A 144,179-nucleotide genomic window follows, 5' to 3' on the forward strand; every position below is an offset into this window, starting at 1 on the left:
TAGCATGTTGTTTCACCTCTATGTTTGTGGTCTTTCCATTCTTTTTCTTGTGGTTGACTTCTAGTTTCACAGTGTTATGGTCAGAAAATATGCATGGTATGATATCAATATTTTTATATTTGTTGAGACATGTTTAATGACCTAATATGTGATCTATTCTGGAGAATGTCCAATGTTCACTTGAAAAGAATGTGTATTCTGCTGTTTTAGGTCGAAATGTTCTGAATATATCTGTTAATATTTATGTACTTTCGTGTTGGGTTCATAAATATTTACAATTGTTAGATCTTTTGTTGGATTGTCCCCTTTATTATGGTATAGTGCCAACTTTTTGTCTCTTGATACAGACTTTGTTTAAAATCCAGTTCGTCCACTATAAGTATCACTACTCTGGCTCCCTTTTGACATCTATTTGTGTGATAAATATTTCTCCATCTCATCACATTCAATCTCCAGGTGTATTTCAGTCTAAAATGATTCTATTTTAGGCAGCATGTAGGTGAGTCTTGTTGTTTTTGTTTTTATCCATTCTGACATTTCTCTTTTTTTAAAAAATATTTTAATTATTTTTAAGACGGAGAGAGACAGAGCATGAGTGGGGATGGGGCAGAGAGAGAGGGAGACACAGAACCTGAAGCAGGCTCCAGGCTCCGAGCTGTCAGCACAGAGCCCGACGCGGGGCTTGAACTCACAAACTGTGAGATCATGACCTGAGCTGAAATCGGACACTCAACCGACTGAGCCACCCAGGCACCCCTGACATTTATCTTTTGACTGGAGTGTTTAGTCCATTTACAGTCAAGTTAATTATTGATAGATAGATATTTAGTGCCATTTTATTGCTTGTCTTGTCATTGTTACTGGAGATTTTCTCTTACCCTCTCTTGTATTTGTCTCTTTTCATCTCCCTTTTCCACTTAGAGTCTCCTTTAATATTTCTTGCAGGGCTGTCTTATCTTTTGGTATCAAGTTTTTATTTAAATTCCAGTTAGTTAACACATAGTGTAATATTGGTTTTAGGAGTAGAATTTAGTGATTCATCATTTACATATAATACCCAGTGCTCATCACAAGTGTCCTTTTTAATACCCATTACCTATTTGACAAATCCCGCACCCACCTCCCCTCTATCAACCCTCGGTTTGTTCTCTATAGTTGAGTCTCTTGTGGTTTGCATCCCTCTTTTTTTCCCCTTCCCCTATGTTCATCCGTTTTTTCCCCCCGAAGTTTATTTTTATTGGGGCGCCTGGGTGGCTTAGTCAGTTAAGCGCAACTTTGGCTTAGGTCATGATCTCACAGTTAGTGGGTTCAAGCCCCACAATGGGCTCTGTGCTGATAGCATGGAACCTGGAGCCTGCTTCATGTTCTGTGTCTCCCTCACTCTCTGCCCCTCCCCCACTCATACTCTTTCTCTCTCTCTCAAAAATAAAACAAAACATTAAAAAATTTTAAAGTTTATTTTTATCTATTTTGAGAGAGAGATAGAGAGTGAGCAAGGGAAGGGCAGAGAGAGAGAGAGTCAGAGTACAGAGCCTGACTGGGGGCTCAAACTCACAAACTGTGAGCTCATGACCTGAGCTGAAATCAAGAGTCAGACACTTAACTGACTGAGCTACCCCAGACTCCCATTTGTTTTGTTTCTTAAAAACCACAAATGAGTGAATTCATATGGCATTTGTCTTTCTCAGACTGACTTATTTCACTTAGTATAATGCACTCTCTAGCTCCATCCATGTCATTGAAAATGGCAAGGTTTCATTCTTTTTGATGGCTGAGTAATATTCCAGTGTGTGTGTGTGTGTGTGTGTGTGTGTGTGTGTGTGTGTGTACATATCACATCTTCTTTATCCATCTATCAGTTGATGGCCATTTGGTTCTTGCAGGGCTGTTTTAGGGGTCACAAACACCTTTAATTTTTGTCTGCCTGGGAAACTCTTTATGTCTCCCTCTATTCTGAATGATACCCTTGTTGGATAGAGTATTCTTGGCTATAAATTTTTCCCATTCAGCACTTTGAACATATCATGTCATTCCCTTTTGACTTGCCAAGTTTCTGTTGAGAAGTCTCCAGCTAGCCTTATCAGTTTTTCTTTGTAAGTTAAGGACTTTTGCTACTTTAAAGATGTTTTCTTTCTTTTTTTTTTTTTTTTGTTAAAATTTTTTTAATGTTTTTAGTTTGAACACAGAGAGAGACAGAGCATGAACAGGGGAGGGTCAGAGAGAGGGCGACACAGAATCTGAAACAGGCTCCAGGCTCTGAGCTGTCAGCACAGAGCCCAACGCGGGGCTGGAACTCACAGAATGTGAGATCATGACCTCGGCCGAAGTCGGACGCTCAACCGACTGAGCCACCCAGGCGCCCCTAAAGATGTTTTCTTAAGATCATTATGTTTTGCAAATTTAATTACTATTTGTCTTGTTGTTGGCCTGCTTTTGTTGATTTTGATGGGGGTTCTCTGTGTCTTTTAGATCTGGATATCTATTTCCTTCTTCAGATTAGGGAAGTTTTCAGCTATTATTTCTTCAAATAAATTTTCTGCCCCCTTTCTCTCTCTTCTTCTGGCATTCCTATAACATGAATGTTATTACATTCGATGGAGTCACTGAGTTCCCTAAATCTATTCTTGTGTTGCATAAATCTTTCTCTCTTGTGTTCAACTTCATTAATTTCCATTCTTGTGTCTTGTCACTAATTTGTTCCCCTGCTTCTTTTAACTTGTTGTTCATTGCATCAAGCCTGCACTCTTCATCTCTGATTCATTCTTTTTTAATCCTTTTATCTCAGTGATAAGACCTCCCTGATGTTTTCTATTCTTTTCTCAATCCCAGTGAGTATCCTTATGATTGTTTAATTCTCCATCAGGCATGTTACTTATATCTGTTTCACTTAGATCTCTGACCATGGTCTTATCCTTTTATAAATTCCTCCATGTTGGTATTTTGTACAAGTCTCTGCCTTCTTCTCTGTGGTAGGAAAGCCAACTATGTTTCCTGATTCTGAAAGTAATGGCCTTATGAAGAGGAGGTTATATAGTACCCTGGGCCTGGCATTTCAGGGAGTGTCTCTTGTGTGTTTTGGGTGTGCTCTGCTCTTGTGCTTTGGATACTCAATCCTTTAGGCCGGTCATCTGCAGAAGTTCTCTTTCCTTGCAGAGGGCTGTGTTTGGTCCCTGGCCATATGTGGTGAGTTTTAACTAAGTGTTAAACTAAGAGTTAAACTAAATGGTCCTCTTTAAGTGAGACCTGATACCACTTCCACTAGAACTGAGGCCAAGCAGAGCACTATGGCCAAGAGACGTGGTGTGGGCAGAGGTTTGTGCTGGTATTCTGGCGGAGAGGCCCAGTGTGCTGGGACTGAGGCATGATTGACTGAGAAAGGCAGTCACACCAGAGTGGAGGGTGGGGGTGGAGTTTGCTGTAGGCAAATTTGGCAGCCAGTGTCCATGCTGTGCTGCTTCCAACAGGTGGCTCTGTGTTTATGCTGAGGGGTTGGGGAGGGAAATGGAGCCAGCCAGCTTTTTTTTTTTCCTCGAGAGGTGTCTCCATGGACACTACCTCTTAGATACATGCTCCAAGAAGAGCGAATAGTCTCCCCATTCTGTGCCCAAGTGTTTTTCTGATTGCTGTTTCCACACTGTTTGCTACTGAGTTATTTGCCTGCATTCTCTCCAGAGCAGGTCTATCTTCAGGCTGTATTCCAGCTAAGCCCTCTCACCTTTAAAACTCCAGGCTTTAAGCTCCACTGGTTATAAGAACTCATGAAATTCAGCTCCTCTTGGTTTCTAAGTCAATGGCTTTGGGGAAATGCTCTCCTTGTGCCTTCCCCTGTGTGTTCCCCCCTGCCTCTCTCTCTCACTTTACTCTGTGACCATGTCCCCCTCCCTTCTGCAGCCCCAAGATCCATTTCTCCCTTGAACCAGGTCTCCACAATTCCTATCTTCTTTGATGTGGCTTCTTCTCTCCCTTTAATTGTGGAGTTTCTCTGTCCTCAGGTTGATTTCTGCGATATTGAGAATGATTTGATAGTTACCTATTTGTGTCCATGGATGGTGGCAAACCTAGGGTCTCTTTAATCCACCACCATCTTCCCCAAGTCTCTCTCATATGGTTTTATTTTTAACTTTTGTGAAGAAACTCTATACTCTTTTTTTACATTGGTACACCAAATTACATTTCCACCAACAGTGCACAAGGGTTCTCTTTTCTCTACATCCTTGCCAGCACTTGTTATTTCTTGTTTGTTGTTGTTGTTGTTGTTGGTAATAGCCATTCTATCAGGTATGAGCTGATAGCTAATAGTAATTTTGATCCTCGTTTTCACTGGACCTCAACCTCACACTGCAGGAACATGACCTTGAAGGGTTTGAGAGGGAAGGAAAAAAGGATAAAGAATTAGACGAGGGATGTACAGAGCAAGGAGAGGATTGAGGATCAGGAACTAATGATCCAGCACCCACAAGACCTGAACTTTAGTGGTTCCTGAGAAAACAGGTAAGGGAGGCATGTTAGTATTGACTCTGAGCATATGGAAAGGTTAGGAGGCTAGTTAGTCCCCATGATCTGTTTCTCTGGAAGCTTCTAGGATAGATGCCTCTCCAGCTTCTGGCATTTGTAGTGGTAAAATACCATGAAGAGTGTGTGCTCCCTTAATCTATTCCTGAGTAGAAGCAAAGCTGTGTATTGTCACACAACACAAATGTGAAAAACAGAGTATCTTTTTAAAAAATGTAACATAATTGTAATTCTCTGATATTTTCTTAAGGGGAGAAGTTTCTTCCATTCTTTGCCATGAAATTGACTTATATTAGGAAAGAATAATAATATGTGTATAGTACTAAGGATCCTTCTGTACTACATTTACATCCGTGGATGTCCTTGTTACCTTTCACAATCCTGCAGCCCTCACCATTTCGCCCTCTCCAGGCTTTCTCAGGACTCTATGGCTGCCTCGTTTTCCTGACAGACCTATCCATGGATCCAGGCAAGGACTTTCAAACCAGACCCACCTGTGTAATTCTAACCTGAGGCACCAGAACCAGATAATGCTGTGCCTGTGCAGAAGCCTGTCTGAGAAGCCACTAGGCCTGAAATAGACTTTCCTGTTCCCTCACAATGTCATTCAAGATTAGGCTTTCCAGAGGAAAGGCATTTGCATCTTACAGCACTGCCCAAGGGATCCATTCTAGACACTGACTTCTGCTCAGAAATGCAGGTGTTAACAGTTCTCTTTCATTTAGAAAATACTCAGCAAATGCCAATTATATGTCAACCAGGCACTATTTTGGGCAATGAGGACTTATATATTTCCATTAAATTAAAAAAAAAACATGACAAGGTTCCAGCCTACTTGAATAATACAGACAGACAGTAAACCACTTAAAAACAAACACTTAGTATAATGCCAAGGATTGATAAGGATATGATCTAAAACAAAGCCAGGTGACATGATTAATAGGGATGAGAATTTGTAATTTTAGCATTGTTGGTTTACAAGCTCCTCTGGAACTTCCCAGGTGTAATTGGAAACTGGCCCCCATGTGTGGTGGGCAGGGAGAGACTTGCCCAGCCTACTCAAGATTGGTAATTGACAGGCTTAATAAGCAAAGGAACTTACATATGAGGCTAGTTTAGGGTGACTGCAAAATGAAGAGATCTCAGCACCCACCCACCAAATCTTAAAAGTTTATGTAAAGGGCCTGACTGGGTTCAGTCACATTTACCTTCCAGATGGTCTCAATACCACATTATCTCAAGGTTATGTATGTCTTTGGGACAGCCTCTGGGAGCAGAGAAGGCAAGTGAAATGCATATTCCAAGGAGAGGGACTGAGGGTAAATAGTCTTCAGTTGCTGGGCTCCATCTCACATGTGAGCTGGCAGTCACATCTTCTCCATGACCTCCCCAATAATACATCCTTCATGACAAACTATTACAATCTCATATGCCCTGAGAAGTCAGCAACGTGTTTCATTAGCATGGAGGTGGCTCTTTTGGCAGCTGGGTGCATCAGAGGCAGATGACACAGCAATAGCACAGGCTCATGTAAGAGAAAACACAGATTAAGACAATGATTTCCCATATCAGTGAGAATTTATCCACCTAAATGCCCATGATATGAACCATTGATTTATTAAGTCTTCTAGACTGGGAGTCACATCACTCAGGTTGTTCACTTGTGTTCTTGTGTCAATTAATAAGATTATACATTAGTAGAGTCACCAGGTATGAAACAACAGCACTCTTTTTGGATAATGGCACAGATGCCTTCTTGCAAAGCAGTAATAATGCCCAAGACCATCTTATTTTGGAGGACCACTTTTTTTTTTTTTTTAAATTTTTTTCAACGTTTTTAATTTATTTTTGGGACAGAGAGAGACAGAGCATGAACGGGGGAGGGTCAGAGAGAGAGGGAGACACAGAATCGGAAACAGGCTCCAGGCTCCGAGCCATCAGCCCAGAGCCCGACGCGGGGCTCGAACTCACGGACCGCGAGATCGTGACCTGGCTGAAGTTGGACGCTTAACCGACTGCGCCACCCAGGCGCCCCTGGAGGACCACTTTTAATAAAGACATTTCAGTGTTCAGTAAGAACAGGCTTTGTTGACTATTATTTAAAGTTTGCTGGACAAAGTTAGTAAGGCATTTATGTGTGCTATAATATACTCCAGGCCAATGGAGGGGAAAAAGACAGTGGCCAAATAACTATTACCAGTGGTAAACATAACATACCCACATAGCATTTAGGAGAGCAAAGTTGGCAGTTTTAGGAACTTAACGTGTTTGTACATACCATACACGTTGTCCAGTGGAGGCAGAGTTGTCAGGCATAAAGAGACAGACTGTCAGTAGGATATGCCAGACTAAAACTCTTTTTTCCTTCCCTCTTTCAATGGTACATGTTCCATTCCATGTATAGTGCATTTCACCAGGTCCAGCTTGCAGCAGGACAATGCAATCCAACAAATATAAATATTTGTTAAATTAAAAAAAAAACTGTCCTAGATATAACAAAACCTTAAAAACTAGTGATGTTAGTTGGTTTTGCAACTGAATTTGACATGCCTTGACAAAAGGAGTTATTATATCTCATAATCACATAACTTGTTTTACTTTAAGACATCCATCACACTTGTCTACAGTATAAATGTTTATGGGTACTTGCCTTCTTTTTCTTTTTGTGTGAATGTGTGAAGTGACTAAAACACAAGTGACTATTTGGTGACACTGCCTTGATTAAAGTAGCAACAGTTTTATCCACCATTGCTTTTGAACCATCAGTGCAAATGTCAACACATTGGAAAAAGCAAATCACCTTCATATTATTCATATTTATACTCATATTATGGGTTCCCTGTGAGAGGGTCAGTGATCCCCAGAGTCCCAGGGAACATGCTTTCAGAATATTTGCTCCAGATTTATGTGACATAAGTAAACCACTATTTAATACACAGTTAGTTTGGAGGCGCCTGTGTGGCTCAGTCAGTTAAGCGTTCGACTTTGCAGGTCATGATCTCATGGCTGTGAGTTCAAGCCTGTGCTGACAGCTCAGAGCCTGGAGCCTGCTTCATATTCTGGGTCTCCGTCTCTCTCTGCCCCTCCCCCGCTCATGCTGTCTCTCTCTGTCTCTCAAAAATAAACATAAAAAAAGACGCAGTTAGTTTGGTTTAAAACACAAGATAATTTGTATCTCTAGTTTTCAAACCATCTTGTGCAAGTTTGCCAAAAGGCAGCAATTAGAGATATTCTTTTTCTGAAAATACTTTTCTCTTTTTTATAGCTTTATTGAGATGTAACGGAAAAATAAAAATTGTATATATTTAAGGTGTACAATGTGATGTTTTGATATACATATACATTGTGAAATGATTATCCCAATAAAGCTAGTTAACATATCCCTTACCTCACATAGTTAACACTGTGTGTGTGTGTTTGCATGTGTGTGTGTATGTGGGGGATAAGAACAATTAAGATCTCTTTTAGCAAATTTCAAGTACACAATACAGTATTATTAACTATAATCACCATGCTATAGAGTAGATCTCCAGAACTTTATCCTTTGCATAACTAAAATTTGAGACTCTTGAATTTATAGTAACTTACTTCAAATTCTGAGACAGAATAGGCAGGGGAAGTTAAGAAACAATTCTTTTTTTTTTTAGTGGTTTAGATGTTTATTGTTGATTTCAGTTAAAGGCTAGAAATGACTGCAATACCCAACATTAAAGTTCTGCTAATACAGAACTTGCATATATAGACCAGAGTAAACAATACCATAACACAGAACACTATCTGTTTTAGAGGATACTATTTGCTATTAAGGAAAAAATGAAGTCAACATATACACGAAAGTGGAATAATTCTCAGGAATTATTATTCTCAAGTGAAGAAGCCATGATAGAGAGCCATTATTTGATACTGTTTACTTTTCTTTTTGCTATATTTGTATATAATATTTCCTTTTAAATCATGCCCCATATTCTCATATCTTTGTGCTCTACTCAAAAGTAGGATAGCATGTCCTTCTCAGACAGTTCTGCTTAGAAATCAGCACATGCTCTTTTGTACCTCCCCTCCCTTGTTCCACAGTGTTGCAAGCACAGTGAATATTTGGTTCATAACTGTGGACAGTAGGAAGAACACCAGCTTTAGAGTCAGTTCAGACCTGTGTCTGCTGCATTGCTGAAATCTTGGGCAAGTAAGTTACTCATTTTTCTGAATATGAATTTTCTCAACTGGCATATGGCAACAAAAATATGTCTATATCTATCTATTACGATGACTAAAGGAGCTAAAGCACATAAGCACTCAGCACAATGCTAGGTGCATAATAAGTGCTTCATAAGTGACAGTTTTTATTAATTTAGTACAATGTTTAAGGGACTTGTTTAGATTTTATAAGCTCTTCTTTTCCAACTCTCCTTGAGCTGTATCACCCCAGCCTTCCCTGGTAAGCTTCTCTGTAAAGTTAAGTAATTTTGCCTTTCCTGGTTCTTTTAAGCACTTTTTAAAGCAAAATTACCTATTTTACACTCAGTGCTTTAAAGAAGAATGCTCTCTGTCCTCTTGATTTCAAAAGAGAGTTTACCCTTTCTTTAGATTATTCTGCATGTTTATGGTTAAATGTATCACTGTGCATTTTAAGTTGAATATTACATATTATATAGGAGGCTGTCTAGCAAAACAGTTACAATTTAAAACAGATCAATAGTGTGGACTGAAAGCCAAAACCCGGGATAATGTCTCTATTAGACTCTCTTTTGATCTAAATTATATTGAAGGAATATAGTCTTATAAAGTAATTTTTAACAGATTTTTATTTCTTCATTTTCAGGTCTTTCAGCCTGGTATGGCAGAAAAACCATTGTGTATGTCCACGCAAATACCCCATGATGAAGATACAGTTGAGTATATCTTTCAAATAGAACTTCCAATTTTGTACTTTAACAAGATTGGGTAATTTCAAAATATTGATTCAGTAAAATGATATAGACATAGGTCATAAAGATTCGTGTTTGTTATGCTTGCACATGAATTAAATTTTACATTGATTGGAGTTAAATACCAATATTGGTTTAAATAACTGTTCCCTGTTCTTGAGTTTGCAGACCTTTTTGGTAGTATTCTTCTTTAACACCAAAGAATAACAAACCTCCCATTAGGTGGGAAGAATAGCACTATTTTGATGCATGTGTTTGTGGAAATTTATGTGCTGATAATAAATAACTTTTAAGTGAAGTTATTTTAGGAAGTGGTTGGGTGGCTGTTTATTTCTTTGCTCAGTGGGAGATTGAAACAAGTTATATTTTAAGATGAGCCTCTGTACTAGGGACAACTTACAATAATTCACATACAAATTTACACTAAAAAAGAGAGTAGTATGCCTGAATGAGTGAAAAGTGAGTTTTAGAATTCCTTTTGAGCAGAATGTCAAATATATATGTGAACATTGATCTATGTTAAATAGTGCTCATTTATGTCTTAGTACCTAATGGCTCTCTTCTTGGTATTTTCTCTTCCTCCAAACATGCATATCCAAACTACCATATTTTTTCTCTTTTCCTTCTCACTCTTACTCCTCTGAAGAAAATGGCTTATTCAATATTTGTTTTTCTATCTGTCACATGCTTAAAATCACACTTGATCCACCTTTCATCTTCACTGCTTTTTAAACTACTGTCAAAGTCATGTCTCAGAAACGAAACCACTGACTTATGTCCATGCCATAATATCTTTGGCCCCTCTTTTGCATTAAATCATGGTGAACATTCCTTTGTTTACATGATATTAAAATAATAAAATTTTAGAATTAGAAGGGATCCCAAAGGCCAATTAGTCACACTTTAAGCTAAGGTAGAAATGCTCCGTACACACCCTTTAGCAAGTAACCTTCCAACTTTTTTTAACCATTTTACAATTGGCAACTTAGTTTGTTCCCTCATCATGCTCAAACAATAAGAAAGAGAAAACACTCCTCTCAACCTAGTTTTTCACCAGCAGTAACTAATCTTTGGACAAGTTTTCATATCAGCACACAGATCAACCTTATTCTTTTTAATAGCTCTGTACTTTTGCTATTATAAATGTACTTTTTTTCAATAGCCAGCCCCTCTATGTAGTGGTAAGGTAACTTCTGGGCTTTTTTTTTTTTCTGTTTCTCTTTCTTCCTCCTCCTCATTTTTTCTTCTTTTTCTTCTTCACAATTCTGTATAATGCTGCATTGAGTATCCTCCTACATACTTTTTCATGTATATGTTTCATGTATTTTGTTAGAAATGAAATTATTGGATCAGAAAGTATATGCAATTTAAAATTTGATAGTAATTAGCAAATCACTCTATAAAGATATTATGTCAATTTATGCTACAATCATCAATATGTGAGGATGTCTATCTTTTTTTTTTTTTTAAATCTCTCTCCTGTATTGGAATTCAAGGCTTAAGTAGACTCATTTGTTTTTTATTGAAGTGTAATTAACATATTGTTTTATATTAGTTTCAGACATACAATATAATTAAACAATTCAATACATTACTCAGCGCTCATACTAATTAATGAACTCTTAGTCCCTTTTTATCTATTTCATTCATTCTCCCACCTTCCTGTTTTCTGGTAACCACCAGTTTCTTCTTTGTATTTAAGAGTCTGTTTTTTTGTGTGTCTTTTTTTCTTTATGTTTTTTGTTTGTTAAATTCCAAATATAAGTGAAATCATATGATATATATGTCTTTCTCTAAGTGACTCATGTCAGTTAGCGTTATACACTTTAGGTCCATCCATGTTGTTGCAAATGGCAGGTTCTTATTCTTTTTTATGGCCAAGTAATATTCTATTGTGTATATATGCCACATCTTTTTTTACACCAAGTTTTTATTTAAATTCCAGTTAGTTGACATACAGTGTAATATCAGTTTCAGGTGTAAAATTTAGTGATTCAACACTTACATACAACACTCAGTGCTCATCACAATAAGTGTCTTCCTTAATCCCCATCACTTATTTACCACATCACCCTTCCCACCTCCCCTCTGGTAACCATCAATTTGTTCTCTATAGTTAAGAGTCTGTTTTTCTATTTGCCTCTCTTTCCCCCACTATGTTCATTTGTTTTGTTTCTTAAATTCCACATATGAGTGAAATCATATGGTGTTTGTCTTTGACTGACTTATTTCACCTAGCACAATACTCTTTTGCTCCATTCATGTTATTGCAAATGGAAAGATTTCATTGTTGCTATTGCTGAGTAATATTCCATTATATATATATATGTATGTATATATGTATATACATGTATGTATATATGTATGTATATATGTATATATATACATACATATATATGGCCAATTCTTCTGTATACATTCGTAGTCAATGGGCATTAGGACTCTTTCCATAATTTGGTGATTGTTGATAATTCTGCTATAAACATCAGGGTGCATGTATCCTTTTGAATTAGTATTTTTGTATCCTTTGAGTAAAGACCCAAGAGTGCAATTGCTGGATAATTGAGTAGTTCTATTTTTAAACCTCCATACCATTTTCCAAAATGTCTGCACAAATTTGCATTTCTGTCAAGAGTGCAAGAGGGTTCCTCTTTCTCTGCATTCTTTACCAACATCTGTTGTTTCCTGAGTAGTTAATTTTAGCCATTATGACAGGTGTGAGGTGGTATCTCATTGTGGTTTTGATTTGTATTTCCCTGATGTTGAGCAATGTTGAGCATCTTTTCATGTGTCTGTTAGCCATCTGGATGTCTTCTTTGGAAAAATGTCTATTCATGTCTTCTACCCATTTCTTAACTGGATTATTTGTTTTTTATATGTTGAGTCCCAATAGTTTATTCTTGATTTTGTTTCTCTTGCCTCAGGAGACATATCTAGAAAGAAGTTGCTATAGCTAATGTCAAAGAGGTTATTGCGTATGTTATTCTCTATCTCACATTTGGGTCTTTCCTATCTCACATTTAAGTCTTTAATCCATTTTGAATTTATTTTTGTATATGGTGTAAAGAAGTGGTCCAGTTCCTTTCTTTTGCATGTTGCTGAACAGTTTTCCTAACACCATTTGTTGAAGAGACAGTCTTCTTTCCATTGGATATTCTTTCCTACTTTGTTGAATATTAATTCACCACATAGTTGTGGGCTTATTTCTGGGTTTTCTATTCTGTTCCATTTATCTATGTATATATTTTTGTGCCAGTATCATAGTATTTTGGTGACTACAGCTTTGTAATATAACTTGAAGTCCAGAATTGTGATGGCTCCAGCTTTGCTTTTCTGTTTCAAGGTTGCTTTGGTTATTTTTAGTCCTTGTTCATTCCATACAGGTTTTAGGATAGTTTTTTTCTGGTTCAATGAAAAAATGCTATTGTTATTTTGATAAGGATTGCAATAAGTGTGTAGATTGCTTTGGGTAGTATGGACATTTAAACAATATTTGTTCTTTTGATTCAGGTCATAGAATGTCTTTCTATTTCTTTGTGTCATCTTCAGTTTCCTTCATCAGTGTTTTATAACTTTGAGGGTACGGGTCTTTCACCTCTTGGGTTAGGTTTATTCCTAGATATCTTATTATTTTAGGTGAAATTGTAAATGGGACCAATTCCTTAATTTCTCTTTCTGCTGCTTCCTTATTGGTGTATAGAAATACAACATATTTCTGCATGTTGATTTTATATCCTGAGACTTTATTGAATTCATGTGTTCTAGACGCTTTTGGTCAAATCTTTTGGGTTTTCTATATGGAGTATTATGTCATCTGCATATAGTGAAAGTTTGCTTTCTTCCTTGCTGATTTGGATGTCTTTTATTTCTTTTTGTTGCCTGATTGCTGAGGCTAAGATTGCCGTACTATATTAAGTAGTAATAGTGAGAGAGAACATGCCTGTCTTGTTCCTGACCATAGAGGAAAAGCTCTCAGTTTTTCCTCACTGAGGATTATATTAGCTGTGAGTCTTTTGTATATGGCCTTTATGATGTTGAGGTATGTTCCATCTATCCTTACTTTGCTGAGGGTTTTTATCAAGAATGGTTGCTGTATTTTGTCAAATGCTTTTTCTGCATCCATTGAGATTATATGGTTCTTACCCTTTCTTTTCTTAGTGTGATATATATGGTTGATTGATTTGTGAATATTGAACCACGCTTGTAGCCAGGAATAAATCCCACTTGATCATGGTGAATGATTTTTTTTAATGTACTGTTGGATTCGATTTGCTAGTATTTTATTGAGAATTTTTGCACCCATATTCATCAGTTATACTGTCCTGTAGTTCTTTTTTTAGTGGAGTCTTTATCTGGTTTTGGTACCAGGCTAATACTGGCTTCAGAGAATGAGTTTGGGGTTTTCCTGCCACTTCTATTTTTTGGAATAGTTTGAGAAGAATAGATATTAACTCTTCTTTAATTGTTTGGTAGAGTTCACCTGTGATGTCATCTGGCCCTAGACTTTTGTTTGTTGGGAGATGTTTTATTACTGATATAATTTCTCTTATGGTTATTGGTCTGTCGAAGTTTTCCTTTTACCTGTTTCAGTTTTGGTAGCTTATATACTTCTAGGAATTTATCCATTTCTTCCAGTTTGTCCAATTTGTTGGCGTATAGTTTTTCATAATATTGTCCAATAATTGTATTTCTGTGGTGTTGGCTATTATTTCTCCTCTTTCATTTGTGATTTTATTTATCTGGGTCTTTTTTATTTTGTAAGTCTGGCTAGGGGTTTATCAATTTTATTAATTTTTTCAAAGAACCAGCTCCTGGTTTCATTGATCTGTTCTATTGTGGGTTTTTTGTTGTCTTTTAGTTTCTATGTCATTTATTTCTTCTCTAATTTTTGTTATTTCCCTTCTTCTGCTGGCTGCAGGCTTCATTTGTTGTTCTTTGTTGAGCTCCGTTAAGTGTAAGACTAGATTGTTTATTTGAGATTTTTCTGGCTTGTTTAGGTGGGCCTGTATTACTATCTACTTCCCTATTAGGATCACTTTGCCACATCCAAAAGGTTTTAAACCGTTCTGTTTTCATTTTCATTTGTTTCCATGTATTTCCTTATTCTTTTATTTCCTGTGCGAACCATTCATGGTTTAGTTGCATGTTGTTTAACCTCCATGTGTTCAAGCTCTTTCCAGACTTTTTCTCATGGTTTTACTTCAAGTTTGATAGTGTTATGGTCAGAAAATATGCATGATATGATCTCAATATTTTTGTCCTTCTTGAGGCCTGATTTTTGACCTAGTATGTGATTTATTCAGGAGAATCTCCCATGTAGACTAAAAAGAATCTTTATTCTGTTATTTTAGATTAGCATGTTCTGAATATATCTGTGAAGTCCATCTGGTCCAGTGTGTCATTCAAAGCCATTGTTTCCTTGTTGATTTTCTGTTTGGATGCTCTCTCCATTGATATAAATGGGGTGTTAAAATCCCCTAATATTATGGTATTATTATCAATGAGTACTTTTATATTTGTTGTTAGCCTTTAAAATATATTTTGGTGTTTCATGTTGGGTGCATAAGTATTTATAATTGTTAGACCTTGTTGGATTGTCCCCCTTATTATAGCATAGTGCCCTTTTTGGTCTCTTACTACTGACTTTTTTTTTTGAAGTCCATTTTTCGTGTATTAGTATGACAACTCCACCTTTCTTTTCATGTCCATTGCATGTCAATATTTCTCAATCCCCTCACGTTCAATCTGCAGGTGTCTTCAGGTCTAAAATGAGTCTCATAGGCAGCATATAAGTGGGTATTGTTTTTTTAAATCCATTCTGACACCCTATGGCTTTTGATTGGAGTGTTAAGTCCATTTATATTCAAAGTAATTACTGATAGATATATTCAGTGCCACATCATTACTTGTTTTGTCATTGTTTCTGGAGATTTTTCCTGATCTTTTCTTGTCTTTGCCACCTTTGGTCTCTTCTTTCTTTGCCACTTTTGGTCTTTCCACTCAAAGAATCCCCTTTAATATTTTTTTCAGGGTTGTTTAGTGGTCAGTAATTCCTTTGGTTTTTGTCTGTCTGGGAAACTCTATTTTTCCTTCTATTCTGAATGATAGCCATGCTGGAAAATATTCTTGACTGCAGTTTTTCCCCATTCAGCACTTTGAATATATCATGCCACTCCCATTTTGTTTGTCAAGTTTCTATTGAGAAATCTCCAGCTAGCCTTATGGGTTTTCCCTTGTAAGTTAAGGACTTCTTTAGTCTTGCTGCTTTAAAGATGTTTTCTTTCACTCTAATTTGCAAATGTAATTACAATATATCTTGCTGTTGGCTTGTTTTTGTTGATTTAAAATTTTTTTTAAATGTTTGTTTATTTTTGAAAGCCAGAAAGAGAGACAGAGTGTGAGTGGGGGAGGGGCAAAAGGAGATGGAGACACAGAATCTCAAGCAGGTTCCAGGCTCTGAGCTGTCAGTACAGATCTCAATGCGGGGCTTGAACTCACAAACTGTGAGATCATGACCTGAGCTGAAGTTGGATGCTTAACCGACTGAGCCACTCAGAGGCCCCACTTTTGTTGATTTTGATGGGAGTTCTCTGTGCCTCCTGGATCTGGATGTCTGTTTCCTTCCTCAAATTAGGGAAGTTTTCAACTACTATTTCTTCAAATAAATGTTTTGCCCCCTTTTCTCTGTCTTCTTCTTGTGGGACTCTTGTCATACAAATGTTATTACCTTTGATGCAGTCATTGAGTTCCTTAAGTCTATCTCATGTTGCATAATTCTTTCTTATTTTGTTTAGCTTCTTTAATTTCTCTTACTTTGTCTTCTATCACTAATTCATTCCTCTGCTTCTTCCACTCTGCTATTCATTGCATCAAGCCTGTTTCCAATCTCATTTATTGCACTATTCATCTCTGATTGATTCTTTTTGAACTCTTTTATATCTGTGGTAATGGTCTCACTGATCTCTTCTTTTCTTTAAAAATTTTTTTTTAATGTTTATTTATTTTTGACAGAGAGAGAGACAGAGCATGAGCGGGGAATGGGCAGAGAGAGAGGGAGACAGAATCTGAAGTAGGCTCCAGGCTGCGCTGTCAGCACAGAGCCCAACGTGGGGCTTGAACCCACAGACCGCGAGATCATGTCCTGAGCTAAAGTCGGATGCTCAACCGACTGAGCCACCCAGGCACTCCTCTCTTCTTTTCTTTTAAAATATTCATTTTATTTTTATTTTTTTGAGGTTTTTTTTTTGAAATAGACAGACAGAGAGAGAGAGAGGGAGAAAGAGAGAGAGAGAATCCTAAGCAGGCTCCATACTGTCAGCACAGAGCCTGATGCAGAGCTTGAACTCATGAACCATGAGATCATGACCTGAGCCAAAATCAAGAGTCAGACAATTAGTTGAGTGAGCCACCAAGGTGCTCTTCTTCTATTCTTTTTTTAAACCCAGAGAATATACTTATTATTTTTGCTTTAAATTCTCCATCAGACATGTTACTTATATCTGCCTTTCTCAGATCTCTGGTTGTGACCTTATCTTGTTGTTTCATTTGGGATGAATTCCTCTGTCATGGCATTTTGTCTAAGTCTCTGCCTTCTTCTGTGTGTTACAAGCCTGTATGTTTCCTGCTCCCTAGAGTAATAGCTTATGAAGAAGAGGTCATAAATGTCCAGGGCCTGTCACTTTAGGAAGTGTCTCTGGTGTGTGCTGCATGCACTGCTATTTGCTCTATTCTTCATACCATGCGTCTGCAGGCTCTCCTTGCCTGCAGTGGGCAATGTTGGGTCCCTGGCCAGAATGTGGAGTTTTAACTAGGTATGGCCTTATCTGTTTGTTGAATGAGACCTGATACTACTGAAGCCCTGCAGATCTTCCTGGTCAGGAGACATGGTGTGGCCAGGTGTTTATGCTGGTCTTTCCTCTGGGGAAGGGGCCTGCTGTGCTGGTACCGAGGTAAGCTTGACTGAGAAGGGCAGTTGTGCCAGAGTGTAGGGGTGTGGGATTTGGTGCAGGCAGGTTAGGCAGCCAGTCTTGGTACTGCCTGCTTACTGCAGGTGTGTCTATGTTTATATGAGGGTTGAAGGAGAGAACTGACATAAGCTGTCTCCTTTGTTCCTGTAGAGGTGACTCCTTGAATGCTGCCTCTCAGGGAAGCACTCCAAGAAAAGCAAATAATCTCCTCTCCATGTTTGACCCAGGCATTTTTGAGATGTCTGTGTCCAGACTCTCTGCTTCTGGATTATTGCTTACCTTTTATCCGGGAGCCGCACAGTGCCCTCTGGGATCTCTCCCAGCCAAGCCTGCTGACTTCTAAAACCCCAGGCTAGGGGTGCCTGGGTGGCTCAGTCGGTTAAGCGGCCGACTGGCTCAGGTCATGATTTCGCGGTCCATGAGTTCGAGCCCCACATCGGGGTCTGTGCTGACAGCTCAGAGCCTGGAGCCTGTTTCAGATTCTGTGTCTTCTTCTCTCTGACCCTCCCCCATTCATGCTCTGTCTCTCTCTGTCTCAAAAATAAATAAACGTTAAAAAAAAAAAAAAAAAAAACTCCAGGCTTTAGGGACACGGTGTGGGCAAAGGCTTGTGGTAGTCTTCTTGGGGAGGAGCCAACTTCACTGGGACTGAGACAAGTTTGACTGAGAAGGGCAGTTGCACCAGAGCACAGAGGGTGAAACTTGGTATAAGCAAGTTAGGCAGCCAGTGTCAGTGCTGTGCTATTTCCAGCAGGTGGCTCTGTGTATATGCTGAGGGGCTGCAGAGGGAAATAGCACCAGTGGCTCCTTTGTCCCCAGAGAGTCAACTCTGAATGCTGACTCTCAGAGATGCACTCCATGAGCAGCAAATAATCTCCCCCACTGTGTGCCCCAGGCATTCTTCATAGTACTGATCCCATGCCTTCTGCTTCCCCATTCCCCTCACCATCTCCTCCCCCCACCCCCCAGTTGTTTGCCTGCCTTATCTCTAGGAATAAATCAGTGCCTTCAGGGCTCAATCCTAGCAAAGCCTGTGGACCTTTAAAACTCATCTTTAAACCCTGCTGGTTGTAAGAACTCACAAAAAATCAACCCCTCTTGTTTTTCCTGCCAATGGCTTTAGGGGAAATGTTCTCCTTGTGTGTTCTTTCCCTTGTGTGCTCACTCTCTCTTGCTTTTTCCTGTGAACACAGCTGCTTCCTCTCTGCAGCACCCATTTCTCCATTAAACCATGTCTCCACACTTTCTACATTCTTTGATGTGGCTTCTTTCTCTCCCTTTAGTTATGGAGCCTGTTCTGCCAGTCTTCAGGTTGATTTCTGGATTATTTAGAATGATTTGATAGCTATCTAATTGTGTTCAAGGGATGAGACAAGCCTAGGGTCCTCCTACTTTGCTGCCATCTTCTCCATTATTTTGTCTTCTGTGTCACTAATTCATTCCTCTGCTTCTTCCACCCTACTGTTCATTGCATCAGGACTGTTTCTAACGTCGTCGTTCATTGTATTCTTTATCTCTGACTGATTCATTTTAAGTCTTTTATATCTGTGGTAAGGGTGTCTGATGTCTTCCATTCTTTTCTCAAGCCCTGATAGTATTCTTATGATGGTTGCTTTAAATTTTCCATCAGACATGTTACTTATATCTGTTTCACTGGCCATGGCCTTATCTTGTTCTTTCATTTGTGATCAATCACTCCATCTTTGCATTTTGTTTATGTCTCTGCCTTCTCTGTTAGAAAAGCCAGCTATGTCTCTATTCTGAAATAATGGCCTTATGAAGAGGAGATCATGTAACATCCCAGCCTGTCATTTCAGTAAGTGTCTGGATGTGTGCTGCATGCACTCTGCTATTGTGTTTTGGCTACTCTATCCTTCAGGCCAGTCATCTGCAGAGGTTCTCCTTGTCTGCTGTGGGCATTGTTTGGTCCCTGGCCTAAATGTTGTGAGTTTTAATTAGGTGTGTTCTGGTCTGCTTATGAAATGAGACCTGACACTACTTCCACCAGAACTAAGTGCCCATAAAATTCTCTGGTCAGGAGACATGATGTGGACAGGGGTTTGTGCTTGCCTTCTAAGGGAGGGGTCCACCCCATTGTGCTTGAGGCGAGCTTGAATGAGAAGGGCAGTCCCATCAGAGTGCAGGGAGTGGGCTTTGTGCAAGCAAGTTAGTGTGGGCACTGCACTGCTTCCGCAGGTGGCTCTTTGTTTATGCTGAGGGGCAGGGGACTGAAATGGTGCCAGGTAGCTCTTATGTTCCCACAGAGGCATCTGTGAATGATGCCTCTTTGGTATGTGCTCAGAGAAGAGCAAATACTTTCCCCACTATGTGCCCAGGCATTCTTTGGAGTGCTGTTTCCATGGGATCTGCCCCTGGGTTGTTTGCCTGCCTTATATCCAAGAGCAGAAAAATGCCCTTGGGGCTCTCTCCCAGACAAGCCAGCTCACCTTTAAAACTCCAGGCTTTAAGCACCATTGGTTGCAAGAACTCATGAAATTCAGCCCCTCTAGTTTTCCAAACCAATGACTTTTGTAAAATATTCTCCTTGGGTGTTCCCCTCTGTGCTCCTCTCTTTCTCACTCTTCTCTGTGATGCTGGCTCCCTCCTTTCTGAAGCACCCATAATCTTTTTCTCCCCTATACCACTTCTCTGCACCTCATACCTTCTTTGATGTGGCCTCTTCTCTCCCTTCGTTGTGGAGTTTGTTCTGTCTGTCTTCAGATTGATTTCTGGAGTATTTAGGATGATTTTATAGTTATCTATTTGTGTTCAAGAGACAAGATGAGGCTAGGGTCCTCCTACTCTGCTGCCGTCTTCCTCTCCCTCCTACACATTTACTATTTTTAAAATTGAAAGCAAAAACTATGTGTCTGGACAAGACTTACTTGCTCACAAATTTACTTAATTCAAATCTTGTCTGAGTTATGATAATCAAATGATAATTCTAATTTCTTAAACCTATTATTAAAATTATTTTTCAAATGATATTACTAATTTTAATTAATTGTTTTATTTTTGTGTTTTTAAGCAAAGAGGAGATAGTGTCCGTTGCTTAACAATGCTTGGTCATTTTGGTTTTGAATGTTTGCCTCATCAGTTGGTAAACCAATCTATTCAACAAGGATTTTCTTTTAATATTCTCTGTGTGGGTAAGTACCTGATTCCTCATCTGAATTAGTACTTAATTTTCTCAAATGCTTACTTCAACTTACCTAAGTAGTGTAACACTGGTGCTGCTAATTCAAGACCATGTCCTTCTATCTGTATTTGTTCCCATCATGTTAGTCACATTACTTAGATTTTTTATACAAATAAATTTTTATTTGTTTTTGAGAGAGAGAGAGACAGAGTGGGGGGGGGGGACAGAGAGAGATGGAGAGAGAATCTCAAGCAGGCTCCACACTGTCAGTACAGAGGGCAATGTGGGGCTAGAGTCCATGAATCATGAGATCATGACCTGAGCTGAAACCAAAAGTTGGACGCTTAACTGACTGAGCCACCCAGGCACCCCTAGACTTTTATTTTCTTTGGATGTTTCAGTGCTCTTCAAAATCTGATATGTTTTCGTGTATATTTTTTCTATATTATATTAATGACTGAGAGAGTCAAGAGAAACATGTATACCTCATTTTTATTCACAAGATTTTTTAAATGCATTTTTTATATTTATTTATTTTTGAAAGAGAGAGAGTGCACACACATAAGCAGGGGAAGGGGCAGAGAGAGAAGGAGACAGAATCTGAAGCAGCTACAGGCTCTGAGCTGTCAGCATAGATCCCAATGCGGGGTTTGAACCCATGAGCTGTGAGATCATAACCTGAACTGACGTTGGACGCTCAACCAACTGAGCCATTCAGGAGCCCCTAAACATGTATACTTTAAAGGACATTATAGTCATTGATGTATTTGGGTTAAGCGTTACTTCTTCTTAGCCATTTTATGCCCCTAGATAATGTATCTATGTTTATTACAGGGGAAACTGGAATTGGAAAATCAACACTCATCGACACATTATTCAATACTAATTTGAAAGACAAAAAATCCTCACATTTTTACTCAAATGTTGGACTTAAAATTCAGACATATGAACTTCAGGAAAGTAATGTTCAATTGAAATTAACTGTTGTGAAAACAGTGGGATATGGTGATCAAATAAACAAAGAAGCCAGGTTAGTGTTTTCTTATTTTAATTACAAAAGATTTTATTCTTTAAAGGAATTTACCTTCTTTACTGACATTTCCTCTGGCTATATCACTCCCATCTGCCTCCACCTTTATATAGCCTTCTCTGCTCTCCTTATGTCTCTTTTAAGGACATTTGTTGTTTGAACTAAGATGTATCCAGAAAATCCAGGATGATCTTGTTTATACAAACACTCTTTTTTTCCCAATAAGATTAAATTTACTGGTTTTATAGATTAGGATGCAGACATATCCATCTGATTCTCACCATTGAATCCTTTATATAAGGGTATATCCTTATATATCTATATCAATATCGATATAGATATCCTATATATAAGGTTGATTTCTATAAATTTTTCAAATAGATTTTCCCCATATATTTACTTGTTGGATATTCTCATTTTTAAAATCACTTACCCAAGTTATAAGTAAATTTATTTCTGTAAAAATTTAAACGATCCAGATGAAATGAAAACCCACTTAGCCAAATGTAAGTACTTAGAGCCTTTTCTTTTTCCAAAAATAGCCACTATTGTAAGTTTAGTAACTTACAATAACTCAGACCTTATGTTGAATTTTTATAATAATTAAAATACATTTGAAATAATACAGAACAAGTTTCCTTAAACTATATTATGTATAATATAAAAACGCATAAAACATTTATGAACAGGTTAATAGATAATTCTGAAACATCCTATGTAATCACCTTTCATTCAAATTGTGGTCTGATTCCCATGGGCCTTAGACATTTCCCTTTCTTATAAAAATTTTTTTAATGTTTATTTATTTTTGACAGAGAGAGATAGAGAGACAGCATGAGCGGGGGAGGAGCAGAGAGAGAGGGACACACAGAATCTGAAGCAGGCTCCAGGCTCTGAGCTGTCAGCACAGAGCCCAATGCAGGGCTCAAACTCACAGACCGTGAGATCATGACCTGAGCTGAAGTCGGACACTCAACCGACTGAGCCATCCAGGTGCCCCAAGACATTTCCCTTTCTTGATCACAACCCCTCACCAAACTCATAGAAGAGTATAAAATGTTTGCCAATGGTTGGGGAGAAGGAGGAATTAAGAGTTCTTGTTCAATGGACATAACGTTTTAATCATGCAAGATGAGATCTGCTGTACAACAGAAGGTTTAACAGTATATGTAATAGTACTTTATATTACATTCAAAAACTTGTTATGAGAGTAGATATCCATTAAGCGATCTTACTGCAATTAAAAAAAAGCTATAGGAATGCCGCAGGAGTTTTACTTAGAGGGAAATTTAAAAAATTTTTTTAATGTTTTTTTTTGAGAGAGAGAGAGAGAGAGAGAGAGAGTGAGTGAGTGGGGGAAGGGCAGAGAGAGGAAGACACAGAAACTGAAGCAGGCTCCAGGCTCTGAGCTGTCAGCACAGAGCCCGATGTGGGGCTCGAACCCACGAACCATGAGATCATGGCCTGAGCCAAAGTCAGATGCTCAACCGACTGAGCCACCTAGGGAAATTAATAGCATAAGATACTTATGTTAGAAAAAACGACAATCTCAAGTATTATAAATTTCAATGTCAAGAAACTAGCCAAATAAGAACAAATTTACCCTAAAGCAAGAAAAAGAAAGGAAAAATCATACTACAGCAGAAATTGATGAAAACAGAAAAAATGTCAGAAAATCAATAAATTGAAAACTTTTAACTAGACTGAGCAAGAAAAATAAATGAGAAGCCAAATATCACCAACATCAGGAACAAAAAAGAAGACATTATTACTGATTTCACAAATATTAGGGGAGAGAGGGAAGATGGTGGCGTAGGAGGACGCTGGGCTCACCGCGCGTCCTGCTGATCACTTAGATTCCACCTACACCTGCCTAAAGAACCCAGAAAACCGCCAGAGGATTAGCAGAAGGGAGTCTCCGGAGCCAAGCGCCGACGAGAGGCCCACGGAAGAGGGGAGGAAGGGCGGCGAGGCGGTGCGCGCTCCACGGACTGGCGGGAGGGAGCCGGGGCGGAGGGGCGGCTCGCCGGCCAAGCGGAGCCCCCCAGTCTGGGTTGCAAAAGCGGAGGGGCCGGACGGACTGTGTTCCGACAGCAAGCGCGACTTAGCGTCTGGGAGGTCAGAAGTTAACAGCTTTGCTCGGAAAGCGGGAAGGCTGGAGGACAAAGGGAGGGAGAGCTGCTGAGCCCCCGGACGGCAGAGCTCAGCTTGGCGGGGAACAAAGGCGCCAGCGCCATCTCCCCCGCCCATCCCCCAGCCAAAATCCCAAAGGGAACCAGTTCCTGCCAGGGAACTTACTCGCTCAGCGCAAACACCCGACTCTGTGCTTCTGCGGAGCCAAACCTCCGGCAGCGGATCTGACTCCCTCCCGCTGCCACAGGGCTCCTCCTGAAGTGGATCACCTAAGGAGAAGCGAGCTAGGCCTGCCCCTCCTGCCCCCGTGCACCTTGCCTAACCACCCCGGCTCATACGCCAGATCCCCAGCACCACAAGCCTGGCAGTGTGCAAGTAGCCCAGACGGGCCACGCCACCCCACGGTGAATCCCGCCCCTAGGAGAGGGGAAGAGAAGGCACACACCAGTCTGACTGTGGCCCCAGCAGTGGGCTGGGGGCAGACATCGGGTCGGACTGCGGCCCCGCCCACCAACTCCAGTTATACACCACAGCACAGGGGAAGTGCACTGCAGGTCCTCACCACGCCAGGGACTCTCCGAAATGACCAAACGGAAGAATTCCCCTCAGAAGAATCTCCAGGAAATAACAGCTAATGAACTGATCAAAAAGGATTTAAATAATATAACGGAAAGTGAATTTAGAATAATAGTCATAAAATTAATCGCTGGGCTTGAAAACAGTATAGAGGACAGCAGAGAATCTCTTGCTACAGAGATCAAGGGACTAAGGAACAGTCACGAGGAGCTGAAAAGCGCTTTAAACGAAATGCGAAACAAATATTAAAAAGATAAGAATACAACAAACAATTCAATGCCCATAAAGTTAACAATTTAGAGGTTGGCCATGGGCTTTTCATATATAGCTTTTATTGTGTTGACATAAATTCTTTTCTACATAGTTTCAAGAGTTTTGCTATTTTTTAAATGATGAAAAGGTGTTAAATTACATCAAGTCTCTGTTCTGCAACTATTGAAATAGTTATGTAATTTTTCTTTTTCAATCAATGTGGTGTTTATAAATCAACTTACTTATATTGAATAATCCTTGCATTCTGAGGATAAATCCCACCTACTCATTGTGTATGATCCTTTTAATTTGCTGTTGAATTCACGTTGCTAAGTATTTTGTTGAAGATTTTGCATCTGTGTTTATTAGGGATATTTATCTGTAATTTTTTTTTATATCAGGATAATTTTGGCCTTCAAAAGAGTTGGAAATTTTCCCTTTAATCCTCTTGGAAGATTTTAAGTATTGGTGTCAATTCTTCTTTAAGTGTTTATTAGAATTCAATACTGAAGCCTGAGTTTTCTGTGTTGGTAAATTTTTGATTACTTATTTAACCTCCTTATTTGTACAAGAATACCTGATTTTACTAGATTTACCTTATTGTGCTTGTCAGATATATTTCTTTTTATGTATTTTTTTTACAAATTGAAAGTTTATTGCAGCTCTGTGTAAAACAAGTCTATCAGCCTGGCTTTTCCAAGAGCATTTGATGACTTTGTGTCTCTGTGTCACATTTGGTAACTTTGCAATATTTAAAAATTTTTCATGATTATATATTGTTATGATCAGAGATCTCTGATGTTACTTTGTAATTGTTTTGGGGTGCTATGAGCTGTGTCCACAAAAGACAGGAAATTTAATTTGTAGATGTTGGGTTTTTAAGTTTTTATTTTAATTCTAGTTAGTTAACATACAGTATTATATTAGTTTAAGGTGTACAATATTATGATTCCACACTTCCAAACAACACCCAGTTTTTTTTCCCTTTGTTTGTTTTGTTTCTTAAATTCTACATATGAGTGAAATCATATGGTATTTGTCTTTCTCTGTCTTATTTCACTTAGCATTATACTCTCTAGCTCCCTCTATCTTATCGAAAATGGCAAGATTTCATTATTTTTATGCTGAATAATATTCCATATATAATATTCCATATATAATACATAATATTCCACATATCATATATAATATTCCATATATAATATATAATAAATATATAATATATTCCATACATTATATGGAATTACATATATATTTTTTATTCAGCATAAAAATATATGAGTGCGTATATGAATAATATATATAAAATATATATGCCTCTTCTTTATCCATCAGTCTATGGACATTTGGGCTACTTCCATATCTTGGCTATTGTAAACAATGCTGCTATAATTATAGGGGTACATATAGCTCCTTGAATTAGTGTTTTTGTATTCTTTGCTTAAATACCCAGTAGTGCAAATGCTGGATCTTAGGCTAGTTCTATTTTTAACTTTTTGACAAACAAAACTTCATATTGTTTTCCAGAGTGGCTGCCTCAGTTTGCATTTGCACCAACAGTGCATGAGTGTTCTTTTACTCTACATCTTTGCCAACACCTGTTGTTTCTTGTGTTGTTAATTTTAGCCTTTCTGACAGGTGTGAGGTGATACCGCATTGTAGTTTTGATTTGCATTTCCCTGATGGTAAGTGATGATGAACATCTTTTCATGTGTCTGTTGACCATCTGGATGTCTTCTTTGAAGAAATGTCTATGTCTTCTTCCCATTTTTAATTTTTAAAAAATGTTTATTTAGTTTTGAAAGAGAGAGAGAGACAGAGTGTGAGCAGGTGAGGGCCAGAGAGAGAGAGGGAGACACAGAATCCAAAGTAGGCTCCAGGCTCTGACCTGTCAGAACAGAGCCTGATGCAAGCCTCGAACCTACAAACTGTGAGATCATGACCTGAGCTGAAGTCAGACGCTTAACCTACTGAGCCACCCAGGTGCCCCACCCCTTCTGCCCATTTTAAAATTAGATTATTTGTTTTTTGGATGTTGCATTTTATAAGTTCTTTATACAGTTTGGATACTAACCCTTTATCACATATGTAATTTGCAACTATCTTCTCCCATTCCACAGGTTGCCTTTTAGTTTTGTTGTCTGTTTCCTTTGGTGGGCAGAAGCTTTTTATTCTCATGTAGTTGCAATGGTTTATTTTTTATTTTGTTTCCCTTGCCTCAGGGGGCTTACTGAAAAAAAGGTTGCTGCAGCTGATGTCAAAGAGGTTACTTCCTGTGTTCACGTCTATGATTTTTATTGTTTTAGGACTCGAATTTAAGTCTTTAATCCATTTTAAATTTGTTTTTATGTATGGTGTAAGAAAATGGTCCAGTTTCTTTCTCTTTCGTGTAGCTGAGCCGTTTTCCCAATACCATTTGTTGAAGGGACTGTCCTTTTCCCATCAGATATTCTTTCCTGCTTTGTCAAAGATTAATTGACTATATAGATGTGGGTTTATTACTGGGTTTTCTATTCTGTTCTATTGATCTATATATCTATATTTGTACCAGTACCATATTGTTTTGATTACTACAGCTTTGTAATATAACTTGAAATGTGGAGTTGTGATGCCTCTAGCTTTTCTTTCTCTTTTTATGTTTATTTATTTATTTTGAGAGAGAGAGTGAGTGAGTGAGAGAGAGAGCACGTATACAGAAGTGGGTGAGGGGCAGAGAGAGAGGGAGAGAGAGACTCCCAAGTAGGCTCTGTGCTGTCAGCTCACAGCCTGATGCAGGGCTCAATCCCATGACCATGAGATCATGACCTGATCTGAACTCAAGAGTCAGATGCTTCACTGACTGAGCCACCCAAGTGGCCCTGCTTTTCTTTTTCAAGATTGCTTTGGGAATTTGGGGTCTTTTATGGTTCCATATAAAATTTAGAATTGTTTGTTTTAGTTCTGTGAAAAATGCTGTTGGTATTTTTTTTAGGGATTTAGTTAAATGTGTAACTTGCTTTGGGTAGTATAGACATTTAGCAATATTTGTTCTTTTGATCCATGAGCATGACATATCTTTCCATTTCTTGGTGTCATCTTCAATTTCTTTCATCAGTGTTTAAATAGTTTTCAGAATACAGGTCTTTCACCTCTTTGTTTAGGTCTCTTACTAGCTATCTTATTGTGTTTGGTGCAATTGTACGTGGGATTGAGTCCTTAGTTTCTCTTTCTGTTCTGTAATGATAGCTTCATTGGGGCTATCTAGAAATGCAACAGATTTATGTATTGACTTTGTATTCTGCAACTTTACTAAATTCATTTATCAGTTTGTGCAGTTTTTTAATGGAGTCTTATGAGTTTTCTATATACCATCATGTTATCTTCCAATACTGAAAGTTTTACTTCTTCCTAATTTGTATGCCTTTTATTTCTTTTTGTTGTCTAATTGCTATGGTTAAGACTTCTAGTACTATGTTGAAAAAAGTTTGGGGATGGACATCTTTGTATTTTTCCTGTCCTTAGAGGATAACCTCTCCATTTTTAAATATCGCCTTTGATATTCACTGTGGGTTTTCCATATAAGGCCTTTACTATGTTGAGGTAAGCTTCCTCCAAACCTGCTTTGTTGAGGGTTTTTATCATGAATGGATGTTGTATTTTGTCAGATGGTTTTTCTTTGTCTATTGAAGTGATCATACGGTTCTTATCCTTTGTCCTATTTATGTGATGTATCACATTCTTTGATTTGTGAATATTGGATCACCCTTGCAACCCAGGTATAAATCCCACTTGATCATGGTGAATGATTTTTTAATGTATTGTTGAATTCTTTCTGCTAATATTTTGTTGAGAATTTTTGTAGCCTTATTCATCAGGGATATTTCCCTGTAGTTCTTTTTTTTTTTTTTTTAAAGGAAAACAACTTTTTTATTGAAGCATAGTTGAAACACAATGTTACATTAGTGTCAGGTGCACAACATAGTGATTTGACAAGTTTATACATTATGCTAGAGAAAAACAACTTTTGGGGTAAAAGAGAATCCCCATAAGACTAATAGATTTTTCAGCACAAAATTTGCAGGTCAGAGGAAAGTGGAATGACATATTCAAAATACTGAAAAAAACTCCTAACCAAGAATATATTCTGAATTGAAGGAGAGAGAAACAGTTTTCCAGGCAAGAAAAGCTGGAGTTTATCAGCACTAAACCAGCCTTACAGGAAGTATTAATGGGATTTTTTTTAAGTTGAAAAGAAAGGGTGTTAACTAACAACAAGAAAACACGTGAAAGAATAAATCTCACTAGAAAGGTGAATATATAGTAAATGTAGATTATTCACTTTTTAACATTTATTTTATTGTTTAAATTAATTAATTAATTTTTAAATTTACATCCAAGTTAGTTAGCATATAGTAAAATAATAATTTCAGAAGTAGATTCCTTAATGCTCCTTACCCATTTAGCCCATCCCCCCCTCACACAACCCCTCCAGAAACCCCCTATTTTGGCCCCTTCCTGTTTTTATATTATTTTTGCTTCACTTCCCTTATGTTCATCTGTTTTGTGTCTCAAATTCCTTATATGAGGGTAGTCATATGATATTTGTCTTTCTCTGACTAATTTCACTTAGCATAATATCCTCTAATTCCATCCATGTAGTTGCAAATGGCAAGGTTTCATTCTTTTTGATTGCCAAGTAATACTCCATTGTCTGTGTGTGTGTGTGTGTGTGTGTGTGTGTGTGTGTGTGTATGTGTGTGTGTATCTATCTATCTATCTATCTATCTATCTATCTATCTTCTTTATCCATTCATCCGTCCATGGACATTTGGGCTCTTTCCATACTTTGGCTATTGTCGATGGTGCTGCTATAAACATTGGGGTGCATGTGCCCCTTCGAAACATCACATCTGTATCCCTTGGATAAATACCTAGTAGTGCAGTTGCTCGGTCATAGAGTAGTTCTATTTTTAACTATTTGAGGAACCTCCATACTGTTTTCCTGAGTGGCTGCACCAGCTTGCATTCCCACCAGCAATGCAAAAGAGATCCTCTTTCTCTGCATCCTCGCCAACATCTGTTTTTGCCTGAGTTGTTAATATTAGCCATTCTGACAGGTGTGAGGTGGTATCTCATTGTGGTTTTGATTTGTATTTCTCTGATAATGAGTGATGTTGAGTATCTTTTCATGTGTTAGCTGGTCATCTGGATGTCTTCTTTGGAGAAGTGTCTATTTATGTCTTTTACCCATTTATTCTCTGGATTATTTGAATTTTTTGAGTGCTGAGTTTGTAAGTTCTTTATAGATTTTGGATACTAACCCTTTACCTGATATGTCATTTGATAATATCTTCTCCCGTTCTGTTGGTTGCATTTTAGGTTTGCTGATGGTTTCCTTTGCTGTGCAAAAGCTTTTTATTTTGATGAGGTCCCAGTAGTTCAGTTTTCCTTTTCTTTCCCTAGCCTCTGGAGACATGCTGAGTAAGAAGTTGCTGTGACCAAGGTTAAAGAGGTTTTTGCCTGCTTTTCCCTCGAGGATTTTGATGGCTTTCTCTCTTACGTTTAGGTCTTTCATCCATTTTGAATTTATTTTTATGTAGGATGTAAGAAAGTGGTCCAGATTTATTTTTCTGTATGTTGCTGTCCAGTTTACCCAGCACCACTTGCTGAAGAGACTGTCTTTATCCCAATGGATATTCTATACTGCTTTGCAAAGATTAGTTGGCCATACGTTTGTGGGTCCATTTCTGGGTTCTGTATTCTGTTCCATTGATCGGAGTGTCTGTTCTTGTATCAGTACCATACTGTCTTGACGATTACAGCTTTGTAATACATCTTCAAGTCCTGGAGTGTGATGCCTCCAGCTTCGGTTTTATTTTTCAAGATTGCTTTGGCTATCCAGGGTCTATTCTGGTTCCATACAAATTTTAGGATTGTTTGCTCTAACTCTGTGAAGAATGCTGGTGTTATTTTGATAGATATTGCATTGACTATGTAGATTGCTTTGGGTAGTATCAACATTTTAACAACGTTTATTCTCCCTATCCAGGAGCATGGAATCTTTTTCCATTTTTTTGTGTCTTCTTCAATTTCTTTCATAAGCTTTCTATAGTTTTCAGTGCATAGATTTTTCATCTCTTTGGTTAGGTTTATTCCTAGGTATTTTATGGTTTTGATGCAATTGTTAATGGGATAGATTCCTTGATTTCTCTGTTGCTTCATTGTTGGTGTATAGGAATGCAACCGATTTCTGTGCATTGATTTTATATCCTGCAATTTTGCTGAATTCGTGGATCAGTTCAAGCAGTTTTTGGTGGAATCTTTTGGGTTTTCCATATAGAGTAGCATGTCATCTGTTAAGAGTGAAAATTTGGCTTCCTCCTGGCTGATCTGGATGCCTTTAATTCCTTTGTGTTGTCTGATTGCTGAGACTAAGACTTCCAATATTATGTTGAATAACAGTGGTAAGAGTGGACATCCCTGTCTTGTTCCTGACCTTAGGGGAAAGCTGTCAGTTTTTCCCCATTAGGATGATATTAGCCATGGATCTTTCATACATGGCTTTTATGATCTTGAGGTATGATACTTCTATCCCTATTTTCTTGAGGGTTTTTTTTATCAAGAAAGAATGCTATATTTTGTCAAATGCTTTATCTGGATATATTGAAAGGATCATGTGCTTCTTGTCCTTTTTTTAAAAATTGATGTGATGTATCATATTTATTGTTTTGTGGATATTGAACCAGCCCTGCATCCCATGTATAAACCCCACTTGGTCGTGGTGAATAATTCTTTTAATGTATTGTTGGATCCGGTTGGCTAGTATCTTGTTGAGGATTTTTGCATCCATGTTCATCAGGGAAATTGGTCTGTAGTTGTCCTTTTTAATAGGGGCTCTGTCTGGTTTTGGAATGAATGTAATTCTGGCTTCATAGAATGAGTTTGGAAGACTTCCTTTCATTTCTATTTTTTTGGAACAGCTTCAAAAGAATAGGTGTTAATTCTTCTTTAAATGTTTGGTAGAATTCCCCTGGAAAGCCATTCTGTCCTGCACTCTTCTTTGTTGGGAGATTTTTGAATATTATTTTGATTTCTTTGCTGGTTATGGGTCTGTTCAAATTTTCTCTTTCTTCCTGTTTTAGTTTTGGTAGGAATTTGTCCATTTCTTCCAGATTGCCCATTTTATTGGTGTATAATTGCTGATAATATTATCTTATTATTGTTTGTATTTCTGCAGAGTTGGTTGTGATCTCTTTCATTCTTGATTTTATTTATTTGGGTCTTTTCCTTCTCATTTTTTTGGGGTTGAACTGGCTAGGGGGTTATCAGTTGTGTTAATTCTTTCAAAGAACCAGCTCCTGGTTTTATTTATATGTTCTATTGTTGTTGTTTTTTTTAGTTTGTTTCTTTGGTTTTGATAGCATTGATTTATGTTCTAATCTTTTTTTTCTTGTCTTCTGCTGGTTTTAGGTTTTATTTGCTGTTCTTTTTCCAGCTCTTCTGGTGTAAGGTTAGGTTATGTATCTGAGACCTTTCTTCCTTCTTTTTGGAAGGCCTGGATTGCTATATACTTCCCTCTTATGACAGCCATTGCTACATCCCAGATGTTTGAGGCTGTGGTGTTATCATTTTCATTGGCTTCCATGTACTTTTTAATTCCCTCTTTGACTTCTTGGTTAGCCCATTCATTCTTTAGTAGGATGTTCTTTAGTCTCCAAGTATTTGCTATCTTCCCAAATTTTTTCCTGTGGGTGATTTCAAGTTTCATAGCATTGTGGTCTGAAAATATGCACGGTATGATCTTGATCTCTTTGTACTTGTTGAGGGCTGCTTTGTCTCCCAGTATGTGACCTATTCTGGAGAATGTTCCATGTGCACTGGAGAATAATTTGTATTTCACTGCTGTAGGATGAAATGTTCTGTATATATCTGTTAAGTCCATCTGGTTCAGTGTGTCATTCAAAGCCAAACAATGTCATTCATTGTTTCCTTGTTGATTTTCTGTTTAGATGATCTGTCCATTGCTGTAAGTGTGGTGTGAAGTCCCCTACGATTATGGTATTATTATCAATGAGTTTCTTTATGTTTGTGAATAATTGATTTATATATTTGGATGCTTTCACATTTGGAGCATAAATGTTTACAATTGATAGGTCTTCTTGGTGGATAGACCCATTAATTATGATATAATGCCCTTCTTCATCTCATGTTACAATCTTTTTTTTTAAACGTTTATTTATTTTTGAGACAGAGAGAGACAGAGCATGAATGGGGGAGGGGAAGAGAGAGAAGGAGACACAGAATCTGAAACAGGCTCCAGGCTCTGAGCCATCAGCCCAGAGCCCGACGTGGGGCTTGAACTCACAGACCGCGAGATCGTGACCTGAGCTGAAGGCAGACGCTTAACCGACTGAGCCACCCAGGCGCCCCTCATGTTACAGTCTTTGTTTTAAAATCTAGATTGCCTGATATAAGTGTGGCCACTCCAGATTTCTTTTGTTGACCATTAGCATGATAGATGGTTCTCCATCCCCTTATTTTCAATCTGAAGCTGTTTTTAGGTCTAACATGGGTATCTTGTAAACAACATATAGATGGATATTGTTTTCTTATCCATTCTGTTACCCTATGTCTTTTGATTGGAGCATTGAGTCCATTGACATTTAGAGTGAGTACTGAAAGATATGAATTTATACCATTATTTTGCCTGTAGAGTTGATGTTCCTGGTGGTATTCTCTGGTCATTTCTAGTATTTGCTGCTTTTGGTAATTTTTTTTTCATTTTTTTCTCCCCTCAGAGAGTCCCCCTTAAAATTTCTGGCCAGGCTGGTTTAATGGTCACAAACTCTAATTTTTGTTTGTCTGGGAAAATTTTTATCTCTCCTTCTATTTTGAATGACAGCCTTGCTGGATAAAGAATTCTTGGCTGCATGTTTTTCTGATTTAGCACATCGAATATATACTGCCACTCCTTTCTGGCCTGCCAAGTTTCTGTGGATAGGTCTGCTGCAAACCTGATATGTCTTCCCTTGTAGGCTAAGGACTTTTTTTCCCTTGCTGCTTTCATGATTCTCTCCTTGCCTGAGTATTTTGTGAATTTGACTATGACATGCCTTGTTGATGGTCAGTTTTTGTTGAATCTAATGGGAGTTCTCTGTGCTTCCTGGATTTTCATGTGTATGTCTTTCCCCAAGTTAAAAAGTTTTCTGCTATGATTTGCTCATGTAAACCTTCTACCCCTATTTCTCTCTCTTCATCTTCTGGAGCCCTTATGAGTCTGATGTTACTCATTTTTAATGAGTCACTGAGATCTCTAATTCTTATTTCGTTCTCATTTGCATTAGTCTCCCTCTTTTTTTCTGTTTCAGTATTCTCCATAAGTTTGTCCTCTGTATTGCTGATTCGCTCCTTTGTTTCATCCATCCTTGCCACTGTGGTGTCCATTCGAGATTACAGCTCAGTTATAGCAGTATAATTTTATTTTCATCCTGACTAGATTTTACTTCTTTTTTTTTCCACAGAAAGGGATTCTAGTCTGTTTTAAACCCCAGATAGTATTTTTATTATCGTGATTCTAAACTCTGTTTCAGACATCTTGCTTGCATGTGTGTTGATGAAGTCCCTGGCTGTCGTTTATTCCTGTTCTTTCTTTTGGGGTAAATTTCTTCCTTTCATCATTTTGAAGGAAAAAAGGAATTAATAAATTAAAAAAATTAAAATTAAAATTAAAAAATTAAAAACAACACAAAGAAATCAAATAAAGGATGATAGATCCTACGTATGTTTTGGTCTTGTTGAAAAATACTTGATAGATCAGAGAAAAAAGGGGAAAAAAAAGAAAAGAAAAAAGAGGACAAAAAAAGGAAATAGGTTGAAATTTTGAAAAAATGGATACAATAAAATAAATAAAGTGAAATGATGGAAGTAAAATAGAATTTAAAAAATTTACAAAAAGGTAAAAAATATAGTAGGAAAAAATTAAAAGTCTTTTTAAAAATATGGAAAATAAAAATAGTGTCTCTTTCTATATACAAGAATAAGAAAGAAAAGAAAAAGAAAAAGAAATTGAATAGATGAACCAGTGAACAGAATCAAGTACAATTGAAATTACATCCGGTTTCCCCTAGAGGACAAACTATGAAGCACTTTATAGTCTGTAAACTAAGCAGGTGGAGAGACTTCTGTTCCTCAAGAGGGCAGTTGGCCCAGTTGTGCAGGGCTTAATATAATGGCTCCGTTCTCCACTAGATGGCGTTGCTTAGCTTACTGGGGTGGATTGTTGTGGCACTTGTGGGTGTGTATGTGAATATGCCAGAGGGTGAAAATGGAGTCACCCAGCTACCCAGTGTCTCTTACCAGAACTCTGTGCTCTCCCCAACCTGCAATCAAGCACGTCTCCTTTGTCTCTGGCTTCCATCCACCACCTGCTTCTACACTGTCTGTGACAAAGCCATCAGGCTGCCAGGTGGCACCTCCATCCTGAGTTTTATCTCAATGGGTCTGTTTCCCAACCCCTCACTTCTGAGGGACTGCAGCTTTGACTCACTCTGACCCTCTGGGGTAGGGTCTTGCTGAGCAATGGCCAGGTGCTGGTCTGTCCCCAGGAATGTTCATGAGCCTGTGCCACTGCCTCTGCCCAGCAACTGTGGCCAGGTGCCAGCCCGCCCCAGAATAAGTTCATGTGATCATGTAGCAACAGTGTTTCAAGGATTATGGCAAATCACAACACACATCTGGCACCAGACTTCACCCTTAATGTCCTTGCTCCAACACCGGCAAATGTGGCCATTCTTTGGGTCCACTGGGACCTTTTTCTTTGTGGAAGCTGCACTGCTGCAAATGTCCTCCCAGCAGGGAACTGCCTCTCCCTGTGTGGCCCAAGGACCCCTTGGACCTCTCTTTCTGCTCCTAGGGATTTGTCTTTCCCCCCAGAGCACCACCAGGTATCGACCTGCAGAGTTTCAGACTCTGTGCTCCCCCTGTTTATAGAGTCTTAATGGAATTTAAACCCTCTATTTTCTCCTTTCTCCCTTTTTTTTCAGTCCCTTGTGGCTGTTTCCACTCTCCCTTTTTCTCTCCAGCTACTTTCCAGGTGTGCTTTGCCCATACTCTCCTCCTGCCCCCATTTTCATCTCTCCACAAGCAAAAACAGCTCCCTGCTCTCTGCAGCTTTTCTCTACCCCAGTTCACCTCTCTACGCCACATACCTGCTGAGTTCTATGGTTCAGGTTGTGCATATTGTTGTGTTAATCCTCAAATCAGTTTTCTAGGTGTGCAAGAAGGTTTAGTGTTGATCTGGCTGCATTTAAGAGATGAGAGACAAAAAAAAAAACCTTCCATGCTCTTCTGCTGTCTTGGCCCCTCCCTTGTAGTTTTCTTCTTTAGTGGAGTCTTTATTTGATTTTGGTATCAGGCTAATGTTGGCCTCAGAGAATGAGTTTGGAGGTTTTCCTTTCTGTTATATTTTTGGAATAGTTCGAGAAGAATAGGTACTAACTCTTTAAATGTTTGGTAGAATTCTCCTGGGAACCCATTTGGCCCTGAAGTTTAGTTTGCTGGGAGTTTTCTGATTACTGTTGCAATTTCTTTGCTGGTTATATGTCTGTTCAAATTTTCTATTCTTTCCTGTTTCAGTGGTGGTAGATTATATGTTTCTAGTAATTTATACATTTCTTCCAGGTTGTCCAATTTGTTGGCATATAATGTTTCATAGTATTCTCTGATTATTGTATTTATGTGGTGTTGGTTGTTATTTCTTCCTTTTCATTTGTGATTTTATTTGGGTCCTTTCTCTTTTCTTTATGATAGGTCTGGCTAGGGGTTTATCAATTTTATTAAATTTTTCAATGAACCAGCTCCTGGTTTCATTGATCTGTTTAAAATTTTTTAAGTTTGTATATCATTTATTTTTGTTCTAATCTTTAGTATTTCCCTACTTCTGGCTTTAGGATTCATTTGTTGTCCTTTGGCTAGCTCCTTTAGGTGTAAGGTTTGGTTGTTTATTTGAGATTTTTCTTGCTTCTTAAGGTAGCCTTATATTGCCATATACTTTCCTCTTAGGACTGCTTTTGCTGCATCCCAAAATTTTGGACCATGGTGTTTTCATTTTCATTTGTTCCCATGTATTTCTTTCTTTACTCTTTGATTTCCTGTTTCATCCATTCATTATTTAGTAGCATGTTGTTTATCCTCCATGTATTTGGGCTCTTTACAGATTTTTTTTGTTGGGTTGACTTCACATTTTATAGTGTTGTGGTCAGAAAAGATGCAATGTATGATTTCAATGCTTTTGTATTTGTTGAGGCCCGATTTCTGACCTAATATGTGACCTATTCTGGAGAATGTTCCATGTTCACTTGACAAGAATGTGTATCCTGCTATTTTAAAATGGCATGTTCTGAATATATCTGTGAAGTCCATCTGGTCCAGTGTGTCATTCAAAGCCATTGTTTCCTTATTGATTTTCTGTTTACATGATCTGTCCATTGGTAAGTGGAGTGTTTAAGTCTGCTATGATTTTGGTATTATTATTGATTAGTTCCTTTATGTTTATTACACATATATATTTGAGTGTTACCATGTCAGGTGCATAAATATTTATAATTGTTATATCTCCTTGTTGGATTATACCTTTTATGATTATATAGTGCCCTTTCTTGTGTCTTGTTACAGTATGTTTTAAAATCTAGTGTGTCCAATGTAAGTATTACTACTCTGACTTTCTTTTGACATCCATCTGCATGATAAATATTTCTTTCTCCCCTCATTTTCAGTCTGCAGGTGACTTTAGGTATAAAATGAATCTCTTGTAGGCAGCATATAGATGAGTCTTTTTTTTTTTTAAATACACTCTCACACTCTATGTCTCTTGATTGGAGCATTTAATCCATTTACTTTCAAAGTAATTATTGATAGATAAGTATTTAGTGCCATTTTATTACTTGTCATTGTGTCTGGAGATTTTTTTCTGACCCTTTCTTGTCTTTTCCACCTTTTATGATCCATTCTTGGCTGCGGATTTTACCCATTCAGCACTTTGAATGTATCATGCCACTCCCTTCTGGCTTGTAAAGTTTCTGCTGGAAAATTTCCTGCTAGTCTTATGGACTTTTTCTTGTTAGTTACTGTTTTCTTTTGTCTTGCTTCTTTAAATTTGTTCTTTATCATTGTATTTTGCCAATTTAATTACAATAGGTTTTGCTTCTGGTCTGGTTTTGTTGATTTTCATGACAGTTCTCTGTGCCTCTTTGATCTGGAGAGGTGTATTTTTTTCCCCACATTAGGGGAGCTTTCAACTATTATTTCTTCAAATAAATTTTCTGCCTCCCTTTGTCTCTTCTGCTTTTGGAATTCCTATACTGTGGATGTTATTATGTTTGGTGGAGTCACTGAGTTTCCTGAGTCTATTCTCCTTTTGCATAATTCTTTTTCTCTCTTTTGTTCAGCTTGGTTACTTTCCATTACTCTATCTTCTAGGTCACTAATTTGTTCCTCTGCTTCTTTCATCCTGCTGTTCATTCCATTAAGCATGTTTCTTATTTAGTTTATTGTGTCCTTTATTTCTTCTCTTTGTTCCTTATATCTTTGTTAAGAGTTTTACTCATGTATTGCACTCTTTTCTCAATTCCAGTGAATCCTCGTGATCATTACTTTAAATTCTCTATCAGGCATGTTCTTTTTATCTGTCCCACTTTGATTTTGCTGTTGCCTTGTCCTATTCTTTCAGTTGGGTAAATTTATTTGTCTCCTGATTTTGTCTGCCTCTCTGTGTCTGTTTGTGTGTGTTAAGAATGTCAGTTATGTCTTCTGCTCTTGAAAGTAGTGACTTTATGAAGAAGAGGTCCCGGAGTGGTTTGCTGTGCAGTGTCTCCTATGCACCAGAACCTGGTACTTCGGGAGAATTATCCTTTGTGTGTTGCTTACATCCTGCTTTTGTGTGTGAACAACTCTTCCTTTCAGTTCAGTCATCTGCACTGACTCTCTGCCTATTGTGGACTGTATTTATTCTCTGTGGCATTAGTGGGACCGAGACAGGGCAGCTCTTAAGGGTTCTGCCTGCTGGGGAACTTGGGGGTGGGGCGGCAGTTTTAGCAAATTTGCCTGGTGCCACTAGTCCTATGCTGGATCCCTCAAAGTGCTGGGGCATTGGGGGGCTGGGCATTAGGGTGGGAAGTTGTGTGAGACTGGGCACAGCATATGGTGATATTTGGACATGGCTTGGTCAGGTGTGTCGTGGTGGATGTGCACCCAGTAGCTGGGCAGGGCTTGTATGCAGCTTGACAAAATTTTCCCTGGGCCCAGGGCTGAGGCTAGCAGGCTTGGAGTGTGAGTGTCCTCAGGAGAACTTGTGGGCATGGCACATTGCTAGCAAGTTATTTAGCTAGTGTCTGTGCAGCCTGGCCTCCTGCAGATGGCCCTATGTTTATGTTGGGGGCTGGGGAAGGCAAGTGGCACCTGCCATCTCCTTTGTCTTTGGTGAAGTCCCCTAACATGCTCTGAATAAATATAAACAGCTGTGTCTCCTGTTTGCCCCTGGTGTATAAATTGCCATTTTTTATGTTGCTTCTATGCACAGGCTGCTGTCTCTTTACAGGCAATGACACAGCTATCACTAGCCCTCTGGGCTCGCCCAGTGCTGAGCCAGCCAGCAGTTAAATGTCCAGGTTCCAAGTTCCACTGGTTACACAAACTCAAGAATTCAACCCCTCTGGTTTTTAAAGCCGAACTTTATGGGGATTTGTCTTCCCTGTGTGAACTCCCTGGTGCAAGGGCCTATTTATCTACCCTTCTGCATATGCAGCTCCCTTCCTCCTGTGGGGAGTCTCCCTCCATCATTCTGGCCTGCCTAACCTTTCAGATGCAGCCTCTTCTCTGTATTTAGTTGTGGAGTTTGTTCTGCCAATCTTTGGATCACTCTCTGGTTTATTGACTTGGATGTAGATGATATCTATTTGTAAACATGGGATGTAGTGAGCTCAGGGTCCTCCTACTATGTCATCTTCCCAAGCTCCCCCATATTAGCTATTTATTAAGTGGTGAAAAGACAGACTATAGATGTTATTAATCTTTTATACTAATATGTTGAAATAACCTTTTTTTCCCCAGCTACCAACCTATAGTTGAATATGTAGATGCTCAATTTGAGGCCTATCTTCAAGAAGAATTGAAAATTAAACGTTCCTTCATTGACTACCATGATTCCCGTATACATGTGTGCCTTTACTTCATTTCACCTACAGGACATTCTTTGAAGTCCATTGATCTATTAACTATGAAGAACATTGACAATAAGGTGTGTTAGGTAAATCTATTAACCTGTCAGGATTTGATAATTATTTTATGATAATATATAATTTGAAGGTATTTGCATACAAGAATTTATTATTATTATTATTATTATTATTATTATTATTATTATTATTTTCAACGTTTTTTATTTATTTTTGGGACAGAGAGAGACAGAGCATGAACGGGGGAGGGGCAGAGAGAGAGGGAGACACAGAATCGGAAACAGGCTCCAGGCTCCGAGCCATCAGCCCAGAGCCTGACGCGGGGCTCGAACTCACGGACCGCGAGATCGTGACCTGGCTGAAGTCAGACACTTAACCGACTGCGCCACCCAGGCGCCCCAAGAATTTATTATTTTTTAATATGTTTAATATATTTAAAATATGTTTAAAATGTTAAAAGGGATAGCATTACAACATGCCACAAACTTAGTAGTTTAAACAACAGAAGTTAATTTTCTCACAGTAATGGAAAGTAGAAGTCCATGATGAAGATGCTGCCAACATTGTTTTCTTCTGCAATCTTTTTTATTGAGTGGTAGACCATCACCTTCCCACTGTATCTTCACATGATCTGTACTCTGTGCACGTATCTGATGTCTTTTTGTTGTATGTCTATGTTTCCTCTTCTTTTAAGGATACCAGTTACATTGTATTAGCCCCTATTCTAATGGCTTTATTTTAACTTAATCACCTCTTTCAAGATTCTCCAAATACAGTCTTGTTCTGAGATATTGGGTGTTAGGAACTCAACATATGCATTAAGGGAGGAATGATACATTCAGCCCATAATAGCATTTGATAAATTTCAACCTTAGTTTGCTTTACAGATAAATTTAATTAAGTATCTGTTAGGAAAATAAGATACAGGTTAAAAAATATTTTTAAAAAACTTACAGGTTTTTTTTTTGTGATTAAAGATCATACAGATTGTGGTAATTTGCCTGTATTTGTAAATTTGAATTTATTCTATTGTACTATAAAACAATCCCATTAACATTTACTTGACACCATTGATTGTGTGAAACATGAAGTTTTTATGATCCTGGCTAGTGATCCTATCAGAGGGATTCAGAATGCAATATGTTCATGTATATTTTTTCCAATAGAAGGTAAATATACATATGAAAGAAACTTCTATTTCATGAGATTCTTTTCTGTACTTTATGAAGTTGAAGAGAGAATAACTTTTAAAATTTGGTTTCTTTTTATCAAAGAAGGCCTGACTTTTGCTTCAAACTAGAAAGAAATTTTGTACCTAATCATATATGTCACCAAGTTGTTGGAAGAAGTTAGATTTTTACTTAAAATCAAGAGCTGACCTAATTTCTTTATTATTAGTGTATTCAATAGCCTGAGGCACAAAGTTTTATTTTTAATCTTATGGGTAGCTGTTATCATCAAAGAATTTCCAGATATAGAAAATTGCTATTTTTTTCTGCAAGGACATTACATAAAGGGGTGGATAACCGTGCCTATGTGTCTGTTGTCTTCTAGGTTGCTCAGTTCCCTTCTGCAATAAGTGACTTTCATTCCTCAAATCTGAACACCTAACAAATTAACATGGAAAATTTCTACTTGTTATGTGTTAAGGATTTACTATCATTAGAGGATAGCTTTCTCAGCAGTATAATCCAAGATATTTATGTTAGACTTGAATCTATCTTAGTAGCTGTCTGCTTTTTACTGTGGAAACTATTATTTAAGTTTTGAAAGCTAGATAAAAATTTGAACATCAGTGTTATATTGAAGCCCTAGATTTGTACAAGGATTTTTTAAAATGTATTTTGAAGAATCTAAAACAAAAGCAAAATACATAGAACTGATTCTTATGCATTCACACTATATCACAAGCCTTGACATTATGTAGCTATGATTTAATAAAATATCTTAGTTTAACAGTAATAAAACATATTTTAGAATTTTGCATATTTTTACTTTCTGCAAAGTTTAATTATTAAGATATAAATGCATGGAGACAGGAGGGATCATGTTGTAGAACTATGAAGAAAAGTTTATGAGTAAAATTTCAACCTCAAATATGCAATATGGAAATAGTGCCTTTTTACAAAATATGAATGAAGAGTTTTGTGAGCAAGATATTACACAGATGTATACATACATTCAGCCTTTAGAGTATGGTAACAATAAAAGTCTATTATTTTTACATGGTCTTTGGAAAACAGAAGCAAATATATCTGCAAAGACATGTAGGTAGATCAAGGATCTGTGAAAATGGGACATTGATTAAGATGAATTTATGAAGAAGGTGATGCAAATGAATGACAGGTAGATGGACAAAATAAATCTCATATATAGTGTGATGAAAGGTCTCTTCTGTCTTTTAGCACTCAATTTAATAAGAAATCAAATCGATAATGAGTTAAATAGACTATTTCATTATACCACTTACATTTTACTAACTCCAAATGTGTTGAAAGTGTAAGAAAGTTTGAGAAAAAAAGTTTGAAACTTTTAAACCTGAATTCTGAGAAAAGATTCATCTTCAAAAGTACTGATGATTTTGGGAAGCAATTTTGTGATGAAGGTATGGTAGCCACTGATTATCTAGTTGTAAAAATTTATTGTCAGAGTGAGGTTTTGACTGTAAAAATTCCAAGATTAACAACAAATCCTCAATGGTGAGATTTTATTTGCTTCTTTATTTACAGGTGAACATTATACCATTGATTGCCAAAGCAGATACAATTTCTAAAAACGACTTACAGAAATTCAAGTGTAAAATAGTGAGTGAATTGGTTAGTAATGGCATCCAGATATATCAGTTCCCAACAGATGATGAAACTACTGCTCAGGTGAATTCCTCAATGAATGTAAGCTTCTAACTATTGAATATCATTTCTATTTTGTGTGGGAATAAAAATATAATTTATAAATGACAATATTAGTAATAAATTGTCACTCATATCTGACAAAGAGACTTTAAATAAGGCATTTCCCCCCAAAATTTATTGTGGGAAACCTTGCCTTGTCTTCCCTTCCCCTCCCGTCTTCCCTTCCCCTCTCCTCCCTCTTTCCTTCCTTTCCCTTCTTTTCCCTTCCCTTCCCTTCCCTTCCCTTCCCTTCCCTTCCCTTCCCTTCTTCTCTTCTCCCACCTGTCAGACCTCGCCACCAATGCTAAGCAACTACTAATCAACTCTCTATGTAGATTTTTTTGTTATGGAATTAGCATATGAATAAATTTAATAATATTTGGTCTCTTCGTGTACATATTGGTTATTAGTATATCTTCCCACGAGAAATGTTTGCTTATATCCTTTTTACAAGGATTGGAAAATGGAAAAAACATCCATTTTTTAATTGAGGTTTTGTCTTTTTTATCATTGAATTGTAAGTTTTTTTAATATATTCTGGACACAAGTTCCTTATGAGAAATATGGCTTGCAAGTACTTTCTTCCAAGCTGTTGGTCATTTCCTCATTTTCTTTTTGCTATCATTTGAAACACAAAAGGTTTAATTTTGATGAAGTCCAATTTATCTATTTGTGTTATTGTTACTTGTATCTTTGGTGTCATATCTAAGAATATTTTGCAAAATCCAAGGTAATAAGTATTTACCTTCTTCTAAGAGTTTAAAAATTATGGTAAAATACACATAGCATGAAAATTACCATCTTAAATATTCTACACTGTACAGTGGAGTTGTATTATACATTCACATTTTTGTGCTCCCATCACCATTATCTATTTACAGAACCCGTTTCATCTTGTAAAACTGAAGCCCTGTATCTAAGAAACAGTAACTCCACATTACCCTTCCCTTTAGCCCCTGGAAACCACCATTGTACTTTCTATCTATAAATTTGACTACTCAAGTTACTTCCTGAAAGCACAATTATACAGTATTTGTCCTTTAATGGATGTACAAATAACTCTTTGAATTACTTTGAATATATTCCAAGAAGTGGAATTGTTAGATTTTATGGTAATTATATGTTTAATTTTTTTTGAAGAACTGTCATACTGTTTTCATAGTGTCTGCACTATTTTTCATTATCAACTATAGTGTGCAAGTTTCTCTACATCCTAACCAATGCTTGTTATTTTCTATTTTTTTAAATAGCTAATCTTAATGGATATGAAGTGGCATCTCATTGTAGTTTTGATTTGAATTTTCCTAATGATTATGTATGTTAAGCATCTTTTATTGTGCTTTTGGTATTTGTATACTTTCAGTGGAGAAATATGTACATTTCCATTCTATTTAGTTGTCTAATTTGTTGGTGTTCAGTTGTTCATAATATTCATTTATAATTATTTTTATTTCTGAAATGTTGGTAGTAATGTGTCTCTTTCATTTCTGATTCTAATAATTTGAATCTCCTTTTTTACCTTGGTTGATAGAGCTAAAGTTTGGTCAATTTTGTTGTTTTTTTCCCCAAAGAACCCACTTTAAATTTCTTTGATTTTCCTATATTTTATTATTCCTTATGTCACTAATTCCCAATGTAACCAGTATTATTTTCTTCCTTCTGTCTGCTTTAGGTTTAGCTCTTTCTTCTTTTGTAAGTGTCTTAAAATGAATGGTTAATTTGTGGATTTGACATCTATCTTCTTTCTTTATAGGGATTTATGGCTATAAATTTCCATCTAGTCATTGCTTTGGCTACCTCACACAATTTTTTTAGTATTTTTATTGTATTTTATTATTATTTTTATTAAGTTTTTATTTTAATTTCAGCATATTTAACATATAATGTTATATTAGCTTCAGGTGTACAATATAGTGATTCAACAACTCCATTCATCACCCAGGGCTCATCAGGACAAGTGTACTCCTTCATCCCCATCGTCTATTTAACCCATCCACTACCCAACTCTCCTCTGGTAACCATCAGTTTGTTCTCTATAATTAAGAGTCTCCTTCTTGGTTTCTTCCTCCCTCCCTCTTTTTTCCCTTTGCTCATTTGTTTTGTTTCTTAAATTTCACATTAATGAAATCATATGGTATTTGTCTTTCTCTGATTTATTTCACTTCTCATTATACTCTCTAGCTCCATCCATGTTATTGCAAATGGCAAGATTTCATTCTTTTTTATGCCTGAAAATATTCCATTGTATATATGTATATATGTGTATATGTATATCTCTATCATTTACCTATCATCTATCTATTGTCTACATATCTATCACTTGCTCTTTATTCATCAATCGATGGACACTTGGGCTTCTTTCAAATCTTGACTATTGTAAACAATGCTGCTATAAACATTGGGGTGCATATATCTCTTTGAATTAGTATTTTAGTATTCCTTGAGTAAATACCTTGTAGTATGATTACTGATAAGTGTGATTAACTTTTTGAGGAACCTCCATACCATTTTCCACTGTGGTTGAATCACTGCATTCTCACCAAACAGTGCACAAGTATTCCTTTTTTTCCACATTCTTGCCAACACTTGTTTCTGACAGGTGTGAGATAATATACCACTGTAGTTTCGATTTGCACTTCCCTGATGAATGATGTTGAGCATCTTTTCATGTGTCTATTGACTATCTGGGTGTTCTCTTTGGAGAAATGACTGTTCATATATTCTGTCCATTTTTAATTAGATTATTTGTTTTCTTGGGTGTTGAGTTTTATAAGTCCTTTATATAATTTGGATACTAACCCTTTAGCAGATATGTCATTTGCAAATATCTTCTCCAATTCTGTAGCTTGGCTTTTAGTTTTATTGTTTTCTTTCCTGTACAGAAGCTTTTTATTTTTTAATTTTTATTTTATTAAAAACTTGTTTTTAATGTTTATTTTTGAGAGAGAGAGAGAGAGAGAGAGAGAGAGAGAGAAAACGAGCAGGGGAAGGGCAGATAGAGGGAGACACATAATCTGAAGCAGTCTCCAGGGTTGAGTTGTCAGGGTAGAACCCCACGCAGGGCTCAAACTCACAGACTGCAAGATCATGACCTGAGCCAAAGTCAATAGCTTAATCGACTAAGCCATCCAGGTGCCCCTGCAGAAATTTTTTATTATGATGTAGTCCTACTAGATTATTTTTGCTTTTATTTCCCTTGCTTCAGAGGACATATCTAGACAAATGTTGCTATGGTCCATGTCAGAGAAATTATTGTCTATGCTGCCTTCTTGTTTTATGGTTTCAGGTCTCACGTTTAAATCTTTAGTCCATTTTGGGGCACCTGGGTGGCTCAGTTGGTTAAATGGCTGACTTCAGCTCAGGTCATAATCTCATGGTCCGTGATTTCGAGCCCTATGTTGGGCTCTGTGTTGACAGCTCGGAGCCTGGAGCCAGCTTTGGATTCTGTGTCTCCCTCTTTCTCTGCTCCTCCGCTGCTTGTGCTCCGTCAGTCTCTGTCTCTCAAAAAAATGTTTAAAACATTTTTTTAAATCTTTAGTCCATTTTGAATTTATTTTTATGCATGGTGTAAGAAAGTGGACCAGTATCATTCTTTTGCATATAGCTGTTCACTTTTCCAAACACCAGTTGCTGAAGAGACTATCGTTCCTTTTTGTGTGTGTGTGCTATTTATTTATAATTAAATTTTTATTTTAAATTTACATCCAAAGTAGTTAGCATATAGTGCAACAATGATTTCAGGAGTAGATTCCTTAGTGCCCCTCCATTTAGCCCATACCCCCTCCAGTAACCCTCTGTTTGTTTTCCATATTTAAGAGTCTCTTATGTTTTGTCCCCCTCCCTGTTTTTATACTGTTTTTGTTTCCCTTCCCTTATGTTCATCTGTTCTGTGTCTTAAAGTCCTCATATGAGTGAAGTCATAGATATTTTGCTAATTTTGCTTGGTATAATACCCTCCAGTTCCATCCATGTAGTTTCAAATGGCAAGATTTCATTCTTTTTGATTGCCAAGTAATACTCCATTGTGTGTGTGTGTGTGTGTGTATACATATATATATCACATCTTCTTTATCCATTCATCTATCGATGGACATTTAGGCTCTTTGCATACTTTCGCTATTGTTGATAGTGCTGCTATAAACATGGGGGTGCACGTGTTCCTTTGAAACAGCACACCTGTATCCCTTAGATAAATACCTAGTAGTGCAATTGCTGGGTCGTAGGGTAGTTCTTTTTTCAGTTTTTTGAGGAACCTCCATACTGTTTTCCAGAGTGGCTGCACCAGCTTGCATTCCCACCAACAATGCAAAAGAGATCCTCTTTCTCTGCATCCTTGCCAAATCTGTTGTTGCCTGAGTTGTTAATGTCAGCCATTCTGACAGGTTCCCTGATGATGAGTGACGTGGAGCATTTTCTTATGTGTTGGTTGGCCATCTGGATGTCTTCTTTGGAGAATTGACTATTCATGTCTTTTGCCCATTTCTTCAGTGGACCATTTGTTTTTTGGGTGTTAAATTTGAGAAGTTCTTTATAGATTTGGGATACTAACCCTTTAGCTGATACATTGTTTGCAAATATCTTCTCCCATTCTGTCAGTTGCCTTTTAGTTTTGCGGATTGTTTCCTTTGCTATGCAGAAGCTTTTTATTTTCATGAGGTCCCAGTAGTTCATTTTTGCTTTTGTTTCCCTTGCCTCCGGAGATGTATTGACTAAGAAGTTGCTATTGCCAAGGTCAAAGAGGTTTTTGCCTGCTTTCTCCTCAAGGATTTTGATGGCTTCCAGTCTTACATTGAGGTCTTTCATCCATTTTGAGTTTATTTTTGTGTGTAGTGTGAGAAGGTGGTCCAGGTTCATTATTCTGTATGCCGCTGTCCAGTTTTCCCAGCACCACTTGCTGAAGAGACTGTCTTTATTCCATTGGATATTCCTTCCTGCTTTGTTAAAGATTAGTTGGCCATACGTTTGTGGGTCCATTTCTAGGTTCTCTATTCCATCCCATTGGTCTGAGTGTCTGTTCTCGTGCCAGTACCATACTGTCTTGATGATTACAGCTTTGTAGTATGGCTTGAAGTCCGGGATTGTGATGCCTCCTGCTTTGGTTTTCTTTTCTTTCTTTTTTTTTTTTTTTAATTTTTTTAACGTTTATCTATTTTTGAGACAGAGAGAGACAGAGCATGAACGGGGGAGGGTCAGAGAGAGGGAGACACAGAATCTGAAACAGGCTCCAGGCTCTGAGTTGTCAGCACAGAGCCCGATGCGGGGCCTGAACTCACGGACCGCGAGATCATGACCTGAGCCGAAGTCGGCAGCTCAACCGACTGAGCCACCCAGGCGCCCCTGGTTTTCTTTTTCAAGATTTCTTTGGCTATTCGGGGCCTTTTCTGGTTCCATACAAATTTTAGGATTATTTGTTCTAGCTCTGTGAAGAATGCTGGTGTTATTTTGATAGGGATTTCACTCAATATGTAGATTGCATTGAATATGTAGTATTGACATTTTAACAATATTTGTTCTTGCTATCCAGGAGCATGGAATCTTTTTCCTTTTTTTTTGTCTTCTTCATTTTCTTTCATAAGCTTTCTATAATTTTCAGTGTATAGATTTTTCACCTCTTTGGTTAGATTTATTCCAAGGTATTTTATGTTTTTTTTGTGCAACTGTAAATGGGATTGATTCCTTGATTTCTCTTTCTGTCGCTTCATTGTGGTGTATAGGAATGCAACTGATTTCTGTGCATTGATTTTATATCCTGAAACTTTGCTGAATTCATGAATCAGTTCTAGCAATTTTTTGGTAGAATCTTTTGAGCTTTCCATATAGAATATCATGTCATCTGCGAAGAGTGAAAGTTTTACCTCCTCCTGGCCAATTTGAATGCTTTTTATTTCTTTGTGTTGTCTGATTGATTGCAGAGGTAAGACTTCCAATACTGTGTTGAATAACAGTGGTGAGAGTGGACATCCCTGTCTTGTTCCTGACCTTAGGGGAAAAGCTCTCAGTTTTTCCCCATTGAGGATGATATTAGCGTTGGGTCCCTCATATATGGCTTTAATGGTCTTGAGGTATGATATTTCTAGTCCTACTTTCTTGAGGGTTTTTATCAAGAAAGGATGCTGTATTTTGTCAAATGCTTTCTATGCATCTATTGAGAGGATCCTATGGTTCTTGTCCTTTATTTTATTTTTATTTTTATTTATTTATTTATTTATATAAATATATTTTATATTTATTTATTTATTTATTTATTTATTTATATAAATATAAATATTATTTATATTTATATTTATTTTTATTTTACTTATATTTATTGATGTGATGAATCATGTTAATTGTTTTGAGGATATTGAACCATCCCTGCATCCCAGGTATAAATCCCACTTAGTCATGGTGAATAATTTTTTTAATGTATTTTTGGATCCAGTTGGCTCCTCTTGTTGAGGATTTTTGCATCCATGTTCATCAGGGAAATTGGTCTATAGTTCTCCTTTTTAGTGGGGTCTCTGTCTGGTATTGGAATCAAGGTAATGCTTGCTTCATAGAATGACTTTGGAAGTTTTCCTTCCATTTCTAATTTTGGAACAGCTTCAAGAAAATAGGTGCTAACTCTTCCTTAAATGTTTGGTAGAATTCCCCTGGAAAGCCATCTGGCCCTGGACTCTTGATTTTTGGAAGATTTTGATTACTAATTTGATTTCCTTACTGGTTATGGGTCTTTTCAAATTTTCTACTTCCTCTGTCAGTTTAGGTAGTGTATATGTTTCTATGAATTTGTCCATTTCTTCTATATTGCCCATTTTATTGGCATATAATTGCTCATAATATTCTCTTATTATTGTTTTTATTTCTGTTGTTTTGGTTGTGATCTCTCCTCTTTCATTCTTGATTTTGTTTATTTGGGTCCTTTCCTTTTTGTTTTTGATCAAACTGGCTAGTGGTTGATCAATTTTGTTAATTCTTTCAAAGAACCAGCTTCTGGTTTCATTAATCTGTTCTACTGTTTTTGTTTTGATAGCATTAATTTCTGCTCTAATCTTTATAGTTTCCTGTTTCCTGCTGGTTTAGGCTTTTATTTGCTGTTCTTTTTCCAGTTTTTTGAGTCATAAGGTTAGGTTGTGTATCTGAGATCTTTCTTCCTTGTTTAGGAAGGCCTGGAGTGCTATATACTTTCCTTTTAATACTGACTTTGCTGCTTCCCAGAGGTTTTGGGTTGTGGTGTTATCATTTTCATTGGCTTCTATATACTTTTTAATTTCCTCTTTAACTTCTTGGTTAGCCCATTCATTCTTTAGTAAGATGTTCTTCAGTCTCCAAGTATTTGTTACCTTTCCAAATTTTTTCTTGTGGTTGATTTCGAGTTTCATAGCATTGTGGTCTGGAAATATGCACAGTATGATCTCAATCTTTTTGTACTTGCTGAGGGCTGATTTGTGTCCCAGTATGTGGTCTATTCTGGAGAATGTTCAAAGTGCACTGGAGAAGAATGTATATTCTGCTGCTTTGGGATGAAATGTTCTGAATACATCTGTTAAGTCCATTTGGTCCAGTGTGGCATTCAAAGCCATTGTTTCCTTGTTGATTTTATGATTAGATGATCTGTCCATTGCTGATAGTGGGGTGTTGAAGCCCCTACTATTATGGTATTATTATCAATGAGTTTCTTTATGTTTGTGATTAATTGATTTATGTATTTGGTTGCTCCCACATTTGACAAATAAATGTTTACAATTAATAGGCCTTCTTGGTGGATAGACCCCTTGTTTATGATATAATGCCCTCCTGTATCTCTTGATACAGTCTTTATTTTAAAGTCTAGATTGTCTGATATAAGCATGGCTACTCGGGCTTTCTTTTGTTGACCATTAGCATGATAGATGGTTCTCCATCCCCTTACTTTCAATCTGAAGGTGTCTATAGGTCTAAAGTGGGTCTCTTGTAAACAGTATATTGATGGATCTTGTTTTCTTATCCATTCTGTTACCCAATTCTGTTACTCCAGTCTTTTGACTGGAGCATTGAGTCCATTGATGTTTAGAGTGAGTACTGAAAGATATGAATTTATTTCCATTATGTGGCTTGTAGAGTTGGAGTTTCTGGTGGTGTTCTCTGGTCCTTTCTAATCTTTGTTGCTTTTGGTATTTATTTATTTATTTATTTATTTATTTATTTATTTATTCATCTTTTCTCCCCTCAGAGAGTCCCCCTTAAATTTCTTGCAGGGCTGGTTTAGTGGTCACAAACTCCTTTAATTTTTTTACCTGGGAAACTTTTTATCTCTCCTTCTATTTTTAATGACAGCCTTGCTAGATAAAGAATTTTTGGCTGCATATTTTTCTGATTCAGCACACTGAATATATCCTGCCACTCTTTTCTGGCCTGCCAAGTTTCTGTGGATAGGTCTGCTGCAAACCTGATCTGTCTTCCCTTGTAGGTTAAGGACTTTTTTACCCTTGCTGATTTTATGATTCCTTGCCTGAGTATTCTGTGAATTTGACTATGACATGCCTTGTTGATGGTCAGTTTTTGTTGAATCTATTGGGAGTCCTCTGTGCTTCCTGGATTTTGATGTCTGTGTCTTTCCCCAGGTTAGGAAAGTTTTCCACTATGATTTGTTCACATGACCCTTCTACCTCTATTTCTCTCTCTTCCTCTTCTGGGACCCCTATGATTCTGTTGTTTTTCCCTTTTAATGAGTCACTGATTTCTCTAATTCTTAAATCGTGCTCTTTTGCCCTAATCTCCCTCTTTTTTTCTGCTTCATTATTCTCTATAAGTTTGTCCTCTATATCACTGATTCTCTGTTCTGCCTCATCCATCCTTGCTGCCGGGGCATCCATCCATGATTGCAGCTCAGTTGAAGCGTTTTTTATTTCATCCTGACTAGTTTTTACTTCTTTTATCTCCACAGAAAGGGATTCTAATCTATTTTCAACTCCAGCTAGTATTTTTATTATCATGATTCTAAATTCTGCATGATACATCTTGCTTGTATCTGTGCTGGTTAAGTCCCTGGCTGTCGTTTCTTTCTGCTCTTTCTTTTGGGGTGAATTCCTTTGTTTTGTCACTTTGAAGGGAGAAAAGGAATTAATGAGGTGAAAATATTAAAATTTAAAAAAATTAAAATTAAAAAATATTAAAATTAAAAAATTAGAAACACACACACACACACACACACACACACAAAATTGAATAAATGATGCTAGATCCTAAGTGTATTTTGGTCTGGATGTTGAACGTGGCTTGATAGATTAGAGAAAAAAGGGGGAGAAGAGAAAAAAAAAGAAGTCATTTGAAAATTTGAAAAAATGAATACACTGAAGTAGACTAAAATGAAATGGAGTAAAATAGAATTTGAAAAAATGTACACAAAAGTAAAGAATATAGAAAAAATTAAAGAAAAATATTTTAATAAAAATTGAAAATACAAATGAATTTTTTCTATTTCTGTATTCAAGAAAAAGAAACGAAATGAAAAAAAAGGAAAAAGGAAATCGTTTGAAAATTAGAAAAAGTGAATACCCTGAAGTAGACTAATATAAAATGAAGGAAGAAAAATAGAATTTGAAAAAAATTACACAAAAGTAAAACACATAGTAAAAATATTAAAGAAAAACATTTTTAATAAAAATTGAAAATAAAAGTGAAAATTTTCTTGCTGTATTCAAGAAAAAGAGAAGAAATGAAAAGCGGGAAAAAAGAAAATTGAATAGATGGACCTGCTAACAGCGGACATATGACTAAAATTACTTTGTTTTCCCCTAGAAGTCAGACTATAAAGCGCTTTATAGTCCACAAATTAAGCAGGTGGTGAGACTTGTGTTCTTGAAGAGCGAGGTTGGCCCAGTTGGGTTGGGCTTAGTGTAATGGCTCCATTCTCCACTAGATGGTGCTGCTAGCCTACTGAGGTGGATTGTTGTGGGGCTCGTAGGTGTGTATGCGCATGCGTAGGCGTAGTGAAAATGGTGTCCCACAGCTACCCAGTCTCTAGTCTCGGAACTCCACACTCTCCGATCAGCAATCGCACAACTGTCCTTTGTCTTCAGCTTTTGTCCACTCCCCGCTTTTACACTGTCCATATCCAAGCCCCAGGTAGTACCTCTCTCCTGAGTTTTGTCTCAGATGCAGCTGTTTCCCCCAGCCCCTTACATCTGAGGGACTTTGGCTTTGACTTGTTCTGCCCCTCTGCGGAGGTTCTCAGGGAGCAATGGCTGAATGCCGGCTGCACCCAGGAATGCTTGCTGGACCCTGCCGCTGCTGGTGCCCAGAGACTGTGGCCAGGTGCCAGGCCACCCCAGGACAAATTCACGAGACAGTGTAGCAGCAGCGTTTCAGGGATTGTGGAAAATCACAACACACATTTGGCGCCAGGCTTCACCCTTAATGACCTTGTTCCAGCACCAGTGAATGTGGCCGTTCTCTGGGGTCTGCTGGGACCAGGTGGCCTCAATAGTCTCTACCAAATGTCCTCCCAGCAGTGGAACTGCTTTTCTCCGTGTGGCCCAAGAACCTCCCAGACCCCACTCTTCTCCTGGGGATTCACCCTTCTCACCATAGCACCATGAGGTATCGAGCTGCGGAGTTGCAGACTTTGCATTCCCCTTGTTTACAGTCTTGGTGGAATTTAAACCCTCTCCTTTCTCCTTTCTTTTTTCTTCTTTCTCCTTTCTCCCTTTTTAGTTTAGTTCCTGTGGCTGTTTCCTAATTTCAACTTTCTCTCCAGCTGCTTTTGGGGAGGAGGGCTTTTCTCGCATTCTCCCCTCCCCCACCCCTGTTTCTGTCCTCTCTCTGCACGCAAAAGTGGCTCCCTGCCCTCTGCTGCTTCTCTCTTCCCAAATTCACCTGTTGGCGCCATGTACCTGCTGAATTCTGTGGTTCAGGTTGTGCATATTTTTGTGTTAATCCTCAGATCAGTTTTCTAGGTGTGCAGAATGGTTTGTGTTGGTCTGGCTGTATTCATGGACGCGAGACACACAAAAAACTTTCATGCTGTTCCGCCATCTTGGCTCCCTGAGACTATCATTTTCCATTGTATATTCCTTCCTCCTTTGTCAAAGATTATGTGACCATATAATTGTGGGTTTGTTTCTGGGTTTCCTATTCTGCTCCATTGATGTATATGTCTATTTTTGTGCCAATACCATATTATTTTGATTACTACGGTTTGTTGTAAATAAAATGGTCTAGAATTGTGAGACCTCCAGTTTTGTTTTTCTTTTTTAATATTGCTTTGGTTGTTTGGGATCTTGGGGTTCCATACTAATTTTAGGATTGTTTGTTCTAGTTCTGTTCCATGAAAAGTGTTGTTGGTATTTTGACAGGGATTGCATTAAATGTATAGATTGCTTTGGGTAGTATAGACATTTTAAGAATGTTTGTTCTTCTAATCCATGACCATTGACTGTCTTTCCATTTCTTTGTGTCATCTTCAACTACTTTCATCAATATTTTATAATTTCCAAAGTATAGGGTTTTTTTCCCTCTTTGGTTTTTTCCTAGGTATTTTATTATTTTGGTGAAATTATAAATGGGATTGTTTTCTTAATTTCTCTTTTTGCTGCTTCATTATTAGTATATAGAAATTCAACAGACTTCTGTATATTGATTTTATATCCTGCGACTTTACTGAATTGATTTATCAGTTCTTGTAGTTTTTTGGTGGAGTCTTGCAGGTTTCTATATACAGTATCATGTCATCTACAAATAGTCAAAGTTTTACTGCTTTCCTACTGATATTTATGCCTTTTATTTCTTTTTGTTGTCTTATTGCTGTAGCTAGGACTTCCAGTACTATTTTGAATAGGAGTGGTGAGGGTGGACATCATTATCTTGTTCCTGACCTTAGGAAAAACTCTCTTGGTTATTTCCCTATTGAGTATGATATTCATTGTGGGTTTTTCATATATGACCTTTATTATGTTGAGGTATGTTTCCTCTGTACCTACCCTGTTGAAAGATTTTATCATGTTGCTCTTTGACAAATTCTTTTTCTGCATCTATTGAAATGATCATATGATTTTTATACTTTCTCATATTGATGTGATGTATTACCTTGATTGATTTGTGTATTAAACCTCCCTTGCATGCCAGGAATAAATTCCACTTGGTCATGGTATATGATTTTTTAAATGTATTTTTCAATTTGGTCTGCTTGCATTTTATTGCAGATTTTTGTATGTTCATCAGTGATATTGGCCTGTAGTTCTTTTTTAGTGGTGTCTTTAACAAGTTTTGGTGTTATGAGTAATGCTGGCTTTATAAAATGAATTTGGAAGTTTTTCTTCCTCTTTTTTTGGGAATATTTTGAGAGGATTAAGTATTAACTCTTATTTAAATCTTTGGTAGAATTTGCCTATGAAGCTCTCCAGTCCTAGACTTTTGTTTGTTGAGAGTTTTTTGATTAATTCAACTTCCTTGCTAGTAATCAGTCACTTCAAATTTTCTATTTCTTGGGTGTTGAGTTTGATAAGTTCTTTATAGATTTTTGGATACTAACCCTTTATCTGATATGTCATTTGCAAATATCTTCTCCCATCCCACTAGTTGACTTTTAGTTTTGCTGATTGTTTCCTTCACCGTGCAGAAGTTTTTAATTTGATGAGGTCCCAATAGCTCATTTTTTCTTCTGTTTCCCTTGCCTCCAGAGTCTTGTTGAGTAAGAAGTTGCTGAGGCCAAGGTCAAAGAGGTTTTTGCCTGCTTTCTCCTCGAGGATTTTGATGGCTTCCAGTCTTACATTGAGGTCTTTCATCCATTTTGAGTTTATTTTTACATATGGTGTAAGAAAGTGGTCCAGGTTCATTCTTCTGCATGTCGCTGTCCAGTTTTCCTAACACCACTTGCTGAAGAGACTGTCTTTATTCTATTGGATATTCTTTCCTGCTTTGTCAAAGATTGGTTGGCCATACATTTGTGGGTCCATTTCTGGGTTCTCTATTCTGTTCCATTGGTCTGAGTGTCTGTTCTTTTACCAGTACCATACTGTCTTGATGATTACAGCTTTGTAATACAGCTTGAAGTCCAGGATTGTGATGCCTCCTGCTTTGGTTTTCTTTTTCAAGATTGCTTTAGCTATTCAGGGTCTTTTCTGGTTCCATACAAATTTTAGGATTGTTTGTTCTAGCTCTGTGAAGAATGCTGGTGTTGTTTTGATAGGGATTACATTGAATATGTAGATTGCTTTGGGTAGTATTGACATTTTAACAATATTTGTTCTTCCTATCCAGGAGCATGGAATCTTTTTCCATTTTTTTGTGTCTTCTTCAATTTCTTTCATAAGGTTTCTATAGCTAAATGGTAAGGGGCATTAAGGAATCTACTGAAATCATTGTTGCAGTATATGCTAACTTGAATGTAAATTAAAAAAATAAATTAAAAAATAAAAGTAAACTAAAAACAAAACAAAACAAAACAAAACAAAGAACACACTAATACAAAAAAAATTCTATTTTTTTCTACTTCAATTTTTTGTAGGTTCTATTTTCTAGGAATTTATCCATTTCTTCTAGTTTGTCCATTTTTTTGCCAATTCACTTTCATAACATTCTTTTACAATTTTATTTCTGTGGTGTTGGTTGTTATTTCTCCTCTCTCATTTGTAATTTTATTTGGGTTCTCTTTGTTTCTCTTTCTCTCTCTCTCTCTGTCTTTCTCTCATGAATCTGGCTACAGGTTTATCAATTTTGTTGACTTTTTCAAAGAACCGTCTCCTAGTTTCATTGATATGTTCTTTTTCTTTTTCCTTTTTTAAAAGTTTTTATATCATTTATTTCTGATCTAATCTTTATTATTTATTTTCTTATGCTGTTTTTTTTTTCTTTTTCTGGCCCCTGTAGGTGTAAAGTTAAGTTGTTTATTTCAGATTTTTCTTGCTTCTTGAGGTGGGTCTTATATTAGTATTCACTTCTCTCTTAAAACTGCTTTACTCACATCCCAAAGATTTGGGGTCATTGTGTTCTTATTTTCATTTTTCTTCATATATTCTTTAATTTTGTCTTTGATTTCCTGTTTGACTCATTTATTTTATAGTGGCATATTATTTAACCTCCATGTATTTGTGGTTTTTCTAGATTTTTCTTGTGGTTGACTTCTAGTTTCACAGAGTTGTGGTCAAAAAAGATGTACAATAGGACTTGGCTCTTTTTGATATGTTGAGGTTTTTGCTTTGGCTTAATATGTGATCTCTTCTGGAGAATATGTGTACACTTGAAAAGACTGTGTATTCTGTTTTAAGATGGAATATTCTGAATATACTGTTAAATATGTCTGTTTCAGTGTGTGATTGTTTCCTTGTCGGTTTTCTGTTTAGATAGTTTATTCATTAATGTTAAGTGTTAAAGGCAACTGGAATAATTGTATAATTATCAATTAGTTTCTTTTTATTTTTTATTAACTGTTTTATACATTTATGTGTTTTCTTGTTGGGTGCATAAATATTTCCAATTCTGATATCTTCTTGTTTGTCTCTTGTTACTGTCTTTGTTTTAAAGTCTATTTTGTCTGATACAAATATGCTACTGTGGCTTTCTTTCAACATTCATTTGCATGATAGATGTTTCTTTATCTCCTCACTTTCAATCTGCTGGTGTCTTTAGGTCTAAAATGAGTATGCTCTTGTAGGTCTACAAGTGTGCTCTTGTAGGCAGCATATAGATGGATCTTGTTTTTTAATCCATTTTGATACCCTCTGTCTTTTGATTGGAGCCTTTTGTCCATTTACATTCAGAGCGATTATTGGAAGATATAAATTTAGTGCCATTGTGTTACCCATAGAGTTGGTATTTCTGATGAGGTTCTCTGGTCCTTTACAGTCTTTGTTACATTGGTCTTATTTTTTCTCTTCTCTAAGATTCCCCCTTAAAATTTCTTGCAGGTCTGGTTTAGTGGTTACATCCATTAGCATGATAGATCGTTCTCCATTCCCTTACTTCCAAGTTGCAGGAGTCTTTAGGTCTAAAATGAGTCTCTTGTAGGCAGCATATAGGTGGGTCTTATTTTTTTATTCATTCTGATACCTATTTCTTTTAATTGGAGCATTTAATCATTTTCATTTAGAGTGATTATCAAAAGACATGAATCTAGTGCCATTGTGTTGCATGTAGAATTGGTGTTTTGGGGTAATATTCTCTGGGCCTTTCTAGTCTGTTGCTTTTGGTCTCTTTTGCTTTGTTTTGTGTTTTTCTCCACTCGAAGAGTCACCCTTAAAATTTCTTATAGGGCTTACTTAGTGGTCATGAAGTCCTTTAGTTTTTGTTTATCTGGGAAACTCTTTATCTTTCTTATTTTGAATGACAGTTTTGCTGGATAAATAATTCTTGGCTGCATATTTTTTCCATTCATCACGTTGAATATATTCTACCACTCCCTTTTGGCCTGCCAGGTTTCTGTGGACAGATCCTTTAATATGTTGTTGAATTCCATTTCCTAGTATTTTGTTCAAAATTTTTTTGCATCAACGTTCATCAAGGATATGTATATAGCACACATCACATCTTTTTTATCCATGCATTTATGGATAAAAACTTAGATTGTTTCCATGCCTTGTCTATGGTAAATAATCCTGCAAAAAGCCATAAAGGTGCACATACCTTTTCAAATTAGTGTTTTCATTTATTTGGGATGAATACCAATAGTGGAGTTAGTAGATCCTATGGTATTTTTATTTTTAATTTTGGGGTGAACCTCTACACTGTTTTCCATAGTGGCTGCACCAATTTACCTTCCCACAAATGGTTCATCAGATTTCCTTTTCTCCATATCCTCATCAACACTACTTTGGCTGTATCCCATAAATTTGTGTTTTCTTTTGGTTGTCTGAAGGCAGTTCTAATTTCTTTTGTAATTTCTTTTTACACTCATCCATTGATTGTTTGAATGTGTTACTTAATTTGTACATAATCATGGGTTTTCTATTTTTTCTGCTATTGCTTTCTCTTTGTATTTACTTTGTTCAGCTTTTTTCTTGGTGTTTGGACAGAAATGATAACCTACAAGCTCTTTACATGCCACAAAGGAAACCAGAGTTTGGCTCTACTTTTCTTGAGTGCCCTTAGGCTTTTCTTTCTCTATGGTTGCTGTAAATTAAATCAGCTCATTTAGGAAGAGATTAGATGTCCTTTTCTTTATGTCTCCCTCCAAGAAAAATTTCTGAAAAAGGGATGTGAAATTGGATGTGGGGACATTGGCTATTTATTTCCTTAGTGTGAGCATACTGTCAGTGGGGAGTTCTCAGTGGGGAGGGGCAGCAGCCTGAGGTCCTTTTGCTTGCCTCGTTAGTCATTGAGCTATCTCCTTATACCCAAGGTGAGGGTGATGAGGCCCTCAATTTTGTCCAAAACTCGTCTAACCAAATAGAGATTTTATTACACAAATACAGCTTGAATAGTAGAAGGGAGGCTTATTTTGCAAATGCAACTCCCAGAGGCTTAGTCTCAGAAACAGGTAGGTGGGGACTGAATCAGAAATGCTATACTGTATTTCTATCATTTTGGTATTATGACAATATTGAATGACAAAGTTTTATTTGTGTAAATTCTTCATGATAATAAATATCTAATGTATCAAGCCATATTTTGAAAATTAAACATTGTAGTTAGAGTGAAACTTCAATTCTGCCTTCTCTACTTAAAAGCTGTAGGACCCTATGTACAAAAATGAGTCAAGGAATCCACAATATAAAAGGGTGTAATGTATGACATCAAAAATATATAACATGTGGGGAGGGGGAATAGAAATTTAGTGCTTTTAAGATGAGTTCAAACTTAACTTGGTCATCAACCTAAAATAAACTACTATATACTGGGGCAACTGGGTGGCTCAGTAGGTTGAGTGTCCAACTTTGGCTCAGGTCATTATCTCACCATTTGTGGGTTCAAACCCCATGTCAGGCTCTGGGCTGACAGCTCAGAGCCTGGAACCTACTTCGGATTCTGTGTCTCCCTCTGTCTCTGCCCCTCCCCTGCTCATTCTTTGTCTCTATCTCTCAAAAAACATTTAAAAATTTTGAAAATTGTAGTACACTCTAAGTCTAAAGTTATCTGTTGTCTAGCAAGAGAGTGGGATGGATTAAAAGTGAGAGATGGCTAATATCCAGGAAAAGACAAGAGCCCCAAATAAGCGTCATTGACCCATATTTATTAAGATCAGAAGGCTTACAAGTGTGATGGGTCTGCACAAAGAGACAATGAATTGGTGAACATTAACTCATGGGCATGAGGGCAAATGGGGTTTTGAAGATATACAGTGTTTGGGGTTTGGGTCAATATAAAACAAAATCCTGGCGCCAGGCAGATGGGCAAATAGTTGTTAAGGGCAGACAGGAGGTGCTGCCATGTCTGTTTATCTTAGCTAGCCTAGGGGATAAGACAGATAGAACAAATAACCTCAGGATTAACAAGGCAACTATTCTTTTGTTAATCAACTCCGCTCTGGGCAGCTTTACCCACAGTGTAGTGGTCTATAGCCCTATTTACCTGTTTACCTAACTTGGTCCTTCCCTCCTGTGAAAGCAGCTTTCTTCTATAGTACTAAATTGGGGGGCACTTTTGCCCTGAATGCCTAACATTGCTTACCTCATATACTTTTGTATTGGGGAACTTTGCCCCCCTCTATTCTGGGGACTTTGCCCATCCCTCTTTATTCTGGGGGCTCTGGCCACTCCCTATTTTATTCTGGGGCCTTTGCCTCACCCTACTTCATTCTGGGGTCTTATCTTGTTCACGCAAGTTTGGGTGAGAGCACCCTATGGCTTTGTAATTCTTTATGCCTTGTTAACCCATTGGTGTAAGCCAAGGGAATTTCTAATCTTATTCCCCACAACAAACAAACAAAAAACAAACTTCTATATACTTAAGATGTTATATGTATAAACATTTGTTTATGTATATACATATATACATATGTATAAACATTGTTTGTATAACATTAGTTAAACGAAAATCACAGGGAAGATGGTGCCGTAGGAGGATGCTGGGCTCACTGCATCCTACTGATTGCTTAGATTCCACCCACATCTGCCTAATTTACCCAGAAAACCACCAGAAGACTAGCAGAACAGATTCTCCAGAGCCAAGAGTAGACAAGAGGCCCACAAAGAGGGTAGGAAAGGCAGAGAGGCGGTGCACGCTACACGGAATGGCGGGAGGGAGCCAGGGCGGTGGAGGGTCAGTCAGCACACCTGGCAAGGCAGAGCCCCCGAGTCTGGCTTGCAAAAGCGGAGAGGCCAGACGGAGTGTGTTCTGGCAGCCAGCAGGACTTAACATCTGCAATGTTATAAGTCAACAGCTCTGCTCCGAGAGTGGGAGGGCTAAAGGACAATGGGAGGGAGAGTTGTTGAGTCCCAGAGGACAGCTCAGCTTGGTGGGGAACAAAGGTACTCACCAGTGCCATCTCTGCCCATCCCCCAGCCAAAATCCCAAAGAGAACCAGTTCCCGTCATGAACTTGCTTGCACCGCACAAACACCCAATGCTGTGCTTCTGTGGATCCATCCCTCCAATGGGTTTGCCTCCCTCCTCGTGCCACAGGGCCCCTCCCAAAGCATACCACCAAAGGCAAAGCGAGCTGAGCCTGCTCCTCCGGCTCCTGTGCACCTTGTGGATCCACCCCCGCTAATATGCCAGATCCCATCGAAGCAGCACCACAAACCCGGCAGTGTGCAAGTAGCCCAGACAGAGGCCACACCACCACAGTGAGTCCTGCCCCTGGGAGAGGGGAATATGAAGTACACAACAGTCTGACTGTGGCCCCAGCAGTGGGCTGGGGCAGACATCAGGTCTGACAGTGGCCCCGCCCACCAACACAAGTTACTCCAGACAGCACAAGGGAAGAACCCTTCAGTTCCCCGCCACTCCAGGGACTATCCAAAATGATGAAGCAGAAGAATTCTCCTCAAAAGGAATTCCAGGAAGTAGCGACAGCTAACGAACTGATCAAAAACGATTTAAGCAATATACCAGAAAACGAATTTAAAATAATAGTCATAAAATTAATCACTGGGCTTGAAAACAGTATAGAGGACAGCAGAGAATCTATTACTACAGAGATCAAGGGACTAAGAAACAGTCAGGAGGATCTAAAAAATGCTATAAATGAGCTACAAGATAAAATGGAGGTGACTGCAGCTCGGATTGAAGAGGCAGAGGAGAGAATAGGTGATTTAGAAGATAAAATTATGCAAAAAGAAGAAGCTGAGAAAAAGAGAGATAAAAAAATCCAGGAGGATGAGGGGAGACTTAGAGAACTAAGTGACATAATTAAATGGAATAATATACACATAATTGGGATTTCAGAGGAGGAAGAGAGAGGGAAAGGTGCTGAAGGTGTACTTGAAGAAATTATAGCTGAGAATTGCCCTGACCTAGGGAAGGAAACAGGCATTGAAATCCAAGAGGCACAGAGAACTCCCTTCAGATGTAACTTGAATCGATCTTCTGTGAGACATATCATAGTGAAACTGGCAAAATACAAGGATAAAGAGAGAATTCTGAAAGCAGCTAGGGATAAACGTGCTCTAACATATAAAGGGAGACCACTAAGACTTGTGACGGATCTCTCTACTGAAACTTGGCAGGCCAGAAAGGAATGGCAGGAAATCTTCAATGTGATGAACAGAAATAAAAATGCAGCCCAGTATCCTTTATCCAGCAAGTCTGTCATTTAGACTAGAAGGAGAGATCAAGGTCTTCCCAAACAAACAAAACCTGAAGGAATTCATTACCACTACACCAGCCCTACAAGAGATCCTAAGGGGGATCCTGTGAGACAAAGTACCAGAGACATTGCTACCAGCATGAAACCTACAGACATCACAGTGACTCTAAACCCATATCTTTCTATAACAACACTGAATTTAAATGGACTAAATGCACCAACCAAAAGACATAGGGTATCAAAATGGATAAAAAAAACAAGACACATCTATTTTCTATCTACAAGAGACTCATTTTAGACCTGAGAACACCTTCAGATTGAAGTTGAGGGGTTGGAGAAGTATTTATCATGCTTCTGGAAGTCAAAAGAAAGCTGGAGTAGCCATACCTATATCACACAAACTAGACTTTCAATTAAAGGCTGTAACAAGAGATGAAGAAGGGCATTATATAATAATTACAGGGTCTATCCATCAGGAAGTACTAACAGTTATAAATGTCTATGTGCCAAATAAGGGAGCCCCAAATATATACAACAATTAATCACAAACATAAGCAACCTTATTGATAAGAATGTGGTAATTGCAGGGGACTTTAATACTCCACTTACAACATTGGATAGATCATCTAGACACAGGATCAATAAAGAAACAAAGGCCCTGAATGATACACTGGATCAGATCGACTTGACAGGTATATTTAGAACTCTGCATCCCAGAGCAACAGAATATACTTTCTTCTCGAGTGCACATGGAACCATCTCCAAGATAGATGACATACTGGGTCACAAAACAGCCCTTCATAAGTATAAGAGAATTGAGATCATACCATGCATAATTTCAGACCACAATGTGATGAAGCTTGAAATCAACCACAAGAAAAATCTGGAAAACTTCCAAAAGCATGGAGGTTAAAGAAAACCCTAATAAGGAATGAATGGGCTAACTAGAAAATTAGAAAATAAAATTAAAAATATATGGAAACAAATGTAAATGAAAATACAACAATACAAACACTTTGGGATGCAGTGAAGGCAGTTCTGAGAGGAAAATGCATTGCAATCCAGGCCTATCTCAAGAAACAAGAAAAATCCCCAATACAAAATCTAACAGCACACCTAAAGGAACTAGAAACAGAACAGCAAAGACGCCCCAAACCCAGCAGAAGAAGAGAAATAATAAAGATCAGAGCAGAAATAAACAATATAGAATCTAAAAAAACTGTAGAGCAGATCAATGAAACCAAGAATTGGTTTTTTGAAAAAATAAACAGAATTGATAAACCTCTAGCCAGGCTTCTCAAAAAGAAAAGGGAGATGACCCAAATAGATAAAATCATGAGTGAAAATGGAATTATTACAACCAATCCCTCAGAAATACAAGCAATTATCAGGGACTACTATGAAAAATTGTATGCCAACGAACTGGACAACCTGGAAGAAATGCACAAATTCCTAAGCACCCACCCACTTCCAAAACTCAAACAGGAAGAAATAGAAAGCTTGATCAGACCTCATAAGCAGCAAAGAAATTGAATCAGTTATCAAAAATCTCCCAACAACTAAGAGTCCAGGACCAGATGGTTTCCCAGAGGAATTCTACCAGACATTTAAGGCACAGATAATACCTTTCTCAAGCTATTCCAAAAAATAGAAAGGGAAGGAAAACTTCCAGACTCATTCTATGAAGCCAGTATTACTTTATTTCCTAAACCAGACAGAGACCCAGTAAAAAAGAGAATTACAGGCCAATATCCCTGATGAATATGTATGCAAAATTTTTCAAGAAGATACTAGCAAGTCAAATTCAACAGCATATAAAAAGAATTATTCACCATGATCAAGTGGGATTCATTCCTGGGATGCAGGGATGGTTCAACATTCACAAATCAATCAATGTGATACATCACATTAATAAAAGAAAAGATAAAAACCATATGAACCTGTCAATCAATGCAGAAAAAGCATTTGACAAAATTCAGCATCCTTTCTTAATAAAAACCCTCGAGAAAGTCGCAATAGAAGGAACATACTTAAACATCATAAAAGCCATTTATGAAAAGCCCACAGCTAATATCATCCTCAATGGGGAAAAACTGAGAGCTTTCTCCCTGAGATCAGGAACATGACAGGGATGTCCACTCTCACCGCTGTTGTTTAACATAGTGTTGGAAGCGCTAGCATCAGCAATCAGACAACAAAAGGAAATCAGAGGCATCAAAATTGGCAAAGATGAAGTCAAGCTTTCACTTTTTGCAGATGACATGATATTATACATGGAAAGCCTGATAGACTCCACCAAAAGTCTGCTAGAACTGATACATGAATTCAGCAAAGTCGCAGGATACAAAATCAATGTACAAAAATCAGTTGCATTCTTAGACACTAATGAAGCAACAGAAAGACAAATAAAGAAACTGATCCCATTCACAATTGCACCAAGAAGCATAAAATACCTAGGGATAAACCTAACCAAAGATGTCAAATATCTGTATGCTGAAAACTATAGAAAGCTTATGAAGGAAATTGAAGAAGATATAAAGAAATGGAAAAACATTCCATGCTCATGGATTGGAAGAATAAATATTGTCAAAATGTCAATACTACCCAAAGCAATCTACACATTCAATGCAATCCCAATCGAAATGGCACAAGCATTCTTCTTTTTTTTTAAGGTTAATTTTTTAACGTTTTATTTATTTTTAAGACAGGGAGAGACAGAGCATGAACAAGGGAGGGTCAGAGAGAGGGAGACACAGAATGTGAAACAGGCTCCAGGCTCTGAGCTGTCAGCACAGAGCCCGACGCGGGGCTCGAACTCACGGACCGCGAGATCATGACCTGAGCCGAAGTCGGCCGCTTAACCGACTGAGCCACCCAGGCGCCCCACAAGCATTCTTCTTAAAGCTAGAACAAGCAATCCTAAAATTTGTATGGAACCACAAAAGACCCCGAATAGCCAAAGTAATTTTGAAGAAGAAGACCAAAGCGGGAAGCATCACAATCCCAGACTTTAGTCTCTACTACAAAGCTGTAATCATCAAGACAGCATGGTATGGGCACAAAAACAGACACATAGACCAATGGAATCGAATAGAGACTCCAGAATTGGACCCACAAATGTATAGGCAAGTATTCTTTGACAAAGCAGAAAAGAATATCCAATAGAAAAAAAGTCTAACAAATGGTGCTGGGAGAACTGGAAAGTGACATGAGAAGAATGAAACTAGACCACTTTCTTACACCATTCACAAAAATAAACTCAAAATGGATAAAGGACCTGAATTTGAGAGAGGAAACCATCAAAACCCTAGAGGAGAAAGCAGGGGAAAACCTCTCTGACCTCAGCTGCAGGAATTTCTTACTTGACACATCCCCAAAGGCAAGGAATTAAAAGCAAAAATGAACTATTGGGACCTCATGAAGATAAAAAGCTTCTGCACTGCCAAGGAAACAATCAACAAAACTGAAAGGCAACCAACGGAATGGGAAAAGATATTTGTAAATGACATATTGGACAAAGGGCTAGTATCCAAAATCTATAAACAGTTCACCAAACTCCACACCTGAAAAACAAATAATCCCGTGAAGAAATGGGTATAACACATGAATAGACACTTCTCGAAAGAAGACATCCAGATGGTCAACAGGCACATGAAAAGATGTTCAATGTTGCTCCTCATCAGGGAAATACAAATCAAAACCACACTCAGATATCCCTGACGCCAGTCAGGGTGGCTAAAATGAACAAATCAGGGGACTAGATGCTGGCGAGGATGTGGAGAAAAGGGAACTCTCTTGCACTGTTAGTGGGAATGCAAACTCGTGCAACCGCTCTGGAAAACAGGGTAGAGGTTCCTCAAAAAATTAAAATAGACTTACCCTATGACCTAGCAGTAGCACTGCTAGGAATTTACCAAAGGGATACAGGAGTGCTGATGCATAGAGGCACTTGTACCCCAATGTTTATAGCAGCACTCTCAACAATAGCTAAATTATGGAAAGAGGCTAAATGTCTATCAACTGATGAATGGATAAAGAAATTGTGGTTTATATACACAATGGAATACTACGTGGCAATGAGAAAGAATGAAATATGGCCTTTTGTAGCAACGTGGATGGAACTGGAGAGTGTTATGCTAAGTGAAATAAGTCATACAGAGAGGGACAGATTCCATATGTTTTCACTCTTATGTGGATCCTGAGAAACTTAACAGGAAACCATGGGGGAGGGGAAGGAAAAAAAATGGTGAAAGAGGGAGGGAGCCAAAACACAAGAGACTCCTAAAAACTGAGAACAAACTGAGGGTTTATGGGGGGAGGGAGGGGTGGGTGGTTGATGGGTATTGAGGAGGTCACCTGTTGGGATGAGCACTGGGTGTTGCATGGAAACCAATTTGACAATAAATTTTATATTAAAAATAAATAAAAATCACAAACCTATATTAGATACAAAACAAAAAAAATAAGAAAGAAAGTCAAGAATAATACTAAAGGAAACCAAAAAACCACAAGGGAAGAGGGCAAGAGAAGAGGGAAAGAATAGAGAAGAACCATAAAAATGACTGTAAAACAAGTAACAACTGGCAATAAACACATTTTTCAATATTACTTTAATGATAAATGGATTAAAATAAATGGATTCAAAGACATAGAATGACTGAATGGTTAAAAAGGCAAGACCCATCTATATATTGATTACAAAAGACTCACTTCAGACCTAAAGACACACACAGTTTAACAGAGGAGGTATGGAAAAGAATTAAAGGTGACTAGGTCAACATGGTGGAGAAGCAGGGGGATCCATACTTCCCTCATCTCTCAAACAAAGAGGTGCTGAAGTCAAAGGACTTTGAATCCTAGAGTCTGGGAGGAAAAGAGACTGAATCTACCAGGAAGAAAATGGGAAAACTGGAGAAAAGATAGGCAGGTGATTGCACACTGGGGGAAATAAGAAAGGCCACATGGGCACGGACGGGAGGGATTCCCTTCTGCAGAGACAAAGGGAAGAGAAAGAGTGGCTAGGGAAGTGTAGGACCATATCTGGACAGGAGAAAGACCTCGGACTGGGACTGAGAGGGACCCTATCTCTAACTGGGGGGCTTTCTTTAGACTGGTGCTGGATCCCTGTTCACACACCTGGGGAGGAAGGGAGCCAGGCGTGGGTTAGGTGGTAGGTCAGGGGCACAATCCACAGGTGGAGAAAGCGGTCCCCTCCCTGGAGGGCTGTACAATAGTACAAAGCCTGCTTGCACCCACCACCTCTGGGCTCAGTGGCTGGGTCGAGGGTGTAGATCACTGTAGGGGAAAGTGGCCCCTCCCTGGAGTGCTGTGGAAAAAGACAAAGCCTGCCTGCATCTGCCTGCATCCGCCACCCCTGGGGCTTGGTGGTGAGGTCAGCAGTGCAGTTCACAGTAGGAGAAGGCGGTCTTCTCTGAAGTGCAGTGATACAGACAAAGCCAGCTGGGACCACATATCAGGCCGCACTGAGAGGGGCTTCCCCAGTGCAGGAGTGCATGGAGTGGGACTTTGAATCCTAGCCAAACGCAGGGTCAGGGGAGTTGGAGGAGAGAGAAGGACCACTACATACGTGCCCATGGCACAGTAAGGATGACTCAAATGGAGTCCACAGGGTCCAGGTCTGTTGAGACTGGGGTATCACCATTCCCCTCCCCCACCACCACCACTAATGTGGGGCCTCAGGAATCAGTCCCAGGGCCCATAGGGGAGGTGGGTCCAGGCTACACCAAACCATGCCCCTTCGCACTGGGTAACTGTGTAAACTGACAGACCCTGTGCACAGTTCTCCCAAACCAGTGATGCAGCACTGTCTAGATTAATTCTACATCAATTCTGGATATATGAATATATACTCCCCCCCAAACCCCATTTCTCCTCCTTATCTCTTCCCTCCTCTAGGCTGGTTACTCTGGTTAGCAGTCTGTCTAAACAGACATATTTAATCCATTCTCTTGATAACATGTTTTACACCTCCTTCTTTATATTCCTTTCTCTCTTTCTGGAATAATCAAGCCATATAGTCTCTGTCTGGTTTACCTTATCTTCATTTCTTTTTGCCCACCTCCTTCCTTATTTTCCTTTCTCTCTCTCTGGATTAAGCCTTTCTCTCTGCCTAGTCAATGTTTATTTTTTCTTGGTTACCGCTCCTGTAATTTCTCTCTTTGTATGTGCTCTTCCATCAGCACCGCCTCCACCCTGTTCTTTACTTGTAGGTGTTTTTGGGATTTTTGTTTTAAGTTTTTTGTTTTTCTTTATTGGTTTGGGTGTTTGTGTGTTTTGTCTCCTGTTTGTCTGTTTTCCTTTACAGGGTTACACCAAGGAACAAATCAAAGCACATCTGGTGGAGGGTCCAAAATATCACTATGAGTAGGGTAATAAAATAACCAAAGTCACAACAGAGAGCAAGTAACAATCTCAAAAAAAAACACTTCCTGAGGTGCCAGGCCCTGGAGTGTATGACACCCCCCCCCTTTAATGTATCAGTGCTCGCAGGTGCAGAGAACACAACAAGCTTTTAAAACACATAAGGGACAGAAAACTAGCCAAAATGATGAAATGGAAGAATTCTCCTGGAAAGAAATTCCAGGAAGTAGCAGCAGCTAACAAATTGATCAAAACCGACTTAAGCAATATAACTGAATAAGAATTTAGAATAATAGTTATAAAATTAATTGCTGAGCTTGAAAAAAGCATAGAGGACAGCAGAGAATCTATTGCTACAGAGATCAAGGGACTAAAAAATAATCATGATGAATTAAAAATTGCTATAAATGAGGTACAAAATAAATGGAGGTGGCCACAGCGTGGATTGAAGAGGCAGAGGGGAGAATGTGTGAATTAGAAGATAAAATTATGGAAAAAGAGGAAGCTGAGAAAAAGAGAGATAAAAAAATCCAGGAGTACGAGGTGAGAATTAGAGAACTAAATGATGTGATGAAATGGAAAAATACCTGTATGGTAGGAATTTCAGAAGAAAATGAGAGAAAGGTGCTGAAGGTGTACTTGAACAGATCATAGCTGAGAACTTCTCTGATCTGGGGAAGGAAACAGGCATTGAAATCAAAGAGACGCAGAGAACTCCCTTCAGACGTAACTTGAATTGATCCTCTGCACGACATATCATAGTGAAACTGGCAAAATACAAGGATAAAGAGAAAATTCTGAAAGCAGCCAGGGACAAAAGAGTCTTGACATACAAACAGAGACATATAAGGGTAGTAGGAGACCTATATACTGAAACTTGGCAGGCCAGAAAGGAATGGCAGGAATTCTTCAATGTGATGAACAGCAAAAATATCCAGTCAAGAATCCTTTATCCAGCAAGCCTGCCATTCAGAACAGAAGCAGAGATAAAGGTTTTCCCAGACAAACAAAGACTGAAAGGAATTCATCACCACTAACCAGCCCTAGAAGAGATCCTAAGGGGACACTGTAAGTGGAAAGTTGCAAAGACCACAAAGGACCAGAAACATCACTACAAGCATGAAACCTACAGATAACACAATGACTCTGAATCCATATCTTTCGTTAATAACACTTAATGCAAAAGGACTACATGCCACAATCAAAAGACATAGGGTATCAAAATGGATTTAAAAAAAAAAAGACCCATCTGTTTGCTGTCTACAAGAGACCCATTTGAGACCTGAGACCTTTCAGATTGAAAGTGAGGGGATGAAGAACCATGTATCATGCTCCTGGAAGTCAAAAGAAAGCTGGAGTAGCCATACTTATATCAGACAAACTACACTTTCAATTAAAGGCTGTAACAAGAGATAAATATAAATGTCTATGTACTGAATTCAGAAGCCCCCAAATATATAAAACAACTAATCACAAACATAAGCAACCTTGTTGATAAGAATGTGGTAATCGTAGGGGACTTTAATACCCCACTTACAACAATGGACAGATCATCTAGACAGAGTATCAGTAAAGAAACAATGGCCCTGAATGATACATTGGACCAGATGGACTTGACAGATATATTCAGAACTTTTCATGCAAATGCAGAATACACATTCTTCTCGAGTGCACATGGAACATTCTCCAAGATAGATCACATACTGGGTCACAAAACAGCCGTCAATAAATATAAAAGTGAGATCATACCATGCACACTTTCAGATCACAATGCTATGAAACATGAAATAAACCACAGGAAAAAGACTGGAAAACCTCCAAAAGCATGGAGGTTAAAGAACATCTTGCTAAAGAATGAATGGGCCAACCAGGCAATTAGAGAAGAAATTTAAAAATACGTGGAAACAAATGAAAATGAAAATACAACAATCCAAACGCTTTGGGATGCAACAAAGGCAGTCTTGAGGGGAAAATACATTGACATCCAGGCCTATCTCAAGAAACAAGAAATATCCCCAATACAAAATCTAACAGCACACCTAAAGGAACTAGAAGCAGAAGAGAAAAGACACCCCAAACCCAGAAGAATAAGAAGAGAAATAATAAAGATCAGAGCAGAAATAAACATTATAGAATCCAAAAAAAAAAAAAAATAGTAGAACAGATCAATGAAACGAAGAACTGGCATTTTGAAAAAGTAAACAACATTGATAAACCCCTAGCCAGACTTCTCAAAAGAGGAGAGAGGGGACCCAAATAGATAAAATCATAACTGAAAATGGATTTATTACAACCAATCCCTCAGAAATATAAGCAATAATTAAGGAATACTATGAAAAATTATATGCCAACAAAATGGACAACCTGGAAGAAATGGACAAATTCCTAGATACCCACACACTACCAAACTGAAACAGGAAGAAATAGAAAATTTGAACAGACCTATAACTAGTGAAGAAATTGAATCCATTATCAAAAATATCCCCCAAAAATATGAGTCCTGGACCAGATGGCTTCCCTGGGGAATTCTAGCAGACAGTTAAAGCAGAGTTAATGCCTATCCTTCTCAAGCTGTTCCAAAAAAAAAAAAAATAGAAACAGAAGGAAAAATTCCAGACTCATTCTATGAAGCCAGCATTACTTTGATTCCTAAACCAGACAGAGACTGAGCAAAAAAAGAGAAGTACAGGCCAATATCCCTGATGAACATGGATGCAAAAATTCTCAACAAGATACCATCATATCAAATTCAACAGCATATTAAAAGAATTATTCACCATGATCAAGTGGGATTCATTCCTGGGCTGCAGGGTGGTTCAATATTCACAACACAATCAATGTGATACATCACATTATTAAAAGAAAAGATAAGAGTCATATGATCCTGTCAATCGATGCAGAAAAAGCATTTGACAAAATACAGCATCGTTTCTTAATAAAAACCCTCGAGAAAGTCAGGGTAGAAGGAACATACTTAAACATCATAAAAGCCATTTGTCAAAAGCCCATAGCTAATGTCATCCTCAGTGAGGAAAAACTGAGAGCTTTCCCCCTGAGATCAGGAACACGACAGGGATGTCCACTCTCACCGCTGTCATGTAATATAGTGTTGGAAGTCCTAGCACCGGCAATCAGACAACAAAAGGAATAAAACTCATCAAAATTGGCAAAGAAAACTCAAACTTTCACTTTTCGCAGACGACATGATACTATACATGGGAAACCTGACAGACTCCATCAAAAGTCTGCTAGAGCGGATAGATCAATTCACCACCATTCCAGGGTCCAAAATCAGCGTACAGAAATCGGCTGCATTTTTATACATCAATAATGTAACAACAGAAAGAGAAATAAAGAATATGATCCCCTTCACCTTTGCACCAAGAATCATAAAATACCTAGGAATAAACCTAACCAAAGACATAAAAGATCTGTATGCTAAAAACTATAGAAAGCTTATGAAGGAAATGTAAGAAGATACAAAGAAATGGGAAAACATTCCATGCTCATGGATTGGAAGAGTAAATATCGTTAAAATCTCAATACTACCCAAAGCAACCTACACATTCAATGCAATCCCAATCAAAATTGCACCAGCATTCTTCCCAAAGCTAGAACAAACAATCCTAAAATTTGTATGGAACCAAAAAAGACCCCAAATAGCCAAAGTAATATTGGAGAAGAAGACCAAAGCGGGAGGCATCACAATCCCAGACTTTAGCCTCTACCACAAAGCTGTAATCATCAAGACAGCATGGTATTGGCACAAAAACAGACTCCTAGACCAACAGAATCGAATAGAGACCCCAGAATTGGACCACAAATGTATGGCCAACTAATCTTTGACAAAGATTAGTGCAGCCACTCTGGAAAACAGTGTAGAGGTTCCTCAGAAAATTAAAATAGATCTACCCTATGACCCATCAATAGCACTGCTAGAAACTTACCCAAGGGATACAGGAGTGCTGATGCATAGGGGCACTAGTACCCCAATGTTTATAGCAGCACTTTTAACAATAGCCAAATTATGGAAAGAGCCTAAATGTCCATCAACTGACGAATGGATAAAGAAGATGTGATTTATATATACAATGGAATACTACTTGGCAATGAGAAAGAATGAAATCTGGCCATTTGCAGCAACGTGTACGGAACTATAAGTTATGCTAAGTGAAATAAGTCAAGCAGAGAGAGACAGATACCATATGATTTCACCATGTTTCCTGAGAAACTTGACAGGGAAATAGGGGGGTGGTGAAGGGGGGGAAGTTACAGAGAGAGAGGGACACCAACCATAAGAGGTTCTAAATACTGAGAACTCAGGGTTGATGGGGGATGGGGGAAGAAGGAAATTTTGTGATGGGCATTGAGGAGGGCACTGTTGGGATGAGCACTGAGTGTGGTATGGAAATCAACTTGACAATAAATTATATTTAATTAAAAAAGAATTAAAAATTAAAATAAAAATTTAAAAATAAATAAAAGTGGAAGTATGAAAAACATTTACCATGTAAGTGGAAGCAAAAATAATATGGGAATTTAAGAAACAAAATAGAAAAACAGTATGAAGTTCACTTAGAAATTTGAAAATAGAAGTACCGTAAGATCTAGCAATCACACTACTGGTATGAACGCCCCAAGTGCAGAAACACTAATTCAAATGGATACATACACCTCTATTTTTATTTTAGCATGATTTACAATAGCCAAATTGTGGAAGCAGCCCAAGTATCCATCAATAGATGAATGGATAAAGAAATATGGTACATATATAAAATTAAATATTATTCAGCCATAGAAAGAATGAAATGTTGCTATTTGTAATGACATGGATGAAGCTGGAGAGTATAGTGCTAAGGGAAATAAGTCAGAGAGACAAATGCCATAAAATTTCACTCATATGCAGAATTTAAGAAACAAGACAAATGAGCAAAGGAAAAGATGGGAGCCACGAAACAGACTCTTAACTATTGATGACAAACCGATGGTTACCAGAGGGGAATGGGTATGGGGAATGACCACTAAGTGCTGTATGGAGGTGTTGAATCATTATATTGTACACCTGAAACTAATATTACACTGTATGTTAACTAATGGGATTTAAATAAAAACTTTTAAAAAAGGTAAAACTATTTTAAAAAATCAATAAAATCCTGTAGAATTCTATAGAATTTCTATATTCCCTGAGGTTTTTAATGTATCTGCACTATGGGATCATTGATACGACTATTGAGGCTTTTTGTGAGGTATAAATGCCATAGTCTTTGTGAAGTGCCTGATACACAGGGTCAATCTATAACAAATAATTGATAAATAAAAATTATGTTTCTTCCATTTCTCTTTTGGTATTTTTCATATACCATTTATTGTAAGATTTCACACTCTAAACAGACTTCTGAATTGAAAAGCTGAGTCTGTAAAATTTATATTTATTCTTCTCTGTTAAATTTTCTTCAGATTTTGTCCTAAATATTTTGGCCTTTCCTATCTAATTGTACCTCTAGGAATTCATAGGGAATACATTTTCATCAAAATCAATTAATAAATTAAATATTATTAGGTATTAAGTATTTATATTGATGCTTACTAATTTTTATGTTAGACATTTCTTGTATATCAACCTTTCTATTCAATCTATATAACTTCTGACAGATCATGAATTTATCTTGAATATTTCTGCTGTCTTTACAGCCTGTTGAAAACCTCATTATTACCTGTGATTATTCTTCTCACTTTGCTTATTATCTTCCCAAATCTCCGTTTGGTTGCACATTAATTTTCAGACTCTCTCTGATTCTCACCTCCCAGAAAGACCCTTTAATTATGTTTAGAATTTATTGATGCATGTATGGTAGTATTTATTAATATACCCTAATTGTATATCCATTTATTATTACAGTTTTTTATCAATATTTTCCATTTAACTTGTATATTGGAGTTAAAAGTGGTTTACACATAGGGCACCTAGGTGACTCAGTTGGTTAAGTGTCCAACTTAGGCTCAGGTCATGATCTTGCAATTAATGAGTTGGAGCCCCACCTTGGGCTTTCTGCTGTCAGCAAAGAGTTGACTTCAGATCCTCTATCTCCCTCTCTCTGCCCCTACCCTGTTCTCTCTCTTAAAAATAAATAAACATTTTAAAAAGTGGTTTACATATTATTTCCTCAACATTTTTTGTTTTGGGGTAAAGACAATGTGAAAAAAATTGTGTCTCGTAAAAATATTTTTTATTTGTATTCCCCACAGCAGAATGCCTTGCTTTAGCCTCTACTCAGTAGTTTTCATTTGTGTGCATGACCTGACAATAATGTTTGCAGAAATTAATTTGCACAAATTTATTGCAAGTCATAAAATCTGAGGCAGGGTAGATAAACTTGTTTGAATAAACATAATATTCTTTCTTTTGATTTCCACAACGGAAATAGGTAACAGAGTAGGCCTTATTGGTATAAGGGAACATAATGAAAGTTGTTCTTACTTTCTAGGGACAATTACCTTTTGCTGTAGTAGGGAGTATGGATGAAGTGAAAGTTGGAAAAAGAATGGTCAGAGGCCGTCAGTACCCTTGGGGAGTTTTACAAGGTAAATGTGATAAAAGTGAGCAGGCTTGCTCTGGAAAGACTGTGTGTGTGTGTATTCTCATAGTCCTAAAATATTTTAACTTGAGTCAGTAGTGGTAATTGCTGCTAAATAGTAAATTGAGAGTTACTAATTAGGAGCACTGAATTCTCACTTTATAATTCATTCTCACAGAAGTTTACCAGGTGGTGCTTTAGAAAAAAATTCTTAGAGGTTTGGTAGAACCTCCTCATTTACCCCAACCTGACATATACATAGTATCTCTCTCTGCATAAACTACTACATTCAGAATGTTGGAAAGTGCTTTGAAGGAAAGAACTTTGAACAATATTAAAGTATAAATACCAGTCTTTAAAACCCGTTACATGAATTAATGACTACTTAATTTGTAAAGCATTAAGTGACCACCAGAGAAAAAGGATGGTAAGCTATTTAAAAAAAAAGAAATGTAATTTACCTTTGGAAAATTCATACCTATATACTTATATTAGCTATCTAACATCATGATGAATTGAAATATTCTAATAGGCGGTCATTTATTCTCTGGTTTATATGATTGTAATACAGATTATTGGGGATTGGATTATCTCCAATTATACTAGTTTCAAAAATGTTTTATTAATTGATATATTAAAAATTAAACTTATGAAACACACTTAAAAACAATATATATTTTTTTAACGTTTTTTTTTATTTATTTTTGAGACAGAGAGAGACAGAGCATGAACGGGGGAGGGGGAGAGAGAGAGGGAGACACAGAATCGGAAGCAGGCTCCAGGCTCTGAGCCATCAGCCCAGAGCCCGACGCGGGGCTCGAACTCACGGACCGCGAGATCGTGACCTGAGCCAAAGTCGGCTGCTTAACCTACCGAGCCACCCAGGCGCCCCTAAAAACAATATATTTTAATGTATATTAAATTTGGCTACAATATCATGCACAATAAAGTATATATTGTGCCCAGTAGTCTGGATATGACAAACACAGGAAAGGGCCATATAAACTAATTGGTTGATTTTGGATATTGACTAATTTGGTCTCATAAATATGGGGTATAAATAGAAATAGAGAACTGAAACATGCATAACTTTTAATGTTTTCATGTCAGCAGGATTTACATTAACTAAAATAAAGTGTTTCATTAGTGAAATATTCTGTGTTAGCACTCAGTGAAATACCTTGGGGGACAGTTTGTAAAATACTAACAATATTAATGAAAAACTGTGCCGTACACTAATATAACATATTATTTCACTGTTTCTTATTTATTCTTTGACTAATAAACTTAAAGCAACTTTCCTGGTCCAAAAATAAACTCTGCCTATAATAGATATGTCCCATATAATCATAGTTACAAAGAATTATAGCTATTTAACAGAACGATCTCTTAGCTGTTATTTTAAATGTTTTTCATGCACATATCCACTCTAGAATACTGATTGGGTTGCAAGAATTAATGAGTGTTGTTACTTCCTTATTTTTCTACCTAGTGGAAAATGAAAATCACTGTGACTTTGTCAAGCTCCGGGATATGCTTCTTTGTATAAATATGGAAGACCTGAAAGAACAAACTCACACTCAGCACTATGAACGTTATAGGTGCTGCAAACTGGAGAAAATGGGCTTTACTGATGTGGGCCCAGACAACAAGCCACTTAGGTGAGTAGAGAAGAGCATATCAGAACAAGCTAATGGGTGATTTAGAAATCCCCTACAACGATGATATGCAGTCGTTTGGGAATGAGAATAACTACTTTTCACATTCTGGGTCATACTGAATTTTTTTAATGTCTTATTTTTTTTTATTTTAAAATATAATTTATTGTCAAATTGGTTTACATACAGTATGTAAAGTGTGCTCTTGGTTTTTAGGGTCAATTCCTGTGGCCTATAGCTTACATCCAACACCCAGTGCTCATCCCAACAAGCGCCTTCCTCAATGCCCATCACCCATTTTCCCCTCTTGCCCACCCTCAGTTTCTTCTCTGTATTTAAGAGTCTCTTATGGTTTGCCTCCCTTCATCTCTGTTTATAACTATTTTTCCCCTTCCTTTCCCCACAGTCTTCTGTTAAGTTTCTCAGGATTCACATACAAGTGAAAACATATGGTATCTGTCTCTCTCTGCTTGACTTATTTCACTTAGCATAACTTATAGTTCCGTACACGTTGCTGCAAATGGCCAGATTTCATTCTTTCTCATTGCCAAGTAGTATTCCATTGTATATATAAATCACATCTTCTTTATCCATTCGTCAGTTGATGGACATTTAGGCTCTTTCCATAATTTGGCTATTGTTAAAAGTGCTGCTATAAACATTGGGGTACTAGTGCCCCTATGCATCAGCACTCCTGTATCCCTTGGGTAAGTTTCTAGCAGTGCTATTGATGGGTCATAGGGTAGATCTATTTTAATTTTCTGAGGAACCTCTACACTGTTTTCCAGAGTGGCTGCACTAATCTTTGTCAAAGATTAGTTGGCCATACATTTGTGGTCCAATTCTGGGGTCTCTATTCGATTCTGTTGGTCTAGGAGTCTGTTTTTGTGCCAATACCATGCTGTCTTGATGATTACAGCTTTGTGGTAGAGGCTAAAGTCTGGGATTGTGATGCCTCCCGCTTTGGTCTTCTTCTCCAATATTACTTTGGCTATTTGGGGTCTTTTTTGGTTCCATACAAATTTTAGGATTGTTTGTTCTAGCTTTGGGAAGAATGCTGGTGCAATTTTGATTGGGATTGCATTGAATGTGTAGGTTGCTTTGGGTAGTATTGAGATTTTAACGATATTTACTCTTCCAATCCATGAGCATGGAATGTTTTCCCATTTCTTTGTATCTTCTTACATTTCCTTCATAAGCTTTCTATAGTTTTTAGCATACAGATCTTTTATGTCTTTGGTTAGGTTTATTCCTAGGTATTTTATGATTCTTGGTGCAAAGGTGAAGGGGATCATATTCTTTATTTCTCTTTCTGTTGTTACATTATTGATGTATAAAAATGCAGCCGATTTCTGTACGCTGATTTTGGACCCTGGAATGGTGGTGAATTGATCTATCCGCTCTAGCAGACTTTTGATGGAGTCTGTCAGGTTTCCCATGTATAGTATCATGTCGTCTGCGAAAAGTGAAAGTTTGAGTTTTCTTTGCCAATTTTGATGAGTTTTATTCCTTTTGTTGTCTGATTGCCGGTGCTAGGACTTCCAACACTATATTACATGACAGCGGTGAGAGTGGACATCCCTGTCGTGTTCCTGATCTCAGGGGGAAAGCTCTCAGTTTTTCCTCACTGAGGATGACATTAGCTATGGGCTTTTGACAAATGGCTTTTATGATGTTTAAGTATGTTCCTTCTACCCTGACTTTCTCGAGGGTTTTTATTAAGAAACGATGCTGTATTTTGTCAAATGCTTTTTCTGCATCGATTGACAGGATCATATGACTCTTATCTTTTCTTTTAATAATGTGATGTATCACATTGATTGTGTTGTGAATATTGAACCACCCTGCAGCCCAGGAATGAATCCCACTTGATCATGGTGAATAATTCTTTTAATATGCTGTTGAATTTGATATGATGGTATCTTGTTGAGAATTTTTGCATCCATGTTCATCAGGGATATTGGCCTGTACTTCTCTTTTTTTGCTCAGTCTCTGTCTGGTTTAGGAATCAAAGTAATGCTGGCTTCATAGAATGAGTCTGGAATTTTTCCTTCTGTTTCTATTTTTTTTTTTTTGGAACAGCTTGAGAAGGATAGGCATTAACTCTGCTTTAACTGTCTGCTAGAATTCCCCAGGGAAGCCATCTGGTCCAGGACTCATATTTTTGGGGGATATTTTTGATAATGGATTCAATTTCTTCACTAGTTATAGGTCTGTTCAAATTTTCTATTTCTTCCTGTTTCAGTTTGGTAGTGTGTGGGTATCTAGGAATTTGTCCATTTCTTCCAGGTTGTCCATTTTGTTGGCATATAATTTTTCATAGTATTCCTTAATTATTGCTTATATTTCTGAGGGATTGGTTGTAATAAATCCATTTTCAGTTATGATTTTATCTATTTGGGTCCCCTCTCTCCTCTTTTGAGAAGTCTGGCTAGGGGTTTATCAATGTTGTTTACTTTTTCAAAATGCCAGTTCTTCGTTTCATTGATCTGTTCTACTATTTTTTTTTTTTTTTGGATTCTATAATGTTTATTTCTGCTCTGATCTTTATTATTTCTCTTCTTATTCTTCTGGGTTTGGGGTGTCTTTTCTCTTCTGCTTCTAGTTCCTTTAGGTGTGCTGTTAGATTTTGTATTGGGGATATTTCTTGTTTCTTGAGATAGGCCTGGATGTCAATGTATTTTCCCCTCAAGACTGCCTTTGTTGCATCCCAAAGCGTTTGGATTGTTGTATTTTCATTTTCATTTGTTTCCACGTATTTTTAAATTTCTTCTCTAATTGCCTGGTTGGCCCATTCATTCTTTAGCAAGATGTTCTTTAACCTCCATGCTTTTGGAGGTTTTCCAGTCTTTTTCCTGTGGTTTATTTCATGTTTCATAGCATTGTGATCTGAAAGTGTGCATGGTATGATCTCACTTTTATATTTATTGACGGCTGTTTTGTGACCCAGTATGTGATCTATCTTGGAGAATGTTCCATGTGCACTCGAGAAGAATGTGTATTCTGCATTTGCATGAAAAGTTCTGAATATATCTGTCAAGTCCATCTGGTCCAATGTATCATTCAGGGCCATTGTTTCTTTACTGATACTCTGTCTAGATGATCTGTCCATTGTTGTAAGTGGGGTATTAAAGTCCCCTACGATTACCACATTCTTATCAACAAGGTTGCTTATGTTTGTGATTAGTTGTTTTATATATTTGGGGGCTTCTGAATTCAGTACATAGACATTTATATTTATCTCTTGTTACAGCCTTTAATTGAAAGTGTAGTTTGTCTGATATAAGTATGGCTACTCCAGCTTTCTTTTGACTTCCAGGAGCATGATACATGGTTCTTCATCCCCTCACTTTCAATCTGAAAGGTCTCAGGTCTCAAATGGGTCTCTTGTAGACAGCAAACAGATGGGTCTTTTTTTTTTTAAATCCATTTTGATACCCTATGTCTTTTGATTGTGGCATGTAGTCCTTTTGCATTAAGTGTTATTAACGAAAGATATGGATTCAGAGTCATTGTGTTATCTGTAGGTTTCATGCTTGTAGTGATGTTTCTGGTCCTTTGTGGTCTTTGCAACTTTCCACTTACAGTGTCCCCTTAGGATCTCTTCTAGGGCTGGTTAGTGGTGATGAATTCCTTTCAGTCTTTGTTTGTCTGGGAAAACCTTTATCTCTGCTTCTGTTCTGAATGGCAGGCTTGCTGGATAAAGGATTCTTGACTGGATATTTTTGCTGTTCATCACATTGAAGAATTCCTGCCATTCCTTTCTGGCCTGCCAAGTTTCAGTATATAGGTCTCCTACTACCCTTATATGTCTCTGTTTGTATGTCAAGACTCTTTTGTCCCTGGCTGCTTTCAGAATTCTCTCTTTATCTTTGTATTTCTCCAGTTTCATCATGATATGTCGTGCACAAGATCAATTCAAGTTATCTCTGAAGGGAGTTCCCTGTGCCTCCTGGATTTCAATGTCTATCTTCTTCCCCAGATTGGGGAAGTTCTCAACTATGGTTGTTCAAGTACACTTTCCACCCCTTTCTCTCTTTCTTCTTCTGGAACTCCTATAATATGGATATTATTCCTCTTCTTTGAATCACTTAGTTGTCTAATTCTCCCCTTGTGGTCCAGAATTTTTAAAACTCTCTTTTTCTCAGCCTCATAATTTCCCATTATTTATCTTCTATTTCACTTATTCTCCCCTCTGCCTCTTCAATCTTCACTGTCATCACCTCTAGTTTATTTTTCACCTCATTTATGGCATTTTTAGATTCATCGTGGCTATTTTTTAGTTCCTTGATCTCTGCAACAATAGCTTCTCTGTTGTCTTGTATGTTTTTTTCCAAGCCCAGTGATTAATCTTATGATGATTATTCTACATTCTTGTCCAGTTATAACGTTTATCAATCCTTTAGCTGTCATTTCTTCCTGGAATTTCTTTTGAGGAGAATTGTCATTTTGACTGGTTTTCTCTCCTTTATGTGTTTTAAAAGTTTGTTACATGCCCTGCACCTGCAAGAAGTACTATATTAAAGAGGTGTCATACACTGCCCAGAGTCTGTCCCTTCCATAGGTGTCTTTTGGAGTGTGTTACTTGCTCTCAGTTGTTGTGACTTTGGTTTACTTTATCTCTCCACTTCTCATAGTGATGCTTCAACCAGGTTTACTTTGATTTGTTGATGGAAGTAACCCTGGAAAGGAAAACAGACAAACAAAACACACACAAACAAAAAAAAAAACCCAGAAAAACCCACAGAAACACCAGCTACAAGTAAACAATATGGTGGAGATAGTGCTTATGGAATAGGCCTTATCCCATACTAAGAGAGAAATGACAGGGTTGGGGAGAAAGAAAGGAAAATTGACCAGAGAAACTGTATGGATTAATCCAGAGAGAGAGAAAGGAAAATAAAGAAGGAGGTGTATAACATGTATAAAGCCAATAGATTAAATATATCTGCTTAAACAAACCAACAATCAGAATAACCAGACTCTAGAAGGGGAGAGATAAGAAGGAGAAAAGGAAGGAAGACTATGTCTATATAATAAGAATTGTCTGAAAATTAAATCAGGCAATGCAACAGCGCTGGTCTTGAGGAGGGGCTGTCTGGTTCATCAGTGTCAATCCTGCTCTCGTAGATACACAGTTACCAGGCACAGAGGGGCATGGTTTGGTGTAGGCGGGTCCTGCTTCCACTCTGGGCTCACTGTTCATTCCCTGAAGCCCCACATTATTGGTGATGGGGAGAAAAATGACACCCTAGTCTCTCCTCCATGGACAGTGTGTCCCAAACCACTCTGTTCAGGCTGTCTTCACTGTGCCATGGGCTCAAACAAGGTGGTTTGTCCTGCTCCACTGATTTCTGTGCCTCCCTGCATCTTGGCTGGGACCTAAACCCCGATGTCTAAAGGTTCCCACTCTATACACCCTAAGTTTTGGGAAGTGCCTCTTTGCACTGCCAGATATATGGTCTCTGGCTGGCAGGTGCAGGCAGTCTTTTTCCTCTGAATGGTTATATACCTTCTTTCCCACACCACTCCAGGGAGGGAATTGCTTTCTCCCTCTGTAGACTGCACCTCTGAACTAGTTACTGAGCTTGGGACTGGCTCTCCTCTTCCCCAGGTGTGCAAACAGGGCAGCTCGTCCAATCCGGAGAAAGCCCCACAGTTAAGAGATTGGATCTTTCTCAGTCCTGGTCTGTGGTTTTTCTCCTGTCCAGATACAGTCCTATGCTTTCCCACCCTCTCTTTCTCTTCCCTTTGTCTCTCCACAGAAGGTGATCCTTCCCCTCCATTCCTCTGCTGCCCGTTTTATCTCTCCCAGTTTGTAATCACACACCAATGGCCTGCCAGTTTGTCCCAGTGGGTCCCTGGAGGCATCTCTGTTACTTGGTCGCCCAGACTCTTGGAGTTCAAAGTCCTTTGCCTCAACACTGCTGTGTTTGAGAGATGAGGGAACTTCAGATCCCCCTACTTCTCTGCCATGTTGTATCCAAATGGATAATCTCAAATTTTGTTTTTTAATCATCTTCAGACTTGGAGAGAGTTGTTAGGAACAACATAATTAAAGGGCTCATTTATATGCTCAAAAAAGAGTATCCAATGTATCCAATATGTATATATGCTGAAATGTGTATCCAAAAGAAAAACATTATATTGTTTTTATTTTTGTATTTTATATGAAATAGATGTACATGAAGAAGGTTTCCAAATATTGGCAAGGCCTTTATTGATAAAAGCTGGCAAAGAATATTAAGAAGGATGACAAAGGACATTGAATGTTGGATGAAAGAGAGAGGAAAAGCCACAGTGGAATGTTGTAGAATTCAAGTGAAAATAGTTTGAGAGTAGGTGTATTTAGTGATATTTAAGTAGAATAGTTTTTGTGCTGCAAATGATGAGTGTGGTATGATCCAGATATGCTGATTTTTTCAGGTATTTTGAAGACAAACAAAATTGAACTGGTTATTTTAACTGAATTATATTTTGAAAGATGTCTGACTTAATATTTAATTTTTATTTTGGGAGAAGAGATAGACTTCCTAAGAAAGATGTGAAAACCATGGGGCGCCTGGGTAGCTTGGTTGGTTAAGTGTCTGACCGGCTCAGGTCATGATCTCAGATCCATGAGTTCGAGCCCTGCATCAGGCTCTGTGCTGACAGCTTGGAGCCTGGAGCCTGTTTCAGATTCTGTGTCTCCCTCTCTCTCTGCCCCTCCCCTGTTCATGCTCTGTCTCTCTCTGTCTCAAAAATAAATAAACGTTAAAAAAATTAAAAAAAAATGTGAAAACAAGATTTTTCTCACTCATAAAATAATTTTTAAAAATTAACTATAGTGATACACATTACATTAGTTTAAGGTGTACACATAATGACTTGACAACTTTTACATTCTGCTACACTCACTACAAGTGTAGTTACCATCTGTCACCACACAACACCATTATGATACCATGGACTTTATTTCCTATGGTGTACCTTTCACCCACTTGCCTTACTTATTTCATAACGAGGAGCCTCTACCCCCTCACTCCCTTTCACCCATTTTTCCCATCTCCCATTCCCCTAGCCTTTGGTAAGCACCAGTTTGTTCGTATTTATTTGTCTGTTCCTCCTTTTATTGTTTGCTTATTTGTTCATCTGCTTTGTTTTTTACATTCCACATATAAGTGAAATCATTTTTCTTTCTATGACATTTCACTGAGCTTAGTACCCTCTTGGTCCATCCCTGTTGTCACAAATAGCAAGATCTTATTCTTTTTTAAGGCTGAGTAATATTTACACACACACACAGCATACACACAGACATACCCCACATCCCATTCATCTACACATATCCCCACATATCCCCACATATCCATTCATCTATTGATGGAAACTTATGTTGCCTCCATGTCTTGGCTATGGTAAATAATGCTGAAGCACACTTAAGGATTCAAATATATATATTTGAATATATATGGATCCAAATATATATTATTTAGATCCAAATAATCAAATATATATCCAAATATATATTTGATTTCATATATATACATATATTATATATATAATATAAATAATATATAATATATATAACATATATATAATATTATATATTATATATTATATACAATAAATAATATATATTTATATTATATATAATATATTATATATATTTATATAATATATATTTGAATTAACGTTTTCATTTTGGGGGGTAAATAACCAGTAGTGGAATTACTGGAACCTATGGTATTTCTATTTTTAACTTTTTAAGGAACCTCCATATTTTTTTCCACAGCACTTGTACCAATTTACATTCCAACCAACAGTGCATGAGGATTCCCTTTTTGCCACATCATACCAACATCTGACAGGTGTAAGATTATGTCTCATTGTGTTTTGATTTGCATTTCCTTGATGATAGTAATGTTGAGCATTTTTTCATGTGTCTGTTGGCCATCTGTATATTTTCATTGGAAAAATGTCTATTCACATCCTCTGCCCATTTTTTATCAGTTTATTTTTTTCTTTTTGGTGTTGAGTTGTGGAAGTTCTTTATATATTTTTGTTACTAACCTCATATCAGATATATTATTTGCAAATATTTTATCCCATTCAGTAGGTTTCCTTTTAATTTGGTTGATGGTTTCCTCCACTGTACAAAAGTCTTTTATTTTGGTGTAGTCAAAATAGTTTATATTTGCCTTTGTTCCCTTTCCCTGAGGAGACATAGCTAGAAAAATGTTGGCAGAAAAATGTTGACCAATGTCCAAGAGATTATTGCTTATGTTTTCTTCTAGGAGTTTTATGGTTTCAGATTTCGCTTTAGGTAATTAATTAATTTCGAGTTTCTTTCTGTGTATGGCATATGAACGTAGTCCATTTTCATTCTTTTGCACCTAGCTGTTCAGTTTTTCAGTGTTAATTATTGAAGAGACTTTTACCCATTGTGTATTCTTTCCTCCTTTGTCATAGATTAATTGACCATATAAACTTGGGTTTGTTTTGGGGATCTTAATTATGTTCCATTTATTTGTCTATTTTTGTGCCAGTACCATACTGTATTTTTTTTGTTTGTTTGTTTGTTTGTTTTTTTAAATTTTGTTTTTAATGTTTATTTATATTTGGAGAGAGAGAGACAGAGACAGAGTGTGAGTGGGGGAGGGGCAGAGAGAGACAGAGACAGAATCTAAAGGAGGTTGCAGCCTCTGAGCTGTCAGCACAGAGCCTGATGCGGGGCTCGAACTCACAGACTGTGAGATCATGACCTGAACCGAAGTCGGACACTTAACCGACTCAGCCACTCAGGCACCCCAGTACCATACTGTTTTGATAATTATAGCTATGATGATGATAATGATGATGAGGATGATGAGGATGCTTCATTTTAAATAAGAATTTTATAGAGGTCTCCTGAAATTTTATTATCAAAAGATGTGAAGAGTTGTGATATAATGAAAAGTGTTGATAAGAAATCACTGATATAAGTGTTTCAAAATTCTAGTACTCTTTAGGTATGCTGTCCATATATTCAATATTGTACTCCACTTTTTTACATCTCATGATATAAATTTTTTTACATTATATTTTACAGTATATAGTTTATGTACTGTACAGTATATATTTTTACAGGTTTACTTATATACCATTTTAATATGACAATAATAAAATATTTTTTATAGTTTTCAAGAGATCTATGAAGATAAAAGACAAAAGTTCTATGATCAATGTCAGAGGGAAGAAGAAGAATTGAAACAAAAGTTTATGCAGCGAGTAAAGGATAAAGAAACAACATTTAAAGAATCTGAAAAAGAGGCAAGTACACTGGTATAATCCAATTTGTGTTCATTTTAATGTGTATTATTAATTTGGAGTTTTAATATCAAAGGTTTAGTTGATGATTTTGGAGGATACTTGCTACTTTTGAAGTAACTGTTTACAGTATAGGTTTTGAATACAACCTTTAAAAATTATAGTCAACAATTTTATTTTTTAGAACATATAGACAATTTGTATTTTTAGAAAAAATGAAAATAATTTTGTAAAACCTATTTACCTTTATTTTATTTTATAATATGAATTTTCATGAATAAATTTTAATTTATAAAAAATTCAAGCTATTGATATGTGTGAAGAGTTATTACTTTCTAATGCTACTACTGCATTATAAAAAAATTTTCACTTTTATAAATAAGCAGGTAAATGTTGAATAACACACATCTTAATTAATTAGAAAACATCTAGTTGGTGAATTATTTGGATTTTTTTTCATTTCATTCCTTTATGTTTCCAAGAAATTGAAAAAAAAGACAACTTATATAGTTTTGGTTATTTGCACCAATACCTTTTTAACAAAAAATATATTTGGAATCATAAATACCTTTCAAATGATTGTGGTTTTAACTTAATATGTTAGTTTTGAGCAGAAATAGGTACATTGAACATGAACTTCTTTCTCAATAGAAACAATGTAGTGATTAGGTGTTCTGTAACAGATGTCTCAATCATGGAAAGTTGAATTATAGGTAATAAAAATTCTTTTAGCTTCAGTATAAAGGTAAAGTTTTGGAATTGTTCAAGGGTATCTTATGGAATCCAAGAACAGGAAGCATAACTGGATCTCATGATAACTTAAACCCAAAGTAGGAGGTTATCAGAAACCAAATCAGCCATTTACATTCTCTATTTCTTCCCTACTTTATTCACCTTAGTTATGGCACTTAACTGTGTACATCTGTTTCATTTTTGTCCTCTGCACATCAGTTATTCTCCCATTCTTCAGTTATATTTCCCTCAAGAAAAACCAAACATAACTTAAAATTGGTTGTGCAGAGTGATGAAATTCTTAACAAACAGAGATTAATTTTTGTAGAAAAAAAATTAAATTTCTGGTAGAAATAAAATGACCGAGATAGTAAAAGCAACCACGAAGAGTAAAATGAAAGGAAATGGGCCCACCAGACTTCCTCAAAAAAGGAACAGCTTAATTATTGAAAACATGATAAGTAGACAGAAGTTATGATTAACTGAAAAGGAAAGTGGAGACTGACAGAGGTAAAGCAAACTTTTTAAGCCCATGTAGCAGATAAATTAGAATTCAAACTTACAACTTTATAATTTTCAAATACTTAAAATTGATAAGTTTGTACATTTCCCACATTACTAGAGATTTCATCATCTTTCTTCTCATCTTCTTAAATCTGTTATTTTAATTTCAGTTAGCATACAGTGTTATTTTTTTAATTTTTTTTTAACGTTTACTTATTTTTGAGAGAAAGAGACAGAACATGACGGGGAGAGGGACGGAGAGAGAGGGAGACACAGAATCTGAAGTAGGCTCCAGGCTCTGAGCTGTCAGCACAGAGCCTGATGTGGGCCTCGAACTCACAAACCATGAGATCATGACCTGAGCTGAAATCGGATGCTCAACTGACTGAGCCACCCAGGCGCCCCAGCATACAGTGTTATATTAGTTTCAGGTGTACAATATAGTGATTCAACACTTCCATATGCTACCCTGGGCTCATCACAAGTGCACTCCCAATCCCCAATCACCTCTTTAACCAATCCCCCCACACCCTCCTGTCTCTATCAGTTTGCTCTCTATAATTAAGAGTCTGTTTCTTGAACTTTCTCTCTGCTCACTTGTTTTGTTTAACAAATTCCACATGTGAGTGAAATCATATGGTATTTGGCTTTCTCTGACTGACTTACTTTGCTTAGTTGTAGTCTCTAGCTACATCCATGTCATTGCAAATGGCAAGATTTCATTCTTTTTCATGGCAGAATAATATTCCATTGCAATATATATACCCCATCTTTATTCATCAATGAATGGGCACATGGACTGCATCCATATATTAGCTATAGTAAATAATGCTGCTGTATGTATCCTTTTGAATTAGTGTTCTTGTATTCTTCAGGTAAAAATCAGTAGTGCAATTGCTGGATCACAGGGTAGTTCTATTTTTAACTTTTTGAGGAACCTCCATACTTTTCTCCAGAATGGCTGAACCTTTGCACAGTGCATGAAGATTCCTATTTCTCCACATCCTAACACCTGTTGTTTCTTGTGTTGTTGATTTTAGCCATTCTGACAGGTGTGAGGTGATGTCTCATTGTAGTTTCTACTTGCACTTCCCTGATGGTAAGTGATGATGAACATCTTGTCACCTGTCTGTTGGCCATCTGCATGCCTTCTTTGGAGAATTGTCTGTTCATGTCTTCTGCCCATTTTTTAACTGGATTGTTTGTTTTTTGGGGGGATGTTGACTTTTATAATTCCTTTATATAATTTGGATACTAACCCTTTAGCAGATTTGTCCTTTGCAAATATCTTCTCTCATTCCTTAAGTTGCCTTTGAATTTTGTTGTTTGTTTCCTTCACTGTGTAGGAGCTTTTTATCTTGATGAAGTCCCGAGAGTTTATTCTTGCTTTTGTTTCCAATACTTCAGGAGACATATCTAGAAAAAAGTTGTTATGGCTGATGTCAAAGAGGTTAATGCTTATGTTCTTTTCTCAGATTTTTATGGTTTTTGGTCTCACATTTACGTCCTTTATCCATTTTGAACTGTTTTATGTGTATGGTGTAAGAAAGTGGTTCCATTTCATTCATTTGCATATTGCTGTCCTGTTTTCCCAACACCATTTGTTGAAAAGACTATCTTTTTCCACTGGATATTCTTTCCTGCATATGGTTGTGGGTTTATTTCTAGGTTTTCTATTCTTTTCTCTTGATATATGTATCTATTTTGTGCCAGTAACAAAGCATTTTGATCACTGCAGATATATAATATAAGTCTGGAATTGTGGTATCTCCAGCTTTGCTTTTCTTTTTCAAGATTGCTTTGGCTGTTTGGTGTCTTTTGTGGTTCCATACAAATTTTAGGATTGTTAGTTCTATCTATGAAAAAGCTGTTGGTATTTTAATAGGGATTGCATTACATGTGTAGATTGCTTTGGGTAGTGTAAACATTTTAACAACATTTGTTCTTCCAATCCATTTCTTGATGTTATCTTCAATTTCTTTCATCAGCATTAGTTTTCAGAATACAATTGTTTTACTTCTTTGTTTAGGTTTACTCCTAGGTATCTTATTATTTTGGGTGCAATTATAAATGGGATTGTTTTCTTTAATTTCTTTCTGCTGTTTTATTGTTTGTGTATAAGTGCAATAGATTTGTGTATGTTGATTTTGTATCCTGCAACTTTACTAAATTCATTTATTCGTTTATTCATTTTAGCAGGTTTTTTTCGTGGAGTCTTTTGGGTTTTCTAGAGTTTCATGCAGTCTGCATTCAATGAAAATTTGACTTCTTCCTTGCTGATATGAATTCTTTTTTATTTCTTTTTGTTGTCTGATTGCTGTAGCTAGGACTTCCAGTACTATGTTGAATACAAGGGGAGAGAGTACATCCTTGTCTTGTTCCTGACCTTAGGGGAAAAACTCAGTTTTTCCCCTTTAAGGATAATGTTAGCTGTACATTTTTCTTATATGGCCATTATTATGTTGAAGTCTATACCCTCTATCCCTATTTTTTGAGGGTTTTCATCAAGAACGAATGTGTACATTGTCAAATTCTTTTTCTACATCGATTGGGAGGATCATATGGTTATCTTTTCTTTTATTAATGTAATGTGTCACATTGATTGACTTGCAAATATTGAGCCACCATTACTCCAGGTAAAATCCCACTTGGTCATGATGAATTATTCTTTAATGTATTGTTGGATTGGATTTAACAATATTTTTTTGAGAAATTTTGCAACCATCAGAGATACTGGCCTGTAGATCTCTTTTTTAGTGGAGTCTTTGGTTTTGGAATCAGGGTAATCACTGGCCTCATAGAATGAGTTTGGAAGTTTTCGTTCCATTTCTACTCTTTTGGACTAATTTGAGAAGAATAGGTATTAACTCTTTTTAAAATGTTTGCTAGAATTCTCCTGTGAAGCCATTTGGCCCTGGACTTTTGTTTGCTGGGAGTTTTCTGATTACTGATACAATTTCTTTGCTGGTTATCAATGTGTTCAAGTTTCCTATTTCTTGCTCTTTCAGCTTTGGCGGTTAATATGTTAAGCAATTTATCCATTTCTTCCAAATTATCCTATTTGTTGGCATATAATTTTTCATAACATTCTTTTGTAATTGTTTGTGTTTCTGTGGTGTTGGTTGTTATTTCTCCTGTCTCATTTGTGATTTTATTTATATGAGTCCTTTCCTCTCTCTTTTCTTTTTGATAATTCTGGCTAGAGGGTTATCAATTTTATTATTTTTTTTTTCAGAGAACCAGTTCCCAGTTTCATTGCTGTAACCTGTTTTGTTTTGTTTTTAGTTTCTATATCATTTATTTTTGTTATAATCTTGATTATTTCCTTCCTTCTGCTGGTTTGGGAGTTTGCTGTTGTGTTTCTAGTTTCTTTAGTGTAAGGTTAGGTTGCTTAGATTTTTCTTTCTCTTGAGGTAGGCCTATATTGCTATAAACAGCCCTCTGGAACTGCTTTTGCTGCATTCCAGATGTTTTGGACTCTTGTTTTTTCATACGTTTTCATGTACTTTGAAAGAGTTTGGTGTTTTCTTAAAAAACTAGTCATGCCCTTTTCAATACAATTCAACAATTGTACTCCTTGGTATTTACCTAGAGGAAATGAAACTTATGTCCACACAAAAACCTATACACAGATGTTTAAAGAGATGTATTCAGGGGCGCCTGGGTGGCGCAGTCGGTTAAGCGTCCGACTTCAGCCAGGTCGCGATCTCGCGGTCCGTGAGTTCGAGCCCCGCGTCGGGCTCTGGGCTGATGGCTCAGAGCCTGGAGCCTGCTTCCGATTCTGTGCCTCCCTCTCTCTCTGACCCTCCCCCGTTCATGCTCTGTCTCTCTCTGTCCCAAAAATAAATAAAAAACGTTGAAAAAAAATTAAAAAAAAAAAAAAAAAAAAAAAGAGATGTATTCATTATTGCCAAAACTTGGAACAACTGAGATGTCTTTCAGTAGGTGAATGGTATAAAGTGGGGTGTTAAAGTCCCCTACCATTCTTGTATTATCAATGAGTACCTTTATGTTTGTTTCAATTTTTAATATATTTGGGGGCTATCATGTTGGGTGTATAAATATTTACAACTGTTAGATATTATATTTGAAATGTCCTCTGTATTTTGATATTGTGCCTTCTTTCATCTCTTGTTATAGTCTTTGTTTTAAGTCTATTTTGTCTGATACAAGTATTGCTACTCTGGCTTTCTTTGACATCCATTTGCATGAAAGATGTTTCTCCATCCCCTTGCTTTCAATCTGTATGTGTCTTTAAGTTGAAAATGGGTCTTTTGAAGACAGCACATAGATGGGTCTTGGTTTTTTTTTTTTTAATCCATCTGTCACCCTATATCTTTTGATTGGAATACTTAGTTCACTTACATTCAAAGTAGCTATTGATAGATGTGTAGTCAGTGTCATTTCATTACTTGTTTTGTCACTGTTTCTGAAGATTTTTTCTGATCCTTTCTTCTTTGTCACTTTTGGTCCCTCCTTTCCATTCAAAGAGTTCCATTTAATATTTGTTGCAGGGCTGGTTTAGTGGTCACGAGCTCCTTTGGTTTTGTTTGCTGGGAAACTCCTTATCTCTTTCTCTATTCTAAATGAAACCTTTTCTGGATAGAGTATCCTTAGCCACAGATTTTTCCCATTCATCACTTTCAATATATCATGCCACTTCTTTTTGGCTTGCCAAGTTTATATTGAGAAATATCCAGCTAGCCTTATGGGTCTTCCCTTGTAAAGACTTCTGCTTGTAAGATGTTTTTTCTGTCTCTATTTTTCACAAATTTTATTACAATATGTCTTGGTATTGAGTTGCTTTTGTTGATTTTGATGGGAATTCTGTGTGCCTCTTGGATCTAGATATTTGTTTCCTTCCCCAGATTAGGGTAATTTTCAGCTATTATTTCCTCACATAAATTTTCTAGCCTCACCCCCATTGTTTCTATTCTTCTATAAGAAGAGAAACTATACAATGCTGATGAAAGAGATTCATATCTTTCATAAAATGAATGTTATTACATTTGATGGATTCATTGAGTTCCCTGATTCTATTCTTGTGTTGCATAATTCTTTCTTTTCTTCAGCTTCTTTATTTTCCATTATTCTCCCTTCTAGGACACTATATTATTCCACTGCTTCTTTCAGTCTGCTCGTCATTGCATCAAGCTTGTTTCCCATCGTGTTTATTTCAATCTTCATCTCTGATTGGTTCTTTTTAACTCTCTTATCTCTGTGGTAAGGGTCTCATTGATGTCTTCTATTCCTTTCTGAATAGAGTATCCTTATGATTGTTCCTTTAAAGTTTCCATCAGGCATGTTACCTATACCTGTTTTACTTAGCTCTCTGATTTGGCTCTATCTTGTTCTTTCATTTGGGACAAATTACTCTGTTTTGGCATTTTGTCTAAATCTCTCCTTTCTTCTCTGTGTTAGAAAAGCCAGTTATGTCTCTTCCTCCTGAAAGTAATGGCCTAATAAAGAAGAGGTCGGGTAGTGCTCAGGCCTGGTACTTCCTGAAGTATCTGCAGTGTGCACTGTGTGCACTCTGTTGTTTTCTGGCTGCTCTATCCTTCAGGCTACTCACCTGCAGAGGCTCTCCTTGCCTGCAGTGGGTAATGTTTGGTCTCAGGCCTGAATGTGGTGAGTTTTAACTAGATATGCTCTGGTCTGCTTGTGAAATGAGACCTGACATCAGTTCCACTAGAAGTGAGGCCCTGCAGTACTCCTTGGTCAGGAGATGAGGTCTGGGCAGACGTTTGTGCTGGTGTTCTTAGAGAGGGGCTTGCCACACTGGGACTGAGGCAAGCTTGACTGAGAAGGCAGTCCTGCTAGAATGCATGGGGCTTGGTATATGGAAGTTAGGCAGCCAGTGTCAGTGCTGCACTGCTTCCAGCAGGTGGCTCTGTGTTTTCGCTGAAGGATGGGGAAGGGAAGTTGTGCCAGTCAGCTCCTTTGTTCCTGGAGAGATGTGTTAGTGAATGCTGTCTCTCAGAGAAGCTCTAAGAAGGACAAATAATCTTTCCAATTATGTGCCCCAGGTGTTCCTCAGATCACTGTTTCCATGCCATCTGCCCCTGTGTTCTCTGTCTTCTCTCCAGGAGCAGGGCAGTGCTTTCAGGGCTCTATCTGAGCCAAACTTCCTGATCTTGAAAACTCCAGGATCTAAGCCTCACAAGTTGTAAGAACTCACATAGTTCAACCCATTTTATTTTCCAAGCCAATGGCTTTGAGGAAGCATTCTCCTTGTGCATTCCTCCATGTGCTCCCCTCGCTCTCTCCCTTTTCCATGATCAACAGCTACCACCCCTTCACAGCACCTGATATCCATTTCTCCTCTAAATCACATCTCCACACTTACTATCTTCTTTGATGTGACCTCTTTTCTCCCTTTAATTGTGGAGTTTGTTCTGTCAGTCTTCAGGTTTATTTTTGGCACATTTAGGATGATTGGATAGTTAATTAGTTGTGTTTGTGGGAGAAGGTGAGCCTCAGTTCCTCCTACTCCACTGCCATCTTCCTTCCAAGTCTCACCTTCCCCTCTTTAAGTGAGTTTTCTCACTGATTTTTCCCATCATTTATGGATATCACACTCTCACATCCCCAGTCTTTTCAACTGTGTGTCAGTATTCATTTCCTTCTCAGGCATGAAAATGTAATTCTATCTGACTTCAGCAGAAGGAATGTAATCTTTACTTATGGGAGCCTGTGTGGCTCAGTCGATTAAGCATCTGACTTCAGCTCAGGTCATGATGTCATGGCTCATGGGTTCAAGCCCCATGTCAGCTGTGCTGACAGTTCGGAGCCTGGAACCTCCTTCAGATTCTGTGTCTCCGTCTCTCCCTGCCCCTCCCCTACTCTATCTCTCAAAAATAAATAAACATTAACAAAAATTTTAAAAAATCCACCATGGATTTGGGACACCTGGGTAGCCCAGTCGGTTAAGCATCAGACTCTTGATTTCGGCTCAGGTCACGATCTCACAGTTCATGAGATCAAGCTCCACATTGGGTTCCATGCTCACAGCATGGAGCCTGCTTGAGATTCTCTTTCTCCCTCTCTGTCCCTCCCCCACTCACTCTCTCTCTGTCTCTCAGAAAGAAAGAAAGAGGAAGAAAGAAAAAAAGAAAGACCATGGATCTCAAACTTTGCTGCACACTAAAATTACCTGGGGATTTTCTAAAAGGACTGATGCTCAGGTTTCATTTCCAGATAGTGTGATGCAATTGATCTGTGGGTAGCTTGTGCATTAGGAGATTTACAAACTTACTGAATGATTCTAATGGGCATTTAGGGTAATACCAATACCATGCTTGTGTTCTTCACAGCCATATAAGGCAGCTAATTAATATTGTGGCAATTTAAGCCCCTAGCCTGTTTTTCAAAAAGTTAAATGGAAAATTAGTTGGTCCTTTATAATTTTTTTGGATTAGCAAAAATTCAAAAAAATCATACCATCTCTGATGCATACAAGCAAACCTTATGTTGAATAATGTCTTACTAAAGACCCAGGCCTGTCTCTAATGGAAACTAAGGTGGTATTATCTCTTTCTTATGATTAATTTGGCTTAAATACCACAGATTAAAGATCTCAGTAGTAAATAACAAGTAACTGAATGAGGTTTTTTTCTTCCTATAATTGTACTAATCTTACTTAACAAGGAAATTATCAGACTTTCTTTTGAAATGACTTTATCAAAGTATAGACAAAAAATTTATAATCCATTTCATAATTTAATGTATGTATCTTTACAGGACATGGATCTATCAATTTTTACTCAGAGAGATTAGTGGAAAAGTATAGAGTAAAAAATTATACATTAGTAAAAATTTTTAAATTGAGTATTTTTCATAATTTTGCATCTTATTACATTTGGCTCAATGGGGACACATTTAAAATTAAAATTAAGAAAGAAATTTCATATCTGATTTTCTACTTTAAACATGAAATTTAGAGACCGTTACTAAGATCATGCTCTACTCTGATGATTAGGTTATATTTAATAACCAGTAGAAAACACCATCAAGTCCCTGGGAATGTGCTACCATAGTGTGCATTGAGTCACAGCTGCGCATTTGTTTTACAGTTACAGGAAAAGTTTGAGCATCTTAAACGAGTCCAACAAGAGGAGACAATGAAACTTGAGGAGAAGAGAAGACAATTGGAAGAAGAAATAATGGATTTTTATAAATTGAAGGCTGTTTCTGGAACATTACAGACTCTGGTGTGCACCAATATAAAGAAGGAGAAAGATCGTAAGAAATAGCCCTCTCTTACCATTCTGTGTATTATAGAGCCCTATCGCTCTCAAGTCTATCTTTCTGTGAGATTATCTTTATAGCACTTAACTCTTCCCCAATTAGAATGTGAACTTCCCAAGAGCAGGTACCCTGGCCATCATATTAGATTTTGTGTCTTCAGTGTTTTTAACAAAAACTAACACAGTTTCCACTCAATAAATATTTGCTAAAATGAAAAAAAATCAAAGAAATACATAGCATAGTGTAAGTAGTGTTGATTAGCTGTTTTTGTTTGTTTGTTTTTTTAATACCATAGCTCTGGCTATGGCTGCAGTGCACAACTATAACTATAACTATATAACTATAACTATAAAACTATAACAACTATAACTATATATAGGGGATTTGTTCATGAGCTATTGCCGGAGTCAAGCTCCAGCAGGTCGAGGGGTTCCTGAAGGCTGAACAACGTTGGCAAAAAAATGAAAAAAAAAATCAAAAATAAAAATGGACACAGACAACAGCAGTGTGTTGAACTGGCTGCTTTATTGTGGCAAATGTGGCATTATATTTGTTAGCAATTTCCTTGTAGTGTGCATCATCTATGTTTTCTAGCATTACCTAATTCTAAAATGTTCCTATGTGTAATCACCTTTTAAGGAATAGCATGGTTATTTTCTCATAATATTCCCTCCTGCCCTTTGCTTATTGATTAATTTCTTACATTATTTTCATTATGTATCTACGTTTATCTATAATCTATAAAGCATTTGCTTTGCTGTTTTCATGAAAGGTCATCTATCTCTCAACACCTCAAGTGTAACAGATACAGGAACATGACCTCTTAGTTGTTTCACTGAACAATTTGTGGTTTGAGGAGCAAAAGTGTTCGCCTTGGTCTGAGGTGCCAGGAGGGGGCCAAAAGGGCCTTAGGAATCCAGGCCTTATACATTCTCAGAGAGACAATGCACCTAGGAAATAATGAACCATTCTGTACTTTAACCGACTAGGTTCAATCATCATCTGGAATGCCTCCTGGGGGCCAAGTGGACCTAGGGGTTGGAGTAACTTGTGCCCATAGATACACTCCTTTGTTGCCAGAGTGGGGCTTTCAAATCCATTTGTACTCCCGCCTTTATGTAATTTGGCCTTAATAAAGTACCTGGGGAATTTTCTGTTGAGGAATTGCCCTTGACAGGCCCCTGGGAAAAGAACCTTTGGGAAAGAAATAAGGTTCCTCAAGGAAATTGTGCAGCTCTACATTTAGCCCTTGCCACTCCCTATAAAGATTCTTCTACCTAAAGGAAGGATAGCCTCATACATTTCCCAGCCAAGGAGGGACAAATGGATTTAAAACCCCACTCCGGCAACAAAGGAGTGTGTCTATGGGCACAAGTTACTCCAACCCCTAGGCCCACTTGGCCCCCAGGAGGCATTTTAGAATTAAGAGGCATTTAGATTAGGATGGGGACGGTCCCGATCCATCCACCGCCTGGGCCCTTCCATCAGGCTGGTTGGATAGCTTGGCTTCCGGCAAGCCATATGTATAAAAATCTCATCTTATGCTCACTTCCTTTACTAAATTCTACTGATAATAATTTCTTGATAGTTATTACAATAAAAGACTGAGTTTTGTTAGAACTTCTATGCTTTGAAGTCAGACCTTGTAAAACTATTAGAATAAAAGTTTTAGAAGTTGGGTCGAGCCAGAGAACAATGGAGCACCATAAGTAATATTTGGATGATGATTTATAGATTTTATGTATATATTAAAACTAAAGTTACCAAGCTTTTAGAAAATAAGTTGGATTTTTTTGCTAAATCAAAATTTTTTTTCTGACTGAATATTCTAATATTTGTGTAGCTAGCCTTCACCATGACTCACTCTGTTAAAATGTACTTTTGAGGGGTGCCTGGGTTGCTAAGTTGGTTAATTGACTCTTGATTTTGGCTCAGGTCATGTTCTCAGGGTCTTGAGGTTGAGCTCTATGTGGTCTTAAAGTTGTCTCTCTTCCTCTGCCCTTCCTTTGCTCATGGGCTCTCTCTCTCTTTCTCAAAAATAAAAATGCTACCTTTGAGGGCATTTATATATTTATTTCAACAACATCTGGCATAGTGCATGATATTTTTTTCATGTTCTTAAAAGAATATTTGTTTCTGTTGTAATTTTATTATTGCATAATTTCAAAGACAGAACTTTTTTCTTTTTAAAAGGATATCAGGGTATTATAATTTAGCTTCAGAATATAATAATCTCTGGTTATATTTACTTATTGAAAAGTTTATTTAAAAATATGGGGAGGGGCGCCTGGGTGGCGCAGTCGGTTGAGCGTCCGACTTCAGCCAGGTCACGATCTCGCGGTCCGTGAGTTCGAGCCCCGCGTCAGGCTCTGGGCTGATGGCTTGGAGCCTGGAGCCTGTTTCTGATTCTGTGTCTCCCTCTCTCTCTGCCCCTCCCCCATTCATGCTCTGTCTCTCTTTGTCCAAAAAAAAAAAAAAAAAAAAACGTTGAAAAAAAAATAAAAATATGGGGAAAGGGAGGTACATCCACAGGATTTTAATTTTACTTTTATTTTATTATTATTTTTTTAGAAACAGAGAAAAAGAGAGTGCACAAGTGGGGAGAGGGAAAGAGGGAGAGAGAAAATCTTAAGCAGGCTCCACATTCAGCGCTGAGCCCAATGTAGGGCTTGATCCCATGACCCTGGTATCATGACCCAAGCCAAAATCAAGAGCTGGATGCTCATACAACTGAGCCACCCAGGCATCCCACATCCATAGGATTTTTAAATATGATATTAAATCATCTTACAGATTTTATAATTTGGGGGAGGAAAGAAATCTATATGAACTTTCGATAGAAACTCTACTAGGACTAGGGTCTTTTTTTTTTTTTGCTCACTTTTGCATTTTGCTCACTTTTGCTTTGCCTGACTACACAGTGGCTGGCACCTGTTTATTTGATAAATGAATACGTTAACAATACTTTAGCTGTATTATAGGTATGGATAGTTTAATCTAGATCATTAATCTTCAGAAGATAGACAATGTAACTTATTAGTGCTTTTCAAATGCTGGGTTATACTGCTAAGGGACTTTCATCTTCTTACTCTTTCAACACAATCTAATGTTATTAAAACTGGAGTCAGCAAAGTTGAGACATGTATAAAAAATAACATTAACTTTGTAAAAACTATCACTCTATTGCACATTAGAATGGACTTTCTGGAAAAAAAAAAATGGACTTTCTGGTAATAATGTGACAGTCCATAGTTTCTTTTAGCGATTATAAAGGTTTACCTTACATAAACTGTGTATTTAAACAATTTCTTTTCTAATGGTATAGAACAAGTTATAATTTAGTAATATAAGGCATACATTTGCTCTTTGTATAACAGTTTTGTAAAATAGTGTGTTTCACATATATCCTTTAATTTTATGATTAAAATTACTTTTCTTTTTCAGATCCATTTTTATGTAAAACAGAAGTTCCAAATTTATGTAGCACAGTTTTCATAAGTCAGAGTTATTAAAGACTTATAAGCATAATTTGGCTTTCCTTGTTTTTTTTTTATTTGCTACACTATTTTGATGTTAATGCAAATTGCCTTTTTAAAAATTTCAGTTTCCATTTGATCACTACTAGTAATATACAGTGCAATAATTTTAATGCAATGATTCTGTATTTTGTCACTTTTATAAAACTTGTTAAATTTATTAATAAGTTGAAGTACATTTTTTTGTAGATTTATTTGGATTTACTAGGTATGTGACCATATCATCTCTGATTCAAAACAGTTTACTTCTATTTCCTTGCCTTACTGAGTTGACTAGGACTTTTACTACAATGTTCAGTAAAAGTGTTGACCTCTTTAATATTAGGAAATAGACACCAAATTCTATCATTTTTTCATCTTTGTTGAGATATAGTTAACATAGAACATTGTGTAAATTTAAGGTGTACAATGTGTTGATTTGATACATTTATATATCGCAAAATAATTACCAACATAGGATTAGCTAAGAAATTTCCTGTCATCATGGAGAGAGGAGCAAGAGAGAAAGAGTGAAAACAAGAGTGAAAACAAATGCAGGGGATTGCACAAAAAAACTTCCCCCAAACCACTGACCGGGAAAAGGAGAGGGTTTAAATACTACAAGTTTTTTATAAACAGTAGAGTGCAGAGTCTGAAGTTTCTGCAGTCAGCACCATCAGGAGGGTCGCACCCAGTGGGCTCAGCGGTGCTGAGTGGGGAAGGAGGGCAGAGACCCAGGAGTGGACAGCATGGTCTGAGGGTTGCATGGGGAGGAAAAAGTTCCCCTACTTGGAGTGCATTTGGCAGAGGTGATTTGGCCTTTCTGTGCACAAAAGATCCTGTGGATGCCATTGAGCTGCCCCGTTCAATAACATAACAAAGATGCTGGCTGAGGACAGCAGCCGTGGCACCAGTTTTGTGCTGCTATGTACCATAAACTCCGAACTGGAGGATGGTTGTGTGGCCATAGTTTTGGACAAGACTGCACTGGCCACAGTGCAGCAAGACCCTCCCCAGAGGATCAGCATGGGTCCTCACCACGTGTCTCTGATGTTTGGAGTTTAGAATCACAGCCACGCCTGAGATAAAATACAGGAGTGCTTGCTGCCTGGAAGGCAGACAGCTCAGACACAGACAGGGTGAGGGTGGGGATCTGATGGAAGCTGGGGACACAGGAAAGATGATTGCTCATCTGTGAGGGCTTCCTGAGGAGTGGCAGGTAAGAGCTCCCTGCTCCAGAGACAAGAGAGCTAGGCTAAGCCATTCACTACCCCCACCCCCAACAACACTGATCCAGTTCAGTGAGCAAAACAGTGCCACCAAGTGGAAGCCAGAGCTACTTTCACCAAACACCACTGGAAGCACCCTGCAAGTGTATCTCCTCTAAGGCAAGTCCACCTGAGAATCAGAGCAGCAGGCCCCTCCCCCAGACGACTAGGACAAATTCCCTCCTATGCACCAACTCTACTGATTCTAGAGTGCTGCAAATCTTCAGTTCTAGGGGAAACAAGGTATAGTTTTCCTTGGGGATTTTTTTTTTTGGATACAGAGGAAGAAATTTATTTTCATTTTAAATTTTATTTTATTATTTATTTTTTACTTTATTTTACATTTTATTATTTTTACTTATTAAAATTTTTTTTAATGTTTATTTTTGAGAGAGACAGTGTGAGTGGGAGAGGGGCAGAGAAACACACATAGAATCTGAAGCAAGCTCCCTGATTCGTGTCAGACAGAGCCCTACATGGGGCTCAAACCCATGAACTGCAAGATCATGACCTGAACCGAAGTCGGACACTTAACTGACTGAGCCACCCAGGCACCCCAATTTTTACTTATTTTTTGAATCAAGATTCTCTCTTTATTGTTCATATATTTATTTTTAATTGAAATTTTAGTAAATATACAGTGTAATATTGGTTTCGGGAGTAGAATTCAGGGATTCATCACTTACATATACAGCACCCTCTAGCCCATCTTCCATCCACCTCCTTCCATCAACCCTCAGTTTGCTTTCTATTATTAAAAGATAGAGTGATTTGTTTCCTTCTCTTGTGGTTTCCCTTGTCTCCTCTTCCCATCTCCCTGCTTCCCATATGTTCATCCGTTTTGTTTCTTAAATTCCACATATGAGTGAAGTCATATGGCATTTCTTTCTCTGACTTATTGAGCTTAGTATAGCACATTCTAGCTCCATCCATGTTGTTGCAAAGGGCAAGATTTCATTTATTTTTTTATGGCTGGTTAGTATTCCAGTGTATAATATGCCACATCTTAATCCATTCATCCGAATAGATATTTGGACTCTTTCCCTAGTTTGGCTATTATTGATAATGCTGCTATAAACATTGGGGTGCATGCCCCCCTTAGAATCTGTATTTTAAAATTTTTAATGTTTATTTATTTTGAGAGAGAGAGAGAGCATGAGTGCAAGCAGGGGAAGGGCAGAGAGAGAGGGAGACACAGAATCCGAAGCAGGGTCCAGGCTCTGAGCTGTTAGCACAGAGCCCAAAGAGGGGCTTGGACTCATGAACTGTGAGATCATGACCTGAGCTGAAGTTGGATGCTTAACTGACTGAGCCACCAAGGCACCCCTAGAATCTGTATTTTTGTATGCTTTGGGTAAATACCTAATAGTGCAATTTCTGGATCATAGGATAATTCTATTTTTAGTTTCTTGAGAAACCTCCATACTGTTATCCAGAGTGGCTACACCAGTTTCATTCCCACCAACAGTGCAAGAGGGTTCCCCTTTCTCTGCATCCTCACCAAGAATGTTGTTTCTTGTGTTGTTAATGTTAGCCATTCTGACAAGTATGAGGTGGTATCTCGTGGTTTTGATTTGTATTTCCCTGATGATGAGTGATGATGAGCATCTTTTCATGTGTCTGTTAGTCATCTGGATTTTTTTTTGGAAAAGTGTCTATTCATGTGGTCTACCCATTTTTTAACTGGGATTTTAGTTTTTTGGGTCTTAAATTTGATAAGTTCTTTATGGATTTGCAAACTAACCCTTTATCAGATATGTCATTTGCAAATATCTTCTCCCATTCCGTAGGCTGCCTTTTAGTTTTGTTGATTGTTTCCTTCACTGTGCAGAAGCTTTTTATCTTAAGTCCTAATTGTTCATGTTTGCTTTTGCTTCCCTTGTCTTCAGTGACATGTCTAGTAAGGAGTTGTTCTGGCTGCGGTGAAAGAGGTTCCTGCCTGTTTTCTGCTCTAGGAATTTGATGGTTCCTTGTCTCACATTAGGTAGTTCATCCAGTTTGAATATTTTTGTGTGTATGTTGTAAGAAAGTGGTCCAGTTTCATTCTTTTGCATGTAACTGTCATTTTTCCCAACAGCATTTGTTAAAGAGACTGTTTTTTTTCCCCACTGTATCTTTTTTCCTGCTTTGTCAGAGATAAGTTGAGCATTTAGTTGTGGGTCCATTTCTGGGTTTTCTATTCTGTTCCATGGATTTATATGTCTGTTTTTGTACCAGTACCATATTGTCTTGACTACAGCTTTGTAATATAGTTTGATATCAAGAATCAGGATGCCTGTAGTTTTGTTTCTCTCTTGCAGGATTGCTTTGGCTATTTGGGGTATTTTTTGTTTCCATACAGATTTTAGGATTGTTTGTTCTAGAGCAAAAAATGCTGGTGGTATTTTGATAGGTATTGCATTAAATGTGTAGATTACTTTGGGTGATATAGACATTTTAACAGTGTTTGTTCTTCCAATCCATAAACATGAAATGTTTTTCCATTTCTTTGTGTCCATCTATATTTCTTTCATAATTCTTCTAGAGTTATCAGTACAGATCTTTTACCTCTTTAGTTAGGTTTATTTCTAGTTATCTTATTCATGGTACAATTGTGTAAGGAGTCTATTCCTTGATTTCTTTTTCTGTCACTTCATTATTTGTGTATAGAAATGCAACAGATTTCTGCACGTTGATTTTTTTACACTGCGACTTTGCTGAATTTATCTATTAGCTCACGCAATTTTGCGGGGTAGGCTTTCAGGTTTTTCACATAGATTATCCTGTCCTCTGCAAATAGTGAAAGTTTCACTTTTTCCTTTCCAGTTTGGATGCCTTTTATTTCTTTTTGTTTTCTGAATGCTGAGGCCAAGACTTCCAGTACTATGTTAAATAGTAATGGTGAAAGTTGATAACCTTGCCTTGTTCCTGATTGTAGGGGAAAGGCTCTCAGTTTTTCTCCCCATTGAGGATGATATTAGCTGTGGGTCTTTTGTATATGGCCTTTGTGATGTTAAGATGTTCCATCTATCCCTACTTTGTTGAGGTTTTTTTTTTTTTTAACCAAGAATGGATACTGTAATTTGCCAAATGCATTTGTTTTTGCATCTATTGAGAGACTCATATGGTTCTTATCATTTCTTTTATTGATGTGGTGTATCACGTTGATTGATTTGTGAATATTGAGCCATCCCTACAGCCCAGGAATAAGTTCCACTTGATTATCGTGAATAATTCATTTAATGTACTGTTGGATTCTATTTTCTAGTATCTTTTGGGAATTTTTGCATCCAGGGTCATCAGGGAATTGGCTTTTAATTCTTTCTTTAGTGAGGTCTTTGTCTGGTTTTGGAATCAAGGTAATTCTGGCCTCATAGAATGAGCTTGGAAGTTTTATTTCCATTTGTATCTTTTAGAACATTTTGAGAAATAGGTATTAACTCTTCCTTAAACGTCTGGTATAAGTCCCCTGGGAAGCCATCTGGACCAGGAATTTTGTTTGCTGGAAGATTTTTGTATGGTGATTCAATTTCTTTATGGGTCTGTTCAAATTTTCATTTTCTTCCTGTTTCAATTTTGGTATTTTGTGAGTGTCTAGGAATTTGTACATTTCTTTCAGATTGCCTACTATGTTGGCATATACTTTTTCATGGTATTCTCTTATAGTTTCTGTATTTCTGTGGTGTTGGTTGTGATGTTGCCTCTTTCATTTGTGACTTTATCTATTTGTGTCCTTTCTCTTTTCTTTTTGAGAAGTCTTGTTAGGGTATTGTCAATTTTGTTTATTCCTTCAATGAACCAGCTCTTGGTTTTATTGATATGCCTTAATGTATTTTATGGTTTCTAGATCATTTATTTCTGTTCTAATCTTTAATATTCCTTTTCTTCTGCTGACTTTGTGCTTTATTTGCTGTTCCTTTTCTAGATCCTTTAAGTATAGGTTAAATTGTGTATTGGGGACCTTTCTTGCTTCTTGAGATAGGCCTGAATCATAATATACTTTCCTCTTGGGACTGTCTTTCTTGCATCCCAAAAGGTTCCGGACTGTAGTGTTTCCATTTTAATTGACTTACATGTATTTTTTATTTATTCCTTAATTTCCTGATTGAGCCATTCATTTTTAGTAGGATGGTTTTTAACCTCCATGTATTTGAGGCTTTCCAATTTTTTGTGTGTAGCGATTTCAAGCTTCATACCATTGTGATTTGAAAATATGCATGGTATGATCTCAAATTTTTTCTACCTATTGAGAGCTGATTTGTGACCAAGTGTGCAGTCTATTCTGGAAAATGTTCCATGTGCACTCCAGAAGAATGTGTATTCTGTTACTTTAGGATGAAAAGTTCTGAATATATCTGTTAAGTCCATCCAGTCCAGTGTGTCACTCAAAGCCATTGTTTCCTTGTTGATTTTCTGCTTAGATGATCTGTTAATTGTAAGTGGGGTGTTAAAGTCCTCTACTATTATTGCATTGATTATCAATGAGTTTTCTCATGTTTGTTATTAATTGATTTATATATTTGGGTGTTCCAATTGGAGACATAATTGTTTACAATTGTTAGATCTTGGTGGATAGACTCCTTAATTATAATATAATGCCCTTCTTTTTTGCTTGTTATAGTCTTTGTTTTAAAATCTAGCTTGTATGATGTGTTTGCTCCATCTTTCTTTTGACATTCATTAGCCTGATAGATGGTTCTCCATCCCCTCACTTTCAATTTGCAGGTGTCTTTGGGTCTAAGGTGAGTCTCTTGTAGGCAACATATAGATGGGTCTTGTTTTGTAATCCATTCTGATACTCTATCTTCTGAATGGAGCCTTTAGTCCATTTATATTCAGAGCAATTATTGAAAGATATGAATATAGTGCCATTTTAGAGCTGGTGTTTCTGGTAATGTTCTCTGGTTCTTTGTAGTCTTTGTTATGTTGGGTTTTATTTTTCTCCAACCAAAGAGTCCCACTTAAAATTTGTTGCAAAGATGCTTTAGTGGTCATAAACTTGTTTGGTTTTGTTTTTCTGGGAAACTCTTTATCTCTCCTATTCTGAATGAAAGCCTTGCTGGATAAAGAAGCCTTGGCTGCATATTTTTTCCCCTATTGAACATGTTGACTATTTCCTGTCACTCCCTTCTGGCCTGCCAAGTTTCAGTGGACAGGTCTGCTACTAACTTTGTATGTCTACCCTTGTAGGTTAAGAGCCTTTTGTCCCCAGCTGCTTCCAGAATTCTCGTCTTTGTATTTTGAAAGTTTCACTGTGATATATCATGGTGTTCACCTGTTTTTGTTGATTTGGGGGGGGGTTCTCTGTCCTCCTGGACTTGAATGCCTGTTTCCTTCCCCAGATTAGGGAAGTTCTCAGCTATAATTTGTTCCAATAAACTTTCTATCTCCTTTTCTTACTTCTATCCCCTTTCTATCCCCTTTCTTACTTTCTGTTCTAATCTTTAATATTCCTTTTCTTCTGCTGACTTTGTGCTTTATTTGCTGTTCCTTTTCTAGATCCTTTAAGTATAGGTTAAATTGTGTATTGGGGACCTTTCTTGCTTCTTGAGATAGGCCTGAATCATAATATACTTTCCTCTTGGGACTGTCTTTCTTGCATCCCAAAAGGTTCCGAACTGTAGTGTAGTTTCTTCTTCTCAGACTCCTGTGATATGGATAGTGTTTTGCTGGATTGAATCACTGAGTTACCTAAGTCCCCTTTGATGATCCAATAGTTTCCTTTCCCTTTTCTTTTCAACTTCCTTGTTTTCCATTATTTTATCTTATTTATTCTCTTCTCTGATTTTTAAATCCTTCTTGTGACTGTTGCTAGTCAATTTTACATCTCAGTTATGGCGTTTTTTATCGCAGCCTGACTAGTTTTTAGGTCTTTGATCTCAGTAGCAAGGGTTTCTCTGGTGTCTTCTATGCTTTTTATTCAAGTTCATCTCATAGTCTTATGACTGTTGTTTTAAGTTCTTGTTCACATATTTTGCCTATGTCTGTTTTGAGCAAGTCCCTGGCTGTAATTTCCTTTTTTAAAATTTCAATTCAGGTTAATTAACATATAGTGTAGTATTGGTTTCAGTAGAATTTATTAATTCATATAACATATACTTACATATAACACCCAGTGGTCATCCCAACAGTTGCCTTACTTAATCTGGCTGTGATTTATTCTTGACCATTCTTTTGGGGAGAAATTATCTGTCTTGTGATTTTGGCTAGGTTTCTGTCTTCTGTATGTTTGGAATGTTTATTTTATTTATATTGAGAGAGAGAAAGAGTGAGAAAAGAAAGGGGCAGAGGAAGAGAGAGACAATGTGAAGGAGGCTCCATACCCAGTGGGGAGGCTAATGTGAGGCTCGATTGCATGACTGCAAGATCATAACTTGGGGAAAAAATCAAGAGTCAGACGCTTAACTGAGCCACACAGGGGCCTCTTTTACATGTTTTAAAAGTTTCTTAGGTTTCCTACACCAAAGAGCAGTGCTATATTAAAAAACTTCATACATTGTCCAGGCCTGACACTTTAGGAAGTTTTCCTGAATGCTGTATGCAGTGTGTGATCCGCTATTGTGTTTTGGCTGCTCCTTCTCACTGGTCAGTCCACTGCAGAGTTCCTCCTTGCTTGTAGTTGGGAGTGTTTGGACTTTAACTAGGTGTTCTTTGATTTATTTGAATAAAAGGGGAAAAAGTAGGAAAAAAAAACCTGATCCAAAAATAAAGAGAAAAGGAAAATGAATGAATAAAAAACCAAACAGACAATCAAAAAACTATAAGCCTGATTCCAAAGAAAAGAACAGAAAGAAGCAAAAAAAAAAAAAAAAAAAAAAAAGAAAAAAGAAAAAAAGAAAAAGCAACAAGGGAGAAAAGGAAATAAAAAAAAACAAAAAAACTATGAACCTGATTAAAAAATAAAACAAAGAGGAAGAGGAAGAAGAAGAAAGGAAGAAAGGAAAGGAAGAAAGAAAGAAAAGGAAGGAAGAAAGAAAGGAAGGAAGGAAAAAGAAAGAAGAAAGAAAGAAAGAAAGAACGCCTCATTCTATTTCCACCAAAACATCAAGTGATGCCTTGAAGCACTCTATTTTCAGTACACTTGGTGAATAGGGTGCACTACCTGTGATGGTCTGGGGAAGAGGCTCAGAGTCAATCTTGTCCCAGTAAATAAGCAGTTACCAGGCACGGTGGGGGGCAGGTTTGGAGTATGTGGGTCCTGCCTCTACTGGGGGCCACTGTGTTGCCCTCTGAAGTCCTACCATATTGGTGTTGGGGGACAATGGTGCCACCCTTATCTCTCATTCCCAGATAAGGGGTCTCACACCCTCCATTGTTCTGGAAGCCCTCACAAAGTAGGGAGGGCAGTCAGCTGACTCTGTGTCACAGCTCTCTTGTGCTTTTTTCTTCAGCGTGTGGCTGGGATTTAAAACTCAAGATCTTAAGGACCCAGAACTAAATGGACTGCCCTCCTCCTCTTGAGTAGAGCCTCTCCATGCTGTGTCTGATGTACTTTGTATCAGAAAAACAGTTCTACACCTGTGCAGTGTGAAGAATTTAAAGTGTACCACCACTAAAAGCAACAATAAGCCCTCTATGAGTGCCTCTATCACCTGCCAAAGAAAAGCCCTTTTCTGGCACCTACAGGGTCTTTTGTCCTTGGAGAGGAAATATACCCTCTGCCCAAAGTATTTCAGGAAGGGGAGTGCTTTCCCATTGTGCTCCAGAGATCACTACACATTTGCACTCTAGGGCCAACTCCTTCCTTCTACACAGGAGTGCATGCCACAGTTCCACTCTGGAGAAAGTCATGCACTTCCAAAACCTCAGTGTTTGAACTCCACATGCTGCTTGCAAAAAATCCCTGCTGTACTCAGTACCTCTAGCTCCACAGCCTGAGGTCCAGAGAGGTTTTCCTCTTGTGCAAACCCGATACCACATTCTTTCAATGCCTGCTTATCACTCTCCTTTTGCCTTTCCACAGAAAGGGTTCCCTTCCTTCCGTGGCATTGCTCTTTTTCTCTCCAATTCACTTCCATGAACCTTGAACTTTCCACAATGTCTCCCTCCAACAATGGAGATCCTTCTGCCAGTCTGCAGATCAATTTCCTGGGTGTTCCAAGTGAACTGACTGCAATACAACTGTGAGAAATGAGGATGGAGAGCCCAGCATCACCCTTCTTCCTGCCATCTAACTCCTCTCTTGAACCAAACTTTTCTAAACAAGCAAAACAAAACACACCTAGGATATAGCTCTCTTTATTATTTCATTTTATTTTTTACCTCTTAATTGACAAGACAGAAGAATTCACCCATAAAGAACAGAAGTGATGTCAGGTATTTAATCAATACCGATATAAGTAATACGTCACAATTGAATTTAAAACCAGAATTACATGGATACTAACTGGATTTGAAAAAAGCATAGAAGACACTAAAGAATCCCTTACTGCAGAGACAAGAGAACTAAAAACTACACAGGCCAAAATTAAAAACGTTATAACTGAGATGCAAACCTGAATGGATGCCATGTCTTTCAACAATAGCCAAATTACGGAAAGAGCCTAAATATCCATCAACTGATGAATGGATAAGAAATTGTGGTTTATATACACCATGGAATACTACTTGGCAATGAGAAATAATGAAATATGGCCTTTTGTAGCAATGTGGATGGAAATGGAGCATGTCATGCTAAGTGAAATAAGTCATATAGAGAAAGATACCATATGTTTTCACTCCTATGTGGATCCTGAGAAACTTCACAGAAGATCATGGGGGAGGGGAAGGAAAAAAAAAAGAGGAGGGAGCCATACCATAGGAGACTCTTAAAAACTGAGAATAGGAAGATGGCAGTGTAGGAGGATGCTGGGCTCACCGCGTCCTCCTGATCACTTAGATTCCACTGACATCTGCCTAAATAACCCACGAAACTGCCAGAAGACTAGCACAATGGACTCTCCGGAGCCAAGCATAGACAAGAGGCCCACGGAAGAGGGTAGGAAGGGCAGAGAGGCAGTGCGTGCTACATGGATTGGCGGGAGGGAGCTGGGGCGGTGGAAGGACAGCCTGCCTGGCAAGGCAGAGCCACCGAGTCTGACTTGCAAAACCGGAAGGGCTAGATGGAGTGAGTTCTGACAGCCAGCGGGACTTAACATCTGGAATGTTAAAAGTCAACGGCTCTGCTCGGAGGGTGGGAGGGCAAGAGGACACCGGGAGAGAGAGTTGTTGAGCCCTGGAAGACAGAGCTCAGCTTGGTGGGGAAGAAAAGTGCTGGCCAGCGCCATCTCCCTCTCCCATCCCCCAGCCGAAATCCCAAAGGGAACCAGTTCCCAACATCGAACTTGCTTGCACCGTGCAAACACCCAATGCTGTACTTCTGTGGTTCCATTCCTCTGACGGGTCTGCCTCCCTCCTGATGCTGCAGGGCCCCTTCCGCAGGGAACCACCGATGGCAAAGTGAGCTAAGCCTGTCCCTCCCGCCCCTGTGCACCTGGTGGATCCACCCCAGCTAATATGCCAGATCCCATCAAAGAAGCACCACAAGCTGGCAGTGTGCAAGTAACCCAGACAGGGGCCACACTACACCACAGTGAGTCCTGCCCCTGGGAGAGGGGAAGATAAGGTACACAACAGTCTGACTGTGGCCCCAGGGGTGGGCTGGGGACACACATCGGGTCTGACTGTGGCCCTGCCCACCAACACAAGTTACTCCAGACAGCACGGGGGAAGTGCCCTGCGGTTTGGTGCCACTGCAGGGACTATCCAAAATGATGAAATGGAAGAATTCTCCTCAAAAGAAACTCCAGGAAGTAGTGACAACAAACGAATTGATCAAAATGATTTAAGCAATATAACGGACCATGAATTTAGAATAATAGTCATCAAATTAATCGCTGGGCTTGAAAAAAGTATAGAGGACAGCAGAGAATCTATTGCTACAGAGATCAAGGGACCAAGAAACAGTCAGGAGGAGCTAAAAAATGATATAAATGAGGTGCAAAATAAAATGGAGGTGACAGCAGCTCGGATTGAAGAGGCAGAAGAGAGAATAGGTGAATTCGAAGATAAAATTAGCAAAAAGAAGAAGCTGAGAAAAAGAGAGATAAAAAAAATCCAGGAGTATGAGGGGGAGAATTAGAGAACTAAGTGATGCAATCAAGCACAACAATATCCGTATAATAGGGATTCCAGAAGAGGAAGAGAAAGAGAAAAGGGCTGAAGATGTACTAGAACAAATTATAGTTGAGAACTTCCTCGATCTGGGGAAGGAAACAGGCATTGAAATCCAAGAGGCACAGAGAACTCCTTTCAGAAGCAATTTGAATCGATCTTCTGTGTGACATATCACAGTGAAACTGACAAAATATAAGAATAAAGAGAAATTTCTGAAAGCAGCTAGGGATAAACATGCTCTAACATAAAGGGAGACCGATAAAACTCGTGATCTATCTACTGAAACTTGGCAGGCCAGAAAGGAATGGTAGGAAATCTTCAATGTGATGAACAGGAAAAATATACAGCCGAAAATCCTTTATCCAGCAAGTCTGTCATTTAGACTAGAAGGAGAGATAAAGGTCTTCCCAAACAAAAACTGAAGGAATTCATCACCACTAAACCAGCCCTACAAGAGATCCTAAGGGGGATTCTGTGAGTGAAATTTTGCAAGGACCACAAAGGCCCAGAGACATCACTACAAGCATGAAACCTACAGACATCATAGTGACTCTAAACCCATATCTTTCAATAATAACACTGAATGTAAATGGACTAAATTCACCAAACAAAAGACATAGGGTATCAGAATGGATAAAAAAAACCCAAGACCCATCAAGTTGCTGTCTACAAGAGACTTATTTTAGACATGAGGACACCATGAGATTGAAAGTGAGGGGATGGAGAACTTTCATGCTACTGGAAGTCTAAAGAAAGCTGGAGTAGCCATACTTATATCAGACAAACTAGACTTTAAATGAAAGGCTGTAACAAGAGATGAAGAAGGGCATTATATAATAATTACAGGGTCTATCCATCAGGAAGAGCTAACAATTACAAATGTCTATGTGCCGAATATGGGAGCCCCCAAATATATAAAACAATCACAAACATAAGCAACCTTATTGATAAGAATCTGGTAATTGCAGGGGACTTTAATACTCTACTTACAATATTGGATCAATCATCTAGACACAGGATCAATAAACAAGGGCCCTGAATGATATATTGGATCAGATGGACTTGACAGATATATTTAGAACTCTGCATCCCAAAGCAACACAATATACTTTCTTCTCGAGTGCACATGGAACATTCTCCAAGATAGATCACATACTAGGTCACAAAACAGCCCTTCATAAGTATACGAGAATTGAGATCATACCATACATAATTTCAGACCACAATGCTATGAAGCTTGAAATCAACCACAGGAAAAAGTCTGGAAAACCTCCAAAAGCATGCAGGTTAAAGAACACCATAATAAAGAATGAATGGGTCAAACCGGCAATTAGAGAAGAAATTTAAAAATACATGGAAACAAATGAAAATGAAAATACAACAATCCAAATGCTTTGGGATGTAGCAAAGGCAGTCCTGAGAGGAAAATACATTGCAATCCAGGCCTATCTCAAGAAACAAGAAAACTCCCAAATACAAGATCTAACAGCACACCTAAAGGAACTAGAAGCAGAACAGCAAAGACACCCCAAACCCAGCAGAAGAAGACGAATAATAAAGATCAAAGCAGAAATATACGATATAGAATCTAAAAAAACTGTAGAGCAGATCAATGAAACCAAGAATTGGTTTTTTGATAAAATAAACAAAATTGATAAACCTCTAGCCAGGCTTCTCAAAAACAAAAGGGTGATGACCCAAATAGATATAATCATGAATGAAAATGGAATTATTACAACCAATCCCTCAGAAATACAAGCATCAGGGAATACTATGAAAAATTACATGCCAACAAACTGGACAACCCGGAAGCAATGGACAAATTCCTAAACACCCACACACTTCCAAAACTCACATGAAGAAATAGCTTGAACCTACCCATAACCAGTGAAGAAATTGAATCAGTTATCAAACATCTCCCAACAAATAAGAGTCCAGGACCAGATGGCTTCGCAGGGGAATTCTACCAGACATTTATTTTTTATTTTATTATTTTTATTTTTTTTTAAACGTTTATTTATTTTTGAGACAGAGAGACAGAGCATGAATGGGGGAGGGTCAGAGAGAGGGAGACACAGAATCTGAAACAGGCTCCAGGCTCTGAGCTGTCAGCACAGGGGCCCGATGCGGGGCTCGAACCCATGGACCGCGAGATTGTGACCTGAGCCGAAGTCGGCGCTCAACCGACTGAGCCACCCAGGCGCCCCACTACCAGATATTTAAAGCGGAGATAATACCTATCCTTCTCAAGCTGTTCCAAAAAATATAAAGGGAAGGAAAACTTCTAGACTCATTCTATGAAGCCAGCATTACTTTGATTCCCAAACCAGACAGAGACCCAGCAAAAAAAGAGAACTACAGGCCAATGTCCCTGATGAATATGGATGCAAAAATTCTCAATAAGATACTAGCAAATCAAAATCAACAGCATATAAAAAGAATTATTCACCATGATCAAGTGGGATTCATTCTTGGGCTGCAGGATTGGTTAAACATTCACAAATCAATCAATGTTATACATCACATTAATAAAAGAAAAGAACCATATGGTCCTGTCTATCGATGCAGAAAAAGCATTTGACAAAATTCCGTATTTTTTTTTAATAAAAACCCTGGAGAAAGGATAGAAGGAACATACTTAAACATCATAAAAGCCATTTATGAAAAGCCCACAGCTAATATCATTCTCAATGGGGAAAAACTGAGAGCTTTCCTCCTGAAATCAGCAACGTGACAGGGATGTCCATTCTCACCACTGTTGTTTAACAAAGTGTTGGAAGTTCTAGCATCAGCAGACAACAAAAGGAAATCAAAGGCATCAAAATTGGCAATGATGTTGTTAAGCTTTCACTTTTTGCAGATGACATGATATTATACATGGAAAACCTGATAGACTCCACCAAAAGTCTGCTAGAACTGATACATTGGTTCAGCAAGTTGCAGGATAAAAAATCAACGTACAGATATCAGTTGCATTCTTATACACTAATATTGAACAGCAAAAAGACAAAGAAACTGATTCCATTCACAATTGCACCAAGAAAGATAAAATACCTGGGAGTAAACCTAACCAAAGATGTAAAAGATCTGTATGCTGAAAACTATAGAAAGCTTAAAAAGGAAATTGAAGAAGACATAAAGAAATGGAAAAACATTCCGTGCTCATGGATTGCAAGAATAAATATTGTTAAAGTGTCAATACTACCCAAAGCTATCTACACATTCAATGCAATCCCAATCAAAATTGCACCAGCATTCTTCTCGAAACTAGACCAGGCAATCCTAAAATTTGTATGGAACCACAAAAGACCCCGAATAGCCACAGTAATTTTGAAGAAGACCAAAGCAGGAGGCATCACAATCCCACACTTTAACCTCTACTACAAAGCTGTAATCATCAAGACAGCATGGTATGGGCACAAAAACAGACACATAGACCAAAGGAATCGAATAGAGACTCCAGAATTGGACCCACAAATGTATGGGCAAGTATTCTTTGACAAAGCAAGAAAGAATATCCAATGGAAAAAAGAGTCTCTTTAACAAATGGTGCTGGGAGAGATGGACAGCAACCTGCAGAAGAATGAAACTAGGTCACTTTTTTACACCATTCACAAAAATAAACTCAAAATGGATAAAGGACCTGAATGTGAGACAGGGAACCATCAAAACCCTAGAGGAGAAAGCACGAAAACACCTCTCTGACCTCAACAGCAGCAATTTCTTCTTGACACATCTCCAAAGGTATGGGGATTAAAAGCAAAAATGAACTATTTGGACTTCATGAAGATAAAAAGCTTCTGCACTGCAAAGAAAATAATCAACAAAACTAAAAGGCAACCAACGGGATGGGAAAAGATATTTGCAAATGACCTATTGGACAAAGGGCTGGTATCTAAAATCTATAAAGAGCTCACCAAAGTCCACGCCCAAGAAAACAAATAATCCAGTGAAGAATTGGGCAAAAAACATGAATAGACACTTTTCTAAAGAAGACATCCAGATGGCAGTGCAGAAGCTTATCTTCATGAGGTCCCAATAGTTCATTTTTGCTTTTAATTCCCCTGCCTTTGGAGATGTGTCAAGAAATGGCTGCAGCTGAGGTCAGAGAGGTTTTCCCCTGCTTTCTCCTCTAGGGTTTTGATGGTTTCCTGTCTCACATTCAGGTCTTTTATCCATTTTGAGTTTATTTTTGTGAATGGTGTAAGAAAGTGGTCTAGTTTCATTCTTCTCATGTCACTTTCCAGTTCTCCCAGCACCATTTGTTAAAGAGACTCTTTTTTCCATTGGATATTCTTTCCTGCTTTGTCAAAGAATACTTGCCCATACATTTGTGGGTCCAATTCTGGAGTCTCTATTCGATTCCTTTGGTCTATGTGTCTGTTTTTGTGCCCATACCATGCTGTCTTGATGATTACAGCTTTGTAGTAGAGGTTAAAGTGTGGGATTGTGATGCCTCCTGCTTTGGTCTTCTTCAAAATTACTGTGGCTATTCGGGGTCTTTTGTGGTTCCATACAAATTTTAGGATTGCCTGGTCTAGTTTCGAGAAGAATGCTGGTGCAATTTTGATTGGGATTGCATTGAATGTGTAGATAGCTTTGGGTAGTATTGACACTTTAACAATATTTATTCTTGCAATCCATGAGCACGGAATGTTTTTCCATTTCTTTGTATTGTCTTCAATTTCCTTCATAAGCTTTCTATAGTTTTCAGCATACAGATCTTTTACATCTTTGGTTAGGTTTACTCCTAGGTATTTTATGAGTCTTGGTGCAATTGTGAATGGTATCAGTTTCTTTTTCTGTTTGCTTCGTTATTGGTGTATAAGAATGCAACCGATTTCTGTAAATTGATTTTTTATCCTGCAACTTTGCTGAACCCATGTATCAGTTCTAGCAGACTTTTGTGGAGTCTGTCAGGTTTTCCATGTGGAGTATCATGTCATCTGTAAAGAGTGAAAGTTTTACTTCATCTTTGCCAATTTTGATGCCTTTGATTTCCTTTTGTTGTCTGCTGATGCTAGGACTTCCAATATTATGTTAACAGTGGTGAGAGTGGACATTCCTATCGTGTTGCTGATTTCAGGAGGAAAGCTCTCAGTTTTTCCCCATTGAGGATATTAGCTGTGGGCTTTTCATAAAAGCTGTGGACGTCTATGATATTTAGGTATGTTTTTTCATCCAAATTTCTTGAGGATTTTCATCAAGAAAGGATGTTGTATTTTGTCAAATGCTTTTTCTGCATCTATTGACAGGACCATATGGTTCTTACCTTTTATTTTATTAAAGCGATGTATGACATTGATTGATTTGCGAATATTGAATCAGCCCTGCAGCCCAAGAATGAATCCCACTTGATCATGGTGAATAATCTTTTTTTACGTGCTGTTGAATTCAATTTGCTAGTATCTTGAGAATTTTTGCATCCATATTCATCAGAGATAGTGGCCTGAAGTTCTCTTTTTTTGCTGGGTCTCTGCCTAGTTTGGGAATCAAAGTAATGCTGGATTCATAGAATGAGTCAGGAAGTTTTGCTTCTCTTTCTATGTTCAGGAACAGCTTGAGAAAGATAGGTATTAATTTTGCTTTAAATATCTGGTAGAATTCCCCAGTGAAGCCATCTTGTCTAAGACTCTTATTTGTTGGGAGATTTTTGATGACTGATTCAATTTCTTCACTATTTATGGGTCTGTTCAAATTTTCTATTTCTTGTTTGAGTTTTGGTAGTGTGTGGGTATTTAGAAATTTGTCCATTTCTTACAGTTTATCCGTTTTGTTGGCATATAATTTTTCATAGTATTCCCTAATAATTCTTTTATATTTATGGAGGGCTATTTTGTGACCCAGTATGTGATCTATCTTGGAGAATGTTCCATGTGCACTTAAAAAGAAAGTATATTCTGCTGTTTCAATCTGAAAGTGTCCTCAGGTCCGAAATGAACCTCTTGTAGAGAGCCAATGATAGGTCTTATTTTTTATGCAATCTGATACACTCTGTCTTTCAATTGGACCATTTAGCCCATTTACACTAGATTTTATTACTCAAAGGTATCAGTTTAGAATCATTGTGTTATCTGTAGGTCTCATGTTTGTAGTGATTTCTCTGTTACTTTGTGGTCTTTGCAACATTTCACTCACACAATACCCCTTAGGATATTTGTAGGGATGATTTAGTGGTGATGAATTCCTTCAGTTTTTGTTTGGGAAAACCTTTATCTCTCCTATTCTGAATGACAGCTTGTTGTATAAAGGATTCTTGGCTGCATATTTTCCTATTCACCACATTGAAGATTTCCTACTGTTCCTTTCTGGCCTGCCAAGTTTCAGTAGATAGGTATGCTACTATTCTTATGTTTCTATCTTTGTATGTTAAGATTTGTTTACCCCTAGCTACTTTCAGAATTCTCTCTTTATCCTTTTACTGTGCCAGTTTCACTATGATATATCATGCAGAAGATCGCTTCAAGTTGTGTCTGAAGGGAGTTCTCTGTGCCTCTTGGATTTCAATGTCTGTTTCCTTCCCCAGATTGGGGAAATTCTCAGCTATGATTTTTTCAAGTACATCTTCAACCCCTACTCTTTTCTTCTGGAATTCCTGTGACACTGATATTGTTCCATTTGATTGCATCACTTCGTTCTCTGATTCTTCCCTCTTGTTCCTGGATTTTTAAAAATCTTTTTATCAGCTTCCTCTTTTTCCATAATTTTATCTTCTAATTCACCTTTTCTCCCTTCTGCCTCTTCAATCCGCACTGTGGCCACCTCCATTTTATTTTTCATTTATACCATTTTTTAATTTCTCATGACTATTTTTTACTTCTTTGATCTCTGCGCTAATAGATTGTCTTCTAAACCTTTTTCAAGCCCAGTGATTAGTCTTATGACTATTATTCTAAATTCTTGTTCCGTTATATTGCTTATATCTGTTTTGATCAATTCTTTAGCTGTCACTTTGTCCTGGAATTTCTTTTGAGTAGATTTCTTCTGTTTCATCATTTTGGCTAGTTTTCTGTCCCTTATGAGTTTTAAAAGTTTTTAATAAAAGGGAGGTCATACACTGTCTAGAGCGTGGCCCTTCAGGAGGTAGATTTTGGAGAACTTTAGTTCTTCTCTATCGTGACTTTGGCTATTTTATTTCTCTACTCATAGTGATGTTTTGGACCCTTCATGAGGTGTCCTGTGATTTGTTCCTTGCAGTAGCCCTGAAAAGGAAAACAGGCAAAAAAACAGGCAAAGAGGAAACATGCAAAAATATATACAAATAACACAAAAAAATGAATTAAAACACACACACATACACAAACAACCAAACAAAAAAAAAAGAGTCCAAAAACAAAATAACAGAAATACCAGCTACAAATAAAGAGCAGGGTGGAGGCAGTGCTGATGAAAGAGCACACACAAAGAAAGAAATGATGGGCGGGGCAAAGAGAAAATAAACATTGACTGGTAGAGAGACTAAATGGCTTAACCCAGAGAGAAAGGAAAATAAAAAAGGAGGCAGGGGAAAAGAAACGAAGATTAAGTTACCCAGAGAAGCTCTGTCTTGATTATTCCAGAGAGAGAAGGAAAGTACAGAAGGAGATGTAGAACATATATCAATGGAATGGATTAAATATGTCTGCTTAAACAAACCAACAGATTAACCAGCCTAGAGGAGGGAAGAGATAGAAAAGGAGAATATATCTAAATAAAAACAATTGTCCTGCAATTAATACAAGTTTGCAGCATCACTGTTCTGGATGATGGAGCTGTCTGGTTGCACAGCATTTATCTGGCTCCAGCAGATACGCATTTACCTGACACAGAGGGGCGTGGTTTGGTGTAGGTTGGTTCCACCTCCACTATGGGCCCCAGGATTGATCCCCGAGGCCCCGCCTTGGTGGTGGTAGTGGGGAAACTGGCGATCCCACCGTTTCTTCTCCATGACCCGATGGACTCTTTTTGATTCATCCTCACTGTGCCATGAGTGCAGACATGTTGGTCCTTCTCACTCCACCAACTCCCCTGGCCTAACGCTTGTCTAGGATTCAAAGTCCCCCTCTGTGTGCTCTGGCATGGAAGCCCCTTTCTGTGCGGCTTGATATGTGATCTTGGTTGGTTTTGTATGTGCTGCCACACTTCAGGGAGGACTGCCTTTTCCTTCTGTGGACTGTGCCACTGAACTCACCATGGAGCCCGGGGGTGGCGGATGCAAGCAGGCTTTGTCTTTTCTCACAGCATTTCAGGGAGGGGCTGCTTTCTCCTACTGCGGACTGTTTCCTCGACTTAGCCACTGAGCCCGTGGATGGCAGACACAGACAGGCTTTGTCCTATCGTGCAGCCCTCCAGGGAGGGGACCACTTCCTCCTACTGTGGACTGTGCCACTCTTCCACCAGCAAACCCAGGGATGGCTCCCCTCCTCCCCAGGTGCATGAACAGGAAGATGGCCCCAGTTCAAAGAAAGCCCTGCAGGTAGAGATAGCATCTGAGTCCCAGACTGAGGTTTTTTCTCTTGTCCAGATACTGTCCTCCACTTCTCAGCCACTCTTTCTGTTCCCTTTGTGTCTCCACAGAAGGCGATTCCTCCCCTCCATGCCTTCATGGCTGTTTTTATTTTCCCCCAGTTTGCTATCACTCACCTATGGTTTCTCAAGTTGTCTCGTTTTCTTCCCAGTAGATACAGTCTCTTTTCCTCCCAGACTCTTGGGGTTCAAAGTCCTTTGGCTTCAGCACTTCTTTGAGAGACGCAGAAAGTATGGATCCCCCTACTTCTCCACAATGTTGACCCGCCCGCTCTGTATGCCACTTTCCTTATAGCTTCCTGCATAAGATTTCAAACACTTCTAACTCATTCAAACAAGATTTTAGTTGATTGTTTTTGCACAGTATTGTGTCACTGAGTTGAGTTTAAGCACTTTTATTATAAACTCAAAGCAAGTGGCATATACTCAACTATGTGAAAGAACACTGGGGAGAAACTATTTTAAAACTGACATCATGTTTCCTTAAGTTAGAAGTGTTTGAAAATCTATGTGGGAAACAAGAAAATTTCCCTACACTTAACTCTGTGAAACAATACTGGAGAAACCAACGATCTTTCAACTAATTCTTTTAAAAGTAGTTAAGTGTTTGAAACCCTTCGCAGGGAAGTATAAGGAAAGTGCCCCTATACCCAAGTCTGTGGAACAACACTGTGGAGAAAAAATATTCCCGCTAATTTTATATTTTTGTAGGTAAGAAGTTTTTGAAATCCTATGCAGTAAAGCATAGGGAAAGTGCCATACATTCAACTCTGTGCTATAACACAGTAAAAACCGCGGTTCAACTAACACAATTTTTCACTAAAATAAAAGTGTGTGGAAATTCTGCGAGGAAAAACGAGGAAAGTATCATGTGCTCAACTCTGTAAAATAATGTTGAAAAACCATCTTTCCACTAGATTTTTGATTTACTGATTTTGAATTGTTTAAGACCTACGTGGGGGTCTGTAAGGAAAGCGCCATACACTCAACTCTGTAAAAAAGAACACTGGAGAAATCATCTTCCAACTAACTTCTTGATTCACTAAAGTTGAAGTGTTTGAAAACCTATGCAGAGAACTATGAGGAAAGTGACATATACTCAACTCCATGAAAAAATACTTCAGAGAAATCCCATCTTTCACTAACATCTTCTTTCACTAAGAAGTGTTTGAAAACCTATGCAGGGCCTATGCAGAAAGTGCCATGTACTCAACTCCGTCAAACAACACTTTGGCAAACCATCTTTCAACAAACACACCAAACTAACGTCTTTCACATATACCACAAAATAACCAACATGTAGCCAAGACTCACTAAGATCCATGCACCAAGCACACACCAACATACAGCATTTATACCCCACAAAGAGCACACATAATCCTTACACACTGCCTATATAACACATAAGCCCCCAACATATACCACATTTACAAAACAAACCACAACACACATAAAGTACCACACAGTCACACTTCATACATAGAACTCTCATGTGCTCTTTCTTATACTGCTTATAAATCACATAAAGACACACACCACATATATACCACACCAACAGTTTACATGGAAAGTACACAACACACATGCATCATATACACAAAACATAAATCACACAGACCAAATGCCACATGTACATCACACCACATACACAGCACACATATTCCATGCACACGTTTTCCATATACCATGCACAGACATACACATACACTAGAGAAATACTGCTTATAAACCATATACATACACCCCTTAGATAAATACACCACACACCAAACACAACTCCAACACATTCCACGTATATCAAAATTCTGAACCACACACACACACATTACAAATACAAAATCCACATATACACAACACAGGTGACATGTGTGACACGTCACACCCACAACACATACACAATTATATAGCCATCAAACACACCCAACCTTCACCACACAAGAGCTACACAGAAATCATACAAATACCACACATATATTATAGACATCCCACAAATAGACCACAAATACAGCACACATATATTCCATATACACATACAACACACACACCACCAAACTGATCTTTCACATACTCACCAGATACAAACTACATACACACCACATACAACACATATATCACATGCATCACACTCACATCACACACAGACCCACACACACCAAACTTACATAAACAAGCATAAATATGACACACACACACAGTACAAACATCACACATTTACTATACACACTCACAGACACAATTCAAACACTACTCACACACCACACATATCACACACACGCATACACCAACCACACATATATCAACAAAAATACAACACAAACATTACACACACATATTGCACACACCACGCCTAAAACACACCTCATGCACACAACACACATCTAAAACAGACTGACACTACAGATACACTATAGATATAGGGAACACATACACCAAATATACACCTCAGATGCACAATAGGGAAATCACAATTTCATTGCACACACAATACACTCTATATGCATCACAATTAGAAAACATATTCACAAACACACCATGTGCACAGAACAAATACATAAAATATACACCACAAACACCACACAGAGAATAGTGTCACCAAACAACATGACACATTGACACACACACACACCACACATGCGCCACACATATATCACCTACATCACACACACCACACACCCAATTCAAATGTACCACACCAATGAATACAACACAGATTAAATGCATATGCTCCCCACACACCACACATTTATCACAGACACACCACACATCCAACACACGTTTATCAAGTATACAATACATATACACATATAACATACACAGTGCCCCAATCCTCAAAATGCCAACACTCACCAGAAACATGCACACACACACACACACACAGAACTCATATACTGCACATACACTGGGTGAATACACACACCACATACGTAATGCATACACACCAAACAACACTAACCACATATCTTAAAACACATACATGATATAAACCACACACAGACCGCACATACTACATACACTCCCAGACATCCCACAAACACCACTCACACACTACACAAATATCACACACACATCACACCTAGAATAATCACCAACCGCACTTTTTCCAAACACAGGCACAGAACACGCACACACCTCTACATCACCCACACCATACCTATACCACCACACCACACATTGACCTCACACACGCTACACAAAGAACACATATAAATTAGACTGACTTACACCACCATATACCATAGATACACACCCACACCCACACATATACCCTCCAAAACATGCCAAATAAATGACACAAACAGCAATATGTACATCACGTTTTTACTTCACACACACCACCTGTCACATTCACCACATGTACAGCACACAGAATTCAAATACACACAGCACACACAACAGACACAAAACCTATATATCACACACAGCCTAACTTACACCACACAAATACCATTCCCATACACACATATACTGCACTCACACACATATACCAGACATTCACAACTCATACACTGTGCACACCACAGAAACACAACACATAAACCTTATGCACACACCACACACAAAACACCCATGCTACCCATACACCATGCACACACCACACATATGACACACCAACCAAGCATACACAGAAATGCTACATGTACAACACACACATAGCCTGCATACATTGCACAGATACCACAAAAACCTCCACATGTACAACACTCACACCCCACACATATGCCATATCCCTCATACAAGACACATATGCTCTCATGCCACACAAATATATGACACACACACTACCCATATGCCACAAATATACCACAAGGACACCACACAAATATACATGACATACACAGAATAGACTCACAACACCTACACCACAGACACCACACACACTGCCAATTCCACACACAGACACATAAACCAATCATTTTCATTGTATACACTACACATGCACCCAGATGCTGCCCATCTAGAACACGCATACTTCACGTGACACACACCATACATATGGTAAACATATATACCACATACATGACACATATACCACAAAATAACCACAAAAGTCCCCCCACACACAGACCACACATACAACCTCTACAGAAAAAGGACACATCACACAACTTATGTTTCCACATGTACATAAACACAGAAACACCACTCACAGAACACAGATACCACACACAGAAACAAAGCACCTAAGCCAACATCAAACGCACAACACACATACCATTCATTATGCACACACACATACAGAGAATACATATGACACTGATGAATACATATGACACACACACCAAAAAACACACATAAAACACAGACATACACCACATGTACACCATAGGTATACCTCCCACACACTCCATGTATACCACACCCATGCTAAATAGGCATAGCCACCCCAATTTTACACCACACCATACACTCATATGTACCATATATAGAAGACATATATTTCACTAACATACCTTATATACACAATTCCACAGCATGTACATCACAAAGACAGTATAATATCACCACACCTTAAACATGTGTGTTTAAAATTTTTTAACGTTTATTTATTTTTGAGGCAGAGAGAGAGCATGAACGGGGGAGGGTCACAGAGAGAGGGAGACACAGAATCTGAAACAGGCTCCAGGCTCTGAGCTGTCAGCACAGAACCTGACGCGGGGCTCGAACCCACGGACCGTGAGATCATGACTTGAGCCGAAGTCGGACGCTTAACCGACCGAGCCACCCAGGCGCCCCAAACATGTGTGTTTAAACACACATACCCTACATATGTCAATCACTGTACCACAAATACATACAAATAACACCTATACACACTACACAGACCACACTTTGTGTATACTGCACATGTAAACCACATTCACAACTCATATACCACACGCACAGACAATTCACATGTAAACCACACTGTAACCAATATTAAGATCTATACACACTGCACACACCACAGATGTTACACACACAAATACACACAAAGCACGAACCATACACCTATACTGCGGACACACTGCACATATTCAACACACATACTCAAATGCACCACACAAATACCACTCACAGGGACACATACTTCACACTCGCACCAACCCACCACACAACACCTTATTCAACACAAACACACTCAAATACACCACTGAAATATCACTCAGAGGAACACATACTTCACACACACACCACACCACACCTTCACCACAAATACACAGCAAATATACCTCATGCATGCTAAGCACACACAAACCACACACAACATATTCCACACACACATACCAAACTCCACTTATTTTCCATATATACCACACATACAGAAAACATGCACCAACACTCAAAACATGCACAACTCTCACACAAAAGATACACTATTCTTTCAAAGAAATACACACACACCACATATACTCCACAGAACCAACACATAAACAACACAAACAGGTACATCAGTTTCACCACACACCCTACACATACATGATCCACACCTACAACACTCATATTTCACAGACGCTGCACACAAGACACTCAACACAAATAGCAACACACATATTCCCAATGTTACAATACACATATTCCACATATACCACAAAAGCACACATACCACACATACACCAAACATTATCACACATAGAGCAATGTATATACACAGCATGCATATACCACACACACTACACATAAAGTATTACTGCACATATAACATGCCTGTACAAAATAAAACACACATGACGCATATTCAAACATATTTGCCACACACGACATATATACCACACACAAACAACATACATGTCGTACGAAAACCATCCACACAGCACACAATCGCAAACTACACAGACACCACGTTCACACCACAGATTCACCACACACATGATTAACACATACCAAAAAATCCTTACTGATACAAATAGACCTAATCTACATTAATGCTGCACACATGCCACACACACTACGCACATACACCACAAAGAAAATCCTTTTACGCCCAGGCCAAACACACACTACACATACACAAACACATACATTACACACACACCACAAATATAGCACTCACACAGCGTACGCCTACCAACACACACCACACACGTGGTTACTTCTACCACAGACACACCACACATGCAAATATGCACACATACATCACAAAGAACAAACACACATACACCACACATGTGACACAAAAACCAATTATATCAAACAGTTCAAATACACCACAACATAACAAAAAAAACACAAAATATACATGTCATGCAAACACCACAAATATTGCACACGCATCTCACATACACCACACCTAAGACATGGTTTCTCCAGACGAGCGTGTGACAGCCTAACGCCTAGGGCCGGTGCACCTACTGCCACGCTTCTGACTTACTGGCGTCGGCTGAGGCCCGTTGAGGTGGGCTACCGCACGGCCTTGCTTCTGGGAGGTGAACATGGGGCGCATCCCTGGGAGGCCCCGCAAGCATTTCCAACCCTTGTAACCTAGCGGAAGGAGAAGCTGGTCGACATCTGGATCCCCCCCCGCCCGTTGGCTGGACAGAGCGGAGCGTACAGGGCTTGCCTCGTGGGCCCCGCAGGGCTTCTCAGCGAACACTTGCTGCTTGGGGAAACAGGGTGTCAGCTGAAAGAGGCCCTGAGCCCGTTTGCTTCCTGGAATTGAGTAGAGGGGACAGGCCGTGTCGGCCCCGCAGTGCTCTCCAGCAAGCCCTTCCTCCTTGGTGGAAGGAACCACGTTGTTGGTTGAAAGCTGGGCTTCCGCAACTGGAGTTTCTCTCGCAGAGTTTAGTCAAGGGTCCTTTCGAGGCGGGCACGGCAGACTATTTCCAAGGCTTCTTCCTTCGTGAAGGTAGAAGGGAAAGAGGGTGGTCCCACCCTGAGGCTTCACAGAGTGGAGCCCAAGGCATTGCCCTGAAGAGTTGCCTGCGGGGGTTTTCAGAGCCTTGCCAACCTGGCGAAAACAGGGTTTGGTGAGCTGAAAGAAGGCTGCCCCACCGTGTTGTGTCACAGGGTTCCCTCTGTGGCTATTTCCAGCCTGGCTCCGCACAGGTTTGCTCACACGTTTCGCTTTGGGAAATGAGAAGGTAGTCACAGCAGGGCTCCACCCCTGTTTTGTTTCACCACAGGAGTGTGTGGCACTCTCCGCCTAGGCCGCGGGTAGTTTTCCAGACCCTTGTCACTTGGTGAAACCCCCTATGTGTGGAAAGGCTATCGCCGCACCTTGCTTCCACACAGCTCCATGGTGGACACCTCGCGTTCAGCCCCCGTCTCGGTTGTTCTAAGGCTTCTAACTGTGTGAAATGAGATATTTTTTCCAAGAGGGGTCTTATCGCCCCACTCCGACACCGTCCCACAAACACACGCCCACAGTGTTCTTTCCTGCAAATCAGCATAGGAAGATTTCCTTGTCGCCCAGCGTAAGTTTTCCAACACTTCTAAGTTAGCGAAACCAGATGTTAGTTGCTAGACGGTGTCCCCATTTGATGCTTCCGAGAGGCGCGTAGACGGCACTTGCTTAACAGCTCCGTGCCCCGCGCACCGTTGCCGACACTGCGGTCATGAGCGAAGCCGGATGGGTTCTCAGAGAAGGATTCCCCATAGTGTCTGTTGCGGTCATGAGCGAAGCCGGATGGGTTCTCAGAGAAGGATTCCCCATAGTGTCTGTCGACCGAGAGTTCTGCATCCAGCTCTGTCTTTGTATTGCTCCACTAGGTGTTCAACCCCTTTGTGTGAAACGAAGTGTCCGTCCGTGGGGAGGTGGAGTCACCATAACGTGGTTTCTCCAGACAAGCGTATGACAGCCTAACGCCTAGGGCCACTGCACCTATTCCCACACTTCTGACTTAATGGAGTCAACTGAGGCCCGTTGAGGTCAGTTACCGCACAGCCTTGCTTCTGGGAGATGAACATGGGGCGCTTCACTGTGAGTTCCCGCAAACATTTCCAACCTTTGTAATTTAGGGGAAGGAGAAGTTCGACATCTGGATTACCCCACCTTTTGGCTGCACAGAGTTGAGCATACGGGGCTTGCCTCCTTGGCCCCGCAGGACTTCTCAGCAAACACTTCCTCCTTAGGGAAACAGGGTGTCAGTTGAAAGAGGCCCTCCGGACAAGTTTGCATCCCGCATTTGAGTAGAGTGGAGAGGCCGTGTGGGCCCCGCAGTGCTCTCCAGCAAGCACTTCCTCCTTAGTGGAACAACGTTGTTGATTGAAAGCTGTGTTTCCCCAACTGGAATTTCTCTCGCAGAGTTTAGTTACTGGCACTTTCCAGGCAGCCACGGCAGACGTTTTCCAAGGCTTCCTCCTTCGTGAAGGTAGAGGGAAAGATGGTGGTACCACACTGAGGTTTCATAGAGTGGAATCCATGGAATTGCCCTGCTAGTTGCCCGCTGAGGTTTTCAAAGCTTGCCAACCTAGTGAAACCAGGGGTTAGCTGAAAGAAGGCTTCCCCACTGTGCTGTTTCACTGGGTTCACTATGTGGCTCTTTCCAGCATGGCTCCGCACAGGTTTTCAAACAAGTTTAGCTTTGGGAAACAAGCGGGTAGTCACAGCAAGGATTCACCCCAATATTTTGTCACCACATGAGTGTATGGCACTCTCCGCATAGGCCGCGTTTAGTATTCCAGACACTTGTCACTTGGTGAAACCCATGAGTTGAAAGATCGTATTGCTGCACTGTGGTTTCACACAGCTCCATGGTTGACCCCTCACGTTCAGCCCCCAGTTATGTTTCAAACACTTGTAGCTTTGTGAAATGAGATGTTTGTTACAAGAGGGGTCTTATCGCCCCCCTCTGCCACCTCCCCACAACACACTCACACAGTGTTCTTTCCTGAAAATCAGCATAGGGAACGTTCCTTGTCAGCCAGCATAAGTTTTCGAACACTTGTAAATTAGTGAAACCAGATGTTAGTTGCAAGATGGTGTCACAACCTTCATGCTTCAGAGAGGAGCGTAGACGGCACTTGCCTCGCAGCTCCACACCTTGCGGGCCTTTGCAAACACTACTGACATGAGTGAAGCATGATGGGATCTCAGAGAAGGCTTCCCTATAGTGTCTTTTGACCGAGTTCAGCATACGGCACTCTTTGTATTGCTCCACCTAGGTTTTCAAACCCTGTTGACTGTGAAACAAAGTTTCAGTGGATAGGTGGAGTCACCATAGTGTGGTTCTCAAGATGAGTGTATGACAGTCTAAGCATTTTGCCGGCACACCTACTCCCACAATTCTGACTTACTGGTACCAACTGACGCCAGTTGAAGTTGGTTTGCAGACAGCCTTGCTTCTGGGAGATGAACATGGGGCGCATTACAGTGAGGACCTGCAAGGATTTCAAACCCGTGTAACTTAGGGGAAGGAGAAATTAGTTGACATCTGGATTCCCCGTCTGTTTGCTTCACAGAGTTGAGTGTATGGGCTTGCCTCGTAGGCCCCGCTGGGCTTCTAAACAAACACTTCCTAAAGAAAAATAATAAAAAATAAACAAACACTTCCTGCTTAGTGAAAAGGGCGTGTCATTTGAAAGAGGCCCTCCCCACATGTTTTCTTCACGGAATTGAGTACAAGGGGCGGGCTGTGTCGGCCCCGCAGGACTTTTCAACACACACAGCCTCCTTAGTGAAAGATGTTAGTTGAAAGAGGCTTTCCCCTCAAGGTCTGCTTCCCAGAGGTGAGTAGACTGGACTTGCCTTGTAGGCCCCACTGTGCTCTTCAACAAGCACTTCCTCTTCAGTGAAACAACATGTTCGTTGAAGGATGGTTTCCCCACAGTGTAGTTTCTTTCCCAGAGTTCAGTAACTAGCACTTTCCTAGCGGGCACGGCATAGGCTTTCCAAGGCTTCCTCCTTCATGAAGGTAGAGGGAAACATGTTGGTACCATACTGAAGTTTCACAGAGTGGATTCCATGGCACTTCCCTGTTAGTTGTCCGGGTGGGGTTTTAATCTCTGCCAACCCAGTGAAACCATGGGTTAGCTGAAAGAGGGATTCCCCACCATGCTGCTTCACAGAATTCAGTATGTGTCTCTTTCCATGTAGCCTCTGCACAGGTTTTCAAACACGTCTAGCTTTGGGAAAGAGGGTAGTCACAGGAAGGATTCACCCCAGTGTTGTTTCACAACATAAGTGTGTGGCACTCTCTGCATAGGCCACGGGTAATTATCCTGACACTTGTCACTTGTTGAAACCCCATGTGAGTTGAAAGATGGCATTACCACATTTTCCCACACAGTTCCATGGATGCCACTTTCCATGCATGCCCTGCATAGGTTTTCAAACACTTCTAACTTCATGACAAGAGTTTTTTGCTCCAGAAGGGGTCTTATCTCCCCATACCAGCCCCCCCCCACACTCTTACAGTGTTCTTTCCTCAAAATCAGCCTAGGGAACTTTCCTTTTTAGGCCCAGCACAAGTTTTCCAACACTTGTAAATTAGTGGACCAGATGTTAGTTGCAAGATGGTGTCACCACCTTGATTCTTCAGAGAGGAATGGAGAGAGCACTTTCTTTACGGCTCCCCACTCTGCAGTCCTTTGCAAACACTTCTTACATGAGTGAAGTAAGATGCTGTCTCAGAAAAGGATTCCCCATAGTTTCGTTTGACCGAGTTCAGTATATGGCACTTTCCCTGTGTTGCCAACCTAGGTTTTCAAACCCTTCTGACGGTGTGAAACGAGTTGTCAGTGGAAAGGTGGTTTCACCACAGTGTCGTTTCTCAAGATGAGTGTATGCCACTCTCTCCCTTAGTCCCCACATAGCTATTCACACATTTCTGACTACGTGGTACTTACTGATGTTGGTCTGTTGAAGGACGGTTTCCGCACAACGTTGCTTTTCGGAGATGAACATGGGGCGCTTTACTGTGAGGCCCTGCAATGAGTTCAAAAAAGCTTAAGGGGATGAGATCTTAGTTGAAAACGGGAATCCCCGCCTCTTTGCTTTACCCTGTTGAGCGTCAAGGGTTGGCAATGTAGGCCTCGCAGGTCTTCTCAGTAAACACTTCTTCCTTAGGGAAATGGGGTGTCAGTTGAAAGAGGCTCTACCTATGGGTTTCCTTCCCAAAGTTGAGTCGAGAAGACTTGCCGTTTTGGCCCCACAGTGCTCTTCAATAAGACTTCCTCCTTAGTGAAAGAACATGTTCATTGAAGGATGGTTTCCCACAGTGTAGTTTCTTTCACAGAGTTCAGTAAGTGGCACTGTCCAAGTGGGCTCGGCATAGGTTTTCCAACGCTTCCCCCTTCGTGAAGTTGTAGGGAAAGATGGTGGTACCACACTGAGGTTTCACAGAGTAGAGTCCCTGGCACTTCCCTGCTAGTTGCCCGCATTGCTTTTCAAACCCTGCCAACATAATGAAACCGCAGTTTAGCTGAGTGATTCCCCACCGTGCTGTTTCACAGAGTTCAGTATGTGGCAGTTTTCAGCTAGGCTCCGCATAGGTTTTCAAACACTTCTAGCTTTGGAAAACAAGATCGTACCAGAGACACACATACCATACATTTGTCAATCACTGCCACACACATAACTCATATACTTACACTGCAAAGTCCACTCCTCACATATTCTCCACATATATACCACACTTTAAACTCACATATGACACACAATGAGTTCACTTACACCACACTATAAACAACCTAATGCCAACACTCACTGTGATCTCCCTCTACACAGCTCTCACTCCTTAGATATACCCCCACATACCCACACTCACACTACAGAGAAACAAAGCACAATCCTTACACATACAGTACGCACACACTACACATATTCAACACCCTCCCACTCAAATACACTACAAAAATACCACTCACAGGGACTCCTACATCACACTCACACACACCACACCACACCTTCATCATAATACATAACACATATACCTCATATGTACTCAGCACACACACACCACACACAACTCATATTTCATAAATGCATACCAGTTTCCAGTTATTTTTCATACATACAACATACAGAAAAACGCACCATATACGCATATCACACACCATTCGCTCCTCACACATACACAATAGTTACACATTAATACATGCACACTATTTATATTCCACACAACCATGCTATAGGAACCACACACACCACATATACATCATAATTTCACTCCACACACAACACATAATTCACATACAACACTCATGTTTCACAAATACCACACTCAAGAACCCAACATATATACTAGAATACATATTCACCACAATGTCACAACACACACATTATAAATATACCCAAAGGCACACACCATACATACACCAATCATTCTGACACGTATAACAATGCATACACACAGCACACATATGCCACAGACACTACACATTCATTATTACCTCACCTATAATATGTTGGTACATGCACACTACACACACAACCTTTCGTCACACAGAACTTACACACACGAACAGTATACACGTTGCACAATAAGGCTCACCTTCCCCAATTACAAATACACCACATTCACACCGTAGATACACCACACACACAAATATCACACATATCACATATACACCAAAAAAATCTTTACATATACAAAATATTCCACACACATGCCACACACATACCACACTCACCTCATATACACATCACGGAAACACACTTTATTCCCATGTCAAACACAGACGACACATACACAACACATGGATTATTTATGCTCCACCAATATACCACACACACGGTTTATGAACGCCAACACACACCACACACATTACATAAATCACAAACACCACACATGCCAATATGCACACAAACATCACAACCACACATGCGCCATACATGTGACACACAAACCAAATATACCACAAAGATTTCATATACACCACACAACATACACACCACAATACACCATACACAAAGTACACATATGTCACACAAACAGCACACATATTGCACACATATCTCACATACGTCACACATATGACATGCTTATATTACTCACACCACTCCCTCAACACAAAAAACACATAACTACACATTCGCCACACACACCACTGCGTACACATCACTCAAACACGTCAAGCAAGCATTTTATATATAACACACCCAAAACACATACAGCAAACAACCACAAACAGACCAAAGACACACCACATGTCAACCAAAAACACCCAACATAAAACTCACACATATCATACATGCACCACACACACTAAATATGCACCACAAACACACCACACAATACCAGACACATCACATAAACACTACAAGAATAACAAACAGCTTTACAACACACATACACAATGGACAAACCACACACAGCAGACGTATTCCCCCACACATGCAACAAATATGCTCTACGCACACCTAATATATTCACCACAATTTCACCTCACAAATGCATGCCACAACACTGCACATAAATCACACCTACTTCACACTGACACAAGACATATGTGTCTCACACAAATACCAGACACACACCACACAACTGCAACATACATGCCATACACATCAATGCCCACACATGAAAATATCTACAGTTGTAGTACAAATTCCACAGAAACACCAAAATCATACCACACATAGAAACTAGACACACACATCACAAACACACTATACATACACAATACACACAACACATGTTAACCACACATGACAAACCATCTATCAAAAACATACCACTTATGAGCCATAACATGTACACACATATACCACAAATACAAATCATACATATATCACACATGACAAAGAAACCAAACATGCTACAAACAGCAAACATAGATGACACACCACACATGGAATTTATATAACCTATACGTCATATTTTACCATACAAAAACTATACCAACAACACACATATAATACATGCCAATATATGCCAGACATATACCATAGTTACTCCACAAACACATCACATTTAAACCAAACCACACGCTAAATATATACCACAAACAAAACATATACAACACAATTTCACCACACACACACAATGCGCACACATTGCACATATACACCGTATCTAGTCACATAATACAACACATCTACCTCACACCTGCAGACCACAGACACCACATATAAGCCACACACACAGACCACACACACCAAAAACAATGTATACAGCACACACATTCCACACATATAATACCTATAGTCCACGTATCAAAAACACGCCAAACCTACCACACCCACATTCCATTTACACATCACATACATCAAACTTGATGCACATGCCACACTCACACAAATCAAACATACCATACACACACACAGCACATACACTTCATACAAACACCACACATAAGAAAAATATTAAGCCCAAATTTACTGCAAGGACAATCAGATACATGACACATACACCACACCCACTACACCCACAACATGTGTGCCACACAAACACCACTTGAACACTACACATGGAGAACAAACACAACAGGGATATAAAATAATCACAACTCATATATCATAAATACAGTACACATGAACAGAAGTAAAGCACCTGTATAGCACTGACACTACATACACTCCACACACATCACACAAATAATACCAAAACCACACACACAGACAACAGTTATACCAAAAATATCATACATACAAAACACACAAAAACACTAATCTCAACTCTCTGAACAAATACCACACCCAACATATGTATAAACCCACCAACACAACACACATACACCAAACAAGATATATCACACAGACACAACAACATACATCAAATAATAAGCACACATAGAGAACACTCACTCTGCATGTACAACACACACAGGAACCTTACCACCCAAATACCACACACCACTCATTTCGTACATGTACTTCAGCAATCAACACACATCACATATACACCACGCCTTTATTTCACACATACACTTTCCACACACACACAACACAAAAAGTACTTTAACACTATGAACACACCACACAGTCTGCCTTCACACAACACACACCACATATATTAGACACATCGCTTACATGCCACAAAACACCACACATTTACTACAGACACAGCACCTATTATACCTTCAACAAATGTCCAACACACATATGTGACACACACACTAACACTCACCTCAATCACAACACAGTTACACCACACACTGATACCACAAACCACACATTCGCCACACAGGAAAAACATCCAATATTCACACACACATGCACAGCACAATAAACATGTATTTATATAGATCCACATACACACACTCCACATGCTACACATAAATATGTACAGAAACACACCATGAACCTGTCAACATTCCACAAACTCAATCCACAGATATACTGCACTCTCAACACACATGAAACACACACAACACAACACACATAACACACACACACCGTACATACCACAGAGAACCCATACAGCACATATACATCCCATGTATAGCACACATAAGTGCTCCTACCAAACACATTCACATCAGACACACACAGCACATACTTTCAGACACCAAGCATACACCACACTCTTCAAACATCTCCTGCAATTACACAAAAATGCATTTCAGAAAGCACATATGATACACACAACTACATGTACCATATTTTGATGAGAAAAATAAACCACACACATCTACCACATGTAAATCAACACACAACACATACAGCACTGCCACACCAATCATCTAACACATGCACACCCATATATTATTCACAGACCACACCTGTAAAACACACCAAAAAAAAGAACATACACAACACAGGAACTATACAGCCCCCACACATAAAATAACAATACACACAACACACACTCGTCAAATACACCACACACACATCAGAAACACATCATGTATGAAATACACACTGCAGAGACTGTATTTACTCATGACACACACACAACACACACCAGAAACAGAAACACTACAAAACACAAATCAAATACCTACATGGGGAAAACTTCCATTAACATGCATATGTCACAATGAATGTACGTAAGCACTAAACACAACATACATATGCCACATATACAGCACACATAAAACATAAAACAATAGATATATACTGCACACTCCACATGCAGACTGCACATTTAACACACATGCAAAATACACATACACCACACGCACAATACATGTAAACTACACAAACACAAAGCCTGCCAAAAATCATAACCCCACAGTCACCACAAACTACACATCTTCCACACTCATACACCACACAAACACCACTCATACATCTCACATATACAATACTCCCACTGATGCTACATGCCCCAAATACAAAATAGCTACACTATTCATGTGCAACACATGTATACACATGTGCACTCCACACACCCATAGAACTATAACAAGGTACACACATTTATGTCACACACACAACCTGAAATCACACAAGTGACACTGCACATACAGCACACACCTACTCCATGAACACTGCACACAAGTCACACAAGAAAACTCACCCACATGCAACACATGCAACACACACTGAATATATACCACATGCACAACACACATAGAACACACATATACCATGCATACACAAGGCAAGCATGCACTGCACACACACACCACAACAGACTTTTACCACACACACCACACATACATTATGCATACAAGACAGATGTTACAGAAACACATGACACACACACAAGAGACGTGCAATACTCACAACACACACACCACATGCACCACCATTTCAACACATACATATGACACATTGAACACACACCTCACATGCATCAACACTTACCATACAACCACACAATTACATATACCACATACACACAGCACACATAAACCACACATGTGACATACAAACCACACACGCCTCACCCAGCACACATTTTCCACACAAACTTACATCTGCATTTGCCACATACAAACTACAGATACCACTAATGAACCACATGGACCATAAACATACACTATGCATATGTTACCCACATGTACAACACACAGCACACAAAATATGGATCCACCTCACACTCACCATACACACCATACTCGCAAATAGACAACACATAGAAGAAACAAAAAATATCACACATACCCGCTGTACCTATGTGTATGCCAAACACAAAACATAGGCCAGCTATTAACCATATACTACATACACACACATGCACACACACAAAGCATGAACACACCTTATACACACCAAAAAGACCCCACATGCCATATACACCACACACCACACACTTATACCACACACACACCACATTCATATACCATTTGCCAAACACTGCACATACATGACAGGCAAACCACCTGTGTATCTCACAAGTGGCACATATACCACACTCATTCCACACACACATCCCACACACCTAACACAAGCATCGTGCGTATAGTACAAATACACACACTACACCCCCCATACACCCCACACAACCCATAAAGCACATGGAAATATTGCAGTTACCACACATTCAACCCCCACATAGTAATATCACACATACACAAGCACTACCACACATATAACACACACAACACACATACTACACACCCACACACCACACAAACACCACAGCCATCACAAAAATATCAAGCAAACACACAATCCACATATATACCACACACAAATAACATACACCACACACAACCACACATGCGTCTCTCACACTCTCACCACATATACAGCACACACACCAAAGACACATAGCACACATACAACACAGACACACACACAACACTACAAACATACCAGGAACAGACACAAAAGAGATACTCTACAGATGCCTTATGTATGTATAACACTTACACAAACATTGCAACTACAACCAAAGGAATACAACAGACACACAGCACACCTATAAAAAATACACATCAAACATACCACACACAGTTACACATAATACATTCAACAAACAAACTCCACACACATTTCATACACAACGCACATATACTACAACTCATACCACTCATACACCCACACATCATAGACATAACACACTTATACTATACACCCAGTGCAACCCGAATTCACTACACACATACCACACTTATACCACACAAAGACACACCAAATACACAACAAACACACCACAACACACTTCACATTGCATACACACACCACTTCCAGTCCATCACTCCACCCATATCTTACATACGGCTACATTTTTCACACATCACAAATGAAACACAAAAACACCACAAAAAGATCGCACATAAACCACACACTGCACACAAACTACACATACAACACATATACACAACACGGACCACACTCATATACTGCACATAAAAGACACATACACAGAAGGTCATGTTACTTATATTAAACACACAAATTATATTCACAACAAAGACACAAAACACAAAAAGGACACACACACCGTACATACACCACACACACACCATAAATATGCCACATGCACACCACACATTATAGACACTCCATATATCACACACACACACCCCACATGCACTGTCCAAACCACACATATGTCACAAAGAAACACATATACACCACACACACACCAGACATACACCTCACATACATCACATAAATACCACACATACACACTCATAATACATACATGCCACACACACCTCATATGTTTAACATACATTACATATACACTACACATATATTACACAACTCTCAGTCATACACACCACATATGCAGCACAAACACAGGCATACCATACCTATCTCAGAAACACACCAACCTGTACCACACGCTTACTCCACAATATACCACACTCACCAATCATAATACACACCATTAACTTAGCCCACATAGCATATATACAACACATACCACATAGACCACATACTACCAATATGCCAAACATTCATGAGATGTATAAAATACAACACTACTTCTACACACCAAATTCACACCACACATATTTTATACACACTTCACACCAGCAAATATGCATAACAACACCACAAAACCACACACACTACATACATTACACAGAAACAGACACACCACATGTATACCACACAAAAAATCAACACATACAGCACGCAAACACCACACACACACACACCATGCATGCCACACAAATAACACCTGAACACACTACACAGGGAAAACAGAAAACACAAGAGATATGCCATAATCACAACTCATATACCATATAAACTCCACACATGAACAAATGTAAAGCACCTATATACCAATGACACACCACACACACTCCACACATGACATACAAATACCATAACCACACATACCATGCATATACCATATGCCCACACCACACTTTCACCAAACCGGAGATATCATACATACACACCACACATACACCAAACAAGAGATATCAGACAAAACACACATATGTCATACATATCCAGAACACTCATTCGTCTTGTGCAGCAAACACAATAAACTTAAAAAACACATACTACATACCACACGTCATACAAATACCTTGACACACCACACATCACATATATGCCACACCTGTACCACACCTACATATTCCACATACATACAACACAAAAAAATGCACACACCACACACACCACACAGGCTGCCTTCACACAATACACACTATGAGTATACAAAACATACATGCTGTTTATGTACCACAACACACCAAACATGTACCACACACATGGCACATATCGCATATTCACCACATGTTCAGCACACATATGCCACACACACCTCAAATACAACACAGTTACACCACAGAGATGCCACAAACACACTACACATTCACCACGCAATAACCACGTATTTACAATATACCCCCCCCACACACATATACCATGCAATAACCACATATTTACATAGACACACAAACATACACTCCACTTACCACACATGCACAATGCAGAAAGACACACCACCAATACACCACAAATGCACCAACACCATTCCACACACACACTCCAAAGATATACAAAACTTTGCAAATAACCCAGTGAAGAAATGGGCAGAAAACATGAATACACCCTTCTCTAAAGAAGACATCCGGATGGCCAAGAGGCACATGAAAAGATGCTCAATGTCGCTCCTCATCAGGGAAACACAAATCAAAACCACACTCAGATATCACCTCACGCCAGTCAGAGTGGCCAAAATGAACAAATCAGGAGACGATAGATGCTGGAGAGGATGTGGAGAAACGGGAACCCTCTTGCACTGTTGGTGGGAATGCAAATTGGTGCAGCCACTCTGGAAAACAGTGTGGAGGTTACTCACAAAATTAAAAATAGACCTACCCTATGACCCAGCAATAGCACTGCTAGGAATTTACCCAAGGGATACAGGAGTACTGATGCATAGGAGCACTTGTACCCCAATGTTTATAGCAGCACTCTCAACAATAGCCAAATTATGGAAAGAGCCTAAATGTGCATCAACTGATGAATGGATAAAGACATTCTGGTTTATATACACAATGGAGTACTACGTGGCAATGAGAAAGAATGAAATATGGCCCTTTGTAGCAATGTGGATGGAACTGGAGAGTGTGATGCTAAGTGAAATAAGCCATACAGAGATAGAGAGATACCATGTTTTCACTCTTATGTGGATCCTGAGAAACTTAACAGAAACCCATGGGGGAGGTGAAGGAAAAAAAAAGGTTAGAGTGGGAGAGAGCCAAAGCAAAAGAGACTCTTAAAAACAGAACAAACTGAGGGCTGATGGGGGGGTGGGAGGGAGGGGAGGGTGGGTGATGGGTATTGAGGAGGGCACCTTTTGCTATGAGCACTGGGTATCGTATGGAAGCCAGTTTGACAATACACTTCATATATTGAAAAATAAAAAAATTAAAAATTAAAAAACCCAAAGATATACAAAACTTTCAACACACACGCAACACATTCACTCACCACACATATACTGCACACCCACACCTGGTACCTACCACAGACACTCCATACAGCACATATCCATCTGATGTATACCACACATAAGTGCTCATTCCAAACACAGACACACACATACCACATTCACATAAGATTTGGGGCCAAATACCAATGGGATATAATTCCGCATGTAAGCCAGAAATTGGCCATGAAATTTTCATGGCCAGAATGGAGCTGCAGGAAGGGATTATGACCTTCAAACTAACTTGTGCCCAATCTTCTGACTCCCGAACCCAAACCCTAAGCCTACCAAGTGCCCTTAACTCAGCACACCAGGGAGATCGCTGTAATGTCAGTGATTCTGCACTGATACCTCCTGGAAACCAACCCCAACACTCACTCAGGCTCTTCCTTGAAGAGGCCCACCTCCTAGGTAAAAAAAATGAAAATTTCTTGGTCCCAGGACTGGGACAGAATTCTTCAGCGAGGAACTCAGGAGTGGGCCATGACATTTCCAGGGTCAGAATGGAGCTTCAGAAGGGAAATGGGGCAAAACCTAAGCCTGCAACACACAATTGGCCTTCCCCTGCCCACAAACCCTACGGTGTCCAGCACCCTAAAAGGTGCCCACTACTCAGTCCTCCAGGGGGGGTCACTAAGTGTTGGCTCAGGCTCTGGTACCTACAAGGACCTAACCTTAACCCTAGGCCAGCATTTTTCCTCAGGGGGCCCATATCTTAGGTCTGAGGACAGTACTCATGTGGGAGCTGTGACTGGAGCAGGATTAATCCACAAGGAAACCAGATAATCATCATGACATTTTCAAGACAGGATGGATTGGGACAAGAGAGTACTGAGGCCAAACCTAAGCCTGGCTCTCACCACTGACTGGCCTTGTAACCCAAAGCCAAAGCCTAGCCCTATCAAAACCCTCACCTCAACCCTCTGTGAATATCACTGTACTGTTGGGGGCACCTCCAAAGAACTAACTCTACCCACAGCCAGGGCTCAGGCCATAACGGGACCCTGCTATTGATATCTGAGAAAAGAACAGATTTTGGGCCAATGACAAACGTGAAGTATATCAGCATGGGAGCCATAATTTTGCATACTAATTCCAAGGCTGTGAAAGAGCTGCAGTGGGGCATCACGAGACCCTACCTAACCCTGGCCCAGTCTTCTGGCTCCTGAATCCAAATGCTAGGCCTGACCCAAACCTAACCATGCATCCTCAACTCAGTCATCCAGGGAGATCACTGCCCTGTGGGTGGTTCTGCCCCTGGCATTTCCTGGTTGTCAACCCTAACCCAAGCCACAGCTCTCGTTGTAAGGAGTCCCATCTCCAAGAACTGAGACAAAGACAGACTAGGGGCCTATTCATGGCACCAAAATCTTTATCAAGGAGCCCAGGAGTGGACCATGTTCTTTCTAGGGCCTGAATGGAACCTCAGAAGGGGACCCAGGGCCCAAACCTAAGCCTGGTACACACAATTGGGTGCCCTCTGTACTCAAACTCTATGTCTGTCCCACACCCTAACATGCTCCCTTAACTCAGTCCTCCAGGGAGATCACTCTACTTGTGTCGGTTGAGCCCCTGAAACCTCCCAGAACCTAAGCCTAACCCTAGACAAAGCTTTTTCCCCATGTTGGGCCCATTCATAGGTCCGAGAACAGAATGGATTTGAAGCCCATAACCAGAGAAGGATTATTCAGCATGGAATATGGACAGTCTCCATGCCATGTCCAAAGCAAGGATGGATTTCACAAGGGGGATACTGAGGCCAAAGCTAAGCTTGGCCTACACCATAGGCTGGCCCTTCAATTCAAACACTAAGCCTGACCCACACCCAAACCCGCAACCTCAACTCATCCCTCTGCGAAGACCACTGTGCTATTGGGGGTTCAGGCTGTGTCACTTCCTGGGACCTAACCCTAAACCTAGCCAGGGCCCTGGATCTACAGGAGCCCACCATTGGCGCTGAGAAAAGAACAGATTTGGGGCCAAAGACTGTGTATATTTCCACGTGGAAGCCAGAAATTCGTCATGATATTTCTGTGGCAGGGATGGACTTCAACCTAAGCTTCACCCAAACAATCTTCTTACTCCTGAACCAAACCCTGGCTGAATCACAGCCTACCAAGTGCCCTCAACTCAATCCACCAGAGAGAACACTGCAATGCCAGTGACTCTGCCCCTGACACCTCCTGGGAACTAAACCCGACCCCAGCTCAGGCTCTTTCTTGAAGAAGACACACCTCCTAGAGCAGAGAAACAAAAAATTCTGGAGCCCATGACCAGTGCATAATTCTGCAGTGAGGTAACCAGGAGTGAGCCATGACATTTCCTGGGTCAGAATGCAGCTGCACAAGGGGATTGGAGGCCAAAACCTAAGCTTGCAACACATAGTTGGCCCTCCCCTGCCCACAAACCCTAAGAGTGTCCTGCACCCTAAAAGTCACCCTCAATTCAGCCTTCCAGGGAGATCACTGAAATGGTGTCAGCTCAGGGCCTGGCACCTACAAGGACCTATCCCTAACCCTAGACCAGGCTTTTTCCTCAGGCGTCCCACATCTTAGGTCTGACAGAATACATGTGGGGCCTGTGACTAGTACAGGATTAATCCGCAAGGAAACCAGATAATTGACATGACATTTCCAAGGCAGGGATGGAGTTGCACAAGGGAGTACTGATAACAAACCTAAGCCTGGTCCATAATCCAATTGTCTGGCCCTGTAACCCAAAGCCTCATCCTGACTCACACTCTAACACATGCTCTAAACTCAGCCCTCTGTGGAGATCACTGCGACTGTGGGAGTTCAGTCCCTGGTACCTCCTGGGACTTAAACCTAACCCCAGCCAGTCCTCTGGCCCTAAGGCCAGACCATTGAGTTCTGAGAAAATAATGGATTTGGGGTAAAGGCCAAATTGCAGTGGATGCCCCATTATGTGCCCCAGGCTTAATTTTGGCCCCAGATACTTCTCTGGGGTTCCATTGTAGCCTTGGAAATATCATGGTCAACTCCTGGGTTCCTCGCTAAACATGTTGGTGCCCTGAACGGGATATCTAGTCTGTTCTTTTCTCAGAACTGCAAGGTGGTACCCCTTACAACCAGAACATTGGGTAATTTAGGGCTATCAACCAGGAAGTGTCACTGGCAGAACCTCCCACAGTGCGGTGATCTCCCTGGAGGGCTGAGTTGAGAGTTCATGGCTTGGAGTCAGGCTTAGACATTGATTCAGGAGCCAGAAGACTCAGTGTGCCAGGGTTAAGTAAATTCTCCCTATCACCCCCTGAAGCTCCATCCTGGACATAGAAATGACATGGCATAATTCTGGCTTCCATGCTGTAATATTCCACATTGGTCTTTGGCACCATATCCGTTCTCTTCTCGACCTTAATGGTCTGTGTCCTTAGTGCCAGAGCCTTAGCTGGTGTTAGGGTTAGGTCCCAGGAAGTGCCAGTTGCTGAAACTTCCAGCAATGCAGTGATCTCCACATAGGGCTGAGTTGAGGGCATGTGTTAGGGCATGGGTCAGGCTTAAGTTTTGAGTTACAGGGCCAGCCAAAGGGGTGGGCCAGGCTTAGATTTGACCTCAGTACTCCCTTGTGCCACTCCATCTCTGCCTTAGAAATGGAAACTACTTGGGTTCCTTATGGTTTAATCCTGCTCTAGTCATTGGCCCCAAATGTATTTTGTCCTAAGACTTAGGATGTGGGACCCCTGAGGAGAAATCATGGTCTAGGGTTAAGGACAGGTCCCTGGAGGTGCCAGGGCCTGAGCTGGCACCATTTCAGTGATCTCCCAGAACAGCTGAGTTGAAGGCACCTGTTTAGGGTACAGGACACCCTTAGAGTTTTGTTCACTGTATGGCTGACTGTGTGTTGCAGGTTTAGATTTTGGCCCCAAATCCCGTTCTGCAACTCCACTCTTACCCCAGAAATGTCATGACCCCCTCCTGAGTTCATGGCTGAAGAACTCTGTGCCGGTCATGGGCCCCAGAGTTGTTCTTTTCTCTGACCAAGGACTTGAGCCCTCTTCCAGAAAGAGCCTGAGCTAGGGGTAGGTTTAGCTCCCAGGAGGGGTCAGGTGCAGAGTCACTGGCATTGCCGTGATTTCCCTAGGTGTTGCACAGACTCCCTTTGACTTTTGTTTCAGAACAATTTGGACATCCAGAGACCTAGAGCATGTGAAGGGACTCAGTGGAGAATTTTTGTGTTTAGGATGGGCCAGAGGCTTTGGAAGGGAGCTGGCCTCTTCTGAGGTAAGTGGAAATGAAATCAGACATCTGATTTTGAGATTTATTCCATTCCCGTTGGAAATGTAGAATATTAGTCCTCCTTGGGGCCATCCCCTTTTCATTGCTGTTTTTTATAGCTAGGTCTTTGTTCACACTTAGGAGCCATGGAGCTCTAACATACTCAGCCAGCACCCAGGAAGAGGCAGGGGTTCCCACTTTG

At 38.8% G+C, this 144,179-nt stretch overlaps 1 protein-coding gene across 1 annotated transcript; it reads left to right on the forward strand.

Annotated features, from left to right (window-relative positions):
• Positions 1-8,593: 8,593 nt before the first annotated feature.
• Positions 8,594-96,128, forward strand: SEPTIN14 (septin 14). The gene is made up of 10 exons (XM_042922719.1): positions 8,594-8,695; positions 9,332-9,400; positions 20,433-20,553; positions 21,378-21,573; positions 39,619-39,805; positions 42,473-42,634; positions 75,142-75,238; positions 76,724-76,892; positions 86,048-86,180; positions 95,486-96,128. Exons 2-10 carry the CDS (start codon positions 9,347-9,349, stop codon positions 95,663-95,665), a joined length of 1,299 nt encoding a protein of 432 aa, XP_042778653.1. The 5' UTR covers positions 8,594-8,695; positions 9,332-9,346; the 3' UTR covers positions 95,666-96,128.
• The last annotated feature ends 48,051 nt before the right edge of the window (positions 96,129-144,179 follow it).

This window comes from Panthera leo, chromosome E3 (assembly GCF_018350215.1).
Source record: "Panthera leo isolate Ple1 chromosome E3, P.leo_Ple1_pat1.1, whole genome shotgun sequence".
Classification (NCBI taxonomy): Eukaryota; Metazoa; Chordata; class Mammalia; order Carnivora; family Felidae; genus Panthera; species Panthera leo.

Excerpts from the sequence above, each read along its gene's own strand:
- SEPTIN14 (XM_042922719.1), top strand. The coding sequence starts at position 9,347 with ATGGCAGAAAAACCATTGTGTATGTCCACGCAAATACCCCATGATGAA. Across the intron at positions 9,401-20,432 it reads TACCCCATGATGAAGATACA|CAAAGAGGAGATAGTGTCCG; the intron begins GTTGAGTATATC and ends TGTGTTTTTAAG. Across the intron at positions 75,239-76,723 it reads CCCTTGGGGAGTTTTACAAG|TGGAAAATGAAAATCACTGT; the intron begins GTAAATGTGATA and ends TTTTCTACCTAG.